This window comes from Mesoplodon densirostris, chromosome 8 (assembly GCF_025265405.1).
Source record: "Mesoplodon densirostris isolate mMesDen1 chromosome 8, mMesDen1 primary haplotype, whole genome shotgun sequence".
Taxonomy (NCBI): domain Eukaryota; kingdom Metazoa; phylum Chordata; class Mammalia; order Artiodactyla; family Ziphiidae; genus Mesoplodon; species Mesoplodon densirostris.
The window spans coordinates 93,937,503-94,081,681 of NC_082668.1; the positions used below are offsets into that span (position 1 = coordinate 93,937,503).

A 144,179-nucleotide genomic window follows, 5' to 3' on the forward strand; every position below is an offset into this window, starting at 1 on the left:
TGGGAAGTAAAGAATATCATTTTTAATGCATTAGTATTGCTATCAATTGTATATGCTAACAAAATACATGGAGGGACAATCCATACGAACCCTTCAAATTTCCTTTTAGCCAATAATTGTTCTTTTCTTCCTCACCCAACTTTTTACCATAAGTGATAACATTAATTGCCTTAATTCTTTTCATATTGTCATTCCAGGTGGGGAACAATAGAATTGGCCAGAAGTCTATAAACACAAAGGGCATGAGGAAAAGCAAACGGCTTGGGTAATCCACCATTTGGACAATAAGTTTGGCTTTACTTCATCGGTTGGGGGATGGGGATGGAGATGAGGGGGGAGGCAGTTGGTGGCTGGGGGTTAGGAAAAATAGGGAAAAAATAGAGTTACTTATTTAGCTTATCTAGATCATTGCATTCAGGTAATAGTAAAAAGAATTTTCATAAATCTATTTTCCTCCAAAATCCACTTGACTTTTGCATTATGGCACATCTCACTCTCAGATCCTCATAAACATTATAACTTAATCTGCTTGATTAAATGTTGTACTGACCTAAAAAGGGACTGTTTATAGTAATGTCCAAGGCACTGGGAGAGCAGCTCTCTTAAGTCAAAACAATTTGGTCTCTATTCTTAGGAAAGGAATAATTGAAAGGAGAATCTCCCCTTGGACATAAACCACCTTGTCCATCTCCCCTGCAAAAGTCCCAGAAAAATCTAGTCTATTTACTAACGTTCTGGGGCTCATGGATTATTTCCAGAGAACTCAAATATTTATTGATAACCTACCAACTGCTGTGTACTGGGAGTACAGCAGGGAACAAAATTTTCAGAAATTTCTGGCAACATGGATTACTTTCTACAGGGGGAAAGGGTGCAATAAACAAAGATGCAAAATATACGCACGTTAGATGGTGATAATATTGTTATTGAATATTAGTGATAATAGAGAAGTTTTAGACGTTAAAGTTTCCTTTTTTCCTTTAACAGAGGAAAAAAGCAGGAAAGGGAATGGAGGGATATTTTAAGGAAGGTGTTGTCAGGTTAGGTAAGGCAAGTTGATATTTGAGTAAAGACCTGGGGATGGGGGACCCAGCTAAGCAAAAATGTTTAAGGTAGAGGGACAATTAAGAGAAAAGGCTCTGAGGCAGGAGTACAGCTGGCATGTTAGAGGAAGGCCAAGGAGGCCAGTGAGGGCAAAGAGAGATGGGATAGTAAGAACAGGAACATCAAGCAGGGGGTGAGGGTGGATAGTGTAGGACTTTATAAGCCATTGCAGTGTCTTGGGCTTTTACTCTAAATAATATGGAGAACTGTGAATCTAAACTATGGACTTAAATGTTTGTCAACAGATGAATGGAAAAAGAAGATGTGATACATACATAATGGAATATTATCCAAGCATAAAAAGGAAGAAATCCTGCCCTTTACAACAATATGAATGGACTCTGAGGGCATTGTGCTAAGTGAAATAAGCCAGAGAAAGACAAATACTGTATGATATCACTTGTATGTGGAGGCTTAAAAAGATGAACTCAGAGGAATAGAGAGTAGAGTGGTTGTTACCAGGGATTGGGGGGGGGTGGGAGAAATGGGGAGATATTAGTCAAAGGTTACAAACTTCCAGTTATAAGATGAACAATTTGGGGGATCTAATACACAGCATGGTGGTTGTAGCTAATAATACTGTATCATATACTAGAACATTGCTAAGAGAGTAGATCTTAACTTTCTCACCACAAAGAGAAATGGTAACCATGTGATAGGATGGAGGGGTAGCCAATACTATGGTGGTAACCATTTTACAATTTATAATTATATAAAATCAACACGTTGTACATCTTAAACTTACACAATGTTATGTGTCAATTATATCTCAAAAAAACCCAACAACAACAAGAACAAAAAAAGATGAGAAACCAAGGGAAGGTTTTTGAGTACAGGAGTCATCAGACCCTATGAACAGGCTTACTTTGGCTGCTGCTGGGAATGGATTGTGAAGCAAGTGGATGAGTGCCTGTTACAATAACCCAGAGGAGAGATGAGAGGGCCTGGGGTCTGAAAGAAGAACAGACACAGAGCTCAGGTCTGAACAGCATGGAGTGAGATTAGAGACTGCTCACAGAGACAGCCAACATCTAGGTTACAAATGAATTTATTTTATAAATTCTAATTCATAAAATTTATGCACTGTGAAATCAATCCATCAGTGAGAACACAACTTAGTGGCCTCCAGTGTTAAAATTTGTTATAAAATACATTGTGTGTACATTCTTTAAAGTCACTACACATCTGCATTAGAAGTTGAGTCAAATGTTCGAGGAACGACAGAAGGGCCTGTGGAGTCTAGGGGATCTGTGGAGCACAGCATGAAAACTAGAACTCCCTAGGCTGCTAGGAAACATGCCATATCCTGTGAAAACTGATGGAGGTGGCCTCAGAACACTCTTGGGAGGCATCAGGAGAGGCGGAGGCTGTTGAAGTGACTGGAAGCAATAGGACATCCCAGTTCCTCATCACTTTTCTGGGAGGGCCTGAGTCTCACAGCCCTGAACTACTTCCTTACTTGCCTTCCCAAACATCTGGTGATAATGTTTGACAGCAACATGTGTTAGTAGAAGTTTGTGTAGAATGCATGTTCTTTGTGATAGAACCATCACAATGCATGAATTACACATAAGAATCAAGAGTCATGAAAACTACATGCAAAAGCCATAAAGGACTAGGAGAAATGTTGATACCAACCCCAAATTCAATAGAAGGACATGCAAAGCACTGGGGATGCAGGTGCTGGATGAGCACAGGATGATCACAGAGGAAGGACAGGAGAGGAAGGAAGGGGAGAGGGGCCAGACAAGGCAGCTGACTAGTGTGAGGACCTCTGTGGGGCCAGTGCCTGTAACCAAAGGTTAAGTGGAGAAAGGCAGCTGGTCATCAATGCCTAGACCTCTAGGTAAAGCCCAAGGGCATGGGAGCTGTGGAAAGCAGCAGTCTGTACCCTTCCATCCCTGGCTTCAGATGAAGACCTAGATGCACAAAGAATCCAAAATCAAGGTTTCTTCATTTCATTCAAAAATCTTAAATTTCAGAGAAGATAAGCATCTGTATCAGGGGCACAGTGTCCTGCTAGAAACAATTACAATTCAACAAACACGCATGGAGAACGTACTGTTTGCCAAGAACTGTTCTAAGTGGAGAGTTGAAGGTACATAAGAGACAATTAGTCCCTCAGTGAAAGTGCAATCCAGGAAGAAATCTGCATCCTTTGTATAAACCAAACCAGCATTTGACATGTACTCAGAAAAACATTTCGATAGACAAGAAATATTAGATATTTTTCAGTACTTTCAGTAAAAATCTCATTGGAAAGACAAATTTTTTAAGGGCACAGAATCAAAGAACTTAGATGTTGGTTTTAGAAATTCTCTTAGTACCAAGAATAGAAAGGTAATTTACGTACTGAGCGACGTATACTCACCTTTTCTGCTGCTGTCACAAATCAAGTCAACTCTGTACGTTAGCACAGAAGAGACACAGCGAACAGTGAAAGCGGAAAGAATGCGCACTGCTCCTTATTAAGTGGAGGAGGAGCCAGCAAGCAGTATCGTATTTTTTAGCTTCTAAAATAATAGTAACATCTCCAATACTGTTTCACAAAATCTGGGCAACCCAAGGAGTGAGTGTCTTACCAAAGGGACTCTTCAAGATTTCCTTCAGAATATTACTCTGGAACATTTTTACAGGATACTTTAATCACTTTAAAGTATATAAAGTAAAGAGAGTATTGCTGGTAAAAAGTCAACTTGAACAAATGGATAAGACTGGAGGTGGTGTGATACAGTGAAACATTTATGGATCAACCTAGGTTCAAATACTGCCTTTCCCACTTACCAGCTGTGTGACCTTACATGCGTGACTGAATTTCCTGGAACTTCAGTTTCCTTATCTAAAGAACGGAGATAAATAATTTTCTATTTCAAAGAATTCTTCTAAGGATCAAATGACACTGTGTATATGTCTTACAGCAGGTTGGGTATATATTAAGTATTTAGTCAACTATGGTTTCCCCAGTAGGAAACCAGCACATCAGGAGGGCCTCCAGGCACACTAGCCTACATAAATAGACATTTAAAATAACTACCCATAAAGTAAATATTTCTACAAAATCTTAAATGTATTCTAAATTTACCTATCTAATTTTCTAAATCATGAAATTCATTCTCATCTCTATCACAAACTGCCACAAATTCTCAGTTTGGGAAGCTTGAGTCAGATTTTGCTATGATTGCTATCATATGACAATTCCAGAGCAATCTGCACTAAGATACATTACTGCATACTGTACTGTGATTATTTCTAAATGTTTATCAGAACGCAGATTTAGGAAATTATTTAACCATCCATAGGAAGCAGTCTCGACAACTTGTGAGATTTCCAAAGAAATATATTAAGGGAAGAGCAAAGATTATGGTGCGATATTGCATAAAACGAAGCAACTGCTTATTAGAAGACAAAAACCTTTGACTCATTCCTCTTAATTAAAGGAATTAATGAGCTATGTATGCCTATGTGCAAAGAAAGGAAGGTGGAGAAAGTATGTAAATGCACAGGGGCTTTCATAAAAATCTACAGGCTGAGAGTACTTTATTTAAGCTGCTGGAAGAAAAAAATTATCTGAGTTTCTCAGATTCCTCCCTAATGTTTAAGTCCATATTTTTCAGAAAGCATTCGTTTCTATTCTTTATTCCAAAGTAACAGAGGTCTCTATATTTTTATTTTTTCATTTTTCATGCATTCATTTATGGCTGCATTGGGTCTTCGTTGCTGTGCACAGGCTTTTTCTAGTTGCGGAGAGCAGGGGCTACTCTTCGTTGTGGTGCACGGGCTTCTCATTGCAGTGGCTTCTCTTGCTGTGGAGCACAGGCTCTAGGTGCGCGAGCTTCAGTAGTTGTGGCTCGCAGGCTCTCAAGCGTAGGCTCAGTAGTTGTGGCGCATGGGCTTAGTTGTTCGGCGGCATGTGGGATCTTCCTGGACCAGGGCTTGAACCTGTGTCCCCTGCATTGGCAGGCAGATTCTTAACGACTGCACCACCAGGGGAGTCCCTCTATATTTTTACTGCCCGGATAAACTCATTTTTTCCTCTGCCTTTTGAAGTTGAACTCTTTCCCAAGACTTTGCATATACGAAAGTGTTCTGAATTTGGAAATAACTGAACTATTAATTTGAATTTAGAAATCTTTCTGTAACACAGTGATTTGTTGTAGCTCATCATTCTAGATTTTTAATTTTGTCCTTTAAAAATTAGACTTGCTAAAAAGTAATGCACATTCTTGATGTTCAAAGTACAGGGGGAAAAGTTGAAAAAACAAAGTAACACGTATACTACAACCCAACTATAATTAGTTAAAATTTCTTATATTTTTATAACATTTGTTATATTATTATATTTTTATAAACTCTTCTCTCTCATATATCTATATATTTGTAGATAGATCTATATTTATATATTTATATAGATATAAATATATTTATATAGATATAGATTTATCTCCACATCCTTGTATATGAGACCAGACTATATATACCATGTAACCTCATATCCACTTTTCTCTTAATATTAAATCTTCAGCATTTTCTCACATTATTAAAAATACTTCAAAAATATTTAAATGCATTATTTAAATACTCACCCACTTCTGAGCATTTTGATCATCTATTTTTTTCACTATCATAAATAATTCTGATGAACTTCATTTTACAATGCATCAGGTTTAGACCTATGAGGCAAATGTACAAACTCAAACTTAAGGTATATTCTGAAGGAGAAATGGAAGAGGAGATACTAGGGGAAGGAGGGAGACCAGGCGTTCAAGCGTTCAGCCTGCGTTTGCCTGAGTGTAAGGGGAAAAAACTCATTACCACTTGACAGCTGCTTCACGGTTTATAAAAGTTAAGGGTTCAAACCTTTTCCCAGTGACCAGATGCCCATGGCTTCAGGTGCTATGGAACGGTCAGTAATTGACTCACGATTTTGATGACAGTTCATGTGAGAGAAGCTACAGGAGGCAAGTGGGACCCCACACAGAGCACCTTGCTCAGACACAGTTTGGTTTAAGAATACAACTGTGTACCTATCAATTTATAAAGCATGTAAGCTAAAAGGACTAAAGACTAAAAGGGAACCTAAGGAAGAGAAAGCAGTTAATGCATTACAATGATAGAATGCAGTGAAATAGCTTCTAAAATTTTTATCATTGTGCTTTAGATTTCTTATATTAAAAACCAAGAGAGAAATAGATAAGTATTGGTGAAAAAAACTACTTTTATGACATCATTGCATGAGCAGAAGTTCCTGGGTTATGGGGAGGGAACAAGTAGGGGGTTGGGGGGAGGGTGGTGAGACTTTTAACATTTATAACATCAAAATCCAGTAAGATACTTTGGGATTCCTTACAATACCCCTACCTTATTTTCAAAATGCAATCTCACTAATCTCACTAACACTGTCGAGTTTTAAGCAATTCTCCTGTCTAAAAGTGATCACTGATAAAGCTAACAGCAATCTAAAAACACTCAAGACCAACTAGGCCTGTGAGCCACAACTACTGAGCCTGCATGCCTGGAGCCTGTGCTCCGCAACAAGAGAGGCCGCGACAGTGAGAGGCCCGCGCACTGCGATGAAGAGTGGATCCCGCTCGCCACAGCTAGAGAAAGCCCTCGCACAGAAACGAAGACCCAACACAGCCAAAAATAAATTAATTAATTAATAAACTCCTACCCCCAACATCTTCTTAAAAAAGAAAAAAAAGAAAACACTCAAGACCCACACACTATAGTTCCTCTTTTATACTAATTTTGCCACTGCTGTAGCCATTGCTGCTTTGTACCTGGCATATAGCTTCTGGCCATGGGGATAATTTGATAGGTTCTTTAATGCCCAAAGAAAAGGTACTTGAGATTCAATTGTGGTTTTTTTTAACATCATTAATTTAAATATTACAGTAATGTTAACTGGTATCTTTGATAGTTAGCTATTCTCCTAGAAGAAAGCTACGAGTTCCTGCTCTACTGACTCATGGTCCCCTTTGAAAATTAGATGAGAGCTATGTATTCTCTGCATAGAAAAATGTGCATGCACACATATAAAATTCTGCAGAAAATTTCCAGAGGTCCTTGGACTCCCTGAATCCCTGTTAACCTCTATGCCAGAAAGAGAAGAATTTATAGAGAAATAGTAAACAGGCTGAGAGGTGTAAAGGGAGATAAAGGAAGGATGGGAAGTAGACAAGGAAGTTTCCCATTGTAGGCCAGACTTGGCCTAGACTTTCCCTATTTACTTTTCACAGCAGCTCTCTGTACTACATATCATTTTCTATGGTCAAGGAAACCAAGGTTCAGAGAGTTTACCTAACTTCCCCACAAGGTCATACTGCTGGAAAGTGGCAGAGTCAAAATGCAAGCCTGGTCTCCTGACTTTTTAAGTCCCATGTACATTTCACTTAGGACTTACTAAGTCAAATTACTGCTTTTTCATCTTGGACTTCCTAATATAGAACTGACCTATTAGAATAACCACTTAGTAGACTATAAACTCCCTGAGAGTAGAGTCCATGTCTCACTCATTTTATATCTCCAGTGCCTGACACACAGAAGGCACTCGTCAAAGGAGAAATGAATATATAAATTAACACCCTGGGGCAACAATCCCTTAGACAGTGGGAGAAGCTACATGCAGCTGTGTGTGATCACAAAGATCCTTATCATCACTAAATATTCCTTTAGATGACCACTGGGCACAGACTTCAATACATTTTAAACTCCAAATGGTAAAACTTGTACAGAACCAGCATTTAATCCTTTGGAAAAATAACCTATTTATAAAACACAAAGTAGCTTTACAACAAACCTGTCTAATGTTATCATGTCAACAACATCTTCTGATAGTGAACTATTGCATCTTATGAAAACCAAACTCATGTTGAAAATAAGTGCATAAATTAGGACTGTTTTCAAAAGACACTTAACTTTACAAATGTTATAAGAACTTAAATGTATTTTTGTTGTTTTTGCAATAATTGCTCTGAAGCTGAAAACTAAAGCACCATTTCAATGTAGTAAAGGTAATTGCTGCATTTACTGCTCATGTCATGTTGATGTATGACCATGTATCAAAGGTCATCCTTCTGTACTCATACATTATCAAATCTGAAAGCACAATATCTGATTCTGACCAACCTTTAAACTGCCCACAATGTGTGTGAAAAATAGATGAAGTTCTACCTTGGGTTTAAAAAAAAAAATTGACCCATGTTTCGGAAGCAGAAGGGTCAAGAAGCCAGTGGCGAGGTTAGATATCAGCACCATGAACCTCGCAGTGTCTTAACTTATCAGTGAGGTCTAGTACAACGATCACAAGCTAAAATTGCTGTACTAATGAAGACAAAGGTCTAAAAACTTACCACAGGCCCTCTGACAGAGGGCAGTATCTTGTGGACAATTATGCAGAGATAAGGTCATAAATCACCCTTTGGAGACAATAAAACCTATAATGCACAAATGGAATTGTTTACATGTCTATTGGAGACACTGTTAAAAACAGAAGTGTTGACTGCCATACCTTGTTACTCATCTGCAACACAGTAGCCGTGAATCCCACTTCTTCATTAGAAGGCAAGTCATCTGCTTCCCTTCTCCTCTTCCTGCTCCAAACACACAACACTACTGTCCAATTTAGTGGTCCTGTGCCATCCTGACCTAAAAGGAGTGCTGAACATTCATGCTTGCTTCAAACTACTGCTTACAATTGTGTGCTGGGAGGAGAAACTGGTCTTATCAGAATCTCCTAAAACCTGAACAGCTGCTGCTCTTGCCTTTGCTGGTTGGGGGAGGGGAGGAGGTGTGGCAGGGTGGGGCATCAGGCAGCAGGGAAGGAAGAATCCCCACTCTTCAGTAAGGACTGTGGCTGTCTTTAAATAAATAAAACGCCATTTAATTCCATCAAGCCCAACTACAGGAGACGGCCTTATTGAAGAGAAGAAAGATCATACAAACATACAAAAAGAATCCAGGTCTTCAAAAAACAAAAGAAAAAAAAATCTGAAAAGAATACACAACGTCCACCTAAAACATGTTTCAAGCATATCAATTTTATTTCAGCCAATTCTCAGGTTATTTTATAAAATCCACAACATTCTATACTGAAAACTCATGTATTCTTTGGCTGTATGAACACTCATAATTGAGAATACAAATTCACTCCAAAATTAGACTCCTTCTTGTTCCTAGGAAAAGGTTTTTTTTTTTTTTTTTTTTTTTTTTTTTTGCGGTATGCGGGCCTCTCACTGTTGTGGTCTCCCCCGTCGCGGAGCGCAGGCTCCGGACGCGCAGGCTCCGGACGCGCAGGCTCAGCGGCCATGGCTCACGGGCCCAGCCGCTCCGCGGCATATGGGATCCTCCCAGACCGGGGCACGAACCCGTATCCCCTGCATCGGCAGGCGGACTCTCAACCACTTGCGCCACCAGGGAGGCCCGGAAAAGGTTTTTTTTTAAGCATACCACTATAATTTAATAAAATATGTCAACTCTTGGCAGGCAGGCCAAGCCTTTAGAATTCTTGCTATAGACAATAAGGCACAAGTAGCCTTTCTCATTTTCAGAAAAAAATAACATAGCTGACTATAATTCATAAAATATACCACACTAATGCAAGTTTTAATTATACTTGCCATGTACTGCAAACTTTGCCTTTAATGATTTTTTTGAGGAAAGTACTCAATTTTAGGTCTGAATTCCTATACCTTATATATTGAAAGAGGAAATATTCTTAAATTATATATATATGTATATATAGAGAGTGCGTGTGTGTGTGTGTCCAAGCTCCACCAATGTCCAAAAAGCAGAAACTTAATCCAGAAAATTCCTAACTTAATGTCAGTTGCAACATTAAATGGTCAGAAATGAGATAATGAATAAAAATAAACATGGGCCTCCCTGGTGGCGCAGTGGTTGAGAGTCCGCCTGCCGATGCAGGGGATACGGGTTCGTGCCCCGGTCTGGGAGGATCCCATATGCCGCGGAGCGGCTGGGCCCGTGAGCCATGGCCGCTGAGCCTGCGCGTCCGGAGCCTGCGCGTCCGGAGCCTGTGCTCCGCGACGGGGGAGGCCACAACAGTGAGAGGCCCGCATACCGCAAAAAATAAAAAAAATAAAAAAATAAAATAAACATAAAAACAAGGTATTTTTAAAAACCCCATTCCACAGGTAAGTAAAATATGGGATCAGGGGTGGGGGGAGTATAGGAATCTTCAAGAATGGGAGTTTGCTAAAGAACACAAATTATACATACAATTTAGAAATCATACCCGAATAATGGACTCACATGAGTCAAGGAAGAGCTCCGACACTGTGGTCCCCCCCGCACACCAGTTCTTAGGCCTTCTCCAGGTCTGTTCATTCAGTTATTGAGCATCTATATCAGGCATTAAGAATTCAAAACAAATGAATCCTTCCCACCCTCAGTGTGCTCCCAGTTTCCATTTTCTTATATCTTGAGCCAGTCCTTCTCACTTTCTAGCCCCAATTACTGTATTTGTAGGAGTTTCAGATGGAAGTAGCACACCAACCTCTAGTGCTGATCAACTCGGGTCTATCTCTTATAGAAATCCACTCTCTAAACATGCCAGGTTTTAGTTTTGTTTTAATTTGTGCTGTTTTGTTGGAAGAGAAAAAAAGTGAGAAAATAAAAACTGAGAAACATGGCCTTTCTTCAGTGTTTACAATCAAATGATTGTAAATTACAATCAAATGATTGTAAATTACAATCAAATGAGGGAGGCAAACATCAGGAGACTACAAGTTACACCTGGTATATAAAGTACAATGGGAACAAAAGGCAAGTGACTGCTTAGGAAGGCTGAGGAAATCACTCAGATTACAGACAGACTTAGTTCTTAAAGAAATGAGAGTTGACAAGAGTAGCATCATGCAAGATCAGTGCAGGGCACCTCTCAGGGGTATGAAAGACTCATCTGTGGTCAGAGTGCGAGGGAAAATAGTGGGAGACGAGGCCGGAAAAGTGATTTAGATTCTGAAGGCATGCTTACAAGCCACCTAAGGAGTTGGCCATACACAAAGGAGCCTTACAATAATTTTTAAAGTCTGTGTTTTAGAAAACTCCAACAGCAATGTGGACAATGTACTAAAAAAAAAAAAAAAAAAAAAAAAAAGACAAAAGTGTCCATTGGAATTTTCCTAAATTGTGAGAAACAAGCTTTCTGGCCCTTTCCCTTCTCAATAATTCAAATAATTTGAGATTTGCAAAATTCTTCACACTATAAAATCTGCATTAAGACTGCAGTGGCACTTCCCATTGTGCGTGTGTGTACATGCACGCATACTACCATGCAACAGATAATTTATTATCTCTTCTATACGCCAGGCACTAGGAATATAATAAGCAAAACCAGACGTGTCCTTGCCTTCAAGGAGTTCATAGTCTGGTGCAAAAGATAATATTATGAAAGAATTTCAAGGGGAGAGTGTATGTGAGTGGAAAGTCTGACAAGTGTTAGGCTAAGAGAAGATTGCCCTGAAGAAGTAACAACTGAGTTATCACAAAAATGAGAAACCCAGGAGCCTGGGTCTATTTCTTTCAGCTACCAAAGAAAAAGAAGTAGGAGGGCTCGTAGGTAGTAGTGAAAAGGACAGGACTTCAAGATCCCAGGTTCCAGTTCCATTTAAAATATCCATAAACTAAGTGATCCTGGGAAATTAGTTTAATCCCTGCTTGACAGGATTGCATCCTCTCACATAGCTCATAGTCTCACACGGATGGTAAGGGAACGTATATGAAAGTACCCAGAGCACAGTGCCTGACCAAGAATAGGTATTCAAAAAAATGTTCATTTAATTCCCCACTTTCTTTATCCTTCAAAATCAGACTAAGATAGAAATATTTATTTCCACAAAAATAAATGATTTTTCCCAGTTTTCCTAAATCAAGTGCCAGGGATCTGGTAAAAGTCTTTAGCAGTTGAAGATTTGGCCTATTCTCATACAATCCTGGAATAAGAACTTAAAAAACTAATTTATGAGGGAGATTTTTGAGAACTCTTTTTAATCTTCTCAGAGTGCTTCCAGATTCTATCAGTTGTGCTGCCAAAGAAAAAAGGAAGGCATAACTATCTTTTTAAAAAGAGAAAAATGCATAAAGCAGAAACTCTAGGTTTTAAAAAACATCAAATAATACAGAACTATATAAGTGGATAGTATCTTCTTCTCCTAAAACTACATGAGTAGTATAAATTAAACTACATATAACAGGACCTTTGAAGGAGAAAGAATGGGAAATTAAATGGAATCTAAGTTTCATACAAAGGCAAACTGATAAAGGTAACTGGAGGGATATCTACTATCCAATAAATGCAACAATTTTTTAAAGGAATTTTTAAATAGTATTAAAGTAGAAAATGTAGATTAGTTTCTGAGGAGGAAAGAAATTAGACAAATAGTTTATGGATTTATACAATTTAATAAGGTTTAATTCTGTACTCATTTCAATTTTTATTATGATTATATTCTCATAAATGTACTTTTCTATATTTATATGTTTATCTTTCCAAACTCAGAGCCTGAATCTGTGGACATTAATCAAACACTTTAAAGGAGGTCCCCAGCAAACTTGTTAACCAGTCTCATTGGCTTCCATCTTTTTTTATGCATAATAAAGTCAACTGACCAAGTGACCATGAACAGAGACTGACTGGGGCTCCTGTTTTTTTTGTTTTTTTTTTTTTTGCGGTACGTGGGCCTCTCACTTTTGTGCCCTCTCCCGTTGTGGAGCACAGGCTCCGGACGCGCAGGCTCAGCGGCCATGGCTCACGGGCCCAGCCGCTCTGCGGTATGTGGGATCCTCCCGGACCGGGGCACGAACCCATGTCCCCTGCATCGGCAGGCGGACTCTCAACCACTGAGCCACCAGGGAAGCCCGGGGCTCCCGTTTTTTAGCAGCTGTTCCTCTTCAGCTGACCATGTTGTTGTGTGATTATCTCAACTGGTTTTAATCAAGACAGAAACTGAAGCTCTATCACTGAACTGTTTAAAAATAAGACACTAGGGCTTCCCTGGTGGCGCAGTGTTTGAGAGTCCGCCTGCTGATGCAGGGGACACGGGTTCGTGCCCCGGTCCGGGAAGATCCCACATGCCGCGGAGCGTCTGGGCCCGTGAGCCATGGCCGATGGGCCTGCTCGTCCGCAGCCTGTGCTCTGCAACGAGAGAGGCGGCGGCAGTGAGAGGCCTGCGTACCGCAAAAAAAATAAAAATAAAAAAATAAAAATAAGACACTAGTTTCTTGTATTAAAATTGTTTGCAGTTACAGCAACAACACAAAATCTGTTTGTTTTATGTCCACATTTTACTTATTAACTTGGTAGAGTTAATATATTTAGGTCTTTAATAACTTTGAAACAAGTCAAATTACAAATTTTAAGATTTAGCAGATCATTGATTCACAACTATCTCTATCTTGGTCTATCTTTACATAAGTACTTTTATTATTTTTAATAGCTCTTTGGGAGTTCATAAACTATATCTAAATCCCTTCTATAATTTTTACAATGAACTGAAGTTATACTAGATGACTTACCACATTATTTTTCTTTCAATTTTCTAAAGCAGCTCTGTTCTCCATAATTGTTTCAAAGTAGCTACCATAATTCCATAAATTATCCTCATTCTTCGACCCTTCCGCTAACTGATCTGCACACAAGCCAACAGGTAATACTGTAGAGTAATACTGTAAAGTGGCATAAGAAAAAAAATAAGGAAAAAGTTTTAAGATAGTTAAGTAGTTACTGTCAGCTGGAAATAGAAGTAAACATGTTACATATTTTAAATAATCTTAATCTCTAACACCAATATTGATTGTATATAAATGGTGTGTAAAATGTATAAAAATGGTGGTTTAATATAAAGCATCCTACATTAAGAGCTGAGATCTGAGTTCTGACTTGGCTCAGGTGCTAGCTCTCCCTATGACTTTGTATAAGTCATTTAGTATTTCCAACACTTAGCATACAATATTTAATGAAAAAATCATTATATAATTAGAATCTTCCCCCCACCTCATGAAACGGTAGCTCTTCTGATTCAATTATGTTCACCAAACAATAGTGATTGTGTCTAATGCATACAATGAGAAAGACCAATTATAAGAATAAAGGGCAAAAGCTTAATAACAATAACTAGCAAAATTTCTAAACCTGGGTTCTAACTGGAACTACTTCAGTTGAATTCAACAACTACTTACTGAGTGTCCCTATACCTATGTGAGTGGAAAGATACCCCAGGCAGAGAAAGAGTACCAGGAGACTGGGGGATTAGAGAAAGAAACACTGCATATGCAAACCACAGAAAACGGTATAGCTACATTAAAAGCGTGGGGGAACAAGGGGAGAGGAACAGTGGCAGTAGCTGTGGTGAGAAATGCCAGAGTTAACTAGGAGCAAAGTTACACAGGCTTTGTGGGCCATATGGGTAAGTCTGGACTCCATTCCAAGAACAATTAGAAATAATTATAGGGTTTAAGCAATGGTATGACATGATTTGTTTTCCAATTGTGAAAACTCTTTCAGGCTACAGTGCACAGAATAGATAGCTGTGGGCAAGACTGGAGACGAGAAAACCAGTTAAGTGACAGTTTTGAGATGAAGGAGGCTTGAATTAGAAGGCAGTACAACAGTAATAAGAAGTAAGACTTCTGAAGTCATTTGCCTGCATTCAAACCCCAGATTTTCCACTTACCAAGCTGCTTACTCCCTATACCTGTTTTCTCATCTATAATCCAGAGGAAAAAATCCTCACAGGATTCTTGCCAAAGAACCAATAAAATAATACTCATACAACAGTTGGCAGGTTGACTAGCACATAGTTAGAATGCAAATGTTTACTATCATTAAGTAATGTTAATGGGATGGAGAAATGAGAATATAACTGAAAGATGTTTAGGATACAGGAATTGACAGTTAAGGTACAGGAAAAAGGGTAAAGGAATGAGTGAACAGATTCTAGTTTCTGGCTTGAGTAGTGGCATATTTGATGAGATGAGAAACACAGAAAGTCTGAAGTGTTCATTTTTTAATAAATTGATTGAGAAAGACATTCCAACAGGCACGTGAATATATCGCTCTAAAGTGAAGGAAACAGATCAAGGGTGAAGATCTGAGAATGGGAGAGACAGATGGTAATTAAATCCACTGGGGCTGACCAGAACCTCTAGAGAGAGAATACATAGAGTGAAGAAATGCTGACAAGGTATAAAGTATGAAACACCAACATTTAAAGGATGGGCAGGGGAAGAGAAACCTGCAAAGGACACTGAGAGAAAGGGGCCAGAGGAATAAGAACAATAGTGTGAGAAGTCAAAAGCCAAAAGAAAAAAAGTGTTTCAAACTAAAGGAAGTACTCAACAGCGTCAATACTGCCAAGCAGTGGAATAAGTTAAGGACTGAGAGTTTTCACTGGATTTAGCAACAAAGTTATTTATTCACATAATAAATGTGTCAAACATTGTGCTAGGCCCTGGAGAAACAGAGGTAAATAAGACAAGAGCCCTGCACACACAGACTCTAAGTCTTGAAGAGACACAGTAAACTAGTAAACAGATAAAATACTTACACATTATGATAATAAAGTAACATGACAGAGTAAAAGGCAGAGGCCAGCTTTAGATGCGGAGCTTGGGAGGGCATCTCTCTGAAGAAAGAACATTTAAGCTGAGACCTAAGATGGGAAAGGGTTTAGCTTGGTCAGAGAACTGAAAGAAGCCCTGAGACTGCAGCATAATGGTGGAAGAGCCAAGGAGAGAGAAGCCAGGTCATGACTGTAGATTATGCTGAGGGTATAGTGGGAAAAATTTAGATGATGACCTGTTGAGCATTAGTAAGTAGGGAAGTTAAGATCACTCTAACTAACGGCACTTATTAGTTTGCTTTTCCTCATTTATACTGGTCTTAATAATCAGAAATAGGAAATTTTACCACTATTTCAACCATTAGCTGTTTATTACAATGTCAGGATAAACTTTTCTATTTTAAAGGGTACTATATGATTACAGTATGTTACCCATTGCATTAATTTACCTTTTAACCTTCTTCCATAGATACTTCTCATAATATCTGCTTAATTCTATCATTAAATTATATTTCTCTGAGGTACTCCTCATTCTCCAGTAATGTACATCAGAATTTGAATGTTTTATAACAAGAAGACTCAGCAAGGTGTTACTAAAGTGTTATGGGCCAATAACGCACAAAAAATCAGATGGGCTTCATCAAAAAAAAAAAAAAAAAGAGAGAGTGTCTATATTCTGTAGTATTATATTCCACAGTTTCAGGTCCCTATTTCCTTAACCTATGCATTTATATACATGTATATGATAAAGAAGAGGTGATGCAGAAAACTTTGGCTTGATTTTGAACAGCTGAATTATATGTGCATATTGTTTTTTCATTTCCTTATCTGCAAGAGGAAGAACTTATAGACCTTCCATATTTCACAAGGATATCAATAGTATAAAATGCTACCATTTACTTAATATCTATTAATTATCAGGCAGTGAGCTAGGCACACTACATAAATTATTTTTAATTGTCCGCATACCTGAAAAAGTAGGTATTATTCTTCCAATTTTATAGATGAAAAAACAGTCTCAGAGAAATCAGCTGACTTGCCCAAGACTGAAGAGCTGGAATTTAAGCCCAGTCCTGTAATCTTGAAAACTCTGGTCACTATACCATGATGCCTCAGACTATTAACAGATTTAGGTTCCTTAAAAATACCTATCAGATATAAGATATTAAATCATAAAGATGAATTTTTAAATGATAACAAATGGTATTTTATTAAATTTTTAACAAACTGTGTACAACTTAGAAATACTTGCCATATACACCATTCCTATATATTCCTCCCTTTGGCATAACTTGATTTGAATTTTTTTTAATAATAGAGAAGAGAGATAAAAGGAAGAAACAGGGGCTTCCCTGGTGGCACAGTGGTTGAGAGTCCACCTGCCGATGCAGGGGACACGGGTTCATGCCCCAGTCCGGGAGGATCCCACATGCCGCGGAGCAGCTGGGCCTGTGAGCCATGGCTGCTGGGCCTGCATGGCCGGAGCCTGTGCTCCGCAACGGGAGAGGCCACAGCAGTGAGAGGCCTGCGCACTGCAAAAAAAAAAAAAAAAAAAAAAAAAAAAAAGGAAGAAAGAAAAGATAACAACACTGTACTTAAAGTACAAGTATTACTATTCTGGGTCAAAAAAATTTCCCAGTTAATCCTTAATACACATATTAAATCCAATGAACTACTATAATTAACTGCCTATTCTCACAAAACTATGTCTCTCAAAATTAAAAACTACAAATGGCCTAAGGATTTCATGAATCAGAAAAATCTAACCTCTGATTAGAACCTCTAAATGTCACTATTTCTCTGAATTTGAAAGGCAACAAGTCTGAATAAAAAGATCATAATTTGCTCTTAGCAGAATCTATTGATTTATTGAATCGTGAGCTTTTCCTCCTAAGACTTTTCAGGTAGCCATGTCAGCCACCAAGATACTGTCTGAAGAAGTCTAGGTATTTAACAAAAAGAAATTGCTGCCAGGTCATCTTTATTTTCCTTAAGAAAATACACAATAGAGCACAACATTCACTTATAATATCATCATTATTTTACAAATATAAATAATGCTCAAAATTCAAGTACAGTCAAGTGCAGAGATAGTTCCTATATGTTAATATGTAAACATAAACTAATTATATATATCAGGTACCTCTGGCCCAGGTGCAAAAAAAGAGACGTCAAAAGTAACACTGCACTTGACTGTTCGACTGCATTCTTACTGAGAATTCATACCAATGCCTATATTGTTACTGTAATAACTTTCATACCTCTTAATATAAATGCCTAAATAGACATTTTACCCCCTGGAAAATATCTCAAGAGTTAAAATTCTATCCATTTTAATGATGTAGTATTAAAAATCCTAATCGAGTTTCATTCCTTAAGACAAACGCTATTAGAACTTATTCCTAACCAAAGTTCTTCCTATGTCAAAATGGATAGTATTTACAGGTCACAAATAAAAAACAAAACTGCTATCATTATTTGTTTACATTTAGAATGGAAAAAAATACCTAAAAGCTGTCTAAACAGTGTGGGGTTTATACATTAAAAAGGATTTTACTTTACTGATATCACTTGTTTTTAATTTTAATAGCCAGTAGACCTAACTTTGACATATTGAAATAGCTAGGCAATCTGAAATTCAGATGACATCAAGCATGTCTTTAGAGGGGGAAAAAAAGAAGAAAGCACCACCTAAGAAAGCAATAACTGACATCAACAAGACTACAAATATCCAGTTGAAGGCACGTGGAAGCATTTACTACATTGTCGAAGATTCCCCACTTAGTTCAGGATTAGGAATAGCATCAGCTCTGGGAACTGTTGATTTGGCTTTATTCATTGAGGTTTCCTCATTCTCGGTCTCTTCTTGCTTCTCCTCTGGTTTCTCTGTGCCAGATGCTTGTTCAATCACTGGGTCTGTCTCCTCTGTATCCGGTATTTTGTCATCTGTCTGCTCTGTACTGTTATCTAGAACATCTTGTTCTTCTAAAGATTCTGAAAAGATAAAGAGTCAAGACTTTAGGTATACCCAAATGTTAAAACTACTAAATAAGATAAGCACATGCAAACATGGACTAAGAAACAGTAGAATGGTCTAACATTAACCTTAAAATCTTAAAAAACATGTACTTAACTCCCTACAGCATACCATATATGAATTGGTATGAATGAAGGAAAAAAAAATTGGGGGTAAAAAACCCATAAACATACTTTTACCTAAAGACCCATAGTTCATGAAATATATGAACTTTCATAATATTTAAGAACTTCAAGATGGATTTGAAAGTTGAATGTCCAAATATATCAAAGTCCCAACAGAATTATGTGCTATAAGACAACAGCCCAGCAAAAACAGCAAATATATTAACTACCAGATTATGTTCCCTGAAGGAACTGGTCTCCCTTGCGTCCAGGCAACGCTGTGACCAATGTGTAAATGTGTACCTTTGTGTGTGTGTATGTGGTGTGATTTCCCACACTGATTTACATCTCTATTATCCATGACTGGGGAGGTCTGGATCCGCCTTTTCCAAAGGCATGACAAATCTTTCCTCATCCCTCTGCAAGACAAGTCCTCAGGATTTAAACCTCTGGGTCAGAATATGCTACATACCTTGAATGCTAGGGAGAGAAAGGGAAGGGTCTTTTGCCCCTGTCTCCACAGCAGAGGCCAAGTAATGGTCTTGGTTCCTACCTGAAAACTTACTCCCTTCAAACTCTCTTTTGAGTTTCATTAAATTCAAATCTCTTAATAATAATTTAATAATAACAATAATAACTACTTTAATTCTTTAAAGTTTATAGAAAGGGATAGGAAAGGGAATGACAGGAGCAGAAAGCTTTGAGCCACCCAATTTCCAAATCAAAGATAAAAACCTAACTTTGAGGTGTTTGTTTGTTTTGTTTTTGTAATAAACAGCAACTAATATTATTGTTACAAGAAATATGGTTAAACTACATTGGCTAAGCAAATAAGCCGATTTTCATACCATCACAGAAGATCCCTTGCAATAAACTATAAATGTTAATGATTCAAAAAATCTGGAGGAAAGGTCAGTCTACACTAGTAAAAAGTTCTAGTTTTGTTCCTTATATAGTACAGGCCAGAATTTTGCTAAATAAAATTAATTAATAGTTCTGCAAAGAAATTATGTGCTATATGCACACATATTGACATGGAGGTCTTACAAATTCATGTTTTTATCATATCAGTTTTAATAAATACAAATTATCTATATATCACACACTCTATGCCAAGAGTCGAAAAATATTTTAAAAATTATATTTAAAAAAGATATCTTAGACCCGTTTACAGAATTAATTACGATCTCTTTCTCTTTTTTTATATATAGAACAAAAGGCCAAAATTGCATAGTTAGGGACATCCAAGTTAATGAGGTTTTACTGTATGAAAATTTCACATGCTCACAAAAAGTAGTGAGGAATGTTCACATGTTACAAAAATGCTAGTTTTATCTTAAAAGGAACTTAAAATGGCACTGCTGCACCACTTGGAATCTTACAAAAATCCAAAGCAGAAAAGCAGTAGGTCATTTGAGTTGTGTTACTTGAATGTTCCAGTGCTCAAAGAAAAAGCAGAAAGTGAAATGAAACTCTATGGACATGTACAGATCATTTCTGCTATAAGGGCAAGCAAGCTCTTCAGTGGAAAATTTCAGGAGTCACTAACCATTTGTAATTCTACCTTCACATATTTATCCAGAGTAGAATTTTAAGAGTCATGGCTTTCCACAACTCTCTGGCCATAGGGCAAAACTTACTTGCCAAGAACTTTACAAGTGGTTATAATTTAGTAAGCCCTCCAATAAAGTCACATGAAATGAAAAAAAAAAAGCTCAAAATTCAGGACTCAACTCATCAATAAACATGCTTAGGTGAACACAGGCCCACATAGTTTGTGATATTCTGTTTGACAGATTGCCTCAGTACTAAACTTAAAACAGGAGAGGTATCAAAGTTCATGATTTATTGTATTAAAGCTCTGTGATGTAACTATTTTCAGAAACAGATACATCCCCAGTCAAATCCAATTTAATTTAAAAATTCTGGGATCTTAAAGAAGTAGTTAATACAAAGAGAAGAACTATAATACTTAACTTTTTTTTTTTTGCATTACGCGGGCCTCTCACTGCTGTGACCTCTCCCGTTGCGGAGCACAGGCTCCAGATGCGTAGGCTCTGCGGCCATGGCTCACGGGCCTAGCTGCTCTGCGGTATGTGGGATCCTCCCGGACCGGGGAACGAACTCATGTCCCCTGCATTGGCAGGCTGACTCTCAACCACTGCGTCACCAGGGAAGCCCTAATACTTAACTTTTTAATGTCTATAGAGATGAATTCTAAGAAATACCACGTGCTATCATAATTAGAAAATAGCATTATATACAAAACTTGCTCATCAATACTGCACTGTATTTCAGAAAATATACAGAAGACTAAAAACTGGTGAAATGATGAGTAGGGCTGGAGAACAATCAAAAAGCCTAGTAATGACTACTTTTCTTCCCCCAGGTTAATTTTTAGAAAAGTAATTTTAATAGCAGTTAACACTACAAAAATTTGGTATGTGTCATAGTGTCTATAATGCAGATATCAGCTAGTCTAAACGACATAGATATTCAGTGTCTGGATGCCAATGCCACTTTGTGAGAGGTCATCCCAATAAGCTTGAAGTAAACTAGGTGTGCAAGATTAACAGAGAATTAATTACATATCAGTTTAATAACTAAACCACAGAGCTTTATAACAAGTTTATTAAATATATTTCAAAAGTACTTACTTTATTTCTGTGGGGGGGTATCATTTGCCTATTCTAATAAAAACAGTGAATTTTTTCTGTGAAGTTTAAAATAGCTTGGTAGTATAAAATACATTACAGTATATGTCAATATTTGGGCATAAAATACCAAAAGAGAAACCACCTTTCATGTTCACACTAATAAAACAGGCCTACTCTCCCTGTGCAGCACCAGTTTAAGACTAAGATTGATGCAAGTTACATGAATGACCTAATTCAATCTGTAAGAAAATTTTAAAATTTGATATCTGTAATGCCAAGAAAACAATAGATCACAATGTGATAAAACAAAAATTACCCAAGGGATTTGCTCCTTACCTGACTCCTACCCCTGCCCAATTCCCACCCCAATATCCTTGAGAGAGAAGCTTTTTCCACAAAATTGTAACAACTGGCTTCCACTTGTCTGGGCAAAGCTTCAGTTCAGCGAGACAAGAGCTCAAACTCGTAAAACTGAGTCTAACTGTACAGTGAATACCACTGCCTCACCTGTAAACCACACACATGCAAAAACATCTAAGAAGATCACCTTACCTTTAGGTTTTTATTCTAGCTCTTAAAAGGATAACTTTCTAAGAAGATTAAAGAATAGTCTAGCAAAACAATTTCATATATCTCCAAAAGAAACACATAACTTCCACAGCAAAATACATGATTCTGTTTAGATTATACCTTCCAAAACCCCTCATATTTTAGTGATTTAGATTCTTACTTCTTATTCCTTTTTACAATAACTTAAAAAATTTTTTTTGCCTTGCTAACACATCAGTACCTGCTATATGCATAGACTATAAAACTTACCCAAAGGAAATTTGTTAAATTAAGATGGACAATTTGTCTTTGAACTCACAGATTTTAAACAAACAGTTTTTGCAAGATTTTTCTGCCTTAAGAAAAATGGCCAACTTATATTTAAGGATCAAAGACATGAATTTCATCCCAAAACTCAACTCAATGGTTCAACAAACAAATTCAAATAAATGATAACCACTTATGAGAAAACAGCTTATCTTAAACACACAGAATGTTGTGTAATTATTTACCACTGGTGAACAAATCCATTAGATGAGACTTTAGAATGTCATTATTAAGTAATAATGTAAAACTATTAGGTGAAGGTGTTTTAGAAAAGGGAATCAAAAGGCTAAAAGATCTATATGTCTAAAACAAACATGCAAAACCATACTACAGGCAAGTTTACATCTTGAGTAAGCTATACATAGCTAAATATAAATAAAGGTATAAGTTTTTTTGATCTGATAAATACACAGAATTCAATAAAATTTATATTATCAAATAGTTCAATTCCCTAGAGCATCATAATAAGCAATACTAAAAATAGAATTTTCCCTAGTTCAACATAGGCTAATGGTAACAGTATATTGCTTAAAAGAAAGGAAGAGCAGAAATCAGATCAAGATAAATTTCACCTTATATAAATTTTTTTTTTTCTTTTTTTTTTCTTTTTGCGGTATGTGGGCCTCTCACTGTTGTGGCCTCTCCCGTTGCGGAGCACAGGCTCCGGATGCGCAGGCCCAGCGGCCATGGCTCACGGGCCCAGCCGCTCCGCGGCATATGGGATCCTCCCAGACCGGGGCACGAACCCGTATCCCCTGCATTGGCAGGCGGACTCTTAACCACTTGCGCCACCAGGGAGGCCCCTTATATAAATTTTAATCACTATTTTTGATAGTACTGATTAGATGCCACGAGTTTTATTATTAGCAAGTTATTGCCAGTTGAATAAAAACTATATTCTACTAAAATAATTACATATGATCTAGCCAAATATAACTGAACAATGAAAACGATATTAACATTTTTCAAACATGCTAACTCCAAATCACTTTACTAAAATACTAACAGTGTAGAACCCTTGTACTCTAATTATTACCATACCTAACAAAAAGAATGCTATGTATCAGTTATTTTGGAAAATACATTTTTAAAAAAAGCAAAACTGATAAACCCACTTTAACATAGCTTAACAGAGACTCAAATATTACCGTACTATTCATTTCACAGTAAAAGAAACCGAGGAACCAAAAACCAGTTCATTAGTTTGCCATACCATATCTAGTATGCTTTTAGATAAAATGACAATCCTAATATCTTGCTTTCTCTGATAGTCTATTACCAAAGCATCTGTATACACAGTTCTAGAAAAAATACTAGGAATTCAAATGAGCAATTAATGGGAGGAATTTCTTCTAGGTCTCCTTCTTTGATGAAAACTTTCCAAGGTTTCATATGTTGTTCTAAAGAGTGGTCCAAAAATGTCAAAAGCCTTGTGCCTCATCCTAAATGCAAAATCTTCCAGTAGCAGGATCAAGACAAAACTTAATTTCAAAGTCTTGCATCATAAATTGAAAAAAAAAAAGGTTTCTTCTATTAACTCTAGATTTATATAAATGGTTGTGGAATATTTTTTGAAAAAAAATTCAGATGGAAGAAAGTTACCTTTTGGTTCCATCTGTAAATTCAGTAATGCAATTTCAAGGAGCTATTTCAATACTTTAAAAAAATATAAATATTAAAACAGGAAAGTTTTTCTTTCAGACCTCAAGTTTCTATGTCAAAAGTGTAGAAATCAGCAATCTAAGCCGTTAATCACATTGGCTGTCAGCAGAGAGAGTAGCTGATTGAGATGATATGCTCCTTACTTCATAGTTCAATTTAATCATAAAGGTATGCTACCAGCATTCAAATGAATGCAGCTTCATCCGTTCATCAGAAATACTTCCTGTCGTTTACTAATAGAATCCAGCTTGGAATTGGTAACTGTATATCAACAGTGTTGAGACAGGAGTCTTCAAAAAAATTTTCAGTCTTCTGGAAAGCCAAAGAAGTAAAAAGGTGCTCATAATAGCCATTTTGATGAATCCAAACAGAAGAATGAAGAAGTTACTACTCTACAGACTATCTTAACCAAATGGAATCGCTTCCGTTTCTAGCACTGTGGAACTATCAGACCCTGCCTCAGTGTCTTCACCTATTAACGTTACCTTATTAGGGTTGACTTTGAGCCAGTTAGACTTCATTCCAGAGATTTCTGACAGAAAATGAGACATCTGGGGTATTGCTCCTCCTAGATTAGATGAGAAGGAAAGGTATAGCTGGGTGTTGTTTTGCTAACTGTGCATCTTGACCTTAGCAGAAGATATAAAGTATGGGACTCATTATCAAGATATCTATTTTGTTGGCTGTTTTTTCTTTTCTTTTGTCCCAACTATTGGCTTTCAAATATTCACTTTAGCTTTCATAAGCAAGGTTACTCATGGAAAGTACCCCAATTTTTCCTCTAGGCATCTTCAGTACGGAATTCTTTAATTTTCAGTTCCAAGAGGCTTGCAATGGCAAAGCAGATGATTTGCATGTGACAGCATGCAGCTCAGAGCATGACTTAAGCAAAAGAAAAAATCTGATATTGTGTTTGGAGTCGATGTTGCAGACTTGGAGAAGACGAATGCACTGCTTCAGTGTTGAAAGTACAGAGGCCTCTTGTCATGGCTATCTGTATTCAAATTCATTTTGATATTTGTTAGTAAGCCAAAAGCCAAGCCCAAGTCAACACAAATATTTTAGGTTCATTCTTCGAAGTTAAAAAAAAAAAAAAAGATACTCAAAGTTTCATACTAAACTTGAGATACGTGAAAATTTACTGCCTCATATATTATTCTCAGTTTAAGCACTTTTTCTACTACTCAGTGATTTTATAAAGAAATCAAATATATGTAACTGATAATTTCAAGAAGTTAAAAAGATGCATATTGACTACTACTTAAACTATGTGAACTAAACTTCCCATATGGATTTTTTTTCTGTACCAGGTAAAGCACCAAAATATCAGGGCCTTTGTCATCATTTTAGCAATCTTCATAATTCAGAGCTGCTTAACAAGCAGCTCCTCACCCAATATTAATAACAAGAAATAGCTGGCAATTAATAGTCAGATCTTCCATCTCATCTTTTCCATTTTTTCATGAAACTTCCTCAAGAATTCCTAAAACAGAATTAAAAGTTCTAAAACTCAATGAATCCTGATAACTTCAGTTTCTCTAAAATAAGGTTGTTTTACAACAAAGGCATTCATCAGCAGTGTTAAATCTTGTGGACCTCAATAAATTGTTTGTTTCAAAGGAACACCAGTCCTATCAACATAGTCTTCCAAAAAATGTAAGGCTGACTTTCCAACTCCAAAGTTTCCGGCTTTCAAGTAACTTCTATTCATTAAAATGGTAGGCACAAACCTATTTTTTTTTTTTTTTTTTTGCTGTACGCGGGCCTCTCACTGCTGTGGCCTCTCCCGTTGCGGAGCACAGGCTCCGGACACACAGGCTCCGCGGCCATGGCTCGCGGGCCCAGCCGCTCCACGGCATGTGGGATCTTCCGGGATCGGGGCACGAACCCGTGTCCCCTGCATCGGCAGGCGGACTCTCAACCACTGCACCACCAGGGAAGCCCACAAACCTATTTTTATCAATGTTAATTACAAAGCTTATAAGAAATTTACCCTTATGAGTAGTAGTTTCATAATTCTCATACTGCTTCATTTAAATAAATTGAAAAATAATTTCATGAAAACATTACTAGTTAAATCTCCCAACAGTTATTAAAAGAGGTAACTCCAGGGGCTTCCTTGGTGGCGCAGTGGTTGGGGGTCCGCCTGCCGATGCAGGGGACACGGGTTCGTTCCCCGGTCCGGGAGGATCCCACGTGCTGTGGAGCATCTGCGCCCGTGAGCCATGGCCGCTGGGCCTGCACGTCCGGAGCCTGTGCTCCGCGGCGGGAGAGGCCACGGCGGTGAGAGGCCCGCGTACCGCAAAAAAAAAAAAAAGAGGTAACTCCATAAATAATATTTACCTAACTATTTCTAGATGCTGCTTAACACAGTATAACCTGTATTTTAAACCTGAAACACATCAGGGGCTTCCCTGGTGGTGCACTGGTTGAGAGTCCGCCTGCCGATGCAGGGGACACGGGTTCATGCCCCGGTCCGGGAAGATCCCACATGCCGCGGAGCGGCTAGGCCCGTGAGCCATGGCCGCTAGGCCTGCGCATCTGGAGCCTGTGTTCCACAACGGGAGAGGCCACAACAGTGAGAGGCCCGCATACCGCCAAAAAAAAAAAAAAAACAAAAAAAACTGAAACACATCATACCAGTTGCACAGGAGGCCACAGTATCAGAACAACAGCTGATATACGCATGCTGCAAAATCTGATCCATTCTTGTCTAAAACATTATTAAGAGACAAAACTTTAAAATTAACATATTCATACCTTCACTGATCTGGTTCTCTGATGAAATCACACTTCCTGAGGGCAAGGAACCAACTGTGCTTGAGCCTTCCAAAGTCTGCCCCTTCTCAAAACTAAACTCTGGAAGTCTTGGAGCCTGGGGTCTGGTTTTTCTTGCAGGATTCAAGAAAAAACAGTAGGCACAACGAAAAGCTGCAGAGAATTAAAAAAAACAAAACAAAAATCATAAAACCAAAGAAATTTTAAGGACTAATCAAGTAACTCTCAAGATTACTTTTACAAGCAGTCAAAGAAACCTTCAAAAGTTACTTAGCCCTTGTGAAATTACTCGTGATTTTAATAATATTATGGCAGGTGTTCAAACCAAAGTTTATTTTAAAGCATACTCTCTAATTATTATTAAAATTATAATATCAATTTAAAGCAGAAAAGATAAGCTACATAGCAGGTTAACTAATAGCAAAACAATATTAATAATGATCTAAATGTGTTACAGAAATTACATTTCTAGTCACCGGAATCATTAGGTATCTTAAAATCCAGAATTTTGCTCACTTGACCCAAAAAATGTAGTATGTCATATTTGAGAAGCATAATTAATTTAGCTCAATATTTTTAAGTACTAGTAGCTGCACATAAAAATATTATGAGGAGCTTTAAAAAAATGCTGATTCCTGGACCCCACCCCAGATCAATTAAAGCAGATTATTTGTAGGTGGGACCTGGGCATCACAATTTTTAAAAGCTCTTCATGCGATTCTGATGCACAGTGAAGTTTAAGAACAACTGGCCTAGAAACTTCCCTGGCGGTCCAGTAGTTAAGACTCCATGCTTCCAATGCAGGGGAAGTGGGTTCGATCCCTGGTCGGGGAACTAAGATCTCACATGCCGTACCGCATGGCAAAAAAAAAAAAAAAAAGAACAACTGTATACTGTACGAAGAAATAAACCTGAGTTGTCTTTCCTACTTTGCTCTGTGTTCTACAATATGCCTGAACAACATATAAAGAGTAGTACCTAAAATAAAATGGCATTACATGGGAATTGGCATAGAATGAAATATTTAAAACATTTAAATCTAACTGCCAAATAATTCTTACCAATGTATTCAAATTCTTCTTTCAAAGCCATGCCATTGTGAGAAAAACACTGCTGACATATAAGGGCATACCTACACCAAAAGGAAAAATGAATAGACCAGTTACAAATGCAGATAAAACCCATGGGAGAGGCTACTTCAGCCATCACAGCTAAAGTACACAGTACATAGCATTTAATATAGCTAAACATGTCATAGTAGATTAGATATTACTTATAAAACAATAAACAATACTCTTTAAACATGCTAACAGTCAAAATTTCAACTATTTTAAAATATAATTTGTACATCAAATTAAAAATAAACTAAGAAACACTCAAATGAAAATATTCTTACTAAGTAAGCAGAAACATATCTGATAACAGAACACTTAAATTTTAATGTTTTCTAACATAGATTCCTGGGGATGACAGACCCCAAATCTGTGGTCAGATAACACTGGAAAAGATGAAACCTCTTAGAGATTCACAGTATTATTAAAACCTCTGAGATGTCTTGTAGTAAAGAAATGAATTTAATTTTGTTTAGTCCAGTCCAAAGGTTAATTTCTGTACATCATGATTCCTGTATCTATCCCAGTTACACTTAAACATCTTCTGCAGTTTCTACTTATGTAATCTTTCTGTTCTCTGCATATGTACTTAACAAATACTTGGCCCTATCAAACAACATACTCTGTTTTGAATAACATATAATTTTTTACATTAACATTAAATTCTAGTCCCTTTATTAAAACGATAATATTAACCAATAACCTTGTCAAATATCTACTCTAAGAATATCCTAAGAATTACTCAAAAGTCTATACTATAATAATTGTTCTGCTCACATCATACCTATAATCCTAGAGTTATTATAAGGATCAATTAAGATAATAACTGGAAAAGCATTTTGGAACTGTAAGTGCCAAATACATGAAATTGTCCTCACTGTTATTAAAATTATCACCGTCAAGTCCAGTACTCACATTTATAAAACTCCATTTCTTACAACCTACCAACTTTTCACTATTTACATGCTCTTCAAGTTCAGAAGAATCAATGAAATGATTCAGTTTCTCTAAAAATTACCTTATAGTATGGTTATAACATAGCAGAGTTACAATAGTTTTTCTGTTATATATAATATATTTTTAAATGTTTTATCTAGATACTTTAAGCTACTACTAAAAAATAATTGAATATGTACTCTTTTGCAGGGCTATAAAATACTCCATTACATTCTAAAATCAGGAAACAAGAACCACAAAGTTGTAGAACATCTAGTACATGTGCACACACACATACCCTAACCAATAATCTTTTCTTCATTTTCATTTATCTACCACCCTAGTAAACATTACCTATTCTGTGGACCATCACCAACTAAATATTCAACAATTCTATCCAGAGCACCTCGTTCTCGGGGCAGAATAGGTCTTGATAAAGGTGGACCAGGAGGATGAAGACCTAGTAAATAAATAAATATATATATAACTTATATGTATAAAATACATTTAAACTTTAATTCAGTTGCCAAAAACTATCTATGCTTGTCAGAACTTTTAAATGATTTTAACAAAACAAAAATAATATTGTTATTAACCTCTGTATTCAAATTTTCATTGAAAATACTGTACTACAAAAAATATATTTATACATGTGCTATATTAGAACCAGGAACATAATCTATTAAGGAATAAAGCTATGTTGAGTTCTGTACAAATTAATTTTTAAAATGCTCAGACTCTTAAAAGTTTATGTAATAATAAACTAGGGGACTTCCACTTTGTACCACAATAGAATAACCAGGGTCAGATTTAATCTTCCCACCTAAAACAACTAAAATACTGTGTAAAATATGTGATGCAATGGTTTTAAAGACACTGGATATCAGGCAATGTAGGATAAAGATCCCTGAAAGACAAAAAGCAAATAAGATGAGCCTACTGCCAACTGCCAACAGCCACTGCCCCCAACCTGTTGCCTGGAGAGAGTTTCCAGGTAGCAACTCAGGCAGGGTAAATCCAGGTGAAGTTCATCAGTCTCCTTGAGTTGAGGAGATAAAGCTGGAACTCTGGGGAGGCCAAGACAGGTTGAGTTCACTGGAAAGAGTACCAGAGAGGAGAGAATGCACAGAGCAAGAACACCAAAGATCTGCCCAGGATGCATATAAGGAAGACTACCTGAGGACAGAGAAATAACTGCCCCAAAATACTAAAGCTACCAGTGCTCACATGGGATCAAAAATATCACATGTTCCCACCAGCCAGGGTGGAAAACTTCATAACTCACAGGTCATTGGGTAAGTATTCAGAGGAGCTTTGTATAGGAATATGAAAACATCCTGTACCCAATAAGGTTAAATCTACAATGTCTGACATCAGATAAAAAATTATTAGACATGCAAATTAGCAGGAAAATACAACCCATATGAGAAAAATCAATCAAAAGTGACCCAGAAATGACAAAGATGACAGCATTAATAGACAAATATACTAAAACACTTATTATGACTATATTCCATAAGCTTGAGAATCCAGAGGAAAGATTTAATATGTTAAGTAGACATGAACAAAATTTAAAAGATCCAAATTGAATCTCTACAGATGAAAGCTATAATATCTTGATTAAAAAATCCACAGATGAAATGAATAGCAGTTTGGACATTCCAAAAAAAATATTAGTAAACTTGAAGGCAGAGCAACAGAAACCATACAAAATGAAACACAAAGTCTAAAAAGATTTTTAAATGAACAAATCATCAGTGAGTTGTGGAACAACCTCAAGCACCTAGTATACATATAACTGAAGTTCAGAAGAGGAGAGAGAGGGAAAGAAAAATATATCTGAAGAAATAATGCACAAAAATTTTCCAAATTGGATGAAAACTGTAAACAAACACACAGACCCAAGAATATCAACAAACCCTAAGCACAAGAAATATAAATAATATTGTGCCAAGGCACAGCATACTCAAACTGCTTAAAATCAGTGATAGAGGGAAAATCTTAAAAGCAGTCAGAAAGGGCTTCCCTGGTGGCGCAGTGGTTGAGGGTCCGCCTGCCGATGCAGGGGACACGGGTTCGTGCCCCGGTCCGGGAAGATCCCACATGCCGCGGAGCGGCTGGGCCCGCAAGCCATGGTTGCTGAGCCTGTGCGTCCGGAGCCTGTGCTCCGCAATGGGAGAGGCCACAACAGTGAGAGGCCCGTGTACCGCAAAAAAAAAAAAAAAAAAAAGCAGTCAGAAAAAGATACATTATATACAGAGAAACAGAAATAAGAATGACAGATTTCTCATCAGAATATAAGCAAGCCAGAAGACAGTGAAACAGTATCTTTAAAGTTCTGAAAGAAAAACTAACAAATTAGAACTCTGTATTAATGAAAACATCTTTTAAAAATGAAGGCAAAATGAAGACTTTTTTTGGACATACAAAACTGAAAGAATTCATCACTAGCAGAACTGTACTACAAGAAATCCTTCAGGCAGAAGAAAAATGACATCAGACAGAAAGCTGGATCTACACAAAAGAAAGAGGAGTACCTGAAATGGTTACCATGTGGGTAAATATATAAAATTTATTATTTAAATCACTTTAAAAAATAATCAGTGGCTTAAAGAAAAAGTAATACATGATTTCCCTTCCTGTCCAAAATTTCCCATGAAAGCTTCTGTAAGCCAAAATGGCATAAAGTGAAGAAGCAATTACCTTAGGATACATCTTGCTAATGGATGCACAAAATAAATTGAGATAAAACACAGATGTTCACAGACAAAGTTCAAAGCTATGGCGGCTTGATGCTGAGATGCTGAGTGTAGTTCCCAGGGAAGGAGCTTGGCGGTGCCACTCTTGCTGCTCAGGATGTGCGCTGCCTCTATAACAGCTCACTGCAAAACAAACGCTAAACGCTATTTTTGCTTTCCACCTTTTTTTGTAAAAGTGAAAACCCTCTTCCGATTTCTTTCAGTTAGTGGAAACAGGTACTAATGTAGGTCTTTCATAAAAGCAAAGTGGTGTAAAGTGAACTTTCAAAATGTGGGGATATCTGTAATTTCTCCTGGGGTTTATAATACATATATAAGCAAAATGGACGACAACAATAGCACAAAGGCCAGAAGGAGAGCAACATAAGTACACACTGTAGGTTGATGCGTAAACTATGTGAGAAGTGGTATCATATTACTTGAGATGAACTGTGACAACTTAAAGATACATACTGCAAACTCTAAAATACCTGCTAGAATAACAAAAACAAAAAAGCACTATAGCTGATAAGGCAACAAAAAAAATTAAATGGAATCATAAAGGACACTCAACCCACAAGAAGGCAGAAAACAGGAGAAAGGTAGCAGAACAGATGGGACAAATAGAAAAAAAAATAGCACAATAAAAGATTTAAACTCAAACCTAAACATACTAATCATTACATTAAATGTATGTGGCCTGAACATCCTCACTATAAGGCAAAGATCGTCAGAATGGATAAAAAAGCAAGACCCAATAGATGCTGCTTAGAAAAACCCCATTTTAAATATAAAGACACAAACAGGTTAAAAGTAAATAACAGGAAAAATATATAAATACACTAACACTAATCAAAAGAAACTTGGAGCACTTGTATTAATAGCAATCAGAGTAGGTTCTGGAGCAAAGAATATAATCAGGGATAAAAAGGGTAATTTCATAATGACAAGGAGTCAATTCATCAAGAAGACATAATAATCCTAAACATATATGTGCATCATAACAGAGTTTCAAAAACTAACAGAACTACAAAAAGAAACAAAGACACAATTATAGTCAGAGATTTCAACAGCATTCTCTCAATAATTCACAGAACAAACAGACAGAAAATCATTAATGACATACAATACTATCTACTACCAACTTGACCTAATTGATATTTATAGCCATTCTACCCAACAGGAACAGAATATATATTCCTTTCAAGTGAACATAAAACATACACTAAGACAAATGATAGTATGAGGTATAAATCAAGTCTCAATACATTTAAGAAGATTCAATAATACAAAGTATGTTTTCTGATAACAATAGAATTAAATTAGAAATCAGCAACAAAAGACATTATGAAAATACCCAAATTTTTAGAGAATAAATAATAGACATATAAAAAAATCCAGGCTTTAAAGAAAAATCAAAAAAGAAATTAGAAAGCATTTTTAACTGAATGAAAACAAAACAAAAAAACATGTCAAATTTATGACATGCACCTAAAGCAATACTTAGAGGAAAATTTATAACACGAAACACTATACCACTAAACACCTACAAAACAGGATAGGCCTAAAATCCATGAATTCAGCTTCCACCTTAAGAACCACAAAGGAAACAGCTAATGAAACATGAAGTAAACAGAATAAAGGAAATAATAAAGATCAGAAAGGGAATTAATAAAAGAGAAAATACAAAAATAATAGAGAAAAGCTAGTTCTTTCAGAAGACCAACTGAATTGATAAACCTCTAGCCAGACTAATCAGGGGGAAAAAAAACGGAAGATACAAAATACTAACGTTAAGAATGAGACGGACTTCCCTGGTGGTGCAGTGGTTAAGAATCTGTCTGCAAATGCAGGGGTCACAGGTTCGAGCCCTGAACCAGGAAGATCCCACATGCCAAGAAGCAACTAAGCTCGTGACCCAAAACTACTGAGCCTGCGGTCTAGAGCACATGAGCCACAACTACTGAGCCCGTGTGCCACAACTACCGAAGCCCAGGCACCTAAAAGCCTGTGCTCCACAACAAGAAAGCCACTGCAGTGAGGAGCCTGCACACTGCAACGAAGAGCAGCCCCCACTTGCTGCAACTAGAGAAAGCTCGCATGTAGCAATGAAGACCCAATGCAGCCAAAAATAAATAAATGAATAAATAAATAAATAAATTTACAAAAAACAGAATGAGAGAAATGACATAAATAGAGATAGTAAAGATATTAAAAGAATAAGAAGGGGGGCCTCCCTGGTGGCACAGTGGTTGAGAGTCCGCCTGCCGATGCAGGGGACGCGGGTTCGTGCCCCGGTCTGGGAGGATCCCACATGACGTGGAGCGGCTGGGCCCATGAGCCATGGCCACTGAGCCTGTGCGTCTGGAGCCTGTGCTCCGCAACGGGAGAGGCCACAACAGTGAGAGGCCCGCGTACCGCAAAAAAAAAAAAAAAAAAAAAAAAAAGAATAAGAAGGGTATGTTATGAATAACTTTATGCCAATAAACTCTATAAGTTAGATGAAATAAATTTCTCAAAAGACTACCAAACTACCACAACTCACTCAACAAGAATAACATAACTATTCATTTTGTTAAAATTTTGTTAAGAATTTTTGCATCCATGTTCATGAGGGATATTAGTCTGTAGTTTTCCCTTTAAAAAACTGAATTTTTAGTTGAAAAAAAAAACCTTCCACAAAGAAAACACCAGGCTCAGGTACTTTAACCTGTAAAATTTTAATTTATTATTAAGAAATAATACCAGACCACAGGACAGACAGCAGAAGCAAGAAGAACTACAATCCTGCAGCCTGTGGAACAAAAACCACATTCACAGAAAGACAAAATGAAAAGTCAGAGGACTATGTACCAGAGGAAGGAACAAAATAAAACCCCAGAAAAACAATTAAATGAAGTGGAGATAGGCAACCATCCAGAAAAAGATTTCAGAATAATGATAGCACAGATGATCCAGGACCTCGGAAAAAGAATGGAGGCAAAGACTCAGAAGATGAAAGAAATGTTTAACAAAGACCTAGAAGAACTAAAGAACAAACAAACAGAGAGGAACAATACAATAACTGAAATGAAAAATACAATGGAAGGAATCAATAGCAGAATAACTGAGGCAGAAGAACATAAATGACCTGGAAGACAGAATGGTGGATTTCACTGCCACGGAACAAAATAAAGAAAAAAAAATGAAAAGAAATGAAGACAGCCTAAGGGATCCCTGGGACAACATTAAACACACCAACATTCACATTATAGGGGTCTCAGAAGAAGAAGAGAGAGAGAAAGGACGTGAGAAAATATCTGAAGAGATTACAGCTGGAAACTTCGCTAACATGAGAAAAGAAATAGCCACCCATGTCCAGGAAGTGCAGAGAGTCCCATACAGGAAAAACCCAAGGAGAAACATGCCAATACACATAGTAATCAAACTGACAAAAACTAAAGACAAAGAAAAATTATTAAAAGCAACAAGGCAAAAATGACAAATAACATACAAGGGAATTCCCATAAGGTTAACAGCTGATTTCTCAGTGGAAACCCTACAAGCCAGAAGGCAGCAGCATGATGTATTTAAAGTGATTAAAGGGAAGAACCTACAACAAAGATTATTCTATCTGGCAAGGATCTCATTCAGATTCAACAGAGAAATCAAAAACTTTACAGACAAGCAAAAGCTAAGAGAATTCAGCACCACCAAACCAGAGCTAAAACAAATGCCAGAGGAACTGCCCTAAGTGGGAAACACAAGAGAAGAAAAGGACCTACAAAAACAAACCCAAAACAATTAAGAAAATGGTAAAAGGAACATACATATCAATAATTACCTTAAATGCGAATGGATTAAATGCTCCAACCAAAAGACACAGGCTCGCTGAAGGGACACAAAAACAAGACCCGTATATATGCTGTCTACAAGAGACCCACTTCAGACCTAGGGACACACACAGACTGAAAGTGAGGGGATGGAAAAAGATATTCCATGCAAATGGAAATCAAAAGAAAGCTGGAGTAGCGATACTCATATCAGATAAAATAGACTTTAAATAAAGAATGTTACAAGAGACAAGGAAGGACACTATGAAATGATCAAGGGATCAATCCAAGAAGAAGATATAACAATTATAAGTATGTATGCACCCAACATAGGAGCACCTCAATACATAAGGCAAATGCTAACAGCTCTAAAAGAGGGAATTGACGGTAACACAATAATAGTGGGGGACTTTAACACCTCACTTACACCAAAGGAAAGATCATCCAGACAGAAAATTACTAAGGAAACACAAGCTTTAAATGACACAATAGACCAGATAGATTTAATTGATATTTATAGGACATTCCATCCAAAAACAGCAGATTTCACTTTCTTCTCAAATGCACATGGAACATTCTCCAGGATAGATCACATCTTGGGTCACAAATCAAGCCTTGGTAAATCTAAGAAAACTGAAATCATATTAAGCATCTTTTCTGACCACAACGCTAAGAGATCAGAAATCAATTAAAGGGGAAAAAAACGTAAAAAACACAAACACATGGAGGCTAAACAATACGTTACTAAATAACCAAGAGATCACTGAAGAAATCAAAGAGAAAATCAAAAAATACCTAGAGACAAATGACAATGAAAACACAATGATCCAAAACCTACGGGATGCAGCAAAAGCAGTTCTAAGAGGGAAGGTTATAGCAATACAATCCTACCTTAAGAAACAGGAAACATCTCAAATAAACAATCTAACCTTACACCTAAAGGAACTACAGAAAGAAGAACAAACAAAACCCACAGTTAATACAAGGAAAGAAATCATAAAGATCAGGGCAGAAATAAATGAAATAGAAACAAAGAAAACAACAGCAAAGATCAATAAAACTAAAAGCTCGTTCTTTGAGAAGTTAAACAAAATTGATAAACCTTTAGCCAGACTCATCAAGAAAAAGAGGGAGAGGACTCAAATCAATAAAATTAGAAATGAAAAAGGAGAAGTTACAACAGACACTGCAGAAATACAAAACATCCTAAGAGACTACTACAAGCAACTCTGTAACAATAAAATGGACAACTTGGAAGAAATTGACAAATTGTTAGAAAGGTATGACCTTCCAAGACTGAACCAGGAAGAAATAGAAATATGAACAGACCAATCACAAGTAATGAAATTGAAACTGTGATATAAAATCTTCCAACAAACAAAAGTCCAGGACCAGATGGCTTCACAGGTGAATTCTATCAAACATTTAGAGAAGAGCTAACACCCATCCTCCTCAAACTCTTCCAAAAATTTGCAGAGGAAGGAACACTCCCAAACTCATTCTATGAGGCCACCATCACCCTGATACCACAACCAGACAAAGATGTCACAAGAAAACTACAGGCCAATATCACCGATGAACACAGATGCAAAAATCCTCAACAAAATACTAGCAAACAGAATCCAACAGCACATTAAAAGGATCATACACCATGATCAAGTGGGGTTTACCCAAGGAATGCAAGGATTCTTCAATATACGCAAATCAGTGTGATACACCATATTAACAAATTGAAGAATAAAAACCGTATGATCATCACAATAGATGAAGAAAAAGCTTTTCACAAAATTCAACACCCATTTATCATAAAAGCTCTCCAGAAAGTGGGCACAGAGGGAACTTACCTCAACATAATAAAGGCTGTATATGACAAACCCACAGCAAACATCATTCTCAATGGTGAAAAACTGAAAGCATTTCCTCTAAGATCAGGAACAAGACAAGGATGTCCACTCTCGCCACTATCATTCAACATAGTTTTGGAAGTCCTAGCTATAGAAATCAGAGAAGAAAAAGAAATAAAAGGAATACAAATTGGAAAAGAAGTAAAACTGTCACTGTTGGAAGATGACATGATACTATACCTAGAGAATCTTAAAGATGCCACCAGAAAACTACTAGAGCTAATCAATGAATTTGGTAAAGTAGCAGGATACAAAATTAATGCACAGAAATCTCTTGCATTCCTATATACTAATGATGAAAAATCTGAAAGAGAAATTAATGAAACACTCCCATTTACCACTGCAACAAAAAGAATAAAGTACCTAGGAATAAACCTACCTAGGGAGACAAAAGACCTGTATGCAGAAAACTATAAGACACTGATGAAAGAAATTAAAGATGATACCAACAGATGGAGAGATATACTATGTTCTTGAATTGGAAGAATCAATACTGTGAAAATGACTATACTACCCAAAGCAATCTACAGATTCAATGCAATCCCTATCAAATTACCAATGGCATTTTTTATGGAACTAGAACAAATCATCTTAAATTTGTATGGAGACACAAAAGAGCCCGAATAGCCAAAGCAGTCATGAGGGAAAAAAACGGAGCTGGAGGAATCAGACTCCCTGACTTCAGACTATACTATAAAGCTACAGTAATCAAGACAATATGGTACTTGCACAAAAACAGAAACATAGATCAATGGAACAAGATAGAAAGCCCAGAGATAAACCTCACACACATATGGTCACCTTATTTTTGATAAAGGAGGCAAGAATATACAATGGAGAAAAGACAGTCTCTTCAATAAGTGGTGCTGGGAAAACTGGACAGCTACATGTAAACGAATGAAATTAGAACACTCCTTAACACCATACACAAAAATAAACTCAAAATGGATTAGAGACCTAAATGTAAGACCAGACACTATAAAACTCTTAGAGGAAAACATAGGAAGAACACTCTGACATAAATCACAGCAAGATCTCTTTTGATCCACCTCCTAGAGTAATGGAAATAAAAACAAAAATAAACAAATGGGACTTAATGAAACTTAAAAGTTTTTGCAAAGCAAAGGAAACTACAAACAAGATGAAAAGACAACCTTCAGAATGGGATAAAATATTTGCAAATGAATCAACAGACAAAGGATTAATCTCCAAAATATATAAACAGCTCATGCAGCTCAATATTAAAAAAAACAAACAACCCAATCCAAAAATGGGCAAAAGACCAGATAGACATTTCTCCAAAGAAGACATACAGATGGCCAAGTAGCACATGAAGAAGTGCTCAACATCACTAATTATTAGAGAAATGCAAATCAAGACTACAATGAGGTATCACCTCACACCAGTAAGAATGGGCATCATCAGAAAATCTACAAACAACAAATGCTGGAGAGGGTGTGGAGAAAAGGGAACCCTCTTGCACTGTTGGTGGGAATGTAAATCGATTCCGCCACTATGGAGAACAGTATGGAGGTTCCTTAAAAAACTAAAAATAGAATTACCATATGACCCAGCAATCCCGCTCTTGGGCATATACCCAGAGAAAACCGTAACTCAAAAAGACACATGCACCTCAATGTTCACTGCCACACTATTTACAATAGCCAGGTCATGGAAGTACCTAAATGTCCACTGACAGACAAATGGATAAAGAAGATGTGGTACATATACAGAATGGAATATCAGCCATAAAAAGGAACAAAATTCGGTCATTTGTAGAGATGTGGATGGACCTAGAGACTGTTATACAGAGTGAAGTAAGTCAGAAAGAGAAAAACAAATATCATATATTAACGCATATATGTGGAATCTAGCAAAATGGTACAGATGAACTGGTTTGCATGGCAGAAATAGAGACACAGATGTACAGAACAAATGTATGGACACCAAGGGGGGAAAGCGGGTGGAGGGGGTGTGACAAATTGGGAGATTGGGATTGACATATATCCACTAATATGTATAAAACAGGTAACTAATAGAACCCGCTCTATTAAAAAATAAAATAAAATTCGAACAAAGAAATAATACCATTTCTACACAAACTTGTCCATAAAATTAAAGATGAGAAAATACCTTCTCATAGTGAGGCCAGCATTACTCTGATACCAAAACCAGAAAAAAAAATTACAAGAAAAAACAAAAACAAAACTACAGACCAATATCCCTAAGGAAAATTGATGTAAATATTTCTAACAAAGTTTTAGCAAATTGAATCCAACAATATATATAAAATAATAAAACATCATGACCAAGTGAAATTTACCTCGGGAAAGCTAGGTGGTTTAACATCTAAAAATCAATGTTAAAAAAACCAATCAGGGACTTCCCTGCTTCCCTGGTGGAGCAGTGATTAAGAATCCGCCTGCCAATGGAGGGGACACGGGTTTGAGACCTGGTCCGGGAAGATCCCACATGTCGCAGAGCAACTAAGCCCGTGTGCCACAACTACTGAGCCTGCACTCTAGAGCCCGTGTGCCACAACTACTAAAGCCCCTGTGCCTAGAGCCTGTGCTCCGCAGCAAGAGAAACCACCACAATGAGAAGCCCATACACTGCAACGAAGAGTAGCCCCCGCTTGCCCCAACTAGATAGAGAAAGCCCACGCACAGCAACAAAGACCCAATGCAGCCAAAAATAAATAAATTTATTTTTAAAAAATCAATCAGTGTATTTCACCATATGAAATAGTGATGTTAAAACAAAAAAACAAACTAAAACCCTACATGAGCATCTCAATAGATGCAGAAAAAGTATTTGACAAAATCCATCATCTTTTACTGATAAAAACCTTTGCAACTAGGATTGGAAGGGTACTTCCTCAATCTGACAAAGGCTATCTATTAAAAAAAAAACAAAAACCCGATAGCTTACATCAGGCTGAATGAAGAAAAAGTAAATGCTCTCCTCCTAAGATCAGCAATAAGGCAAGGATGTCTGCTCTCACCACTTCTATTTAATACTGCACTAAAGGTTCTAGCTAGTATAATAAGGCAAGAAAAAGAAATGAAAGGAATCCAGATTTTAAAAGAAGAAGTAAAATTGTCCTTACTTACAGTCTGACAGCCTAAGTAGAAAATACTATGGAATCTATAAGAAAAAAAAGCTATCAGAACTAACAAGTGAGTTTAGCAATATTACAGGATACAAGATCAATATACAAAAATCAACTCTATTTCTATATATGTTAGCAATGAACAATGGAAATAGTTAATAAAATATCATTTAAAATAGGATAAAAACATGAAAAAATTAGATGTACGTTTAACCCCCAAAAGGTGCAAAACCTATATACTGAACACTGCAAAACATTGTTGAGAGAAACTAGAGAAGATCTAAATAAATAGAGAGATACATTGTGTTCATGTAATAAATTAGCCAGTATCAGAGGAGATGAATGGAGAATGGGGAATGGAGGAATAACCCAGAATTTAGTTAATGATTACATCATATAAAAACAGTAGCAACAAAAACAAAGAGTTGCACATTCAAACTTTATGAATTGTTAACTCCACAGTCTCTGAAACTGAAACAGAATTGTGTGCAGGAGATACTCTGAACTGAGAGACTACACAGAAGGCACTGAGAAGAAAGTGAGAGAATAAAATAAATAAGATGTGATGTTTGCCTTTGTAAAACAAGGCCAGATAAGAGTAAGATAGGCAGCAATGGAGGTACGGGGAGACCTCGTAGAAGACTTTGAAACAAAATGCGGTCTTGTTGGAATAAACCCTGCAATACATGGATAAAAGGTTTTCAAAATGACTGTGACAAAAACTTTAAAGCATTAAAAAATGGCTTTAGGGCAGCAATATGATATTAATATGTTAAAAGGTAAGAAAGAGATTTGCTTTGTAAATAATCACAAATCTAAATGTTGTTACCATCTTTAAAAAGGCAAATGATGTAGAATTATAGCTAGTAAATGAAATTTAGGTTCTAGAATAAGTTTTTAGTATTACAAATCAAGTACATTTTTCAGATTTCATCAGTTATTGGTATAGTCGTACTAACAACATTCAATCATTATCATCAAAACATTAACTTGAACGTAGGCATTAAGTGTCATCCCTCATTATCAAATTTTCAACTTGAATAAACATGCCAAATTAGATTTTGAAAGCATTTAAGCCAACTTAACTTTTGCTGGAGTATTTTACTTCTACATGTTTAAAATGAAAATGTCCAGAAAGGAATCTGGATAAATAAAACAACAGATTTCATAAAACTATCTTAACTCCCTTGCATACTAATAACTTTTAAAATAACACATCTTTGTATTCATGCTGTTATGGGTAACAGTAATTAATAAAAACATCAAGAGCAATCATTGTAGGAATACTGGTCATTTTTACACAGCTTGGCAAATTATCAAGTACCTGCTGGTTATTAATTTCCAAACATATGGGAGCCCTGTGGTAATACACATTAAATTGATTCTCTTCCACAAATATGGCATAATGAAAATATGAATTATTAATCTTCTCTGTAAGAAATCACTTAACTCATTCATACTTTTGGCAATATACAACTTAAATACAAAGTCTTTTACACAGAAACTAATTAAAAACTTCAGTAAAATATGTTATATTTACATGATCATGAAATGGTAGGCCATTGCTCCTGCTATAATCCTGTTCTTACATGTGCTAGTATATAATTTTTATTATTTTATATAAATTGCTAAACTTTAATTTCTTTAAAACTAGTTACACAAATGTATATAACTTATGCATTCTCACAAAAAAGTTCTTTCATTAAACAACTAAGAGCTTTACTTTACAAATATGGGTATCTTGGATCAACTAGATAACAACTGAAAGATGAATAATTTTCAATCACTTTAATTTACTCAACTTCACAAAATATATGGCTGCCTTGAGTGACATCATTATATGTCAAGTTTAAAAGTATTTTTTCAATAACCAATAATTAAAAGTTATGTTTTGTATTCATTTCATTTGTAGCTAGCTTTCTTAATGCATTTATAAATTAATAGTTTTCTAGTTTTCTAAAATCTTATACTGCTTTTTTTGAAGAAAAAGCAGGAAAAAAGGTCTACTGCATTAGTAACATTTAGATTGCTTATTGATTTTATTACATAAGTGCCCTGAATACCTGATATCAACTACTAACTAGCCTCAAAATCATTATAAATTATATGTAATTAGTCATGAAATATGAAAGTAATCTAAATTAAAATTAAATATTCTAAAATAAGATAAATAATTTACTATCATATTCAATAATCAGACATGGAAATCTACATAAACTAATGTGATCTGCTGATGTAGTGGACTTCCATGTCCCAATCACACTCCAAAAGAAAGCTGCAGGGTAATATTATCTATTACACTCCAAAAATGGGATCTTCCCCTAGAGATCTACAGCACTGAAAAAAGAGAATCCAAAGAAATGAAATAGTAGTAAAGGCAATATGTTATTAATTCAATAGAACTTTATGTTAAAGTATCTGTCAGAAAATACTAAGGTTCTATGGCTTAAAAAAAGAAAAATCTACCTAGCCCACACTAACATTAGTAGTATTATACACCACAACACATGAATATTCTTCCTGAAATATGTTAAGTAATTGTCATATTTAAAAATATATATGAAGGGGCTAGCAAAAAGCATGAATACATTCCAAAAACGTTCTCTTCTATCCTCATTTTATATAAATCTGGGACCATTCTAAAGCTGAATATAAAAAGATATGCTATACTGTTGACTACAGAATACTACAAAGTTTTATTGCCATTTAAACAAAGAAGCCATAACAGTTAAATGAGCTCAAGAAATAGGTTTCAGTATCACAAGGTGCCAGCTGTAAAGAGTTATGGCTAATTGAATATGGAACTCCTGCTTAATCAGATAACTGCTCTGCTATTTCCAAATGAAATGCCATTTCCATACTGTCTGAAAATGGTCCGTTTTATTGGTAACCAGAGAAAACAATAGAAACTGTAAATAACATTAAGTGCTCTGTTTACCCATTCCAGGCACTGAAGTAGCAGGGGATCCAAAACGTCTTGGTAACACATTTGACGATAGGGCTGGAATAACAGTTCTTTCTGGGGGTCCACCAGGGGCCGAAGTGTCCTTTGGTGGTCCAGGAGATACTGGAACTTTTGGGGGAGAGCCCTGGCTAGAGCCTGCTGGTGCTGGAGAAAGGTTTCTTTGAGCTGCAGGTCGCTGACGAATCTCTGAGAATAAGAATAAAAAGTATATATTAGGTTCAACATCCAACATGCCACCATTAGTCAATATCACAAATGACTTACATTTAATAATGTTTTGTGGCACTAGAAAGCATCTGTAGGGTCAAAACTACTTGTAATAAGAAATCTATAAAATGTGACACTGAAAGCTGACTGTAGAGTACTCCACTTCTGAACCTACAATTCAACTACATGTATATATGTATACAACAAGCCTTGATCTAAGTCTACCTGCTGATATTATTTTTCAAAATAAATTCAAATAAAATAAAATCATCACCCAGTTATGCATATCTTTTTACAATAATCCTTCCCAAGTTATGATAAAGAAAGTTTATCAGAAATAGTGAAAATGCCAGTGAAAACTGTAGAATTGTTTTTTCAAGATAAAAAAATGGTAATGCTAAGAAATGAGTAAATAAGTATATTCTGTAATTATCAAGTATTTATGAAGTAATTAATCAAAGTAGTCATAGAAATGCTGTAAAAGTATTCTTTACTATTAGGTACCATTAGCTTCCCATTCTCCTTTATACTATTGCTATCTTTTTGGGCAAACTTTTTTTGCCAATACAGTTTACAAAGGAAAACTTCCACTCTGCATAAACAATATATTATCATAAACAAATCTTATCTTTTTCTTGCAAAAATTACAAGAAGTGGGCAAATGTGCCAAATCCAGGCTGCTGCCTCTTTTTGAAACACAATAATGCTGCTGTTTACATACTGTCTATGGCTACTTTAGAAGAGTAGTTATGACAGAGACCATATGGCTCTCAAAGCCATTTACTATATTTACTATCCAGTGCTTTACAGAACGTTTCATGATCCCCTGCCTACTCGATAACATAAAATTCAATCCTGTCGTTCCCCATACCCACCAATATCTTACTTGAATGTCGATGGTAAGATCTCAAATAAAGATGCACTTCTAGCTTTTTAATTCTACATATCACCTTAAATTATCACAAATCCTGAAACTGTAGGCTAAAATTAAAGAAGTTAAATTTTAATTGGCATGACTGGTAAAAAACGCATACTTCCAGAAGCAAAACAGTTTAGATTTGGACTCTATTTGACAGTTAAAGATTTTCATGAAAAGTTCATTGCAATCAAAAGTACAGCTTGAGCATCAGATTTCAGTTTACTATAATCTAGTCTACTAGTTAAGAACATGGGCCCTGCGGTCAAAAAGGTTTGGTTAGAATCCTGGCTGCAGCTACAAGACGACAGGTGGGCTAACTTCACTAAGTCTCTGTCTCTTTATCTGTAAAATTAGGATAATAATATCCTAACTCGGAATTGTTATGAGAATTAAATAAGATAATATCTGTAAGTTGATAGCTCACATTTACTAAATACATATTTCAGATGACAGTGTTTTCATACAGCTAAGTATTTCAAATCACCATTTATCTGTAATTAGTGGGACCAACTAATTTTCCATTGGTTCTTAATTTAATCTCTAACCTAGCCACTGCAATAATAAATTACAAGCATGTCATCATTATATAAATGGAACTGCCCTTATATTTGGCTATTTTCCTTACAGTTTATAGAAAACTTCAGATTTTACCTAGACTAAGTGTATCTTAATAACTCCTGCAAATTAGCTGGTCACTTAATTATCTTTTATTCACAAGGTACACCTTAAAAGATGGTTACACATTAGGAAAGCCATTAAATGCTGCAAAAGGTACTGAGATCAATTAAATCATATAAAGATCTGGTCACTGGAATTAATTTTAAAAAACAAGGCATCAAATATTGTAAATCATTTCTTTAGCAGATTTTTAGGTAAAACATAACTCAAAAATTACATTTTTCTTGCAGATAAATAAATGCTTAACATTTATTAGACTACCTTAAAAGTTACTATTATCCTTTCACTTCTTGAACAAAGACTTGAGACTGCATCCTCTGAGCGTGCATTTACCCAGTGAAAATTAACTAAGGCACTCTATTTTTTAACATCACTCATAGGCTACTGAAAGGTAAGGTCTATAACTATTTAACAAAGAACACCATATCTAGCATTCCATAGAAGAGATGTGGCTTAATAATTTCTAAATCTAAAATTAGGCAGACAAAAAGGAAAACTGACACAGAAGAGTCAGGAAAGGGAGGAAAAGTTTCAATGTTTACAAAGGAAAAGCAGGTAACAAAGAGTTACCATGACAATGGTTGAAAACAGCTAGCAATACAATACCAAATCTATATTTGGTAAAGTGTTATGGAATATTCTGGTAGTCTCAATTTAAAATATCTAAGATTTATCTACTTTTAGCTACATGGCACTTACAAATGTTTTGTATTATAATTCTCTTAAAAAGTTTCTACTACTCAACAAAGTCATATCGGTTATATTGAACATTTCCCACATTTAAGGGTAAAATACCATCCCCCAAAAAGATTTACCAAGCATTCTACGTCAGTCGGGTTAAGTATAAGGACTGTCCCATAAAGCCACCTCTTGGCCAGAGGATGTTTTAACATCTTTATCAATGATCAATCAACTATTCAATGAAAATCATACCAAGTATGAGAACATGTCTATAATTTTAAATTCAAAATGAGGCAGACTCAAAATGAGATTAAAAACTACTATTTTATGATAAACAAAAGGAAGAAAACAAAGTTTAAAATAATAAGATAGCTGTTAAAAGCAGAGATTCTGAAATCAAACTATCTTGATTTAAATTTTAGCTCCACCCTGTTTATTAGATGTGCATGCAGCCTTTTCCAAGTTGACATCTCTCAGTTCAGCTTCCTCACATAATGAGAATACTTACCTCCATGGTTGTTACAAAGAACAAGGGCCTCATCTGTCTTCTACTTACTTGACCCTTTGCAGAATATGACAACGGATATCATCCCTACTTACACTTGAGCTTTCTAGATGCCAGTTTAGTTCTGCTCTTAACTTTGATCATTTCTTCTTTTTCCTGGGCTCCTCTTTCTCCATCTACACTTAAATGTTAATGTTCTTATACAGGGGTCCCCAAACACAGGGTCGCAGACCAGTATCGGTCCACGGTCTGTTAGGAACTGGGCCGCGCAGCAGGAGGTGAGTGGCGGGCGAGCGAGTGAAGCTTCATCTGCCGTTCCCCATCGCTTGCATTACCGCCTGAACCATACCCCGACCCCCTATCCCACCCCGGTCTGTGGAAAAATTGTCTTCCACTAAACCTGTCCCTGGTGCCAAAAAGGTTGGGGACAGCTGTTCTTATAGGTCCTCTTACACTATTTTCTCTCCCTGGGCAATTTCACTCGATCCCATGGTTTCAATAAATATCACCTATGCTTCCCAATGACTCCTAATCTGTATCTATAACTTCAACTTTTTTCTAAGCTCCATTTGAAATAATTAACTACCTATAAACCATATCACCTGGATTTAACTCCCACTCAACAGATCCAAAAGCTGTGTTGTATCTTCAACACAAACCTACTACTCTGATTCTTATGTTCCTTATCTTGCTTATAACACTAACATCTAACCAGTTGCTCAAGCTAAAAATCTTTACTCTTCCTTCGACTCCACACTTTCCAAATCTAATAGCCATCAAGTCCTATCAATCTATTCTTAAATCTGAATTATCTCTTAAATGTCTTCTCTTTTCAACTTCTTTGCAATAATCTATCTAGTGTAGGCCCTTATTTCTTACCTATATTAGTTGGTATCCTAATTGATTTCCATGTGTTCAGCCTTGCTCTCTCCAATCCATTCTCCATGTTACAAAAAAGAAAAAACCAAAACCAAACAAACAAAAGCTGTTCTTTCTAAAATGCAAAGCCTCCAGTGGTTCCCATGTTGCATATAAGATAAAGTCCCAAACTCTGTAATGCTGCATAGAAAATCCTTCATAATTATCCCTCCCTCACATAAACCCTACCTCCCTTTTTCAGGCATATGGCACTATTTGCAGTCCCTCAAGGTACCAAGGTCTTTTCTTGGTATCTTAGAGTAGACCTGAAGAGTCCTTTCCCACCATGTTCTCAAAGCAAATTGTTATTAAAACATATGCACTGTGATTCGTGATGACCTTCACCGTGGTCCTTGGTATGTTAAGATTATTTACATGTGCATAACTTTTTTAACCAAGAGCTAATAGGCAGTAACTGCATCTTTATAGCCCCAGGATGTGGCAAGGTACTGGCACAGAGTATGAGCTTAATAAAGTCTATGAAACAAATTTATGTTCCTCCTGCACTTTAATAACGAACTTCTAACTGCCTATTACCCAACTTACGTGGTATAGTAGGCAGAATAAAGGCCTCCCAAACACATCCATGTCCTCATCCCCAGAAAACATAAATATGTTATGTTACATGCAAGAATAAGTAAGGCTGTACATGGAATAAGACTGTTAATCAACTGAAGTTTTATTGCCTGCTACATTGAGAATTTCAGCCTAATTTCAGGAGACCATACAAAAAAGCTATCTTCAAGCAGAAAATTTTCTAATAATATATACCACTTGCCAGCCTTTAGTTGAGTTTACTTTTTTGTTGCTCTGCTTTTTAAAGAACTATTAAGCAAAATGTACTCTTAATTTATTGAAACATTTTTCTTCATCACCTTGATGATTTATTTCTACTCTAGTTTGTCTCCTACCTCTCTCAATTTTAAACAACCTGCACCTTGCAGTTCACCAAGGTCTCATTTGGTTAATCACTTTTTTACAACATTTAAACAAAATCTATGAATCCTTTAAAAAAGTTTCCTTTTATTTCTTTTGACAACACACTTATTAAGCAACCACTATGAGTAAAGCACTACTGAATGGAATTCAGAGTTGCAATTTAAAGGTGGCAAGCAAAGATAACACAAAATTATAACATACACTAATGCAAGGTAAGTGCCACAAAAAAAGGAAACAACAAAGTACCATGAAGGGTTCAGGAAGGGGGATATTAAAATCAGTGACGGGATGAAGAAAGGTTTCATGGTAATGTTGGCATTTAAGATGAACACAGAAAAATGGATGGGGATAGAAATGCCTTTGTTACCTGTATTAAGGTATATGTAGCAGTTTTAAAATAAAGAGTCCAAAATTATTTGAGTCACCTCCATTCAAATGGGAGGAGAATGCCTATGTCCCCTCCCTTGAATCTGTAATACTGCTGTTTGACCAAGAGAATATAGGTGTGCCAGCTTTCAAAACTACTTTCTGTCTTTGGGGTGGCTTGCTCTTAGAACCCAGCACCACATTAGGAGCAAATCCAAGTGGCTCCATTAGAGAGGTCCATGTGGAGAGGAACCAGTGGCCAGCACCAATTTGTCAGTCATGTGAGTAAGCCATCCTGGTAGTAGATCCTCCATCCCCAATCAGGTAGCTCCAACCCACATGGGGTAGAGATGAGATGTTTCTACCAAACTCTGCCGAAATTGTAAATTAATGAGCAAAACAAATGAATGCTGTTTTAAGCCACTAAGTTTTGGAGTGGTTTGTAATGCAATAAATAACTACAATGGTATAGCTATAACACGTAAGAACACCCAAAAAAGTGCATTTGCTATTTTATGTTTTCACAGATTTTCTTTATCAAATGTACATCCCCCAAAACAGCAAAGTATGAAGTATCATTCCATTTACTATCAAGAGCAAAAAAGATTCATGACTTCTACTTTAATCTTCCATATCTGCCATGGAACACAAGTGAGTAAACTCTAAAAACCTACTTAAATAAGAAGTTGTAATCCATTTGCTAGAACCATTAACTTTTTTTCAATACTTTTTATTTCAAAGTTAGCTGTGGCAGGATATAACTTACTTTCCTTTTGTTAATCTCACTAGTACAAGATGCACTTGTACACTAAATCCCATCCCTTCTTGCCTCCTCATGGATGGTTCTCCATCAATTGTCCCCACTCTCTCCATCATCAATTATTCCATGTCTTCTAGGCCGTTCCCAGTAGCACATAAACATGCACATGCTATCATTTCTTTCATAATCATCCTCACTCATACACACAAAATGCTTCCCCCTCCAGCTACCCATTTTTTCAATTCCCTTTACTCAAAAGAACTGCCTCTTCTCATTGTCTACAACTTCCCTACTCCCTTACTTTCTTAAATCTACTCTAAACAGGCTTTTACTCCATTCCTCTACCAAAACTATTCTTCTCAAGGTCACCAAGTTCCTCAACATTGCTAAAACCTATGGTCAATTTTCGACCCTCAACTTACTTGGCAGCAGTATGTGTCACAGATGACCATGACCCAGAAACTTCAATTAGTGTCCAGGACACCACACACTCTTGGGATTTCCTATCTCACTGACCACTTCTTCTCACTTTCTTTTTCTGGTTCTTCTTCATTACTCCAAATATCTTAATGTTAGAGTACCCTTGGGTGGCCTTGGTCCTTTTCTCTTCTTTCTCCACATTTACATCCTTGATAATATCATCTGGTTTCATGGTTTTAATAGATACCATCCAAATATTGATGACACCCAAATTTATATCTCCAATCCACATAATTCCTGTTTGCCAGACTCATATTCAACTACATCCTTAGAATCCCCACTTGGACATCTGTCTAACAGGAATCTCAAACATACATATCCAAAATCAAACCCTGTTCTTCACCACCTCACCTGAAACCCCATCCAAAAAGTGCTCCTCTTGTAATTTCTACCATCTCAATAAATGGAAACTCTATCTTCCCAGTTACTCAGGCCAAAACACTGAAGGTCACCTCTGAGTCCTCTGTCTCCGACCCAATATCCAATCCATCAGGAAATCTTTTAGGTTCCAACTTTAAAATATATGCAGAATCTTAAACCACCTCTTATGTTACTAAACAAAGCTTCAAGCCACCATCAGTGCTTTCCTAGATAACTGCAAGAGCTTCGTAAGTACTTTCCCTGCTTCTACCTTTGCTTCCTTTGCAGCCTCAACAGTCACCTTCCTTTCAAAACATAATTTAAATCATGTCAATCCTCTGCTCAAAACAAAAAACAAAATTTTTTAAAAACTGAAAACTGAAGTTCTTACAGTGGTCTACATTCTACAAGACCCCACATGATATGATCCTTTGCTTCCTCTCTCACTGTCTCTCCTACTATTCTCCCCATTGTTCAATCCAGTCCAGCCATATTGGCCTCCACGCTATTTCTAGAGTAATCTGGGCATGCTCTCTACTCAATCTCTGCACTTACTGATCCTTCTGTCTGGAATGTACTTCCCTTAGATATCTGCATGACTCATTCCCTCACCTCTTTCATGACTTTAATCAAATGTCACCTTATCAATGTGGCCTTCCCTGACAACCCTATTTAACGCTTCAACCCACCCTCACTCAAGACAGTCCCTATACATCATCCTTTCTTCATTTTCCTCTATCTAACACTATACAGATAAACTGATAGATAAAATTGTCTACCCCCACAACATGCACAAAGGGAGATTTATTTTTTTGTCTCTTTTGTTTTACTACTATGACCTCAGGGCGTAAAACAATGCCTGACAGCACACACTCAATAAACATTTACTGGAAAAAACAAACACAAATGAATAAATCAGAAATTAGTACAAACAAGTCAAATTTATTCCCATATACCAATTAAAACCTTAAAAAGGAGGTCCTCCCCAAGGACTGAGGAGTCCAATCCGCACACTGGGCTCCCCAGCCCAGGGGTCCCACACCAAGATGAGCCCCCAAAATGTCTGACTTTGAAAACCAGCAGGGTTCACATTATGGAGAGCCAGAGGGCTGTAGGAAACTGAGACTGCTCTTAAAGGGTGCAGGCAAAAACTCACTCAATCTGAATTCAAGCAGAAAGGCAGCAGTGTGAAAGGTGCCAGGGTCAGACCTACTTGCCGATCTTAGAAAGCCTCCTGCTGGGACTCCCCCTGGGGACTGAGATGTTGGCAGCAGCCACTTATGTGATCTCATATTGCCTAGATGACACCAGAACTGGCAGGCACGCTCTGGAATCCTCCCTTGAGCCTATTAGCACCAGGGGCCTGTCTCGCCTAACAGTGTGCTCACATCAGTTGCCTGTCACTGAGCCTCACAGCCAGATGTGCTGGGGGGCCTGCACCGCCCACCAATGTATCCCCCGTAATAGCACAAAGCAGGTCCTCTCAGCCAGCTGGGCCCAGGGGCCAGCCCCACATACCAGCAAACCCACGGCAGTTAGCCCCGCAACAACAGAAAGGCACACACAGCCCACATAGGATACACCCCTAAAGCATCTGGTTCTGGTGGACAGAAGAGAGCAAGTGCCTGGGCCCCACAGGACACCACCTACATAAGACCACTTCTTCAAGATCAGGAAATGCAACGGGCCTACCTAATACAAAGAAATAAACACAGAGAATGAGGCAAAGTGAGAAGACAGAGAAGTATGTTCCAAATGAAAGAACAAGACCAATCTCAGAAACTAAATGAAATGGAGATAAACAATCTATCTGATAAAGAGTTCAAGGTAATGATCATAAAGATGCTCACGAAACTCAGGAGAAGAATGGATGACCACAGTGAAAACTTCAGCAGAGTAAGAAAATACTTTAAAAAAATCAGAGCTGAAGAATACAATAACTGAGATGAAAAACACACTAGAGGGAATCAATGGAAGATTAGATGATACAGAAGAATAGACTAGTGATCTGAAAGACAGAGTAGTGGAAATCACCCAAACTGAACAGAAAAAAGAAACAGAACTCAGAAAAATGAGAATAATTTAAGGGACCTCTGGGACAACATCAAGCATACTAACATTCGCATTACATGAATTCCAGAAGGAAGAGAGAGAGAGAAAGGGGCAGAGAAGTTATCTGAAGAAAGAATAGCTGAAAATTTCCCCAGTGTGAGGAAGGAAAAAGACATCCAGGTCCTGGAAGCACAGACAGTCCCGAACAAGACGAACCCAAAGAGGTCCACACCAAGACACATTATGCTTAAAATGTCAAAAGAGAAAGATAATGAGAGAATCTTAAAAGCAGCAGAGAAAAACAACTAGTTATACATAAGAGAGCCCCCATAAGACTATCAGCTGACTTTTCAGCAGAAACTTTGCAGGCCAGAAGGGAGTGGCACAATATATTTAAAGTACTGGAGAAAAAAAGAAACAACCAAGAATACTCTACCCAGCAAGGTTATCATTCAGAATTGAAGGAGAGGTAGAGTTTTATACACAGCAAAAGCTAGAGGAGTTCATCACCACTAAACCAACCTTATGAGAAATGTTAAAGGAACTTCTCTAAGTGGAAAACAAAAAGCCACAACTAGAAATAAGAAAATTCTGAAGGAACAATCTCACCACTGAAGACAAACATATAGTGAAAGTAGTGGATCAATCACTTATAAAGCTAGTAGAAATGATGAAAGGCAGAAGTAGTAAAATCATCTATATCTATGTAGTTAAGGGATACACAAAATAAAAGGATGTAAATTCAAAACATAAAACATGATGGGGGGCTAAAAATGTAGGGCTTTTAGAAAGTGTTTGAAGTTAAAACAAGATCATCAACTTAAAACAGACAGCTATATACATAGGTCATTATATATGAACCTCATGGTACCTAAAACAAAAACACACACACAAAACAAAGGAATCCAAACATAACATTAAAGATATTCATCAAATCACAAGGGAAGAAAGCAAGAGAACAAGAAAGAAACAAAGAAGAACTACAAAAACAACCAGAAAACAATAAACAGAATGGCAATAAGTACATACCTATCAATAATTACTTTAAATGTAAATGGACAAAGTGCTCTAATCAAAAGACAATGGATGGCTGAATGGATCAAAAAATCAAGACCAGGACTTCCCTGGTGGTGCAGTGGTTAAGAATCCACCTGCTAATGCAGGGGACACAGGTTCAATCCCTGGTCAGGGAAGGTCGCTCCCACGTGCCGCGGAGCAACTAAGCCCATGCGCCACAACTACTGAGCCTGCGCTCCAGAGCCCGCGAGCCACAACTACTGGCCCATGTGCCACAACTACTGAAGCCCATGCGCCTAGAGCCCGTGCTCTGCAACAAGAGAAGCCAATGTAATGAGAAGCCCATGCACCACAATGAAGAGTAGCCCCCACTCAACACAACTAGAGAAAGCCTGCACACAGCAACAAAGACCAATGCGGTCAAAAAATAATTAATTAAAAAAAGAATACTAGCAACCAAATTGAACAATACATTAGAAAGAGCATAAACCACAATCAAGTGGGGCTTAAACCAAGGATGCAAGGATGGTTCAATATCCACAAATCAATTAATCTGACAAACCATGTTAACAAGACAAAAGATAAAAACCCTGATTATCTCAATACATGTAGAAAAAGCATTTGACAAAATCCAACATCCATTTATGATAAAAACTCTCAACAAAGTGGGTATAGTGGGAACATACCTCAACATAATAAATTCCATATATGACAAATCCAGAGCTCAGACTCAACAGAGAAAGCTGAAAGCTTTGCCTCTAAGATCAGGAATAAGACAAAAATGCCCACTCTGATCACATTTATTCAAAATGTACTGGAAGTCCTAGCCACAGCAAGCAGACAAGAAAAAGAAATAAAAGCATCCAGGCTGCTGCCAGTGTCCTTGTCCTCCTGCCACCTCCTGCCTCTGCAGGAGACACTCCAACACTAGCAGGGTGTTATAGACTGGAAAAGTCCTGGTTTAAAAATAAAGAGATTAGGAGAGGACAGACAGCAGAAGCAAGAAGAACTACAATCCTGCAGTCTGTGGAACAAAAACCACATTCACAGAAAGACAGACAAGATGAAAAGGCAGAGGGCTATGTACCAGATGAAGGAACAAGTTAAAACCCCAGAAAAACAACTAAATGAAGTAGAGATAGGCAACCTTCCAGAAAAAGAATTCAGAATAATGATAGTGAAGATGATCCAGGACCTCAAAAAAGAATGGAGGAAAAGACTCAGAAGATGCAAGAAATGTTTAACAAAGACCTAGAAGACTTAAAGAACAAACAAACAGAGATGAAAAATACAATAACTGAAATGAAAAATACACTAGAAGGAATCAATAGCAGAATAACTGAGGCAGAAGAACAGATAAATGACTTGGAAGACAGAATGGTAGAATTCACTGCTGCAGAACAGAATAAAGAAAAAAGAATAAAAAGAAATGAAGACAGCCCAAGAGACTTCTGAGACAACATTAAATGCAGCAACATTCGCATTATGGGGGTCTCAGAAGGAGAAGAGAGAGAGAAAGGACGTGAGAAAATATTTGAAGAGATTATAGTCGAAAACTTCCCTAACATGGGAAAGGAAATAGCCACCCAAGTCCAGGAAGTGCAGAGAGTGCCATATAGGATAAACCCAAGGAGACACACACCAAGACACATAGTAATCAAATTGGCAAAAATTAAAGACAAAGAAAAATTATTGAAAGCAACAAGGGAATAGCAACAAATAAGATACAAGGGAACTCCCATAAGGTTAACAGTTAATTTCTCAGCAGAAACTCTACAAGCCAGAAAGGAGTGGCATGACATATATAAAGTGATGAAAGGGAAGAACCTACAACCAGATTACTCTACCCTGCAAGGATCTCATTCAGATTCTATGGAGAAATAAAAAGCTTTACAGACTAGCAAAAGCTAAGAGAATTCAGCACCACCAAACCAGCTCTACAATAAATGCTAAAGGAACTTCTCTAAGTGGGAAACACAAGAGAAGAAAAGGACCTACAAAACCAAACCCCAAAAAATTAAGAAAATGGTCATAGGAACATACATATCAATAATTACCTTAAATGTGAATGGATTAAATGCTCCAACCAAAAGGCACAGGCTCACTGAATGGATACAAAAACGAGACCCACATATATGCTGTCTACAAGAGACCCACTTCAGACCTAGAGACACATACAGACTGAAAGTGAGGGGATGGAAAAAGATATTCCATGCAAATGGAAATTGAAAGAAAGCTGGAGTAGCGATACTCATATCAGATAAAATAGACTTTAAATTAAAAATGTTACAAGAGACAAGGAAGGACACTACATAATGATCAAGGGATCAATCCAAGAAGAAGATATAACAATTATAAATATATATGCACCCAACATAGGAGCACCTCAATACATAAGGCAAATGCTAACAGCTATAAAAGAGAAAATCAACAGTAACACAATAATAGTGGGGGACTTTAATACATCATTAACACCAGAGGAAAGATCATCCAGACAGAAAATTACTAAGGAAACACAAGCTTTAAATGACACAATAGACCAGATAGATTTAATTGATATTTATATGACACTCCATCCAAAAACAGCAGATTACACTTCATCTCAAGTACGCATGCAACATTCTCCAGGACAGATCACATCTTGGGTCACAAACTAAGCCTCGGTAAATTTAAGAAAACTGAAATCATATTAAGCATCTTTTATGATCACAATGCTATGAGATTAGAAATCAGTTACAGGGAAAAAAACGTAAAAAACACTAACACATGGAGGCTAAACAATACGTTACTAAATAACCAAGAGATCAGAGAGGAAATCAAAAAATACCTAGAGACAAATGACAATGGAAAAACTATGACCCAAAACCTATGGGATGCAGCAAAAACAGTTCTAAGAGGGAAGTTTATAGCAATACAATCCTACCTCAAGAAACAAAAAATATTTCAAATAAACAATCTAACCTTACACCTAAAGTAACTAGAGAAAGAAGAACAAACAAAACCCAAACTTAGTAGAAGGAAAGAAATAATAACAAAGCAGAAATAAATAAAATAGAAACAAAGAAAACAATAGCAAATATCAATAAAACTAAAAGCTGCTTCTTTGCGAAGATAAACAAAATTGATAAGCCATTAGCCAGACTCATCACGAGAAAGAGAGGACTCAAATCAAAAAAATTAGAAATGAAAATAAAGTTACAACAGACACTGCAGAAATACAAAGCATCCTAAGAGACTACTACAAGCAACTCTATGCCAATAAAATGGACAACCAGGAAGAAATGGACAAATTCTTAGAAAGGTATAACCTTCCAAGACTGAACCAGGAAGAAATAGAAAATATGAACAGACCAATCACAAGTAATGAAATTGAAACTGTGATATAAAATCTTCCAACAAACAAAGTCCAGGACCAGATGGCTTCACAGGTGAATTCTATCAAACATTTAGAGAAGAGCTAACACCCATCCTTCTCAAACTCTCCCAAAAATTTGCAGACAAAGGAACACTCCCAAACTCATTCTATGAGGCCACCATCACCCTGATACCAAAACCAGAGAAAGATACTACAAAAAAAGAAAATTACAGACCAATATCACTGATGAACACCGATGCAAAAATCCTCAACAAAATACTAGCAAACAGAATCCAACAACACATTAAAAGGCTCATACACCATGATCAAGTGGGATTTATCCCAGGGATGCAAGGATTCTTCAATATACGCAAATCAATCAATGTGATACACCATATTAACAAACTGAAGAAGAAAAACCGTATGATCATCTCAATAGATGCAGAAAAAGCTTTTGACAAAATTCAACACCCATTTATGATAAAAACTCTCCAGAAAGTGGGCACAGAGGGAACTTACCTCAACATAATAAAGGCCATATATGACAAACCCACAGCAAACATCATTCTCGATGGTGAAAAACTGAAAGCATTTCCTCTAAGATCAGGAACAAGACAAGAATGTTCACTCTCACTACTGTTGAGTTTTGGAAGTCCTAGCCATGGCAATCAGAGAACAAAAATAAATAAAAGGAATACAAATTGGAAAAGAAGAAGTAACACTATCACTCTTTGCAGATGACATGCACTATACCTAGAGAATCATAAAGATGCCACCAGAAAACTACTAGAGCTAATCAATGAATTTGGTAAAGTTGCAGGATACAAAATTAATGCACAGAAATCTCTTGCATTCCTATACACTAATGATGAAAAATCTGAAAGGGAAATTATGGAAACACTCCCATTTACCATTGCACCAAAAAGAATAAAATATCTAGGAATAAACCTACCTAGGGAGACAAAGACCTGTATGCAGAAAACTATGAGACAATGATGAAAGAAATTAAAGATGAAACAAACAGATGGAGAGATGTACATGTTCTTGGACTGGAAGAATCAATATTGTGAAAATGACTCTACTACCCAAAGCAATCTACAGATTCGATGCAATCCCTATCAAGTTACCAATGGCATTTTTTACGGAACTAGAACAAAAAATCTTAAAATTTGTATGAAGAAACAAAAGACCCCGAATAGCCAAAGCAGTCTTAAGGGAAAAAAACGGAGCTGGAGGAATCAGGCTTCCGGACTTCAGACTATACTACAAAGCTACAGTAATCAAGATAATACGGGGCCTTCCCTGGTGGCACAGTGGTTGAGAGTCCGCCTGCCGATGCAAGGGACACGGGTTCGTGCCCCAGTCCGGGAAGATCCCACATGCCACGGAGCGGCTGGGCTCGTGAGCCATGGCCACTGAGCCTGTGTGTCCGGAGCCTGTGCTCCGCAATGGGAGAGGCCACAACAGTGAGAGGCCCGTGAACAGCAAAAAAAAAAAAAAAAAAAAAAAAAAAAAGATAATACGGTACTGGCACAAAAACAGAAATATAGACCAATGGAACAGGATAGAAAGCCCAGAGATAAACCCACGCACATATGGTCACCTTATTTTTGATAAAGGAGGCAAGAATATACAATGGAGAAAAGACAGTCTCTTCAATAAGTGGTGCTGGGGAAACTGGACAGCTATATGTAAAAGAATGAAATTAGAACACTCCTCAACATCATATACAAAAATAAACTCAAAATGGATTCGAGAGCTTAATGTAAGACTGGACAGTATAAAACTCTTATAGGAAAACATAGGAAGAACACTCTTTGACATAAATCACAGCAAGATCTTTTCTGATCCACCTCCTAGAGTAATGGAAATAAAAACAAAAATAAACAAATGGGCCCTAATGAAACTTAAACGTTTTTACACAGCAAAGGAAGCTACAAACACGATGAAAAGACAACCCTCAGAATCGGAGAAAATATTTACAAATGAAGCAACTGACAAAGGATTAATATCCAAAATATATAAACAGCTCATGCAGCTCAATATTAAAAAGACAAACAACCCAATCAAAAAATGGGCAGAAGACCTAAATAGACATTTCTCCAAAGAAGACATACAGATGGCCAAGAAGCACATGAAAAGCTGCTCAACATCACTAATTATTAGAGAAATGCAAACCAAAAGTACAATGAGGTATCACCTCACACCTGTTAGAATGGGCATCATCAGGAAATCTACAAACAACAAATGCTGAAGAGGGTGTGGAGAAAAGGGAACCCTCTTGCACTGTTGGTGGCAATATAAATTGATACAGTCACTATGGAGAACAGTATGGAGGTTCCTTAAAAAACTAAAAATAGAATTACCATATGACCCAGCAATCCCGCTACTGGGCATATACCCATAGAAAACCATAATTCAAAAAGACACATGCACCCCAATGTTCACTGCAGCACTATTTAAAATAGCCAGGACATGGAAGCAACCTAAATGCCCATCGACAGAATGGATAAAGAAGATGTGGTACATATATACAATGGAATATTACTCAGCCATAAAAAGGAACGAAACTGGGTCATTTGTAGAGACGTGGATGGATCTAGAGACTGTCATACAGAGTGAAGTAAGTCAGAAAGAGAAAAACAAATATTGTATATTAACACATATATGTGGAACCTAGAAAAATGGTACAGGTGAACTGGTTTGCAGGGCAGAAATTGAGAGAGAGATGCAGAGAACAAACGTATGGACACCAAGGGGGGGAACGTGGCCGGAGGGAGGGGGGGTGGAGTGATGAATTGCGAGATTGGGATTGACAGGTATACAGTGATGTGTATAAAATTGATGACTAATAAGAACCTGCTGTATAAAAATATAAATAAAATAAAGTTCAAAAAAATAATAAATAAAAATAAAGAGATTAGGAGCAGTTGCTCTGCTGACTTGCTGTATAAAAAAAAAAAAAAAAAGCATCCAGATTGGAAAGGAAGAAGTCATTGTCACTATTTGCAGATAACATGATATTGTATACACAAAACCCTAAACACATCACCAAAAAACTTTTAGAACTCATTAATGAATTCAGGAAAGTTGAAGGATACAAAATTAATATATAGAAATCTGTTTCATTTCTATTCACTAATAACTAGCAGAAAGGGAAAAAAAAGAGAAAACAATCCCATGTATAATTGCATCAAAAAGAATAAAATAGTTAGGAATAAATTTAACCAAGAAGGTGAAAGACCTATACTCTGAAAACTATAAGACACTGATGAAATAAATTGATAATGACACAAATAAATGGAAAGATATACCATGATCATGGGTTGAAAGAATTAATACTGTTAAAATGTCCATACTATCCGAAGCAATCTACAAATTCAGTGCAATCCCTATCAAAATACCAAGGGCGTTTTTCACAGAACTAGAACAAATAATCCTAAAACTGGTAGGAACCACAAAAGACTCCGGATAGCCAAAGAAGAACAAAGCCAGAGTTACTGTGCTCCCAGAGTTCAAACTATACTACAAAGCTATAGTAATCAGAATAGTATTGTACTAGCACAAAAACAGTCACATTAATCAATGGAACAGAACAGAGCCCAGAAATAAGCCCATGTTTATAGTCAATTAATCTATGACAAAGGAGGCAAAAATATAAAGTGGAGAAAGACAGTCTCTTCGATAAATAGTATTGGGAAAATTGCACAGCTACATGCAAAAGTATCAAATACCATATACAAAAATAAACTCAGGGCTTCCCTGGTGGCGCAGTGGTTGGGAGACTTAAGTGCAAAACCTGAAACTATAAAACCCCTAGAAGAAAACATAGGCAATAAATGCTTGACATCAGTCTTAATGTCTTTTTGGATCTATCTCCTCAGGCAAAAGAAACAAAAGCAAGAATAAACAAATGGGACTAATCAAACTAAAAAGCTTTTGCACAGAGAAGGAAACCAACAACAAAACACAAAGGCAACCTACTGAGTGGGAAAAGATATTTGCAAATGATATATTGAATAAGGGGTTAATATCCAAAATATCCAAAGAACATACACGACTCAATATCAAAAAAACCAAACAATCTGATTAAACAATAGGCAGAGGACTTGAATAGACATTTTTCCAAAGAAGACATACAGATGACCAACAGACACATGAAAAGATGCTCAATATTACTAACTATCAGGGAAATGCAAATCAAAATCACGATGAGATATCACCTCACACCTGAATGGCCATTACCAAAAAGACAACAAATAACAAGTGTTGGCAAGGAGAAAAAAGGAACCCTCATACATTGTTGGTTGGAATGTAAATTGGTGCGGCCACGATGGAAAACAGTATGGAGCTGGCTCAAATAATAAAAATAGAACTACCAGAAGATCCAGCTATTCCACTCCTGGGTTTCTATCTGAAGAAAACAAAAATACTAATTTGAAAAGATATATGCACCCCTGTGTTCATTTCAGCATTATTTACAATAGCAAGTGTCCACCCATAGATAGGTAAAGATGTGGTATGTATTTATGTATACAATGTAATATTGGAATGTATACAATGGAATATTACTCAGCCATAAAAAAGAATGAAATCTTGCCATATGCAACAACATGGATGGACCTAGGGGGTATTTTTTGCTAAGTGAAATAAGTCAGACAAAGAAAGACAAAAACCAAATGATTTCACTTATATGTGGAATCTAAAAACCAAAACAAAGGAACAAACAAAACAAAACAGAAACAGACTCACAGATACAGAGAACAAGCTGGTAGCTGCCAGAGGGGAGGGGAGTTGGGGAATGGATGAAATAGATGAAGGGGATTAAAAGGTACAAACTTCCAGTGACACAATAAATAAGTTACGGGGATATAATATAGTGTACAGCATGGGGAATATAGTCAATAATATTATAATAACTTTTTATGGTGACAAATGGTTACTATACTTATTGTGGAGATCATTTTGTAATGCATGTAAATGTTGAATCACTATGTTGTACACCTGAAACCAATATTGTATGTCAACTATACTTCAATAATTTTTTTTTAAATAAAGAAAAACACAAGAGATAAAAAAATGGCGGGGGGGGGCATGAGAGGCTGGCAGTCAGGTTAGTATTATGTTCAGTAAATATTTTACTCTTTTTAGTGCTAAACCTAAGCAAATCAAAGAATACTATTCTCAAATTTTATAATCATTCTTAGTGTAATATATATCATTTACACATAAATAATAAAAAATAAAAGAAAGGTATCTGCTACACATGAATCCAAGTTCTGGTTCAGAAAACATGCAAGAGAGCTAGTAAAATAAGGACACCACAATGAGATTCAGTTTGGAGAGCCACATACGTATATACATACATCCTTTAGTATTTTTTTCCCTTTTCTAGTATTTAAGTTCAGAAATAGGTGAAAGAAACAAAAAGGAAAGAAAGGGAGAGGGAGAGAAGAAGGTGTTGGGGAGAAAGGGAGGAAGGGAGGAAGGAAGGAAGGAAGGAAGGAAGGGAGGGAGGGAGGGAGGGAGGGACTGACGGACTAACAATGGTCTAAAGCAAAGAAATAAAGACAATTTTAAACTCACAGAAACACAGAACTTAAACATAAATAAAATATATGACGAAGTCACCTATAATAACAAGATCAAATTAAACAAGGAACTAAATTATAATTCTCAAAAAGTAGAATAAAGTTGAGATACAGTTTAGAATTTTTTTAAATAGGGAAAAAAATTCCAAATATCAATTAATATCTACAGACCCAGAAAAGTTAGGAATATTAGAATAGTGTACCTCAGAAGAAATATTTTTAAAAAATAGGTTATAGGGCTTCCCTGGTGTCGCAGTGGTTGAGAGTCCGCCTGCCGATGCAGGGGACACAGGTTCGTGCCCCAGTCCGGGAAGATCCCACATGCCGCAGAGCGGCTGGGCCTGTGGGCCATGGCCGCTGAGCCTGTGTGTCCGGAGCCTGTGCTCCGCAATAGGAGAGGCCACAACAGTGAGTGCGAGGCCCGCGTACCACACACACACACACAAAAATAGGTTATAAGCTTCTTAAGGTCAAAAACCATATTACATTCATCTCTCTATACATACATTCTTTGAAGTGAATGATTCATTTATATTATAGCTAAATGTTAATTCTCCCTAAAAGAATATCCAAAAGCAGTGCTGCAGGAATCCAAAGTAGAGAGACCAGAAATGGTTTTTCTATAGTTACAATATGACAGCAGAAGACAAAAATTGGGGCTTCAAAAGTTTCTAAGGAAAGGTAAGTTTAGATTCTTAAAGGAACTAATGTTGCCTAATATTAATAAATGCTTAAGAATGTCAATAAAGGGCATCATACATCTGTTCTTTTTTAATAAGAGAGAACAGATTTTTGTTAAAGTAACAGCAACAGCTTTCTGCAAAATATCACATTTTAAAAATATATTCACTAAGGTTATTCAAGAAGCACTTTTGAAAAGTTACTACCAGTCATACAAGTAAGAAGTATAGAAACCTGGCCTGCAGGCCAAAAAAAAATTTATAATTACTAGTAAGAAGTATAAATTATAGAAAAATTTAAACTGATTATGAAAGTAGGTGTTACATTGCAAGTATCTATGACTAATTTTCTTTTTTTTTCGGCAGCACAGCGCGGCTTGTGGGATCTTAGTTCTCCGACTAGGGGTTGAACTCGCAACCCCTGCAGTTGGAAAGGCAGAGTCCTAATCACTGGACCTCCAGGGAATTCTCTACGACTAATTTATTTTAATCATATTTAAACTTTTACATAATTTTTGATAGACTTTTACATTTATCAAAAGAGCAGGCTAATATTTCTATAAACCAGATTCCTACTTATAAAAGACAGAAAACAGTGGGATTCTTCCCACATACCTCCGCCAATTAGAATACCTAAAACTATATGGCTTATTTAGTACCCATGGTCTTTGTGGATATTTATAAAAGAACTGACTTCTCGAAGTTCTAAATGTCACCCTAATTTTATAAACCAGGCTCCAATTCCGATGATTTATAAGAGTAGAAGTTGAATTTTTATAATAGTATATTCCATATAGCAACAAAAGCCTTACAAACTACAGGCATACCTCGTTTTATTATGCTTCATTTTACTGTACTTTGGGAATACTGAGTTTTTTCACAAAATGAATTTTACAAATTGAAGGTTTATGGCAACCCTGCATTGTCAGATGATGGTTAGCATTTTTTAGCAATAAAGTATTTTTTAATTAAGGTATGTACATTTTTTTAGACATAATGCTATTACACACTTAACAGACTACAGTATAGTGTAAACATAACTTTAATACACACTGGGAAAGCAAAAAGTGTGTGACTCACTTTATTGAGAAATTCACTTTATTGGGGTGGTCTGGAACAAAACCTGTAATATCTGAGGTATGCCTGTTATTTTATTATACTCTAGAGAAGAGAACAAAAAAGGAAGCCAATACAAACTCAAAAATATCTTTTCACATGCCAGTCTTGGGAATACTTTATGTGACCACTTAAAATAATAACATAATAGTAATGGTTTCACTAGTAATCTGGCAATATAACCTCAAAAAGAAAGAGTTAATGTTATTATATAGCAGTAATTCAATTTTTTTCTCATTTCTAAATTATATATTTTTTTCTTTCTAACAGTGTTATTTTAGAAGGAACTCAAGTTTGACAAAAATCTTCATTAAATTCCTCAAAAAATAAATCATGTAAGAATTTTCATAATAGCAGATATTCCAGGAGACTCTTATTTGAAGGGGGGAAAAAAACCTTACAAAATATTGGTGAAATCACTTAAATTTCAAAAGATTAAAACTAATTATATATTTAATCTCAACAGATAATAACATCTTTACTCATCAACATATTTCTATAAAATCAAAATGAAATAAACTTATTGCCATCTATTTTAAGTCATATCCCAAATTACCAAATATAAATTAACATAAAAGCATCCTACATAAGTTTTTCACACTTCTATCACACTTTTGAACTCACTTGGGTAAATATGGATCTTTCCAACAGCAGCAGGAGTTTCTACAAAGTTATTTACCTTGTCCAGGTCTTGCAGTTACAGTTGCTCCAGCAGATGGCGGCTCCAACTCCTGTCAAATACAATAATGTTATTACAGTGACCTACTACAATGTGCGATTTATAATAAAATAGTAGTGATATTACAGCCTTACCTTTGCTTTCTTTGAGTCTGGATCAAACCTTTCAAGAATTAATTTAGCCGTTTTATAAGTTTCTTTTTCCATGACTTCTTCAAGCTGCAAACAAAAATTTCCACAAGTTGTCACATTTTAAAACACACATACAGTACTTAGTTTTATAAGTCCTATTCAAAAAGTATTCAAGTACAAGGCTTAAAATAAACAGCACATAATATATCCAGATAGCATGAAAGACTTCCACATTCAAATAATTAAAATCCAGATTTTAAAATGGCTTCTATCCTCTAATATGTTACTTGTATTTAACAGCTTTACTGCACGGAAATACCAAATATTGCTAATTGTTTACATATAATGAGGAGAATAATTACATGCACCAACTTCAATAATGGAATGTGCAAAAATCTATCAGCCATCATTATTGGAAGTTATTAGACATGACAAGCAAATGACAGGCAATTCCTCAGATTTATTTCCTCCTAGCACTTAATGCTATTAATTTAAAGAAGGTTGTTAGCCAAGAGCTTTACAAAGTAAAATCTCTGTGCCAATTAACTGCTGTCAGCATCGATTTTAGATTATTTATTAGCAGAAGCAATTAGCTTGCTGCAAAATGCAGTGAAAACTCACTTAACTGGGAGAACAGCCATGCTCTCTCATGGAATTTGCTCAAATGACTTTAAAAGCTGAAGTTCCCCCTTTTTTACTTAGATTCAAACAACTTTAGAGGGAAAAAACTGAACATAATAAGAATTTAAGTAAAGATTTTACTGAGTTCTATGCTCACACTAGGGACTGTAATTAAAGCACTTCATTATTATAGAATTTTATTTACAATGTGCTCAAGTCACTTTATGGCTTAATATGTGGGTTTAATTTAAAAAGTAATCACTAGTAAAGTATCATTTCAGCAGTTACAGCCCAATATCAGAAAAAGTTTAACTTTAGTACAAGACAGTCATAGTTATGACAAATAGCTAATATATACAATAAAAATGCTTTTGCAAAACTTGGAAGAGGACCTTTTTCCTTCTCAGTGACCACTAAGAGCCACTTAGATTCATTAAATGTCATGTTTATTCCAAAGGACATTTATTTTAAAATGCAAAGCAGAGAACATTTACCAAATTAAAATACAATTTAAAATATGCTGCCACAAGTTAATAGATTCCTCATTAAAAACTCAATATAACAATTAAGAAGTGCTTAGATGAATGATTTACTAATCTTGGTTTAGTGAAACTAAAATATTTTTCTAATTATTTCAAAATTATGATAAATTCTCCAACAAGCAAGTTTAAATTTCTGATGTAAAGAAAATGTTTGTAACATTACTACTTTAGGGTTGGGGAAAAACTTGGGATGGGGACAGAGAGAGGGCATGATAGAATCTATCCTCAAATCAACATAATCTACATGAAATAGCAAAGAACTGAATCCCTGATCTCTACAAATTAATTTTTTTTTTTTTTTTTTTTTTTTTTTTTTTTTGCTGTACGCGGGCCTCTCACTGCTGTGGCCTCTCCCGTTGCGGAGCACAGGCTCCGGACACACAGGCTCCGCGGCCATGGCTCGCGGGCCCAGCCGCTCCGCGGCATGTGGGATCTTCCGGGATCGGGGCACGAACCCGTGTCCCCTGCATCGGCAGGCGGACTCTCAACCACTGCGCCACCAGGGAAGCCCTACAAATTAATTTTTGATGGTCCAGACCAGTGCTGTAACAATAGAACTACATGTAATGATGGAAGTGGTTTATATCTGCACAAGAGAGTAGCTACAATGCCATATGTGATAAATGATCACTTAAAATATTGCTTGTGCAACTGAGGAACCCAACTGTAGCTACTTTTATTCCACTTTAAATAATGTAAACTTTAAAAGCTACATGGGTCTAGTGGCTATTTATTTGGACAGCACAATTCTAAAGTAAGACTATTGGTAGGTTTAAAAAGAAGATTAGATACAACTGCGATCTTTAAAACAATACACAAAACTCAAAACTAAAATGCCATTTTATTAAACGATTGCCATTCCTAGTACATCATTCAGCAAGTATTCATGTTTATGTCTATGTACATATAAAGTATCTTAAATAAAAACATTTTAAAAAGCAAAAGATACAAATCCATTCTCTTTTTCTTTTGCATTTACTTTGAAAAATTCTTTTTTCACGTAATAGCTTAATTAATACATATATTCCTACTACATTTTAAGTGAATAATTTGTTTTATAAATAGGGAGACATCTGATCAGTGGGAAGAATACAAACTTGAAACCATGACATCAGAAAAGATCTGGTTTCAAAATACATCTCCATTGTTAATTAGCTGTAGAGAGACTGAGCAAGTCTGTTAGCCTCAGTTTCTCCTTTTGTAGAGCAGAAACATTAACACTTTCTCGTAGCACTGTTATGCAATTTAAATAATGTAGGAGAGTCTATAACAGTACCTAACACAAAAACGCATAATCTTCAATGATACCTCAGTTATTCAGAGTGGATCTGAAACAAGCAGTGTTCTCAAATACCCACCGTATTAATATCAGGATTCAGGAATGAGAAATTGAATTCTCAGAATTCCCTAAATTACAAATTACTCTGTATTCTTCCTAATATTTTACATATTTCAAATAATAATGAATGATGTAACAAAGAGTGAATTGTTTTTCTGTGATATGAGTATACTAAAAGTTTAAAAGTTTTTTATTTAAAAAAGAGAATAATAGGGACTTCCCTAGTGGTGCAGTGGTTAAGAACCCACCTGCCAATGCAGGGGACACAGGTTCGAGCCCTGGTCCGGGAAGATCCCACATGCCGCAAAGCAACTAAGCCCACGCACCATAACTACTGAGCCTGTGCTCTAGAGCCCGCAAGCCACAACTACTGAGCCCGCATGCTGCAACTACTGAAGCCTGCGCGCCTAGAGCCCATGCTCTGCAACAAGAGAAGCCTGCGCACCACAAGAGTAGCCCCTGCTTGCTGCAACTAGAGAAAGCCAGTGTGCAGCAATGAACACCCAACATAGCCAAAAATTTAAAAATAAAATAAATTAATTAAAATTAAAGAAATAAAAATAAAAAAGAGAATAATAAACACATGGTTGCTTATTTATTATGAATCAACATTATTTTGGCAAGATTATATATTTTGAGAACATATAAAAATTATTTCTACCTGATATAGAATTTCATCATAGAGAATACTAAAAGGGAACACTAACACAAAATAAATGTCAATTTTTTTAATTTTGAAAGATAATTATACAATATTTAAATTATAACTCTTGAAATAAAATTTTAAAACACACAAAGCATTAATTGCCCTATCCAATATTCTTGATCCTTGTTTCATAACAAATATTCCAGATGTAGAAAAATGTCTTCTGTTTTGTACTGACTTTGGTCAAATTATTAAAAGAATCTTCAATTCACAGCTTTAGGGTACATGTTGCATTATTTAAACTCTTATTTTTTAAATGATGAAAATACTGTCTGCTTATCCTGATTTTGTTTTGCTGTTGAAATCAATATTGTTTTTACTAATTCAGATTTTAAATCATTTTCTGATTTCATATAGGAGTATTCTACAATAACAGTAACACCTCTCTCAGCATTTCTTCTGTTAAAGTATTTACAAAGACCTGTATGTAGCCTACAGTGAATATTCAAACACTGGAAAACACCAGCAGATATTACTGGGTAATATAAAAATGTAACATATGAAACTTCTAGTGAGGTTAACAGCCCCACACAGAATCACATGCTAAAATTGCCAATTTAAGGACTTATTTTGCTTCCAAAATTTATTTCATGGAATATCACTCACAGGATTTTATATAGAGTATTCTATATATATAAACTTATTAACATTTATTTGTAAGAATAAGTCACCATTAATAAGAGACAGGGCCCATAAACCAGACTTATGGCCACAAAAGCAAGACTGACTAATTAGATTGTGCCACTTCTCCTCTATGTGCTCCTGTCCTGTTGCCTGAAATGTCCACATTAACCTACAGCTCAGCATGTCAGCATTTCTTGCTCTTGCTTTCAACTGACACTAGTGGATTATTTTGAACCAGTAACATCTGTAGTGATTGTTAAGTTTTAATTCTCAGAGAATTATAATACTTCTTTCCCAGGTTCCCAATTTCTCAACCGATTTTCCTCAGGACTTGGAAAAATATAAATTGCCTGAGAAATGCCAGAAAGGAACTACCACATAGAAACACCTGTACTATTCTGAAAAATGCACAGCATTTTCATGAAGCCACTTAAAGAGGTCATTTTGACTCGAGTTTTGATGGATTTTGATTTTGAACTGTTTTGACGGGATGCTCATGGATACAAAGCGATTATCTATTGAATAGTGATATTTTTTAAACTAAAAGTTAAAAAAAAAAATGTGAGTGGCAAAATGTACACAACCAGACTTGGGAGGTTTTTTAGGTAACTAAAGATTAATTCCTAGCTTTATTTTAGTAAGTAAATACTTACATTAAGTTCTTAGATTTAAAACATTGTTTTAAAATATTTAAAACATTGTTGTCACTCATTTTCCTTTCTAAGTAATTTAACTTTTTAATCAATTGATAATTCATGTTTATTGTTACAAATTACACTTTGACAAATTACAAATTACATTACAAATCTATCCAAATTAAAGAGAGGCATCCCTGAGGAAACCACCTTTAATAACACCTCAAGTAGTAAATACAATTTACATTCATTTTTTTAGTGAAAGAGAAGGGTTAGGAGTTGGGTACTTTTAAACTGATGGCTATTTTTCCTGCCGGCATTTTTAAAGCTATAAATGTAGAGTTAAACATCAAGGAACAAGATCAGTTTTGATTACATTTTGCTTTTGCTCAAAAGTAATGTCCCTTCTTTTTCCTCTCATTACCAGTACAATCATTAGCTAGCATTGTACTGCTTACAAATTCACCCTTAACACCTACTGTTCTAAACAAAGTATAACGCTACTACTCAAACAAAGCAGCTCTGTTAAGGGCTTGAGCAATAAACGCAAGGGACTAGTTCCCAACAGCAACAGTACTGAAACCAGAAACAATCAAGTCAAATGCAAATTGTGTTCCCTAATTAACAAAATGAGTTAAAGCAGCCAACTTATTTTTCTTTAATCATACACTGCAAGAGAAATGCCATACTGAAGTATTCTGTAATATTGATGTCTCATGAACCATTTAGATATACAAAACTATTGAACCTTGAACTGAGCTTCCCAACTGTCAGACCTAGATGGAGCAGCGTTTACGCTGTGATTCCATCAAGGGCTATTAAAGAAGTAAATAGCTTGGTTTGCCCTGTCAAAGAATTTTCTAAGTCTGCTCTGTTACTCTACTGAGAGTTCTTCACCAATCATATGTTCTCTAAGATTCTGTTTTCTGTTCATGTGATGCCACTGACATTGAATCAGCTTCTCATCACTTAGAATTTTTTCATTTTCTTCTTTTTTTTTCCTCTCTTTTTTCTTTTGTCTTCCTCCTTGTCTTTTCTACTTTAATCAATATTTCTCCATTTTGTTACAAGGCTTGGCTCTGATCAACACTACCAGCTCTTCTTTTTTTATCACACCAGCAAACCAAACCAATCATATCACAACTTCTATATTATTGAGAACCATCAGTATTTCCTCACTTTGAATTTCTGGCTGTTCCATAATGTGTAGAATGCCAGAAATATAGTAAGATACAATGGAAATATTTCTACGTTTCAATTTAGGACCATCAAAAATATCAATGCAATTTTGATAAATACATCACTGAACACTGAAGAGGCATCAAATAAAAAAGATAAGGAATCCTTTCAGAATTAAGGTTTCTTTATTTTTCAGTTACTTAAATCCCTCAGGACCAGTGTCTTTTCTTACCAATTCACAGAACAATTTTTAACATTAATCTTAACCTTCAGAATTTTTATTAGTTTCATCCATAATTGTTACTCATTATGTTAGACTAAAATACATTAAATTGATTTTGCATCTGATTAAATTTCATTGTTTCCATATAACATGATACTCCTATCAATTATCATCTTTATACTTCAAAAATAATTATATGAAAGAAGTATATGTAAATTCAAGCCAAACACCAAGTTCAACCCACTTATTAAAAACTATTACATATCAACCTCTAAACATCTAGAGTCCTTCCTCTCTCTTGATCCTCCTCTTTCCAACCCATCTGAAGGATGCATTTAACTGGCCCCACAACAGACACCCATGTGATCAGAACTGCTGATAGAAAATGAAAGAAACCAAAGAAAAAATACTTTGTCTTTCTCTCTCCCCAGTTTTCTTCGGCTTTTTTTTTTTTTTTGCATGTTAAATTTGTTTTTTACAACCAATCTTCTTGATTCCCTCTCTCCTCGCCTTATTATGTCAAGAAAATCTGAGAACTGACATATGATGTTTGGTCTTTTTTTGACCCGAATAATAAATCTGGATACCCACCTTTTTACCACTCTGCCTCATTTAATCCTCCAAAATGATTCATTTACTTACTTCTCAGCTTCCAATTGACATAGACACTCAGACTCTCAAAAGTTCACCTAACTATTTTTTCCTGTCGATCATTATTAACTAGCAAAAATATTCATAACTTAGCTTCACCATTAAACTGTTATCTAAAAACATACTTGTTCCTTGGAGAGTCATTACTTACAACATATAAACATTAATTATTCAGTTCTTAATTTATTATTTTTATATAAATTAACTTAAATAAAGTTAACTTACTATTTTCTTCTTCTGGGATTTTAAATCATCCAATGCTTCATCTAGAAAACAAGATTTAAACCAAAACTAAATCAGATATTAAGATATTTAAGATACAAAAAAAAATCATGTCAAATGATATACATTAAGCAACTGCAAGAAAACAGTCTCATTTTAGAATTTCTCACAGATGTGTACAGACAGAAGTCATCTCAATTTTTACCCATATATATTTTATATGTTTGCTTATATTATATATTACAAGCTCAGGAGGGGAAAAAATGGACTTTACATAGAATAAAACACGTTTCCAAATTTTAAAAGATACATATTTTTTAAATGTTTTCAGAAATATTACTATTATTTCTCCTTCCTTTCAACATCCCACCCATGTTAATTTACAAAATTAAAACCAATTCTCTTTTTATACATTGGTAATAAAAATGTTCCCTTTATTTATGAAGAAAGAAGTACATATTTTATTAAGTTATTTGATCTTCAAGATATTGAGCACTAATAGAGAAAACCTTTGAAAATCTATAGTATTATATACCTGAGGAGGGACTTGGAAAGGAAGAGGATACTAATTACTTTTCAAAATTAAACTTTTCCAAGATTTGCCTGTTTAGTTAGGTTGCACTGGTGGAACATAAAGAATCATTTCAAAGAATATAATTTATGAATGTCAATATCTGCTTTACAAATTTATTTTAGATTTCTAGTTTTTCTCTAGAAATACTGAACTAGTATAAATAGGAATACTATTCCAGCTGGAAAGAAGACTTATAACTTGATTTAAACATTTTACCAAATAGAATTTAAATAATTGTTCTTAATGTTTAATTAAATTTACAAATAAAATTATTATCTTTTATTTGAAGTTCTGGAGTAGCAAACGTCTGAATACTCAATTCAAATAATACTATTTACGTAAAAATCCAAAGAAATACAAACTTACGAAAAGATGATTTTACTATATATTTTTTTCAAAGTGTTCTAGCAGACTTATTACTGAAAGGGGAAAAAAACTGCTGACATCTTTAAAGAAAATAGTCATCTTTAGTTAGATAAGACCAAGCCAAATATCTAACCTTTAATGCAGAGACCAGCAATCTTTTTCTATAAAGGGCCAGACAGTAAATATTTTAGGCTTTATGGGCCAAAAGTCAGAATTAGGTGAGCACTTTTAAAGGAGTAAACAAATTTCCACAAAACTTTCATTGACATAATTCAAATATAATAATAATTGAGTTCAATTTTTTGTAACATAGGTCTACCAATGAAAAGAATGGAATCTGGAGGGGTAGGTGGGGGATAACATTTCACTTAATTGAGATTCAAAATTAGTGTCCCCCATCCTCAAAATTGATCACATATGTCAATCTGTTAGTTTATCTGTAATGAAATTTCACACATTTTCTTTTTGAAAAAATTTTTTCACACAGATACGTGCTGCTAAATATTGAAATCAATCCACAATCACATGATTTTAATCGAGCATATTCATTGTGTGAAAGGCATTTATAAAATTCTTTAGATTCTTCTCTTGATATTTGCCTTTTATCATGTCATTGCAAATTAATCACTTCCAGTTAACTGGATTTTTTTTTTTTTTTTTTTTTTTTTTTTGCGGTATGTGGGCCTCTCACCGCTGCGGCCTCTCCCGCCGCGGAGCACAGGCTCTGGACGCACAGGCCCAGCGGCCATGGCCCACGGGCCCAGCCGCTCCGCGGCATGCGGGATCCTCCCAGACTGGGGCACAAACCCGCCTCCCCTGCATCGGCAGGCGGACCCCCAACCACTGCGCCACCAGGGAAGCCCAGTTAAATGGATTTTGAAATACGGAAATTTCCTTTGTACTTGCATGAGGTCTGAAAAACACTGCTGGAATCGCAGTTTGAGCTCAGATAATGTATCTGCTGCAAATCGAGGTGGGAATGGAGATCTTGTTTCTTAACTTCTCATAGCACTTTTTAAAAAATTACCTTTCGTCATTAAATTGTTATTTGCTTTTCTAAATCACTTTATAGCAGTATAGGTTTCACATATAAGGACTGTTTTGTCTTGTACTCTTAGGTTGAATTCATTAAGAACCATTATCAAGTCTGCAGCAAAATCTAATTTCCAAAGCCAGTTCATTCATAATGGTTGAAGGTGGTTCTTCTCATTCAGAAACATTTTAGTCTTGGCTCTGAGCTCAAAACATCACAATAAAACTTTACTACTACTACTAATCCATCCAACTGCTTGAATTTCTGATAAAAGTTCACATAACTGATGATGATTAAGTCCATGAGAGCAAATGAAGTTCCCCATTGACAATACTCGTTCAGTAACACATGATAGGTTCAAATATGCTCTGCAAGTACCTGCTGTTGAGTAACACAGTGGATAACCACAGAATTTAAACACCTTACAGTTTCATGAGCTTTGTAAATTAATCCACTAAGCCTCTTTCTGCTTCACATATATTTTTACCACCAATAGTTGTAAATACATCTCAGTAGATTCCACTTCAGCTTGTACTAAATTAGTGTTTTTTCAACTTCTTTAAAAATATTCTCTCCCAGAGTGTTCTACACAGACTGTTCACAGAGGCTAATTCTTTAGTCACTTCAAGTTCAGTATTGACTCCTGAAATAAATTACAATTGAGCTGTATCAGTAACATCTGTCAACTCATCAAGAGTCAATGACAGGTAGGGGTAAAACGGGAATAAAGACACAGACCTACTTGAGAATGGACTTGAGGATATGGGGAGGGGGAAGGGTAAGCTGTGACAAAGCGAAAGAGCGGCATGGACATATATACACTACCAAACGTAAGGTAGATAGATAGTGGGAAGCAGCCGCAGAGCACAGGGAGATCAGCTCTGTGCTTTGTGACCGCCTGGAGGGGTGGGATGGGGAGGGTGGGAGGGAGGGAGATGCATGAGGGAAGGGATGTGGGAACAGATGTATATGTATGACTGATTCACTTTGTTATAAAGCAGAAACTAAAAAAAAAAAAAAGAAAGAAAGAAAAAATAAATAAATAAAAGAGACCTTGTATTTAAAGATTAAAAAAAAAAAAAAAAAGAGTCAATGACAGGGAATTCCCTGGCACTCCAGTGGTTAGCACTCGGCACTTTCACTGTGGTGGCCCGTGTTCAATCCCTGGTCAGGGAACTAAGATCCTGCAAGCCTCGCAGCATGGCCAAAAAACAGAAAAAAAGAGCCAACAACAATCACTTGAAATAATTTTTTTTAATGAACTTGTTTTTAAGTTAACTATGTTGCTTCCAGTGTTCTTAATTCTTCAAGCAATTGTTCTTGCTAAAAAGGCTACTAGCCAAGCAAGTATTTTCTCTAAACACATTTTTTCAGCTGCTGCAATTACACAATTTAATTAACTCAGCATTGGTAAATAGCTTTCTTTGCTTCACTAATAAGCCACTCAGAAACTTACTTTGAAGTTCCATTTTCACTTTTTATTTTTATGAAGAAATTCTGCTATGATGAGATATTCCATTTTAAATGTTCTAATTTTTCTAACATTGCTTTTCTGTGCATTGGGAGTATCATGATGAGTACTTAGCATGATAGTCAATGTTTATGTGTATTTTTTTAGTACAATGGCATTCCATAATAAGCATAATGCTTTGTGTTTTGATAATAAAATAGTCCACAATCCATTGTGCCTTAAAAGTGCAACATTCAAAGTCCAATTTTCTCTTGTTTTTACATAATGAGTGTATAATAAATAAAATTAGTGTACATAATGAGTGTATAATAAATAAAATAGTTGCAGTACAGCAATATAAATGGCACGTGAAATGCTGTCAAGTTATAACAGTGTCACTGTGATTTGTTGTGCATCCTACAATAGGCTGAAATGTTGACAGCACCATACAGTCTGTCACAACTACTCAATTCTGCCATCATTGAATGAAAGCAGCTACAGATAACATATAAATGAATGGACATGGCTGTGTTCCAATAAAACAGAAATTTGAACTTCATTCAAATTTAACATGTCACAAAATATTACTCTTTGAATTTTTTCAATAATTTAAAAATGTAAAAACCATTGTTAGCTCATGAGATGTACAAGGTGGTGGGCAGGACTTGGCTCACCAAGTCCAAGTCCTTGGCTGTAGTTTGCCAATCCTTACTTGAAACTATACTCGGTCCAACTTGTAAAATAAAGGAAATACAACTAACAGAGAACAAAAAGCAAGACATGATCAGTAGCTTCAGACTTAAAAAAAAAATATATATATATATATATATATATATATATACACACACACACACACACACACACATATATATATACATATGGTACCTAACTTTATGCTAAAAAGAAGTGTAAAACTGCAAGACAATCTCTTATGAAGTCTATTTTATCTACATGCAATACCTACGCAAATGAATTCATACAATTTTTTTAAATGAAAGGATCCGTAAAATAAAATTTTAAAGCAAAAAAACTCCTTTATATAATAAGCATGTCCTAATGTGCCTACTTGCAAGTCAAAATATTCACACATTTTCCTTAGAGAAGTGTTTCCAAGGGCTCTTTTAAAATAAATTTTCTTATATTTTTCACTATTTTGTTAGTTCCATGAGGTCAAAGATCATATTTCTTTTAAACTTCTTCCTGTCTTCCCAGTATCTACTATATTACTAAATATCACCAGAAACAATGCCATAAGCTTAATTTCTCTAATCTGATTAAAAGTATCAATATTTTTTAAAACCACAGCAAACATCATACTTAATGGTAAAAATTAAAAGCTTTTCCACCAAAATCAGGTGCTAGACAAAGATACCTGCTATTCCCACTTCAACTCAATATTATACTGGGTCCTAACCCATTAAACAAGGCAAGAAAAATTTTAAAGGCAAGACAAATAAAAAATAATAGGAATTGGAAAAGAAAAATCAGTACCATCAGCCCAGATGCATGTAACACTTTAGTTTTTATATGCTTTCACACATAATATTATCAGTTAAAACTCGTAACAGTCTTGCCAAAACAAATATTTGTTTCTAGTTTATAAACTAGCAAACTGAGGTTCAGAGGACTTAAACTTATTTGTAGGACAAAAAGATGGCTAATGTGGCTGGAGCAAAGGTGAAAAAAGGAGAGTGGAAAGAGATGAAGTTAGAGAAATAGACATAAGCCAGAAAGTTGGGGTTAAGGTCAGATTTTACTCTGGTTGCAATGAGAAGCCACTAGAAGAATTTAAGTAGGAGAGATACAAGATCTGATTTATACCTTAAAAATAGACTAGTTGGGAAACCACTGCAGTAGTGCCAGCAACAGATGATGACGACCTGAATTAGAATTGTAGTAGTAGTAAAGAAAGTTAGAAGTGGTCATATTCAAGATAATTTTGGAGGTAAAAATGAGAGAACTTTGAAGGGGAGGGAGAAATGCATTGTAAGTTAAAGGGAATATGGAGTCAGGATGGGATTTTTCCCCCAGATGATTGTATTGAGACAGGATTATATGCCAAATAGGGACAAGCTAATACAAATAGATAAGGCAAAAGAGATGCAGGTAGGGATAACTGTAAGAGCAAAGTTCATGAGATGGTCAGAGTATCTAGAATCCAGAGCATAAATGAAAGGCTTAGCCAGAGATGGGATCAAGGTCGGTCTTCCAAATTACCATGATGGATGACAGCATACTGAGTAACAGATGGGGCTCACTTTATGTTTTTGGTGGTGGAGATAGCGCTCACCTGTTTACATCTATTTTCTTCATGAAGTGAGACTATCAGGTCAGAGTAGCCAGGTAGATTTTGTGAAGTTTTGTTTATTTGTGGCTTCTGAATTTTTATTTGGTTGGTTGGTTTTATTTTGGTTTGGTTTGGTTTTGGTTTGGGGGTTTTGGTATGGTGGTGGGTATTAGTGATTTGAGGAGAAATACAGGGTCAAATAATACTCTCAAAGAGAAAAAAGTAAATTTATTAGGGAACTATAATAGGGTTGTATAGCAGTGTTGAGTGTACATTTGATATTTGCAATCATAGATTTAAAGTGAGTCTAGTCAGCATGTTGTATGATTTTCCTCTAATAAATTTAGCTTTCCTGATGCAGATACAGACTAAGCATATAAATGTTTTTAACCAGGTTATGGTTTTGCCAGTCACAGATTAAGCATATAACTGTATTTAAACAAGGTATGGTTTGCCAGACAAGTAGAATGGGAAAGAGAGGCAAAGGAGTCAAGGGTGTCTAAAAGGGATGGTCATTGGTCTAGATCACAGAACCTTAACTGGGTCAAAGATAGGTCATACATGAGGAGGGCAGTTTGAAAGTCATGTATCTGTGTGAACCCTGCTTGGATCCTGAGTCAAACAAACAAAATATTTTTTAAAGCAAATGACATTTGTAAGATAACAGGAAATTTATTATTTTTATATTTAATATTTTATAATTTTAAGAATTCTTTTTTAAGTATAATAATGTACATTGTTTACACACTTCTTAAATACATTATGGATAGATATATCTGGGATATACTTCAAAATAACAGAGATGGAGAAGTGGGTAGGGGTAAAAATGAAATAAGATTGACCAGGAGTTGATGATTGTTTAGGTTGTGTGATAGGTAATATGAGTGTTCATTATACTATTCAGTCTATTTTTGTATGTGCTTGAAACATTCTATAATGAAAAGTTAAAACAAGAAAAAAAATCACACGTAAAGTTCATTTAAAATGAAATTTGCATATCTTGGGTTAATTATAACTCATAGTTTTAAGACCTGAATATCTTTAAAATCTGCACATATACAGAATACAGGAAAATTGTCATAATTTACATACTTCAATAAAAACAAAAGCCTAGGGGCTGTGAGCCTGAAGAGAATGATGCAATTAATAGAATAAATCAAAAGATGTTTAACTATATTTTACTCCATAATAACGTTTTCTACAAAGATAATTTAATAAATATAATTTCTCTTCATTTAAAGAAATGAATTGTTTTGTGTATTGTGTAAAAAAAAAATTCTAAATGGACAAGACAGAAATAACACAACTGAAAAACAGAACCAGTTTGATCATTCATAACCTTTCTTACACTTTACAGTAAACAGCTCTTCAATATTTACCACATGTCATTTCAATATACCATTTCACAACCTGTTATTCAATTACAAATTAATGCACCATAAGATGGGTTTTTTAATGTATTTATAAAAACTTCAAAATTAAACTTACTATTTCTTTCTGTTCTCTTGGAAAAGAAGAAAATAAGCACCGTTCTTATGCTCCAAATGCTGTAGAACAAGCAAAATTCAGAAACAAAAACCATCATTAGGATACATGAATTAGAAGCCACATAAAATGAAAACAAACACACATTTCCAATTACAGTTAGGGACATTGTATCCCTTTGTATTTTGAAAATCAAAAAGCACTCCTTTCTTTCAGAAGCCACCAGAAGTCTACCTGTGCTTTCAAAGGAGTTCTCAATCTAAAATCCATGGATCTCCTGAGGGTCCCTCCATATTGTGAAACTGCCTTTCTGTGCATAAGTGCATTTCTCTGGAGAGACCATTACCCTCATCATTCTCAAAGAAGTCTATGAATCCTCCAAAAGATTAAGAACAAATTATAAAATTCCTTCTTACTAGGTAAGCATCAACTCTAAAACTTTATCTATTCCCATACGTTAGGGAAAAACACGTTTTACAAATCCAAACCATTATACAAATGTAAGTTGCTACTCCTTCCCTGTTCTTTTTATTTATTTATTTATTTATTTTGCGGTACGCGGGCCTCTCACTGTTGTGGCCTCTCCCGTTGCGGAGCACAGGCTCCAGACACGCAGGCTCAGCGGCCATGGCTCACGGGCCCAGCCGCTCCACGGCATGTGGGATCTTCCCAGACCGGGGCAGGAACCCGTGTCCCCTGCATTGGCAGGCGGACTCTCAAACACTGTGCCACCAGGGAAGCCCCTTCCTTGTTATTTAATATTAGAGGGATTTTCTCTACTAAATAGGATAAGCTATCTGGAGAAAAAATAAAATCTTACCATCAAGTAAATAACTGATAAGTAAATTTAGCGAAACATCGCCTTTCAAAGATTTTATGAAGGTAATTCTTTAGGCCTTGCATTAGTAAGTTGTCAAATGATACTAAAAGAATTAAAAGAAAATCAAAGAATGATCCTAATCACAAACTTGTCCAGGTCATCTCTTAAATTCAATGTAAATAAAACAAAAATCCCTTCTCCATAGAACATGGCCCAATAAGTATACAAACATTATCCATCATTTTATAAAAGAAATACATTGTAGGGCCTCCCTGGTGGCGCAAGTGGTTGAGAGTCCGCCTGCCGATGCAGGGGATACGGGTTCGTGCCCCGGTCTGGGGGGATCCCATATGCCGCGGAGCGGCTGGGCCCGTGAGCCATGGCCGCTGAGCCTGCGCGTCCGGAGCCTGTGCTCCGCAACGGGGGAGGCCACAACAGTGAGAGGCCCGCATACCGCAAAAAAAAAAAAAAAAAAAAAAAGAAATACATTGTATCTAAATGCAAATTCAGATAATAGGTATGAAAATTAGTTCTTCACTCTGAAATATATCATTGCTATTCTTAGGAATTAGCCTGCAAGGTCATCACCAGTGAACCCTGTCTCCTGGTATTCACAGCTTTGTGTAGTTCTCTCTCACCAGTGTTGGTCTGTGTGACCAATAGCATGTCACTTCAAGATTAGGTTATAAAAATATGCAGTTTCCATCTCAGGCCTCTTCTTCTGCTTGCTTTCTTTCTCTCTCTTGGATTACTCCCTCTGAGAGAAGTCAGCTGCTATGACATGAGGACATTCAGGGAACTCTATAGAAAAGCCCATGAGGTGAGGAACAGAGGTCTTTGGCAAACAGCCAGTGAGGAGCTGATGCCTGCCAACAACTGCATGTGTGAGCTTAGAAGTAAATTCTCCAGCCTTAGGTAAGCCTTGAGATGACTATAGGCCCAGCCAATAGCTTAACTGCAATTTATATATGAAAAAAGACCCTGGGCCAGAACCATCAGCTAAGCTGCTCCCATTTTCTGTCCCTGAAGAACTGTGAGAGAGAATAAACATTTGTTGTTTTAAGCTACTAAGCTCTGGGGCAACTTGCTACATAGCAATAGATAACTTGTACATGTTCTGGGGGTTGTTTGTTTGTTTGTTTGTTTGTTTTTGGCTGCGTTGGGTCTTCGTTGCTGCACACGGGCTTTCTCTAGTTGCAGTGAGCAGAGGCTACTCTTTGTTGTGGTGCGCGGGCTTCTCATTGCAGTGGCTTCTCTTGCTGTGGAGCACAGGCTCTAGGCACACGGGCTTCAGTAGTTGTGGTGCGTGGGCTCAGTAGTTGTGGCTCGTGGGTTCTAGAGTGCAGGCTCAGTAGTTGTGGTGCACGGACTTAGTTGCTCCTTGGCATGTGGGATCTTCCTGGACCAGGGCTCCAACCCGTGTCCCCTGCATTGGCAGGCGGGTTCTTAACCATTGCGCCACCAGGGAAGCCCCTACATGTTTTTTACATGGTGATGATTTATTTTTATGATATGAAAATACCAAAATAACCAGTACCAGATTCCTACATGGTACTTGGACAACTATCTAAGCACTAAAAAAAGACACTGGGCATTGTCCTTATCAAGGGAAGAGAGATGAGAAAAGAGGTTAAACATACAGCTCACAACCCTAAATGATCCTACAACAGTAGAAAAGTCCCATAATATTTCCCCATTGCAAACCCCCTGAAACAGTGGCAAGCTGAGAGAGATGATTTAGGAAAAAAAGTATAGGGAAAGAAAACTGAGAACACAAGAGAAGGAGTTGCAGAGATAATGACTAAAATTCTGAAGAAAATCAGTAAATTTTCTTAAATAGTAGATTGTTTTAAAGCATATATAATTTTCAAAGTATAAAAAGTACAAGAATGGAAATATACTCCCTTACTTCACAATAAAACTAACTTCCCTTTGTGGACAACAAATTCTTCTTTTGGTTTTTATCAGAACTGCTGGTGGAGAAAATAGGCTATCAAATAATACACATTTCTAAGTGTCAAGCCTTCAAAACTTGAAAAGGTAGAATATAATAGAGTTAGTTATTCCTTAAGGCTAAATTAAATGAAATTCTTTTACATAATTCTTTAAAATAAAATTTAGGAAAAGAATTAAAGTACTTCAGGAATATGTGTTCTACTTATCCCAACAGAGATGTTGCTCTCCCAATAATTAAATATAATTTATGAAAATACAGCAACATGTTTTGTGAAGATATTAAAGATATTACTATTGACTCCTACTTTGAGAATACTGGCATAATCTCCATTTCCCCCTTCTCTTCTTAGAAATCATCCAAACAGGAAGGAGACAAAAACAAAAACACAAATTCCTTTTCTGATAAAATTAAGATAAGCTAAAACTCAATCCTCAAAATATGTGGAAGTGTTCCCCAAAACAATGGAGATCACGCAGGGGCTCAAAAGAGTAAAAGCAGAGAAGGAAAACTGCTTATCTCACTAAAAGGTAGGAAGATAAACTTCTCAAAGTGTAAAGCCTAAAACTCATGTTTATTACAGTGAGAATAAGATACACATGCTACAGGCAGAAACTCCTAAGTTTGGTTCCAACAATGAAACAGAAAAGGCAGGGCTTAAAGAGAAATCATTCAGAAATGCCCTATTTACAAAGAATATTCTGTTTCTATGGCTGCAGGGGAGAAAAGTTTTGTACTATGAAAAATTTTATACACAGTTGCCTAACCCTGTTGTCTGGAGAAGGATAAAAGCTGAACAAACTAACACACTAAATCCTGGATCGTAAGGAAAATTCTAGATAGCCTAAATGTAGGAAGACTTGCCTCTATACTCTCACATAAACCTCTTACAAATAACTGGGCCAAAGCAAAGGAAACATACCACATAGCTAGAGATTTTCTATTTAAGGTATAAAAACCAAAAGCAAAATAGAAAATTAGTTTCAAAACTTAGACCAACATCTTTCATCTCAATGAATGTAAATGAGCTAAATTCACTAGAGCAAAAGAAAAAGACTTTCAGACTGGATCATAAAATAAAAACCAACCCTTTAATGTAAACTGACACCTGAAACTGTTTTTGAAGGTTGAAAATAAAACAATGAGCAAAAAATATAGTAGGCAAATACACACAAAATAAAGGTTGTGATCTTAATATGCCACAAGACTGAATTCAAGACTACACCCCCACCAAAAAAAGCTTTAAACTAGAAAAAGAAGGTCATTTTATAGTATTAAAAAGGATGCAGTTTCTTTCCAACAAATAGAGCTGGAGCAACTGCACATCCACGGCAGAAGAAAGAAAGAAAGAGAGACAGAGAGGGAGGGAGGGAGGAAGGAAGGAAGGAAGGATGGATCTCAATGTGAACCTCACATCTTCTATAAAAAATTGGCTCAAAATGGCTTATGAACTTAAATGTAAAATGTTAGAAGGAAAAAAGCATAGCAAAAAAAATAAAGAAGAAAATCTTCAGGACCTATAGATACAGAGGGGTTCTTAACAACAAAAGCACAATCCATAAAATGAAAATTTTAAATAATAAATTTGGCTCTGTGAAAAACCCTTTATAAGGATGAAAACCCAAATTACAGACTGAAAAAATATATCTGCAAACCATATATCCAGCAAAGAACTTTTATCTACAATATATAAAGAACTCTCAAAACTCAACAGTAGGGCTTCCCTGGTGGCGCAGTGGTTGAGAGTTCGCCTGCCGATGCAGGGGACATGGGTTCATGCCCCGGTCCGGGAAGATCCCACATGCCGCAGAGCGGCTGGGCCTGTGAGCCATGGCCGCTGGGCCTGCGGGTCCGGAGGCTGTGCTCCGCAACGGGAGAGGCCACAACAGTGAGAGGCCCGCGTACCACAAAAAAAAAAAACTCAACAGTAAAAAGACTAATTATCCAATTAGAAAATTAGACAGCAGACCTGAACAGACACTTCAATGAAGAAAAGATACAGATGGAAAATAAGCACATGAAAAGATGTTCAGCATCACAGCCATCAGGGAAATGTAAATTAAAATCACAATGAGCTATCAATACACACCTATCAGAATGATCAAATCTGAAAATAGTGATAATACCAAATGTTGCCAAGGATGCAGAGAAACAAGATCACTCAAACATCGCTAGTGGAAATATAAAATGGTACCTCTACTCTGAAAAAAAGTTTAGCAGTTTCTTATAAAAGTAAACATGTACTTACAAGCATCTCAGAAATTACACTCTTGGGCATATACCCCAGAGAAATAAAAACTTACATTCAGACAAAAACCTGTACACAAATACTCATGGCAGTCTCATTTGTTAGAGCCAGAAACTGGAAACCATCCTAATGTCCTTTAACAGGTGTTTGGCTAAACAAACTGTGCTACATTAATGCCATGAAATATTACTCAGCAATAAAAAGTGATTACTGTTACACTTAACATCTTGGATGTATCTCAAGAATATGCTAAGTTTAAAAAGCCAATTTCAAAAGGTTACACACTATGTGATCCCATTTTATAACATTCTTGAAATAAAATTATAGAGATGGAAAACAGATGGGGTGGAAGGGGTTAGGAATGGGGCATGTGGAAGAGGGTTGGTATGACTGCAAAGGGGTAGCAAAAAGGAACTCTGTGAACAATTCTGGATCTAAATTGTGGGGTACTTACATGAAGCTACACATATGATAAAACTGCATAGAAATATAAAACACATACACACAAATGAGTGTATGTAAAACTAGTGAAATCTGAATATGCTCTATGAATTGAACCAGTGTCGATTTCCTGTTGTGATATTTAACTGTAGTCATGCAAGATGTTACCACTGGGGAAGGCTAGGTGAAGGGTACACAGGATCTGCTTGTACATCTGTTTTTTTCCAATTTCCTGTGAATCTATAATTATTTCAAAATAAAAAGTATTTTTTAAAGGATGTGCCTACAATGAAGATATAACAAGAATATTTACTCATCAAATAGAAAAGCATAACATTCATAAAGCAAAACTAAAGGAAATATAGGGAGAAGTAGAAATATACTGTTATTAGGATACAGAAGACCTATATAACACAGTAAGGTAGTTTTCAATGATAATATTAAACTCTGAAAAAATATATATATATATCTTCAAGTGTTCATGAAACACAGCAACTGATCAAATAGCATGCCACCAAAACAGGTCTCAATAAAACCAAAGAAGTAGAAATATTATTAAACAACATTCTCTGAAAGCAATATAATAAAACTAGAAATAGTAACTAAGCCAAAAAACAAACATACAAATACACATTGCCACCTGGAAATAACTCTTAGATTATCAAAACTTAAAAAAAAAACTTAAAAAAAACTTTTAAAAAATGTAATGAAGTTTTAAAAATAACCAAAGTAAATACATATCACTACCTATCAAGACCTGTGGGATAAAACTAAAGCAGTCAGAAAAATACCATGGCCTCAAATACATGTGTGGTGTATTGTGTTAAGAAATAAGAATGAAAATAAATACATTAAAGCATCCATTTTGAGTTACAAGAATAAAGTAAGCCTATGGAAAAAAAAAAGAATTAATAAAAAGAAGTAGTTTTTTAAGCTGGTTATTTGGAAGAAACAGCTAATAAAAACAATCAAAAAAGAATTACAAATATACAAAATAAGAAATAATAAGGGGGCCTCCCTGGTGGCGCAGTGGTTGAGAGTCCGCCTGCCGATGCAGGGGATACGGGTTCGTGCCCCGATCTGGGAGGATCCCATATGCCGCGGAGCGGCTGGGCCCGTGAGCCATGGCCGCTGGGCCTGCGCATCTGGAGCCTGTGCTCCGCAACGGGAGAGGCCACAACAGTGAGAGGCCCGCATACCGCAAAAAGAAAAAAAAAAAAAAAAAAAGAAATAATAAGGAAGCAATAATCATAGCTACAAAGAAAATTTTAAAAATCAATGAGACAATGATTACTGCTATTACAACACTATGCAAATATACTTTAAAACTGTAGAATGGTTAACAAAACTAACCTTGGAAGAGAGAGAAAGCCTAAAAAATTAACTACTGTTGAATTTTAGAAGTTGTTAAGAGCTACCCTCTATAAAAAACACCAAGCCCAAAAGACTTCAAATGGAATACTACTAAACCTGTAAAGGACAGATAATGCTAGTACTATTTTAAACTGTTCCAGAGCATTAAAAAAGAAAGGAAAGCTTCCTGATGTTCTTATGAAATGACTACAACTAAGAAAGTAGAAATTTTCCTAGAATTCAAGATTTCAATATTTGATTTCAATATTTAATATAATCTATCATTATCAAGAGATGTAAGATGAAAAATCACATGGCTATTTCCATAGATGATGAAACAGCATTTAACAAAATTCAACAATCTTTCTTGATTTAAAAAAAAACTAAATAAAATATAAATAGCTAGAAGATTCCTTAACATAAAATATATCTGTCTCAATCCAAAAGTCAGGATAATGCCCAATGGGGAAACATCAGAAGCATTCCCAAGGAACAAGTTAAGGATGTTGACTATTTTCTCTGTAACTTAACATTGTCCTGAAAGTATTAGCCCATACAATTACCAAAGAGGAAAAAAAAATCTGAAAGGAGTTAAAAAGTCTGAAAGGAGGTGGTAAAATTATTGCTATTTACAAATAATATGACTGCATACTTAGAAACTCTCAAAGAATCAACTAAAAAACTTATTAGAAACAATAAGACAATTATAGTTGAATACAAAATTAGTATAGAAAATCAGTAAGTTCATATATACTATCAGTTCTAAGACATACTAAATACCCTAACTCACATTCATGAAATCATTCCTGTTGTTCTTTTCTGAATGAAACTGATGCTATTTGAAATGTAAGTACAGCATGAATTTCTGTAAATATTATCCAGTAACTTGCACTATAAAATTATAAAGGTGTTCTAACAGGAATAACTGGAGCCTCAATAAAACAGAATCATACTTTAGATTCAGTAAACATTTTAAATCCTTAATACTAAGTGTTTTTACTGTACTAAAGTTAAAAATGCTAAAAGTTAAAATGTAGCAGAATACCTAAAACTCAATCAATATAATAAAACCTTCCTCACTTTTACTAAAGGATTAACATTCTATAAACCTCTGATGATTTTTTGCCAACCTTCATATAAAAAGGAATTTTTACTTATTTCGTCCTTTCTGCCAAATTTAAGTGCTTTCTTTCCAACAACTACACAAGCCCAATCCAATTTATTGAAATGTTTTTAAGATGAGACTTAACAATATATAAAGCTAAAAATGAAAAAGATACAGGTCTCAATATTTATAACTATGTTGACAATTTTGTCAGTTTATTTAACCATCAAAGGCTTTAGGGAGAATTACCTTCACATTTAGAAAAGTAACAATGATTTAATTTGGTATAAGGAACAAGCTTTATTTATTTATTTATTTTTATTATTTGGTGGGGGTAGAGATATAATTCAACACTGTTTTCCCCCAATGATTTGAAATGCTATCTTTATCATATATAAAAACTATATATAATAAATATTCCTTCTGGGATTTATTTCTGGATTCTTGTATCTCTTCCTTTGGTCTGTGTCTCTATTTAGACCCTATCAAACTTTTAGTTAATGAAGTTTTAAAATGCATTTGATGCCTAGTAGACCTCTGCTTCTCATTCTGCTCCTTTTTTAGACTTTTCAAGACTATTCTTGAGCTTATTTTTACATTAAAAATTATGGAATAAGTGTGCCAAGATTTTTAAAGTATTGTTAGTATTTTTATTGTGTTCACACATTTTTAGATTAATTTAGGGAGAACCAATCTCAGAATAGGATTTGTCTTCCCATCCAAGAGTAGGATTTGTCTCTTAATTATGTCTCAGTACATAATTTTTTAAGTACAGAATTATATCAAGTGAATATCTATATTTTAATATCAATATTATAAAAGGGATGCTTGCAAAATGATTTTCTTACCTACAAAAACTAAGAGTAAATATTCCCCTTGAGTAAATATCAAGAGATGTTCAGATACCTTCTCCTTTAAGAGCCAACTATAGTCGATGGGAGATACTTTGTATTATTATTAGAGTTCCATGAAACAAACTTTTAACTTTCCTGAAAAGGCTACAAATTATGTCTGTTAGCTGCCTAGCTGGTTGAGGAAATATATACCACAAACTGGTTGGGAGGAGGGGAAGTGGGAAGGAGGCATTCCCTGACAGTCCAGTGGTTAAGACTCCGCCTTCCAATGCAGGGGGCCCGGGTTCAATCCCTGGTCAGGAACTAAGACCCCACATGCTGCGTAGTGCAGAAAAAAAAAAAAAAAAATTGTATAAAATCAAAGCTCTAACCTCAAACGGCTTTCAATTCAAGTAGAAAAGCAAGAAAACAAAAAACAGGAGGAAGGAAACAGGAGACAAAACCACCTTCCTCAGTTCCTTTGCTTAAATTTTTCCCCCTCAAATCTCATTTTAAGAGGAAAACACACATACACACGGAAAGAAAATATGGCCAAATCCTCTGGGAAGGTTAACATTTTATGCTAATTGGTCTCTGAAATGACCTTATAGAGAATGGAATTTCTAGAAAGTTATTATTTGTAAGAATAAGGTATCCAGGAATAAAAGTTTGTAAGATTGCTTGCAGAGTCAGTTAAGGGTAGAGGCAAAGTTTATGGTTGTTCATTCTTAGAAAATGAGCCAACTCCCAAGATAGTGCCTATCTGCCAGCATAATGCAGAAATACAAAAATTTAACTGTAAACCAAACCTTCCCTCACTATGGAGCACAATCTTAATAATTCCTATGAAATCAGTTCACCATAATTTCAGTTTCAGTAACAGTTGAAAAGATCAGAGATATAAATATACTATTGAATCTGAAAAGCAGAAAACCAATAGACTGGAATCTCACCAAGTTCCTCCCTATTACGTCCTAAAAAGAAGACAAAATAAAATCTCAAATCTTCTTAGGTATTGATATTCTACCAAAAAAGATAATTAGGGAATAGTTATGATTAGGCAATATATGCTCAGTCCCGAATCCATGACCTCTCTGCCAGTAAAAGCATTTGGGAAACTTGGAATGCAGAGACAACAGTCGCTTTTTACCGTTATCAGGTAGATTTCTAAGCTTTATAATTAATGTAGACAGTGATGAATAAAGCAATACCTTTTATTGCTCCTTCTGCCTCCATTTCTTTAAGCAAACCCTGGTCTAGACATCAAAACTTTGTTTCCAAAGAAAAAAAGTCCAGGGGTAAGCTTGGGCGAGAGCTCACATTACACACAAAAGGCAATGTCCTGTGGTAAGTCTTCTTTCTGTTCACCACAACATCCACTCTCATGTTGTTGTATTCTATTTCATGCTTTTTTGATTGTCATCAATCAGAAGGACAATTCTATTCTTTGTTGGATAACTGGTCTATGCTTCCAAAAGTGAACAACAGCTCACTGAAATAGAAGCTGCAGCAGTTGAGAACCAGGTCACAGATGTGAATGAGACAAAGTGAGAAATGGCTCTGAAGCTTAACAAGCCAAGAAATACTAGATGCAGGTGATGCAGAACAGGCAGAAGGACACAGTAAGGATAACAAAGCTTCATACTCAGAAGAGTGGAAAGATCAAACTGAAGAAATAAAAAACATTTTAAAAGAAACTAAGGTTTTTTACTTTTTTTTAACTTTTTTTTTTTTTTTTTTGCGGTATGCGGGCCTCTCACTGTCGTGGCCTTTCCCGTTGCGGAGCACAGGCTCAGGACGCGCAGGCTCAGCGGCCATGGCTCACGGGCCCAGCCGCTCCGCAGCATGTGGGATCTTCCTGGACCGGGGCACGAACCCATGTCCCCTGCATCGGCAGGCAGACTCTCAACCACTGCGTCACCAGAGAAGCCCCAGTTTTTTTACTTTTAAAAACAATTAGTATACGATTCATGTGCAAAACAACAAAAACAAAAAATCTTCTGAGTCACAATAGCCAGTCACAACCTGTGCATAGGCATTAGAATTAGCACAGAGAGTTCCCTGTCAGGTATTCTTTTACCACTAGATAAAAATGTTCTATAATCAGAAAATCAATTTTTATATGGAAATGGATGTCAAATGGAGTTTTTTTAAGTACTTAAAGACATTTAAATCAACTAAACATCTCACACTTATTCCCTTTCTAAATTTTTCTCCCTTCTTTTCATAAAAAAAAATAGAAGGTTAACAAGGGAAAGGGGCTCAGCATTATGAAATCTGAGACTACACCTGGGATAAGAAGCATTCCAAAAGATTTCAAAAGAGAAGAAACATTTTTTAAATGGCAGAGACAATTATTTTGTAATATGCATGTACTCAATTTTTGGCTCTTTACCTACATACAAAGTTAAAATTGTATCAGCACCAGGAGTTCCTAAAGAATAAACCAAAAATGTTTACTATAGTAGTCCCAAAGAAAAAGATCCTACCCCACCCACCAATGTCAAACCAAAAAACCTAAGTATCACCCTGATTCCTCCTTTTCCCTTACCTTCCATTTCCTCCCATCAAGTTGTCTCAGTTTTACTTCCAAAATATTTCCAAATCATCTGTTCATCTCTACTGCCACTGGGCAGTCCAATCCATCTTCATTTTTTATTAAACTTCTATAAAAGCCTCCTAGCTGATCTCCCGGTTTCTATTCTTGTCCTCCTCTTACTCCATCTCCATAAAACATCACACACGATCTTCTTAGACCTCATCATGCCATTCTTCTACTAAAACCTTTACTCTTTCCATTTCACCCAAAATAAAATTCAGACTCCTCTCTGTGACCCTCCATGACCTAGATTGTGAAAGCTCACCTTGCATCATTCTTCCTCTCCATCACACACTACAGATATACCTATGTTTTTGACCCTTGCGTAAGTCACGCTCTCTCCTACTTCACAGACTTTGCATCTTCCATTCTTTCTTCTTGGAAATTTTTTTTTCTTTAATTTGAAGAACACACTGATGTAAAAAATTCTAACAATACAAAAAAAAAGCATGTGGAAAGAAACGACTACTTAAAATTCCAACACCTGAGAAAATTACCATTATTAATTTGAGGATAATCCTTTCCTATCCTATATCTCTCTATGGATATATGTGCTATTACACACTGTATATATAAATACTCTTCCATATATTCCAACTCTTTCCATACTGGTTCTTTCTCATACTTTAGTTCTCAATTCAAATACCTCCTCAAAAGAGGCCTTCCAGGACCATCTTAAAAGCATCCTATTCTTCTCTATCACATCACCTGTTTATTTTCTTCATTGCACTTATCTCTCTCTAAATTAACTATGTTTGTTTACTTGTCTCATTTTTTGTCTGTCCAATCCCAACTGAATGTAAGCTCCCTACTTTCTCAATCACAACAGGCTAGCCCAAAACCTAACACATTGCAGGTGCCAAATATTTACTGAATGAACAGATGATGGCTTTGACTAATATTTATAAGCTGCCAAATCCTAAATTTATATCTCCTATTCAAATTTCTCTCCTGAGCTTCATAGTCATACTTAACCGTCCCACTTGGCAGCTCTATCTGGATAGACCATAGGTATTTTGGTCTCAGTGGGTCAACTACCTGCTCCTCCTCATGTTGTTCCCTATTTAGATGAATGATGCTACCATCAACCAAATTTCCCAAGCCATGAACTTGAATTTTATCCTTGATGCAATTCTTCCTCTTCACCCCACATCTAACCAATCACCAAGAGCCTCTCCATATTACCTCAATTCTACCTCCTAAATCTTTTCAACCCATCCACTCCATTCAGCCCATCTGTTTCTCTTCAACGCTGCTACCACCACTCAAGTGCAAATCACCATCAGTCGATTCTCCCCTAAACAACTACAATTACCTTCTAACTTGATGCTCTGGATCCATTCTTACTCCCCTCTAATTTACTCTCCATGCTGTAGCCTCAGTGGTATCTTCAAGATGATGATATGATCATGTCATACTCCTTAAAAATCTTCAGTGGCTTCCCACTATTCTTAGATTAAAACCTAAAATCCTTATCATGGACTATAAGGCCCATAAGAAATACCCTTCATCTAACTATCCAGACTTTTCTCCATAATCCAGTCTTTGGCCTTCTTTCAATTCTTTAAACCTACCATGCTCTATCCTCCTTCAGGGTCTTCAAATATGCTCTTCCTTCTGCCTAAAACACTACTTACCATGTCACACCACCCTTGCTACACATACTCATCCTTCAGGTCTCAAACTCAAACATCACTTCCTCAGGAAGGCTGTGGTAGGCAGAATTCTAAAGATATCCCCCTCTCTCTCTCCCCAAGATTTCCATTCTCTGGTTATACAATCAAACAGTAATCTAGGTACTACCATGAAGGGACTTTGCAGATATAATTATTACTCAGTTGATTTTAAGATAGGGAGATGAACCTAGATTATCCTGGTGGGTCTAATACCATCAGTTAAGCCCTTAAAAACAGAGGTTTCTCTCAGCCAAGGGCAAAATAGGAAATCAGAGAGATACAGGAGAAGTCAGCCAACACCCTGTTTGAGCCTGGAAGCAGATTCTCCGCCCCCAGAGACTCCAGGCCAGCTGATAACTATGATTTAAGCCTGCAAGACCCTAAGCAAAAAACCCAGTCAAACTATCTGGACTTCTGACCTACACACCTCTGATATAATAAATGGGTGTTAAGTCACTAAATTTGGGCGCTTCCCTGGTGGCGCAGTGGTTGAGAGTCCGCCTGCCGATGCAGGGGACACGGGTTAATGCCCCGGTCCGGGAAGATCCCACATGCCGCGGAGCGGCTGGGCCCGTGAGCCATGGCCGCTGAGCCTGTGCGTCCGGAGCCTGTGCTCCACAACGGGAGAGGCCACAACAGTGAGAAGCCCGAGTACCACACACACAAAAAAAAGTCACTAAATTTGTGGCAACAGTAGTAAAGAATACAAAGGCCCTTCCCTGACCCCCATGTCCATTCCAGACTGTGTTAGGGACCCATTATAATATTCATTATACTTATTACTTAATTTAATGTATGCAGTCTAAGATCTACAGTCAAAGGTTCTGTATTTTTGTGTACCATACACCATTATAATCCAACATGCACACAATTGGTACCTATAAATGTTTGTTGATTGAATGAACAAATTTTTCATTCAACTTTCTCTCAAAATTCTCAATCATTCTCAATCATTCTCATCTCAATTCACACCTCCTGTAAAGTGCTGTATTACAAAATATTTCTGTAATAAAGGTCAATTGCTTTATAGCAGTTACTAAAAAGAGGGGAAGGGTGGGATGAATGGAATACATTCACCGTGGGGCAGTTGTTCTTTTTGTTTTACAAGTCCTTCCTCACTTGCCACTATCCACAATCTGAAATGCCTACTCCATGCCCAATACTCCTAGGGAGCATGAACATGTGTTAGAGAATCACAAAAGATTACCATACAGAGCCATTATTACTAATGTCACAGGGTCATATTCTTCAAGTATGTTGGATTATAAATAAAGGTTTAAAATAATTGTTCTACTTTTTAAAGAAACAGTTTTCAAACTGCAAAAAAATGCAAATTTATTCAATCTCAACATTATTATTTCATAATAAAAAGAAACTGACTAGATTAAAACTATCTAGTCAGGAAGAGGAAAAGTCAACAAAAAGAACATTTTACTTACATTAATGGGAAAGCAAAAAATGGGAGTGTCATGGCAAGTCTTGCTGTAAATTCATCGGGAAGGTACCATAAGTATACAATTAAACATGTAAACAGATAGAGAATTGAAGAGTAGAGAATTAATCTTCCAACCCATAATTTTTGTAATCTCTGATTTTTTTCCCTAAATTCTTCCAATGCTTGAATTTCCTGTGAAGAGAAAGTTATTATGTATTATTAAATCTCAAATTCATAAAGAAATTAAAATGGTAAAAAAATTTTTAACATGATAGAGAGGTTATAAAGAATTCTTAAAAATTCAATGAATAACACCTTAATATTTTAAACAGAACATAATATGAAAAAGAAAATTAAAAATGAAGTTAAAACATATGAAAAATGTCTATTATGATTTGACAAATCTTTTTTAAATTAAAAATTAAGATATTTAAAAATAATATTTGATAACCTATCAAATTAGCAAAGATCAGAGGTATAAAATTGGCATCAATAAATAGTCTTTGTTAAATCAAACAAGTAATAATTCTCCCTGTATAAGGCCTAAAAAAAAAAACCTCTGACTATAAAAAGAATTAATAAAAATTGAAACAGTGACCCATACTAGATTCTTCAATCCATTCATCATTCTCAATATTCTCAAAGAATAACCATTTTTTATGATAGAAAGTATAAAAAGCTGTGAAGTTTGCAAATGAATAGTTGCAGACTATTTTATAATCTACTTTGTCCTATCTGTAACATTGATTTACACCATGCTGTAGATCAAATTTCATTCTAACATTCACTATTACCTGACACAGACTTCTTAGGTCACTGATAGACTTTGGATTTTAACATTGAAGTTCTCAGGCTTACTCTATATCACCCCTAAATTCCCATACCAGATCTAGTCTCCAAAGTAATATGCACTAAAATAATATTTACGTGACACATAAAATGAATTAAAACACCCCAGAGCCAAAGAACATACCTTATCTATATTTTCCAGAACCTCTACAGTTGAAGGTTTTGTCTGTTATAGAAACAGAAATAAGAGACAGCATTAAAACTTGTTATCGCTAACTTAGAAACACTTTGACTTTATATAATCATAAAAGAACATTTTAATCCAAAATTAGTTTTTTCAATGTTATCAAGCAATATGTATTCCTGTTTTTTTACAAATAAGATTTAGACTTAAATAAAAATTATAACTATAAACAAAATTACACAAGACTAAAGAAATAAGAAATCAGATGTACCTACTTAACTTATTTTTAGTCCTAGAAGTACTTTCAACTCTGACAGCTCAATTTTTACCATCCTTAACCAACCCCAATAAAACATACTTTTATTGAGAGAAAATTTGTTTAAATTTTCCTCCAAGAAAAATTTTCTTAGATATGATTATTCAAAAGAATTCTATTAAGTTATTATAAATTATTGATTCTATTAAATTATTATAATTATAAATTCTATTTAAAAATTCAAGACTAAAGATGGTCCGATTTACTATTGCTAAAAGTTCACTTAGGACTCTGGAGGTCGGAAATCAATAGGCTACCTTCATTCTGAATTCCTAAAGTACTTTTCTGAAGATCAGATTTTTAAAGGGTGTCTAAGAATACTTCACTATTGCAGAGCTTGTTTGTCAAAGGTATTTTTTATATCACCTAGAATAAAAAACAGCCAAAATGGCTCATAAAACATTTGAGAAAAGTAATTACCAATTATATACTCAACCATCTAAGAGGGTAATGATTATCAATTCATTGTAGCACCCACAGGAGTTGTTAATATTAGGTTGAACCATATGAAATTGCTGTTTATGTAGTCAAAACTGGCAGTTTCATATGGTTCAACCTAACAAGAAAGACAAAGGAAGAATAGATAAATTTGATTCTCAGGCAGAACTGTAATAAGGTTTTAAAGGGGGGTGTAGGGTGTCAATGTAATGCCAATCCAAAACAAAGCACCTCCAGCAATAGTCCAAAAACTAAATTGTGTACCAAATATTGCTAGACTCCATTGTTATGGTAAAAAGGAGTCAAAAAATAAGCAAAGTAGTTGTCCTAGACTACATTACCTCCTCTTATATTAGAGAAGAGCCACTGACCAGAATATTTTATATTTTATAGCTCTAAATTTGAGATACTTCCTCTAAAGACTTAGCCAATAAAATCAAACTATATTTTTAATTTTCTTTAACCTGTTAATTCCTAAAAGTATACGTAGTGTGACTTTAGTAAATATTTGTGACAAGCTTTAAGCAAAAAGATATAGCCTATAAAAACATAAATATTGTATAGAATACTTAATTTCAACTATCTTTCAAGTAAGATTGAAATTTAGGCAGTATGAAAACAAGAAAGGATAACCATTTGTACACAAATGTATAAACAGAGAAATAAAAATAATTCATAGGTCAACATGAAATAATTCTGTTAAACAGAGACATCAGACACCTATATAGCAAGTAGAACCATTGAAGTCCAAATAAAAAACTAATTCATAAGAGAAGAAAGAAAAAAAATTAAATAGTTAGGGATAATATTAAACTACTACTCAAGTCTACACCACAAAGGAGACCCTTACAAATAGCTGTATGTGACACTTTTATATTAGACTAAGAACTGGCTGTAAAGAAAAGCAACTTACCCTCCATCGAGAAAATAATCCACCCATTTTTTTATTTGTAGAAACTGGGCACAATGATAAATATCATCAGTTGTCCAAAGGAATTCACAGCTAGAAATAAAGCAATTGTTTTTAAAATTTAAGTTAAACATACGGCATATTCACTATAAAATTTAGATGTTGCAATACTACCCAAAAATACTATAAAATATTAATTTATTTGGACTCCACTTATGTGGAATTTTAATTCAGACAGTCTTGCAGACAGCCCACCTTTTAAAGATTCCTTTCTTCCAAGCCAAAACATATTTAAAAGTGAAAATAAAGCTGGAAAGACTTTTTAAGTAGCAAGGCATTTTAAAAGTGTATATTCATACCACTTTGCAATTTTCTGTTCCTTAAAGTAGGTCCCCTATATTGTTCTTCTAAGAAAAATTCTGCTGTACTTTCATTCTACATTCTTAGATACAGTCATTTCTACCATTCAGCTGTCTCCCAGCTAAACTAGTTATTTGGAATTAGAGGTGCTCTACAATGTTTAGAGTAACATCACCTTACAATAATAGAAAGCCAACAGGATTTTGAGTAAGCAAATAAGGTTTATAAGGCCACCTGTGACAGTGAGCATATCATTTAATGTTTCTGAGCCATAATTTTCTTTTCTGTATATTAAAGTTAATAATACTACCACTTTTCACAGGATAGCCTTTATTATTACCATTTTACAGAGAAGAAAATTAAGTGGGAAGAAGTTTAGTGATTCACCCAATAGCTCAGAAGAAACATTACCCAAAGCCACTCTATCTTCAGACTTCTGGTCTGTTCACTACCGTTCAACACCCAAATAAACATTTCTTTCTGAAATTGTGTCTAAGTCCCTCAAGTTAAACTGTCACGTCCGCTAGTTGTATCTCATATCCCCTTTTTTTAGCTGTTTTTCTATGACTCTCAAATGTATTAAATATTACCATAGGTATAAAAATGTATCAGCAATATTATATCCTAAATCAATTTACTAGTCAATAGTTATATAATTTTTAATTCTTTTAAACTGAAATAGTGAAAGTATATTTTCAAACTTACATAGTTTTACCAGGTTACAATTGTTATATACTACCAATGTATAAAACTCCTTCATTTCCACCTAAAAAAAGTTAGGCCATAATTCTTTTTTAAACCCATAAATGTAATCACAAAATAATGCCAGTACAAAGTAAGTACATTCACTCTGCAATACTATTTTTAGGTTGGAATTAGCGTCAGGCATGCCTATCTTGAACTATCTTGGTTAGAGAAGTAACAAAAAGTCTAATTATGAAACACACAAAGTGATTTTTACCAACAGAAATACCTATAATCTATACTGAAAACTTCTGAAGTTTATAAATGTAATCAATGTTATAAGCCACATTTAAGTTGCAATCTAAATATTATTAATCCTTCAATAGTAAATCAGTATTCAAATTTCTAAAGTGTGGTTGTAGGAAATCCAGGAACTTTAATGAATAAAAGTATAAATTTCTGAGTTAAGACATTAAATAGACATTAAATTAAACCTTAAGATGCTAAAAATCACCAAGAAAGGTGGCTGGAAAGGGAAGATTCAGATGAACCACTTAACTTGTATATTTTCAAAGTATACATTATCCCATGTATATGTTGAATGTATGTGCTATACACCACTATGTATGGTGTATAGCACAGTGTTTTGTACACAACTGACCTACACATTTTGGTTTGAAATAGTTTAGAGCTATCAAAAATCAGAATTTTTAATATTTGAAAGTAATGACAACAATAATATCATTTAAACACTTGGTAAGGACTTAATCTTCTAGCAGGCCCTAAAACAAATGCTTTTCATGAATTTTATCATTTAGATACTACCATCACTCTATCTTACAAATGACAAAACTGAGTCTACAGAGTGAAGTAATTTGCTAAGTTCCCAAAGACAGTAAGTAGCAGAGCCAGACCCAGTATTTTAGTTTTGATTTTTTAAAAAGCAACAAGTTAGGGGTAGTGGCTTAAGAGATACAAACTACTATGTATAAAACAAATAAGTTACAAGGATATATTGTGCAGCACAGGGAATATAGGCAACATTTATAACTATAAATGGAGTATAATCTTTAAAAATTGTAAATCACTATGTTATACACCTGAAACTTATATGATATTGTAAATCAATTATAGCTCAATAAAAACGGCCAAAAAAAAGCAACAAGTTACTTCTAATAACTCAAAATCAGAAATTAAGTCTTTCTGTAGGTTAGATTGGAATATTTATATACAAAACGTATAAAAGCACCTCAGACATTCTCAAACAGCTGGTAAACAGAGCTACTGAAGTGGAAATTTATAAACATAAGACACAGGGTTAGTACAGTGTATCATGTAGCCCAATTCCTTCATTTGATTAAATCTGAATGCTTAAATCTGCATGGAAGAGAAGCTAAATGACATGCCAAAATCATGCAGGTCCAGCTAGGGGCAGAACTGGTGCTACAAGTCTGCAAGAACTGCCTCTACTTGTTTACTCACGTCACTTTTAAAATACGTGTAATATGAAATGTATGCATAATATTACAATTAATACCAACTTTGACATCAATTATTTGCTTGGAGAATTGTTTTGATGTTAATGAAACAAATTACATATGATCCCTTTAAGATCCCTGAAGCAGAGAACTGTGCTTCTAAATTCGTCCTCTAGAACAACATACTATGGTAACAGTCATTAAATGCCATATTCATTCTTTCAGGTTCATAATCAAAAAGCCAATCAACCCTCATTGTCCCAACGTTTTTTCTATCAAATTCTGGTATTTGTTAGGGAAGACTGATTTACTATAATACACATGTATAAGTAGTACTTTCCAACAGATACGAAAGCATAACAAAATTAAATAAATCAACTATTTCTCTACAACTTTAATTTCATACCTCTTCTATTTCCAAACACTTTTTCCCTCCTTGCCACCTGAACATCTTAACTCCAATTCCTGTGGCCCATTACTATGAAACCTTGGGCAAATAAATAACTTAACCTCTCAGTTACTCATTATCTTCATCTGCAAAAGAGCGATAGTTAAGAACCCTCTCAAATGTTGAAAAGCTTAAACAACATAATGTATTCTAAAGTACTTACAACAGTGCCTGACACATACTAATTTCTCGATACAAATGGTTGTTTTTACTGCTGTGGTTGCTGCCCTTTTCTAGTCCATCTCTGCTTCCTTTCAACACATGGAAAATACATGGGAATCAAATAACTAGCATTTCTTTCTGAAGCATAAATCAATTTGCTTGCCCTTGAGTGGACAGATGGTTCAATCTCAAGTGGCCTGTTCCAAGAAATCTTCCGTGAACGTGTATAAAGAGTCTCTTTCCACTCTGATATCACAATGGGATCTGACATGACCTTAAGAGCCGGGTGCATCTAATGTGTTTTTCAATAAATAATAACACCCACCATATTATTTGAATCTTTTCTATTAACTGCTATTCACACTCAGGTTTAGGTGTCAGAATTTGAAATCCTGGGATGTGTTATTCTCAAATTTTGAGCTTACTTCAAGTCATACTGAAATAATGGAATAAAAAAGGTCTTGATTCAAAATATGACTCAACCACATACTAGCTATGTGATCTTGTATAAACTAAACACTCTAAGCCTCAGTTCAGCATTTGTAAAGCGGTGAAAATATCTACATATATGCTTCACAGAATTGTTGCACGAGTTAAATGAAATTACATATCACTTGGTAATGGAATAAGTGTATAATAAATTATAGACATTATTACTACTATTACCAGGAAGCACATGTAGTACAGAAATACTTCTCACATGGAACACATTTCTTTCTAACTTCTTATAAAGAAACTTTTATAATTTTAAAATTGGAAAATAAAGTTAGTTTGTATTTTAACTGAAATTGTATTGCTCTCATTTTCTCCAGTATAAAAAATAAAACAAAATACTCTGAAGACTCTTACATTAAAATAAATTTTAACAGCAAAGGAAGTTTAGTTTTATGTTTATCAAGTTCCAAACTTAAGTAGGAACTATTGTCACCATCAACAGTACCTCTATAACACACTGGACTATTCAATTTGAGATTAAAAGTGTTTGTTCTAGAACTCTAACTTTCAAATATCCTAACGGAAAAGACAATTCTGAAATATCCCAAACTACCACATTTATTGCTCAAAAATAAAATTACTGAAAAGAAGTACATCTCTAAAAGCACTTTTATTACACAATGATTAAGTTCTGGTCTTCATGGTAAGTCAATGCTCATTCTGAACTAAATACTACCAAAAAATGACTATTTGATTGTAAAGATTTCTCCTATAAATCATACTTGTTGTAAGCCATATCATTTCTTCCTTTTTTTATTCTTTCAAGTTAATAATATGTAAACACTAAGGTTTTTAACAGCAATGGGTTGATGCCAGTAGATGACGGAGAAGCTTGAAATTCTAATTTTAAATGTTTAAAAAAATGTGTTGAAAATCAACTTAGTCCTCCTAAAATGAAACTACGGGGGCTGTTGAAGACAAGAGATTAGCATTCCCTGCCAGTTTGAACATATGCCTAAAACCAAGTTTACTCACATCCACACAAACTGCTGTTGAATTTTGTGTGGTGACAATTTTGTCAATGGTGACACCCAGGCCACTGAGAAAGGATAAGAAAGTTGACACTAGGCACCACAAACCAGAAGCCTACTGGGAAAAGCGGAACATGGAAAATTCAGTGAGTCACGAATTTTACTTAGTAGAGTGAGGGCACCATCAGCAAAACTGAGTGCGCCAATCCCAACTCTCTCTCAATCCCCTTACACTGTATTCAAGAATTAAAACTATGATGGAGTTTAGATTTGCTCTTCTCCTTCTGCCATGCCTATGACACCCACGCAATCTCGCCCTTCCCTCCACCCCACCATTGCTCAAAAAAGGACTACAGTCGAAGACAGGCTTCTCTGAGCAGCATACAATCCACGCCCACACGCCTGGGCCGAGCAGCGTGACACTGACAGTTTTCGGTCCCTCCCGCTCTCACCAACTCGTGGCGCCTCCGCACAACTCAGCAAAAGACGACAAGGGTAGAACCCACTCAAAGCGATGGCTTAGTGCAGGACTTTCTGACCCATCGACCGAACAGGGAGGTGGGCCAAAGAGACGATGCTCAGCTCAACCCAGTCACTGCCCCCCTTCCCCGCCCCGAATCTCCGAGAAAACGCTGGGGAACCAACTCCCCTCGGGGAACAGAAAGAGGTCTCCAGCACTCCAGAGCCACCCCTGCCACTGTGCTGGGAAACCAAGGGGATCAGAGGGCGAGACAGGATCAGCACGCAGCCGGGCAGGAGCTCGACTAGCCGCCGCCGCAGAGCTCGTAGGCCACTCGGCATGGGGCGTAGGCGACCGGGAGAGGCAAGCGGGGGAACCCGAAGCGTATTTCCCAGGAAAGCTCAGCGCATCTCCCCTCTGCCGAACCCTTCCAACGGCCCTCATTTTGACCCCTCTACCTTCAAGTAGAAGCGGGCAAAGCCCGGCGCCGGGGCCCAGCTCTGCCAGCTTCGGCCGCCACAGCGCAGCCCGCCTCCAGAGCAGGCAGCAGCCGCCACGGACAGAGCGATGGGCTCCGCCAACTTCCCATCAAACCCCGCGCTCCCGCCGCCGGCCAATCGGCGCCGCAGCCGGCGCGCGGCGCTCCCCCGTCACGTAACCGTGACCGGGGCGGGCAGTGGGGGGGCGAGGCCGGGTGTTGGCCCGCGGACTGCTTTCCCTGTGGTTTCCGCGGCAAAATAGGGTGCTCGTCGTCGCGTCTCACAGGTGGACTGTCATGTATTATGACTCTTACCAGTACAGTTACTTCTTACTCCTCCTCTGCCTCCTTTTCTTTTAGAGCTCGTTCTGCCAAGTCTTACAGGCGAAAGAAAACCCCGAAATTGGTCCTGATGGTCCTAGACCGCCGCGGGAGAGAAGAGTGCGCTTGGGTGGAGATGGATGCACCTGGAAAGGAGTCCGCCCTGAAGAGTGCCCGACCAGCTGTCATCCAGCCGGCAGCAGAGCAAGTTAATGCTACACCGCTTAGGAGAGACGGGTTCCCAAACAAGCCAGTGGAGAAATTCAGCCTAGACTCCAGGAGTGCTTGAGGCTTTTATGACTCTTGGACGCCAAAGAGGGTCATTTGATATCTGGGCGCTTACCATTGTGTGGTAAACGTGGAATGACCAAGGATGTTGATTTCAAACTTGTGGATAACAACATAAGCTGAGTTTTCTATCTCTTACCTTAAGAACACTCCCTTCACAGGTCCTGGTACTAGGCCCACGAATAAACCACCTAGGTTTTATTTGCCTCAGATTTGAAACATTGGCTAAAGAGTGTTAAATCTCCTAGTCAACTGGGAATGACAAGTCTAAATAACAAATGGTACTTGAACCACAAAAGGTAATGTTGGAGAAGGGTAGAGAAACCTCAGCAAAAGCTTTTGTCACATTTTACCCCTGTGTGGAAACATTTTTCATGGGATTTTTCTATTTTATTTAGTTACATACACATTTTAAAATAATGAAAAGTGTCCATAGTTTTTAAAGAGTATAATCGTTTTAATATGCTACGTTTAAACTTTGACAACCAAACAGGTAAAGTAAGAAAAGAAAGTGAGCATAGTATCTAGTTGGTAAGAATAATTTATTATACTGGAAGCTACCAGATAATTCACTGTAGAGTTGCTTAACTGCTAAAATCTTTAGTTATAGCTTTGTAAACTTGAAAAGAAGGGAAGGGAACCAAAGTTTTTTCTCGTACTCTGGGTCAGACACTTTACAAATCTAAAAGAAAATGAAAAGAAACATTTCACCTATTCTGGTATGGAAATTTAATCATTTTGTTTTTTCAGCCTTTGCTTTTTCAACGTTTTTTTTTTTTTTAAAGGCCTGTGCAAGACTTAGAGGCTGAACTAATGGTTAACAGGGGGAAGGGTGGGGGGGAGGAGGGATAGCTAGAGAGTTTGGGATTGACATGTACACACTGCTATATTTAAAATGGATAACCAACAAGGACCAACTGTATAGCACAGGGAACTCTGCTCAATATTATATAACAACCTAAATGGGAAAAGAATTTGAAAAAGAATAGATACATGTATATGTTAAAAACAAAAAAGGCCTGTGCAGTTTTGCAAATGAATCTCCTCACCTCAGGACAATCTCTCTTCCTAAGAGAACAAGGAAGAAATGTTTTCTTCTTGCTAATGATTTGTTCTCTAATTTTTAGGTTTTTTTAAATATTTATTTATTTGGTTGTACCAGATCTTAGTTGCGGCTCACAGCCTCCTCAGTTGCAGCATGCAGGCTCCTTAGTTGCGGCGTGCATGAGAGATCTAGTTCCCTGACCAGGGATCGAACCCAGGCCCCCTGCATTGGGAGTGCAGAGTCTTATCCACTGCGCCACCAGGGAAGTCCCTGTTCTCTAGTTTTAATTGAGCCATCAAGATCTACTGTAAAGGGGACAAAAACAGGAGAGGGAAGCAGAAAAGAGCTAACTGGGTGCAAGAGTTTCCAAAAACCTAATCCTGAGACAAAATTCCCTAGGTAATTGATCTACAAGAGAAGAGATTTGGCCTGGCAAGGGGAGAGAGAAGAGTATTAAATAATTAACTTTTTTAATCCTCCCAGCAACGTTTTAAGGTATCAGTATTCAAATGAAGAAATTGAAAAGTAGAAAAATTATACATATATCGTTGAAGGTAATGCTAACACTGCCTCTACCAAGTGGTAAGAGTTTGTAGGCACAGTGAGGGAAGACGATAGAAGCAGAGAAATCAGCATATGCACTATATGGCTGTACTACAAGCTACAATGGTCATTCCAAATATTTACTGAGGACAAGACCCTGTGTTAAGTGCTAGGGATACAGAGATAAGTAAAACAGCTGTCCTAAAGCAACTGATCCTAGTGAGAGAAACCTTCAAGAAAACAACAAAAAAATACAATATAAGGTAAATAAGTGTTGTGGTAGAGGCAAATTTCAAAAGATTGGGAAATGACTAGGAAACAAGAGCCAGAGGGGATGTGGGAAAGCCAATGAAGGTGGTTCTTCAGTTGAGTCTGAATATTCATCCTAAAAATTGTTCTGGAATAGGTTCTAAGGAAGTGAAATCAAACAAGAGAGAAGATAAGCAAGGAAACAAACTATTCTAGGCAAAGGAATTCGAAAATGTCTAATTCAACAAATAAGTGAGCCACATTTATTTAGATAAATAAATGAAAGTTGCAAGAGATAGGTGCTCTGAGAGCTTACATTAGGGTCATTCACTGATCTGGTCAGAAAAGTTAGGTAAGGCATGCTCGAGGAGGTCTCCTGGAAGAGAGATCTGAAGGCTGAGAGACTGAAGAAAGGAGAAAAGGAAACGGAACATCGTGTATTTTGTCAGGAGTGAACAGTGCAAACCTGAGGGACTGAAAGGAGGCCATTGTGGCTAGAGCATAGTTTGCAGGGAGACCAAATTAGGCAGAACTTGGTTGGCCATACTGAGAACCTTCATCTTTTTCTTCAGAGCAAAGTGGGGAAGGGATATGACCTAATCAGATCTGTGTTTTGAAAAGATCATTCCAGATGCAGTGTGGGAACATGGACAGGATCAGCCTTGGACCAGTTAGGATCTATGGGTCATGGTTAGCATTGGTAGTAAGTAGTTCAAGTGGACTGGGATGGACACAAGGAGATGGAGATGAGTGCGAAAAATGGAACGATTTAGGAAGTGAAATAGGAGGTCTTGGGAATGGATTTAGATAAGGCAGAGTGGAATGAATGGGGATTGAGGGAGAGGAAGGAGTCAGAAATGACGGGATTTCTGGCAGGCCCAGTGGGTGGATAACAATGCTCACTGAGGTGTGGGGAACACTGAAGGAGAGTCGGATTTGGGGGAAGATGACGATTTCAATTCGAACATGTTGAGTCTCAGATGTTTTCGGGACTTCAAGGAGAGATGTCATGTAAACAGATCTATGGGTCTGCAGCACTGAGGAGAAGTCTGGGCCAAAGAAAAAGTATTTTACAGTTTGTAATATGTTCTTTTCCACAAGGTACTTATTTTTTCAAAATGCAAATATTATAAATATTGTGGAAAAACAAAATAAAAAGTAGAAGTCTCTAGAGCTGTTTCCCAAACTTCCTTTCAAATTACCTGGGGACTTCATTATGAAGAAAACAAGTTCTCAGGCTTCTACCCTATAGATTCTGATTATACATGTCTAGTATGAAGCCTCAAAATTCGGATTTTTGACAAGTGCCACCGGTGATTCTTCCTCTCAGTGATTTTCTCTGGGCAATGGTACTCCAGTGCCAGAGGCCCCCTGCATGAGAGTTATCCTAAGTGCTTATTAAAATATAGACTCTTGGGCCCTGCAGACTAAAATCTCTAGGGATGGGAGGACTGGAGAAAGGAAGATGGTACAGTACCAGGTTGTCCAAGATTTCACCATCTATAGCAGAGGTGTCCTAGGCCCTCCACCAGGCATTTCAGAGGAGAGCTGGTGTCCTTTGTTGTATGATGCAAATGTAGGCAGCAGGCAGCCCTGGCAGGCTGGTATGATGACAGCTTTCCTGGCTCCTAGCCCAGGCCTCCCGCCCTGTCCATTGAAATGGTGCTCAGCCTATTCCGATGCTCTCTTTTTCTGCCACTCCTATCAAACCTCATCCTTCCCTCCCAGGGGACGGTGTTATGCTCGATATACCCCTCCCAGTTCAGAGGTTTCTTTTAGCTAATCTGGCCAGGGTTGGGAGAGAAATACGTTCAAATGCTATGTTTCACTCTCAGCAAAGTTTTTTTTATTCTCAAGAACCTACTTTGTAAGCGTTTTGTTTTTAAAGACTGAATTTTTAGTGTCACTGTAACATCTCTATTTCTCTATGAGGTACTGTAGATGTAGAGGAAGAATCAGAAAGTATGGGGGGAAAAGAGAAGATTCGATTTTTTTTTTTTTTTTTGGCTGTGCCGCGCGGCATGCGGGATATTAGTTCCCTTACCAGGGATCGAACCCACACTCCACACTCTCTGCAGTGGAAGTGTGGAGCCTCAACCACTGGACCGCCAGGGAAGACTCTAGAATTATTTTTTGTGATGGGAAATACAGCAAACACACAGAATAGTTCATTAAACAGATGTGTACTGCTTAAAGACTATAACCCAAACACTCATGTAACCCCCACTGGGTCAGAAAGTAGAACATTATCAACATCCCAAAAGGCCCCAAAGTGCCCTTCCCTTATAACCCCCAAGTACCTAGGGTTAATAACCACTGTTATGATTATTAACATATTCACTTTCTTGTTCTTCTTTATAGCTTTATTGACTAATTACTCAAACAATATAGCTTATGCCTGTCTTTCAACTCTATGTAAATAGAATCATAGAGTAAGTTTTTTTTCACGTCTTGAATGTTTTTTTTTTTTTTTTGCGGTATGCGGGCCTCTCACTGTCGTGGCCTCCCCCGTTGCGGTGCACCAGGCGTCCGGAGCCGCGCAGGCTCAGCGGCCATGGCTCACGGGCCCAGCCGCTCCACGGCACATGGGATCCTCCCAGACCGGGGCACGAACCCGTATCCCCTGCATCGGCAGGCGGACTCTCAACCACTTGCGCCACCAGGGAGGCCCTTGAATGTTTTTAATCAAAGTTATATCTTTAAGATTCATCCATGTGGATGTGGCTATAGATTTTTATTAAAATTTCTTTAACTGTATGTATTAATTTCAGGGAGAATAATATCCTTCCACATGAGCCTTCCCTTTCTGGAATGTGGTATAACTCTACATTTGTTCAAGTGTCCTCATGTGTTTTCCAAAGAAATTTTTCATTTTCATCATGTGAGTCTCATACGTTATAATAGGTAGAATTCTAAAGATGGCCCTCCAAGATTCCCATCCCCTGGTTAGCCAGTAAAACAATAGTCCTGCTGTGAAGGCCTTTTACGGATGTAAAAGAGGCAACCCCGAGCTCCAGGGACTGGGCCTTGAAGGGCATGTTCAGGTTGGAGGACGCACATGTGGACCAGGAGGGGACCACGCTCCGCTCCAGAACCAGCCTCTAGAGTGACCTTTCTAGCCCCAGTCTGTGCTTGTGCATCCTTGGGGGACGCAGGAGGCAGATACTGCCATGCCTGGGCCCCGCACCAGGCTAACCACATGCTGTTACTCAAGATGAGCCACAACATGCCTGGATTTCTGATCTACAGAACTGCGAGATAATAAATGAGTGTTGTTTTAAGATGCGAGTGTTTCAGTAATGTGTTATGGCAGCAAAAGAAAATTAATACACACCTTTCTTATTAAGCAAAAATCTTTTTGGCTCATCAAGTAAGCTTTTACTCGAAGTAGGATGATACCAGGGAGGTCACACTACTTAAGTCCTATAGCTGAGATCACTTCACCTTTTAGAATCCAGACTAGAAATGCACGTATATCTACTGAAGGTGGCACTTGAAGCTACTCTCAGCTGCCTCTGAAGCTGGGTTTGGTAGATTGATAGTACTTGGGAGGAGAGGGACGACATGGCGGGGAAAGCACAGCAACAAGAGCCAAGAGCTTGCAGTGCAGCAGAAGGAATACTGTGGCTCCTCAACCTGTTTGCTCACTTCACATTTAGATTCGTCCAGCCCACGCTCTGGAAGCAAATGCATGCTAAATGTAGTTCCCATGTTCCAATAAAAAAGTGAAGAAAGAAAGAAAGGCTAGATTGCTGTGAAATAACTGAAAATAAAGATTGACATTTATCAAGTCTAACATTAAAGATTCATCTATTATCATAAATAATGCGTAATTCCAGAGACCATTTGTGTCTGAAAGGCATAATTTAAAATTAGAACACAAAGTATCCTGGCATGTAGGTAGTTCCATGTGAGCTCAATCTAGTTACTGAAAAAGAAAGGAACATTTCCTTCTTAAAATGAAAAAAAAAAAAAACTTTGCTTTTTCTGGAAAAATATATATATAAACTAAGCTAAAATAAATTATTGGCTTGCTGCCCAGTAATTCTAAAAGATGGCATTCTAATGCTACCTGAAAAATAATGATACACATGACAAATCAGGGAGCTAGTGAAACTTGAGTCTTCACTTGTATGCATGTAAAGCTTACACATAAAACAAGGAAGATGTAGCTTTAGCTAATTCATACTGAGATTTATTGTTAATAGGAGTCATAAGAGTACATGGGATTTTACAAAGCATAAAATATGGAAGACAAATTTTCTGGCCTGAGGAGCTTAGTAAAACATGTGTAGACAGTAGCTAACAGGAAAAATATTAAGTCATGATGATTTACAAGTGATCACCAATGGGAGACTGGGTATAAAAAAAAAGATGTCATAAAAACAGAGAATTGGGAAATGCCAGGGATTTGAAAAAAGATTGAAAAAGCTTGAAGGAAGAATGAAAAAGAGATGTGAGAAATGAAAGACAAAGGTCTAAGAAATGAGGAAGGAGAAAAAACTGAAGATAAAGATGGAAGAAAAGACTTGCCACTGTGAGGCATGAACCAATACATGAGAAAAAACGTAGGATTGATTTGCTTGACCTCTGAAATTAGACAACTGGAAATCCTAACTGTACAATTCATTTCTTATAAAGTTTAAGAGCTAATTTTCCCAAACAGTAGACACTAAACCAAACTTCTTGTTCAAGCCAAATTATTCCATCTATAACATATGTATATATAAATAAGATTCCGTACAACTCTGTATGCAGCTGAATTGTGAACAACTTAAAAGCTTAAGAATATTTTTTAGCTACAATGTAAAAGGAACTTCACTTTAGACTATATATTCAAAAGCAGTAGTTTTCTTTATATATACATATGTTCTAGGAAAGTCCCAATGCTATGGCAATACTGAAATCAGACCCAATATTTCTCTCCAAGATAAAGGCCAACTTCCTGTGCAGTGTATTCAGGGCCCACACCATCTCCATGTGCTACCTTTGTGGACACAGCAGGTGTACAGTTTTCTCTTCATTCACCAAATAGGTCATACTCAGGAAATTATCTGTTCAAAAAATTTGCACATCTTTAAATGACGTCTTTTTATTAATGAGTTTTGAGCATTCTTTATAAATTCTGGGTATTAATTTTCAGATATGTGACTTTCAAATATTTCTCCCAGTCTGTGGCCTGTCTATTCATTCTCTTAAGTGTCTTGCAAAAGGCATGAGTTCTTAATTTTAATGAAGGGAATTTATCATTTTTTTTCTTTTATGGGTTGTGCCTTTAGTATCATATCTAAGAAATCTTTATCTAACCCAAGATCACAAAAATTTTCTCTTAAGTTTTCATCAACAAGTTTTATGCTTTAAGGTTTTGCTTTTAGGTCTATGATCCATTGTGAGTTAATTTTTTATATAAGGTGTGAGATATGAGTTGAAGTTCATTTTTAAAATTTTCTTTGCATATAGATGTCAAACAGTTTCAGCACCAACTGTTAAAAAGATTATCTTTTTTCCATTGAATTGCCTTTGCACTTCTGTCAAGAATCAGTTCACTATATATTTGTGTGTCTATTTCTGGGCTCCCTCTTCTTTCTATATTTTTGCTGTTTACCACACCATCTTGACTACTCTACCTTTACAGTAAGTAAATGAGGTGGTGTGAGTCCTCCAACTTTGCTCTTTTTAAAAATTGTTTTGGCTATCCTAGTTCTATATGAAGTTTTAAGTAAATGTATCAATTTCTAGAAAAAATTTTGCTGTAATTTTTATTGGGATTGCATTGAATATATATATTATTTTGAGGAAAATTGGCATATTAACAATATTGAGTCTTCCAATCCAAGGACAGAGTATTTCTCCATCTATTTAGATCTTCTTTGATTTCTTTCATCATTATTTTATAGTTTTCAGCATATAGGTCCTGCATATTTTTGTTAGATTTATATCTAAGTATTTCATGGTTTTGGTACTATGTTTTAAAATTTATTTATTTATTTATTTATTTATTTTTGGCTGTGTTGGGTCTTCGTTGCTGCACACAGGCTTTCTCTAGTTGCGGCGAGCAGGGGCTACTCCTCATTGCAGTATGCGTGCTTCTTATTGCAGTGGCTTCTCTTGTTGCAGAGCACGGGCTCTAGGCACGTGGGCTTCAGTAGTTGTGACATGAGGGCTCAGTAGTTGTGGCTCATGGGCTTAGTTGCTCTGCGGCATGTGGGATCATCCCGGACCAGGGCTTGAACCCAGGGCCCCTCATTGGCAGGCGGATTCTTAACCGCTGCACCACCAGGGAAGCCCAATATGTGAATTTTAAGAATGGCTGTCAAGTGTGGGAAAAGTGCTATCAGGTTGTTAGTTTTTTCATATAGGCGTTGTAAGATGTCAGGGTTTTCATGTTTCTTTGTGCAGTAATTAATTGAAAATATTCTTTGAATCAATAGCAGTTATTACTCATTCTTGATGTCCTTGTTGTAATAGCACATTATGAGTTTTATATTATTTTTTTCAAAGTAATCATTTTGTGTCTAATCAAAAAGTTTTAAATCATTTTCTAGTGTGTTCATATGATTCCTTCCTCTCATTAATTGCATTATCAAACAATCCAAGAGCCTATTCATCACTTCTATTTGAAATGTATCTCCTCCTTTAGTGAATTCCTGCTTTTGGTGATGATTTGATACCTTTTTTGTTGCAAATACTTTTTGATGTCAGAACAATTTCTATTAATTTAATTGCTTATCTTTTCCACTTTTGTTTCATATTCCATTAATTTTTTTATCTGAATTTTTTCTCAGTTCTTTATAGATTTAAAGATGAAGAAAGATGGTCCGCTTTATGTAATTCAAATAAGGTGATTGCAATTTCTTAAATATAGAAGCATTTCAAAGTGTCTTTCTGTATTACAGTTATAATGATGTATGTGCTGGTTGTCAATTTTTTGAATAAGCTTTTTGGGTTTTCTTGTGTGTTGGGGTTTTTCTTCCAAATCTTTGAAAATATATTTCAGCATCTGTAAAATATCCTTGACCCATGTTGTAAAGCTTGAACAGCTTTGTAATGGATAACCCATTATATCACTCTTAGACTTTTTTTTTAATCCATGTTGATATGTTTATGTAAAATACTCCATTTGTGAAAGGAACCTGCAATGAAAATAACTGTTGTAAAATGCTGAGGTGGTTAACAACTGTGAAGCAGCTTTTTCTCTTACCAGATTAAAGGAATGAGCTGCATGTGGTGTATATCCTGCACACTTATTAACATTCTTTAAAGGTTGCTGGGAGCCCTTTTCCTCACCTTTGTTGGACAACACTCCATGAATGTTTTCTACCACAGGTTACTATTTCCAAAAGTTATTTTACACTGCTGGATAAAGCCACAAGCTGGTTTTCAGTCGGTGAAAAAATTTAAAACTATACATAGAGTTTTCGATAACAGCAGTAGAGCACAATAATGGCCAACTAATGGAGTAGTATTTGGTTTCTGGTTTATTTATCTGTTAACCCTTCCATTATATAAATATTTTCCCATTACTTCTATTCATTCTTCATAAACTGTTACTTTTTTTCCCTATTTTGGGCATTTTTCCAAGTTCTCATGCAAAAATTAATTAAATTTAACAATTATTTCTAGGATTCCCATTAAATTTCTGTTAATTGAATCATGATTATTGTTTCATCATGACCTCTGAAAGTTCCCTTAAAAATGCAATAACCTCAACTACTCTTTTCAGCTCTTCAAAATAATATGGAATGTTCTTACTCAGCTGTTTTTTGATTTATGGGTAATCTAAGAAAAGATAGTTGTCTTGTGCTCCATAGAATAGTCACAGCTTTCGAGGGCTTTCGATATATTCGTTTAGTCTGAAAACCCATCCCGTGTAAGTAATGTCTGTCTTGTTGAACATAATTTACAAACAAAACAATGTTTATGATCTTTTTTTGCCTTGGCATAAACCAGCTAGAATCTCATACGAGTATGACTATTTAAAACGTTTTTTTTCAAGATATCTTTTTGAGAAACATCTCTCTTGCCCATTTTATGTTCTGTTTGATTCTATATAAATACTATTGGAATCACAATTTTGAAGGAAAAAATTTTCTTTAATTAAAGTACTGAATGACATTATTACTTTTTGCAATAGAGCCATAATAAAAGACCACAGTCCTTATTAAGGTCAATGAAGTCATCAACATGAAGCTGCTGCCAACCTTTGTTGACTATACAGATTGTATTTTGCTTGACTATTTTCTATTTCTCCTGCTTTTTCATTTGCTCTTTGGGAGTGCCCTGATTCTCATAATCTTTATCTCTTCTGTTGTCATTTTAATCATCTAAATTTTCTTGGCTCTAATGAATGCTTTCTTTTCTTCATGATTTTGGCAGCTTTAGTATACATTCCAAGCTAATAAAGTTTTTGATATTTTGAAGCTTTTGTGAATCTTCAGTTTAAATTTTTTGCTTCCAAAAGGATACTCTCTTCATGAGAACTCAGTTTTCCACTTATAATTTTACTCATCTGATGATTGAATTTTCCACAGACTATCTTCTAGCTCCATATGTTGCAAACCTTGTTTCTCCTCCACTAACAACCTATTCCCACCATCCAGGTACCACTCATCTTGTGGTAGCCTCTGGCCTTGCACCTTCATACCACCATGCCAAGTGAGCAGGCAGAACAGGCAATTGAAGTATGCTGAGAGGTTATTCTTACCCTGAGTGCTTAGCAATAACCATAGGAGTGGCTGTGAACCACGTAAATATATCCCACTAACCCTAAAATAGCATATCTCCAAATCAGCTACCTCTAAGCTGGATCCCAAAACTGCCTAAGCAATTGCAAAGCCACCTAACACAAGGGGAAGCGTGAAGGGAAAGCCAGAAAGGAAAGACACAGAAGTCTTCACTGGTTGGAGTTAAAATATCTTACTTGGGCAAATTTTGCAAAAATAAATAATTTGGGGAGCACGTTATTAGAGTCCCTATCAAGAAGCTTTATTAACATTTTCTTCCAAGGAGTCATGACACATCAACCTCCTTAGCTTCTTGGTAAATCTGCCTCTGGACATTACTTCCAGGCTTTATCCACAATTTCCCCAACTGCCCGAAATGTCTTATCTCTTCTTCTACTCCTAGCAAATCCCTACTCTTCTTTCATGGCTTAATTCAAATGTCAGTAATTCCCTGAGAAAGAACCCAGTGTATTGGAAAGAATTTGGGCTCTGATAAAAGACAGATAGAGGGTTTCAATCTTGGCTGGGCTTCATGTTCTTTGTGTGTCATAACCAAAGTACTAACTTCTTTGAGCCTCAATTTCTTCATATATGAAATACAGATAAAATATATATACATTGCTGACTTGTAAGAATTTTTTTAAATTTAGCAATTTCATCAATTCTATCTTTTCTCATTTTAATATCTCTCCATAGAATATTGGAAACATTGAGAAAATGGTGCTTAAGAGAGGCTTTAAATTATTAAAAGCCTCTTAAGAGAGGCTTTAAATTATTTAATTTAAATTTAAATTACATTTGTTTCTCTTCTTTTAGCATTATTTTATTATTTGGGTGTTCAAAAGAACTGGAACTAGGATGAAGTGAGTGAGACATTTGCCTTAGGTCCAAACTACAGGGAGATGTCAAAAAACTCAGTAATCAATATAAATTCAATATTTTGAAAAAATCAGTGCAAAAAAATCCATAATGAACAAAATATCAAAAAAATTTTTAACGATGGGATCACTACTACTGATTTTTCCTTTGCCTTAGGCTCCAATATGACTCACGTTGGAACTGGTGATCAAAACTTGATGGAAGAATTTGGAAGATTATTTTTTATAACTATGCATAGCATTTAAATTATTCTCTTTATAGTCAGTTGTTTTTACAGATGCCATATTTCAATACCTCCAGTATTAATTTTTCTAGCATCAAACCTTAACCCTCCACAATAGATGATTATGAGCAAATTATCTTTGTTTTACCTTAGAAATATTGTTTGCTCTACTGAAAAGTAGGTTACTGTTTTGGAAGTCAATTTCTATTACAGATAACCTCACTCTAGAATGATCTACTCCATTTTTTCCTACACTGAAGCTATTTAAATTTCACTCTCAACCTTTTGCAAAATGACTCATTTCAGAGTCCTTCAGAGATCTTATGCTTCCTTTAGGAATTCTACCTATATACAGTAAGTTGTTCTTATTTTCCATCTAAATTATTTAGCCAAATTTATTTATGACTATTTCTCTGAGGTGATGGAGTAAAACACTTCAGATAGTCTACTTGAGATACGCTCTGTAATGTGTACTCTCATACACTGTTGGTGAAAGTATAAATTGGTACTTGCTTAAGGTCAATTCTAACATAACCACCAAATTTGAAATATGCATGGCACATATTACTTTTATAATTAAAATAATAATTTTTAAGTGTATTTTTTTCCCGTTCTATCTTTCTAGGTGAAAGAGTACAGAATCCCTGGCTTCAAGGACCTCATTTTTTTTTTTTTTTTTTTTTTTTTTTTGCGATATGCGGGCCTCTCACTGTTGTGGCCTCTCCCGTTGCGGAGCACAGGCTCCATATGCGCAGGCTCAACGGCCATGCCTCACAGGCCCAGCTGCTTCGTGGCATGTGGGATCCTCCCGGACCGGGGCACGAACCCATGTCCCCTGCATCAGCAGACGGACTCTCAACCACTGCGCCACCAGGGAAGCCCCAAGGACCTCACACTTTAAAGGTGAAGGAGAAAAGAATAATTTGGGGTCTTTACATAGGGTGATATTTTAAAATTGTTTTGAGGTGTGTTTCAATATTATAAATATTAATTATAACCCATAATTATAGCCCACATAGAAAGTATAAGGAGAGTCTAAGGGCTTCCCTGGTGGCGCAGTGGTTGAGAGTCCGCCTGCCAATGCAGGGGACACGTGTTCGAGCCCTGGTCTGGGAGGATCCCACATGCCGCGGAGCACCTAGGCCCGTGAGCCACAACTACTGAGCCTGTGCGTCTGGAGCCTGTGCTCCGCAACTAGAGAGGCCGCAACAGTGAGAGTCCCGTGCACCGCGATGAAGAGTGGCCCCCGCTTGCCACAACTAGAGAAAGCCCTCGCACAGAAACGAAGACCCAACACAGCAAACATAAATAAGTAAATTAAAAAAAAAAAAAAAAGGTTGAAGCCAGATTGGAAAGCCATTTAAAAAAAAAAAAAAGGAGAGTCTAAAAATTTTTGAAATTGCCTTAATTCTATACTCCAAAATTAAAGATAATTTTGTGTTAAATGTAAATAAATCCTCAAACTCAGAACAAATGAATAATTATACTAGTCACATATTTCTCTTTTTTAATTATTTTGTTTATTTTTTGAATAGGTAACATGCATATGATACAAAATTCAAAAGTTGCAAAAGGGCATACAGTGAAAATTGTCTCTCTCCCACCCTGTTCTCAGGACTCATAGTTCCTCTCCTTAGAGGCAACCACTGTTGCCAGTTCTTGGTTAGCTTCTCAGATGTCTTTTGTGAATATAAGGATATATTCTGCTTGCTCTCTCTCTCTTTTTTTTTTCTTTTTTTGCACAAAGATTATTTCATTCTATACGCTATTATGCATGTATCTTAAGAATGACAGTCTTTTTAATGGCTGTGTTATATTCAACTGAAAGGATGTAGCATTCTTCATCATCATTATTTAGGTTGCTTCTGATCTTTTAACAATTACCAGCAATGCAAAAAAGCCCGTAACCTTTTACACGTGCCGTTTCTTTCTATATCAATATACATCTGTAAGAAAGAATTTCTAGAAGCAGCAGCTTTGAAGCCTGAGCAACCGAACTTGGCAGCCACAACCCAACTCAGGTGAACTCAGCTTCACCGAACCCTATCCGAGACGTTCTGCGCCCTGGGCTTGCAACAGCTCCCTGATCCTTCCTGGCATCCTCTTCAATTCCAGCTAGAATGCTGTGGCAGGTGCTTTGCAGATTTGGTCAAAAGCTGGCACGCAGACATATACTGGAGACAGGCAGGGCTGAGACTCGCCTTGCCAGATGCCTGACTGCTCTGGATTTAGTGGCCCTAGATGTGGACAGCACATTGGGTGCAGGGCAGCACATTGGGTGCAGGCATGTATGTCCTGGCTGACGAGGTGGCCAAAGATAAAGCAGGACCATCCATTGTGATCTGCTTTCTAGTGGCTGCCCTATGTTCTATGTTGGCTGGGCTGTGCTATGCGGAGTTTGATGCTCGGGTTCCCCATTCTGGTTCTACATATCTCTACAGCCATGTCACTGTGGGTGAACTCTGGACTGGAACCTCATCCTCTCCTATGTCATCGGTACAGCCAGTGTGGCCTGGGCCTGGAGCTCAGCTTTTGACAACCTGATTGGGAACCACATCTCTCAGACCCTTCAGGGGAGCATCTCACTGCACATTCCCCATGTCCTCGCAGAATATCCAGACTTTTTTGCGATGGGCCTTGTGTTTTTGCTCACTGGATTGCTGGCTCTGGGTGCTAGTGAGTCGGCCCGGGTTACCGAAGTGTTGACAGTGGGGAATCTTTTGGTTCTCGGTTTTGTCATCATCTCTGGCTTCATTACAGGAGATCTGCACAACTGGAAGCTCACAGAAGAGGACTACAAACTGGCCATGGCTGGACTCAATGACACCTGTAGCTTGGGCCCTCTGGGCTCTGGAGGGTTTGTGCCTTTCGGCTTCGAGGGGATTCTCCTTGGAGCAGCGACCTGTTTCTATGCATTTGTTGGTCTTGACTGTTTTGCTACCACTGGGGAAGAGGCCCAGGATCCCCAGCGTTCCATCCCCACAGGCATTGTGATTTCACTCTTCATCTGCTTTTTGGCCTATTTTGGTGTCTCTTCAGCACTCACGCTCATAATGCCTTACTATCAGCTTCAACCTGAGAGCCCCTTGCCTGAGGCCTTTCTCTATACTGGATGGGCCCCTGCCCGCTATGTTGTAGCCATCGGATCCCTCTGTGCTCTTTCTACCAGCCTCTGGGCTCTATGTCCTCCATGCCTCGGGTGATCTACGCAATGGCAGAGGATGGCCTCCTATTTCGTGTCCTTGCCGGGAACCACACCGGCACACACACCCTCATTGTGGCCACTGTGGTCTCTGGCACTATCGCAGGCTTCATGGCATTCCTCTTTGAACTTACTGATCTGGTGGACCTCATGTCACTTGGGACCCTGCTTGCTTACTCCCTGGTGGCCATATGTGTTCTCATCCTCAGGTATCAGCCTGACCAGGAGATGAGGAACGAGGAAGGTGAAGTGGAGTTGCAGGAGGAGAAGATCCATGAAGCAGAGAAGCTGACCCTACAGGGACTATTTTGTCCACTCAGCTCCATCCCCACTCCACTCTCTGGCCAAGTTGTCTATGTTTGCTCCTCACTGCTTGCTCTACTGCTGAGTGTCCTTTGCCTGATGCTGGCCCAGTGGTCCACCCCACTGCTTCCTGGAGACCCAGTGTGGATTGCAGTGCTTGTGCTGCTCCTGATGCTCACTACTGGGGTCACTGGAGTCATCTGGAGACAGCCGCCGAGCTCCACTCCACTTCACTTGAAGGTACCTGCTTTGCCTCTCCTCCCACTAATGAGCATCTTTGTGAATATTTACCTTATGATGCAGATGACAGCTGGCACCTGGGCCTGATTTGGGGTCTGGATGCTGATTGGGTTTGCTATCTACTTTGGCTATGGGATGCAGCACAACCTGGAAGAGGTTAAGAGTGACCAACCCCCATTCAAGTCTAGGGCCAAAACTGTAGACCTGGATTTCAGCAGTGCCTGTACACATTTGATCTGACATAATCACACCTGAGTGCTCTCTGGTCTCCCCACACAATAATGGAGAGTACTCCTGACCACACGGAGAGCTAGGCTTCCCATGGAATGTTGGTGGGGGAACACAGATAGAGCTCTGTAGTTATCGTGGAGCGAAGAATGTGTCTTTGCTGCTTCTTATCTTTTTTTTTTTCACTTGTCTACTTTTTAATTGTATCTGTAGCTGCTTACTGGCCTTTAAAAAATTATTATTAAGAGAAGCTAGAAATAAAAAAAAAGAATTTCTAGAAGTAGAATTGCTGGGCTAAAGGATCTATACAACTATAGTTTCAATAGATATTGCCAAATTATCCTCCACAGAAGTTGTACTAAGTTACATTCCCACCAGAAATGCCTTTTTCCCCACCCTGGACAGCACAGTGTATGATCACATTTAAAAATTTTTTTGACAGTGGGGTTTCCCTGGTGGCGCAGTGGTTGAGAGTCTGCCTGCCAATGCAGGGGACACGGGTTTGTGCCCCGGTCCGGGAAGATCCCACATGCCGTGGAGCGGCTGGGCCCATGAGCCATGGCCACTGAGCCTGCGCGTCCGGAGCCTGTGCTCCACAGCGGAAGAGGCCACAGCAGTGAGAGGCCTGCGTACCGGAAAAAAAAAAAAAATTTTTTTGACAGTATGATAGTTTTAAAAAATGGTATCTCACAACATTGTAAATAAATTATACTTCAATTTTTTAAAATGGTACCTCATCATAGTTTTGTATTTTTTCTAATTATGAGGAAGGTGGATCATCACTTCATGTGTTTAAGAGCAACATTTACTTTCAAGGCTCATTATGTAAAGAGTAGTCAATATTTCCTTCCAAATTTGACTAGATTATTTTCCTTTCAATGAAAAAAAAAACCCTCCTACTGAGTTGTAGCTTTATAACAGCTACCATTAAAATAAATAGATAGATAGATAGATAGATAAATAAATAAAAACATTACAACACTTTAGAATATAAAAGCAGAGTTTTTCCACCTTTTCTGGAAGAATTCAAAAGTTTATCTTTGGATTGTAACAAAGATGTGAAATTTCACTGAGATTATCTATTAGTAAAGTTAGAAATCCCCACAGTATATAAATGCTCAATTTGAATTGCTTTTCACAATTCCATGCCAAAATGCAAAAAAAACCCCACCAAAAACCAATAAAAAATGTTTTCCTTCAAAACAATAGCTGTGATATTATTCAGTAATAAAAAGTAAACTTCTAAGACTTAGAAAATCCCTCTTCTAATGAAAGCTTGTCTTTAGGGACCTTCTAACATGATTATTGATGAGTAACATAAGTATAGTATAAATTTTAATGCAGTATCCATAAATAACATTCTTACATTGTAGCTAGAGTTGTAACACCAATGTAAATAAACATTATAAATGAATGTCAATAGTAATGTTTCCCTCTGTTCTATGTCATTTCACTGTTGGCATTAAACCATTCTCTTTCTTTTTTTAATTTTTTAAAATTTTTATCGGAGTATAGTTGATTTACAATGTTGTGTTAGTTTCTGCTGTATAGCAAAGTGAATCAGTTATATGCATATACATATATCCACTCTTTTTTTAGATTCTTTTTCCATATAGGTCATTACAGAGTATTGAGTAGAGTTCCCTGTGCTATACAGTAGGTCTTTATTAGTTATCTATTTTATATATAGTAGTATATCATTATCTTTTTTTGTGTGTGTGTGTGGTATTCGGGCTTCTCACTGCCGTGGCCTCTCCCGTTGTGGAGCACAGGCTCTGGACACGCAGGCTCAGCGGCCATGGCTCATGGGCCCAGCCGCTCCGTGGCATGTGGGATCTTTCCGGACCGGGGCACGAACCCGTGTCCCCTGCACCGACAGGCGGACTCTCAACCACTGTGCCACCAGGGAAGTCCTACCATTATCTTTTAATCATTGTTATAGAAGTTAGTCTTACTAAATAAAATCTAGCACTTGAAATGTATCAAAAATCTCAGAACTTTTCTAGTTAGTTTGTATTGATAGTATGGAAATACTTAGTATTTTTAATATCTTTTTTGAGGGGGGTGAAATCAGTCTTCTTACTCCCTACTTTCCACCCACCCAATCATCCTCATCCAGAGAAATAGCTCTCTCAAGTTACAGATAAGAGATGCCAATTAATCAATCCGGCTGGTCACTGGAGTGAAAGATGTCACTGCCAGATCCCCTGATAACCTGTATAGTGGCACAGACTCCTGGAATTGAAAAGGAGCCAGCTTGCGGAGTCATTTAATCCAGACCTCTCTCTTCCTGCAAGGCTCTGCCTGAAATGTCTAAGACAGATGGTTTGTCCTTAAAATTCACCAGGGACAGAGATTCTACAGTATTACTCTGGAGCCTTTTCTAATGTTTAATCACTATTACTGTCAGGTTAGCTTAAGCTCTTTCCTGCTAGTTTTTCCTCTGCAGACATGGAAAACAGTTGGTCAGCAACCTCTTTATAATCACCTTTCCAATAGGCAAAGACAGTTACCAAGGTGCCCTTCAGCCTTGTTTTTTCAAGTTTACACAATTTATCTTCTATCCATTTTTTTTTTTTTTTTTTTTTTTTTGCGGTATGCGGGCCTCTCACTGTTGTGGCCTCCCCCGCCGCGGAGCACAGGCTCCGGACGCGCAGGCTCCGGACGCGCAGGCTCAGCGGCCACGGCTCACGGGCCCAGCCGCTCCGCGGCATATGGGATCCTCCCAGACCGGGGCACGAACCCGTATCCCCCGCATCGGCAGGCGGACTCTCAACCACTTGCGCCACCAGGGAGGCCCTATCCATTTTTAATATATCAATATTTTATCTCTATATCACTATTTTATCTCATTAAACATTTGGATTACTTTTCATTAAACTTTTTTTTTATTTTAATTTTTTTTATTTTTGGCTGCATTGGGTCTTCGTTGCTGCACGTGGTCTTTCTGTAGTTGCGGTGAGCAGGGGCTACTCTTCATTGTGGTGCGCGGGCTTGTCATTGCGGTGGCTTCTCTTGTTGCAGAGCACAGGCTCTAGGCACGTGGGCTTCAGTAGTTGTGGCACGTGGGCTCACATTGTGACTGGCGGGCTCTAGAACGCAGGCTCAGTAGTTGTGGTGCACGGGGCTTAGTTGCTCCATGGCATGTGGGATCTTCCTGGACCAGGGCTCAAACCCATGTCCCCTGCATCAGCAGGTGGATTCTTAACCACTGTGCCACCAGGGAAGCCCATCATTAAACTCTTTCCATTCGTTCTATATCACCCCTAATTTAACATTATAGTAAGTTCTTTAATTGTAATGTAGTTTTAAAAATTTTAATTATTGTAGGATAAGGTAACAACACTTTTGTTTATTCACTAAATAAGTACTTATTGAGTATTTTGTGCCAGCAAGAAAGAGATAGGCAGATCTCCTGCTCTCATATAATATATATTCTAATAGAAGAAATCAAGAATAAGCAATTAAAAATGGATCTATAATGTAATATAATATAATGCTATGATAAGAATAAAGCACCCTGTATGAATTAGAAAAAAGCTAGGCTGCTGTGATAGAAACCCAACAATAATTCAGTGGTTTGAAGAAGAGGTTTGTTTCTTACCTAACAGTCCACCCTGACTGCTCTGTCATCAAGAAGTTCTGCTCCATAAAGCCATTCAGGGATGCCAGTCCTTCCATCATGTTGCATCATCAAACCTTAGGTCATTGTCGCTATCTTTATAGTATAAGCTGGGTGACCCAGAGCTCCAGCCAGCAGAGAGGAGAAAGACAGTATGGATGAAGCCATCCCAGGCCCAGAAATGGCACACATCACTTGCACTCCTTTCCAATGAAGAGAACACGGTTACAGGGCCACACTTGGCAAGAGAGACCGGCTAGCCATGTGCCCATGAAGAAGAGGAGAATAGATTTCAGGGGACCCAGATAGGGAGTTGCAAACACTATCAACTTTGGGACTTCCCTTGTGGTCCAGTGGTTAAGAATCTGCCTTCCAATGCAGGAGATGCAAGTTCGATCCCTGGTCGGGGAACTGAGACTCCACATGCCATGGGGCAACTAAGCTCGCGTTCTGCAACTACCGAGGGCTGCAACTACCGAGCCCACCTGCTCTGGAGCCCTCGTACCACAACTAAAGAGAAGCCCATGCGCCACAATGAAGAGCCTGCTCAATGCAACAAAAGATACCACATGACGCAGTGAAGACCTGATGCAGCCAAATAAATAAATGCATATTTTTAAAATGTAGATTTGGTTTTTTTTAGAATATAAAGAATTTTTTGTTTTCCAGGACAAAGAGAAAAAGAAAATATTTTCAAATTTTCATTGAGTTGTAACAAATTCAAAAAATAAAGAATCGATTAAAATGGAAAATTGCCTATCAATGCAATGCATATACACGATTATATTTAATAAAAAATATTTCAAGGCAAATATATATATATATTTTATATTGGAGTATAGCCGATTAACAATGTTGTGATGGTTTCAGGTGCACAGCAAAGCAAATCAGCCATACATGTACATGTATCCATACTGCCCCAGACTCCCCTCCCATCCAGGCTGCCACATAACATTGAGCAGAGTTCCCTGTGCTATACAGTAGGTCCTTGTTGGTTATCCTTTTTAAATATAGCAGTGTGTATACGTCAATCCCAAACTCCGTAACTACCCCTTCCTTCCACGATGTTTCTCCCCAATAGCCTCAGATCACATTTTACCTCTTTATGTGTTTCTGCTTCCAATGTCAAACACTGGACTGTTTCTCAGAAGATGCTCTAGGAGCACTGGAAAGTCCTAGGAATTTACCTCCCCCGACTCTACCTCACCCAGGGGGAACTGATGAGTGCAGGAGTATGAAAGACCAGCCCCCTTACCCTCTGCTGTCAGGATGATTCTGAGGCATAACTTATATTTCAGAGTTCCCATGTAAGCACAGGCTGAAGCTGCTCTCTATGGGAGTTGGCCTGAAATTCATCCTTGCTTGGATGTCTTCTCTTTCCTGTCCTGCTTTCCACATCCCCTTCTTGGTTTCCCCCAAGAGTACTTTCTTAATAAATCACTTGCACATGAATCCTCATCTGATGGTCTGCTTCTAGGAAACCTAATCTAAGACACAAGGTAAAGCGTTAAAGGTGCTGGATCATTTTCAGTGGCTTCACACATATGATCAAAAAGAGTATTTGGATAAGTATGAATGACTTAGCTAGCAGCTATCACCACTACTGTGGGAAAATAACAAACAAACAAATGAAAATGTGTATTTCTGTTGCTAGGGGTACATCCATATACATAAATTTAGCTTTTGTGATGTGGATATCTACAATTTGTTCAAAAAGTGCATGCATTTGCATCTTGTATATTATCAAATTAAGCTTCATAAAAGCAGTCTTCTAATTGGATCTTTGAAGATAAAGGGAATACAGTTAAGTTAATAGAGAGAATGGGCAACGAAAGTGCTCAGCGACACCTCAGCACTGGGTAACCCACAGGTACTTAGAGCCTTTCCAAATACAAGATATCATGGATTCTAAAGCACCGAAGAGTGACATCTTTTGGGGGCCCAAAAACATTGCATGTAATTGTTCTGAACAAGGGTACTGGTTGCTGAACCACAGGGAAAACCATGCGGGCCTTTGGGTATGGGGAGGCAGAAGGACTGCAGAAGAAGCAACTGGCAAAAGATGCGCTGATTGGGCTTCCCTGGTGGCGCAGTGGTTGAGAGTCCGCCTGACGATGCAGGGGACACGGGTTCGTGCCCCGGTCCGGGAAGATCCCACATGCCGCGGAGCAGCTGGGCCCGTGAGCCATGGCCGCTGGGCCTGCGCGTCCAGAGCCTGTGCTCGGCAACGGGAGAGGCCACAGCAGTGAGAGACCCGCGTACCGGAAAAAAAAAAAAAAAAAAAAAAAGATTAGCTGATTTAGTTTTGACTTTACTAATTGTAACCATCTGTGATTCTCTTCTATAATCCCAATTAATAAATTAACACAGAAGTTTATGTTGCACAGTATTTTTTTACAATAATATTAAAGTATGTAAATATGAGACTTATTTGTGTGTTGCAGAATTACTAGGTTTTGTATGAGTAATTAACACAGCAAGATAGAATTTTTTAAAAATAGGTTTCTAAGTTAAAATATCGCCTTTGATAAATACAAAAATCAGGAACTAGAGATGCTAAAGTAAAATTCTACAAATTTTACCCTCTCAGAGCCCTGCAGACTCCTCTGAGACCCTGTGGCTTTACTCACAATTACAATTGTACATTTATTTTTGTGCTTATTTGATTAATGGATGTCTCCTACACTAAACTATAGATCTGTGAGGGTTACTTTTGATCACTGTTGTTATCTCCAGCATCAAATGCAATACCTAACACATAATAGGTACTCAAAAAAATTTTGTTGACCAAAAAAAATTCATGAATATATAAATACAGAATAATTTATATTAAATTTCAAATAATAAAATCTTTACCATCTAAAGTACATGGTGCAAATATTCTTATACACTACTCTGTAAATTACAGAAAATGGATAATACAAATGACTCTTGTCCTTAGAAATGCAAATAAATTATATCCAGTAGAATGCAGTTGATTATTGCTCTATGCATAGATCAGTTTTGCATCATTTGTAAATGTATTTTAGCTTTCCATACTGCCCACATGTATGTGGTTCTTTGAATTCTCCTTTGAAATGCATATAACAGGGCCTCCCTGGTGGTGCAAGTGGTTGAGAGTCCGCCTGCCGATGCAGGGGATACGGGTTCGTGCCCCGGTCTGGGAGGATCCCATATGCCGCGGAGCGGCTGGGCCCGTGAGCCATGGCCGCTGAGCCTGCGCGTCTGGAGCCTGTGCTCCGCAACGGGGGAGGCCACAACAGTGAGAGGCCCGCATACCGCAAAAAAAAAAAAAAAAAAAAAAAAGAAATGCATATAACATTCTACTGGTTCCCTCATTAATCAATGTATTAAATTAGATATTTGATATGTGTTTATATTTGTATGAGTCATGACTTTACCTTCTTTTAGAAAATATGCTTTAATACCTTAAAAACATCTTAAATAATACTAATAGCTTATTTATGTAGACAAAGATGTATTGAGAATGAACTACATGAACACTGTGCTGCCTGAGCAGGCACTGAATACACATCTTTAAAGAATTTTACTAGTCAAGCTGCAAAGAGATTACTAAAAAAACTATTCTTACATATTTTGCTTTTTATCACTATTGTTAATTCATGTAACAAAGTACTAGCACTTCACTGTATCATTCAGACCCGTCCCCAGCTTCTTAGGATTTGCATACTAAGAAAATATTTTACAGAGGCCATCCATATAAGTATTTCAAAATGTCCTGGTTTGCAGTTAAAGTCATTCTTTTATTTTCTGTTTTCTTTTGTTGTTATTTTGTTCCATTTTATGTCCTTTATAACCGAAGAATTACTCAAAGTTGGAAAAAGAGACAGCTCAAGGACTGGAATTTCAACTCCATACATGTTTTGAAGAGTGCAAGAGGTTGTATTACGGCGGGGGGCGGGGGGGTACTAAATTACATACGATTTTTTTCAAACAAATGCCAAGAACTGTATCTGCTAATAAGTTTTACCCAGCTTGGAAACCAAACTCAGCCACATAGTATGAGAATACCAGATATACGACAATAAATATTTTTGGCGTAGTTTCAAAGCTACATAATGCCAGATACAGACATGTAAAAGTAATGGCAAAAACTACAAAGATTATAAAAGAAATAAAGTCACAGTTCGTAATTCATATGATTATGTTCAATAGCAGGTTTAGACAGCTTTTCACATAATAAGATCCACATGTAAAAGCATCAGCTTATTTTACTCAGAAAAAGATAACAAATATTTAAATGGCTTTTAAAAGTAAAATTTTATTGAGAGGTTGTAAATGTATTTTTGTAAGCTGAAGGAGAGTAACTTAAATTGTCTTTTTGTTTCTATTTAGATACCCAACTTCTGCTTCCCTTTTTGTCACATAGAAAAGTTAAATAAGAAAAGAAAATGTGGTTTCAAAGATTGGGCCATCTCTGAATTACTGTCACTGTAGTCTGTATATTAAAACTGGAAAACACCATTCCCCTAAAATTAAATAAATTGTGCATTGTGTTTAGAGAAAGGATGAAGGAAATATAGTTGTCAGATGTTCAAACCCTGATTTGACTACTGGGTACAGATTGTGGGGCTCAAAGCCAAAGTTAATAAAATAGTCCGAAGCAATTCCATTATATCCTCCATTGCAAGGTGAGTATCTCAGGCTGGTTTTTTTTTTTTTTTTTTTTTTTGGCTGCGTTGGGTCTTCGTTGCTGTGCGCGGGCTTTCTTTAGTTGCAGAGAGCGGGGGCCACTCTTCCTTGCTGTGAGCGGGCTTCTCATCGCAGTGGCTTCTCTTGTTGCGGAGCACAGGCTCTAGGCGCGTGGGCTTCAGTGGCACATGGGCTCAGTAGTTGTGGTCCGCGGGCTCCAGAGTGCAGGCTCAGTAGTTGTGGCACACGGGCTTAGTTGCTCTGCAGCACGTGGGATCTTCCCGGACGGGGGCTCGAATCTGTGTCCCCTGCATTGTCAAGCGGATTCTTAACCACTGGGCCACCAGGGAAGTCCCTCAGGCTAGTTTTTAAGTGCAGATATTCTAACAACATTTTGTGCTACTTGGAATATTTTATTTGGGACCTAAAGACCTCAAACTAAATTGCGTTTGTGATGGGTCTGATTTCCAGAGATAAAAGAAGCATACTTTTGTGTTTTCCTTCTGCTTAATTTATAGATTAGAAATGATCAGCCATCAGGGTGGGCTAATGAAAAGCAAGACTAAGGGGAAATGCTAGTGAAAGAAGGATGGAAGAAACTGTAGAATCTGAGATAAACTGTCAGTCCCTTAGGCAAGATAAGCCAGAACACCACAGTGCCAAGAACAACTAGCTCAGATTTCAGTTCTCAGTCACAAGCAACACTGCTAATTGAGGTTTAGTTTTTAAAAAATGAACTTTACCAGGATGGAAAATAATACTTTAGTAGGTGAACTGAAAATAGTCACATTTTAAGATTTCACAGCAATAAAATATTTGTTAGTACTATATGTCTATATTGTATTGATTTTTTATTTTGTTGGATAAAATATAAAAAATGCTTTTGTTTCTGATCAACCCAGTGAAAACTTATAATGTAGGATAAGTTATGTGTCATCTCTATCAACTATTATAAAGGGAAAAATAATGTTTTGCAAACACATATTTTCCTTAGTTCCAAGTTTTGCAAGAAATTTTTAAATACCCCTCTAGTGATGCACTATTTGTATTGAATACATGTGTAATTCATTGGTGGGAATATGCACTCTTACTTAGATGTGGGTGAAAACGTTTGTTACAAAAAGACACTTTCAGATTTTCTATCCCCATTTACACATGGATCCCTTTAATGGATGTTGAGAGTCTCGGTTTAGAACTTTTAATTGGCTCGTTTACATTTTGCAAATCTCTACCTTTGAAATAAAAATGTAGTGATCCACCCATCTGCAGACAATTAGGACCAGCAGCCAAGTATAAAAGGGTGGAGAACTTTTAATAGGTGTTTATAGATTGGAAGCACCGACCCCCTTTTAAATGAAAGAGGCCTAAGAAGAAATAGTAAGTGTTAAGGATAACCATGAAATCCATGTAACCCCCCAAGCAGAAGATCTGTTATCAAAGAACTGACAGAAGTCTACACCTTCTAACTTAAGGTTCTTAGCTTGAGTACTTAGCAAATGTACTTAGAAAGAAATGTCTTATTTAGAAGTGTTTCGATTATAAATTCTTAGCCGCTTTAAGGTCAAGACACAAGCCCACAGGAAGACCAACAGTAAGGTATGTGATATAAAAACAAATATTTCCATAAAACCTTTGCCCTAGCAAAAAGGGAAATTCTTAGTAGGTTCAAGGTGGGAATTTAGGGAATAGTATTTTTTTACAGAAAATACTGATTAGGCATTTTATATAGGGGGTTCTGCATTTGTGAAGGGATAATTTGCTCTAAAATATGTGGCCAACCAGCCTAAATTCTCTAATTGAGTAGTTTGCTCATAACCCCAGGCCATTAGGTGAACGTAAACTGTTACAGACTTAGTAAGAAAATAGTCCCATTAGGATTTTTGTATTTGTATGAGGTTGTGGGTTAGAGTAACTGTTTCCAAAATCATGGATTAATGAAAAGCTCTTTTTTCTGAGTTTGTAAATACCAGCTTTGAAATGCTCAAACTCAAATTAAGCCAAGGATTCTTTTGTTGTTGTCGTGGTGGTTTTACAGTTAAAATTTTTTTTTACAAGATCAAGTCTCAGCTATAAGCTCCATTGTAAGTTATCTAAGGAAAGTTAGAGATATTTAATTGACTGGTCGTTAATAAAGGAAAGCAGCCAAATTTTCTTTGATACTGTCATTCAAATACTTTGCTCACATCCTAAAATTCCCCTCATCGGCCACTGCCAAGGAACTTGATGCACAGAAAATGAGTATGACTTTTAAAAACTAAAGACTAGTACACAAATTCAAGAAATGTTGTGTGCATGTGTTTCATTTAGTACATGTGCGGCGGGTAAGCTCGTATTTCTGTGAAGGAGAAGACAACTTTATGTGCTGCTTCTTGCATCCAGTCTTGGGCTCCTCTCATAATGGATCCCTTCAGTTAAACAGTCTACTTCCTTTCCTGTTGCATGATTCCCGTTAACTCATCACATTGTTTCTTACCAAGCATAGTATACTTGTACAGCAGGGCAAGGCAAGAACCCAAAATAGACTATGTAATACTCCTTTCAATCAGTAACTGTAAAATGCAGAAGAAATTCAGTCAAAGGAGGAAAATATCTGACCAAATATATCAGATAAATTATATAGACATTCAAATTGAGATAATCCATGTCTTTTTCGTGTCTCCATTTTCCCACTGTAATTGGCTCTAGTACTAAGAAGGTTGTGGATACTAGTATTACATCAAACCTTCTTTTAAAAACTGAATTACACAAGTCCTTTTCTTCCCAATTAAATAAATAACAAAATCACAGTTAGAGTCCAATACCAATCTCTTAGGGCACCTGGGGCAGTGCTAGGTGTTTTCATAGGCTGTTTAACTTTTCACTCTGTCAAGTTTCCTTTTTTCCACTTAAAAATTTCCTATTTGAAATCATTATAACAGTACAGCAATACCATAAATATATATTTGCCTAAACCATTTAGTTGAGAAAGTCAGAATGATGTGATATGGGAGGAAATATAAATATAAAAAGAAATTCTAAAAAGAAGATACTAAAGCAGAATTGTTCTGAAATGACTTGTTGTAAGAAGTGAAAAATTAAACTCATATACACAGGAGGATGTGAAGAAAGAAGGGATTTTTAAGAGGGCCCTGCTCTACCGTGAAAGTATGTGGAAACTCCATACCTTGAAAGAATGTACTAAAGATTTCTAGAATAGTTGGATAGTTTTGAATAGCTTTCTTAAAAACTTTCTAAGAGATATAACAAAGAGATTGTATTTATTATCTTCTTTGGATTGAGACTGAAGCTTGAATACTTGCATAATAAATTTTGGACAAGCTGAGAGATGAGATTTGCTGAAAGAACCGACGATAAAGGAAATACAAATTGACTCTAGTAACAATGAAATGGAGAGAAAGGACTTATCTTCAAAATTCTTCCCTTAATTTATCATTTTCAAAAGTAATAAAATAATACTATAGAGAGGAAAGGCAGTGATTCATCAGATTTTTTCACATGCCGGTTTACCAATATTTTTAATACTAGCATAGCTGTGAATTGTGTTAAGAGCAAAGTGAAAATATGTATGTAGATATTTTCATGGAGAACAATCCCACTTGGAGTGCCCAAAAGACAGTAGAATGTTAATGAGGGCTGAGACCTAACAGAGAAAAAAAAATCCATAAATATAAATATAAAATTAGAAACTATCTGCATATAAAGATGTTTCAAGAGGATCCTAGATGATTTTTTAGAAGAGATATAGGTGGAATTTTTAAAGGAATAAATGCCCCATCCTTCTTAGTTTCATCTTGCACATAGAATACTTTTAACAAGTATTTTTTTAGATGAATTAGAAAGAAAGAAGAAAAGCAAGCCTATTACGATACAATATCTATTTTGTAAGAAAGAAAATACTGTAAGTCTAAATATTTGCTCTTTCAAGTTTACTAAAATATGGTTTAAAATAGGTTCCTGGTAGCTAACTGTTGAAGCCAGGTGAGGGGGTTTCATTTTCTCTCTTATATAGGTTTGAAATGTTCCATAATAAATATTTAAAAAATGAAAAAGTGTATTCCTTAGGGTCTGTAGAGTAGATAAAGTGGCATTTGCAAAATTCATAGTTAGTAATCAAAACTTGGAGATTATTGTGGAATTTCGCTTCTAGGAAAGACTTGTTGGGGGAAGGGATAACAACATGGGGTCTGCTCTGTCCAGGGACGGTGAAACAAGTAGGTGGAATGAGGCAGAAAGGGAAGTCAGAGGGAGGGGCAAGGCAGCTGTTTTAAGCCTGGTGGCTATTTCAATGTTACAGGAGTTTGTTCTTCTGAGGCTTCACCACCTCATTAACCTATGCGTCATTCTGAAGTCTTTTGCCATGCTCTCATGATGAGAGACTCGCTCGCTAACAACACAACATTTTAAATACAAGCTCTTCCCTGGCGTCGCGGTGAATTAATTTTCAATTAGCTTTCATTAATGAACTTCATTTTTATGGGTCTAATTGCTGTCCCAGCTTCAGGAAATTCAGCAAGTACTTTGGTGGTGTGCAAGGGGGCAGCTGTAGGAGTCAGGAATATCCTGGGCCCTTTGCAGAAGACCTTACTTCAGTCATCAACCAAAACAAAATTTATGTCTAAATTATAAATCAAACGTGTACCATAGAATCCATGAATATTTTCTGGGGTCTGTAGAGGCAAGTTTTATTGCTAGCTTCACCTGGTGTTTATTTTGTATCCCAAAACCAGACTCAAGAAGGGAAAAAATTGAATTTAAATAGAAAAATGCTCTGGGCTCTGGCACTCATCTTTCTATACCTTCACTTCCTCTCATGGAAAAAGGTTTAGTCCAGATTGTCTAGATCCAAATAATATGCGCCTATAATAGGTGGCAAATGATCGCAAATAAATCTAACACAGAAAGACAAACTACATAGTAAAACCAACGTTCTTGGGTTGCTAATGAAGGACTAGTAGCCTGGATAACACCAAACTCTAGCAGTTTCTCGGGAAGAGTGTGATACTCTTGTGCCCAAAGACGGTAAGGTTGCTATGCTCTTTCCACTTCCATTAAAAATACCAGCAAGGGAGAGCCGTGATCTACTCCCACCCTGTAGCCTACGACTTTGCCTTAATAAAATTTAATAAACATTTTTCTTTCTCATGATTTTCCCATGAAAATGCTAAGTCTGTTGATAAATTAATCCTTTGGTGTTTGCTCTTAAGGAGGCACACGTTTTTTAAAGTACACTGGGATTTTAGAATTATAAAAATGTATTAATTCCATCTTGTTTCTTTGACTCAGAAATAAATAAATCCTATTTCTTAGTTAATGGAGTTAATTCTTCCCTTCACACATAAATGATTAAGCATTCTTTTAGTAGGCATTTATTGAGTGCTAATTTATTCATAATAACAAGATCTTCAGGATCATAATCTAAAAAACAAAAACAAAAACCTAGAAGATGTTCCAGTGAAAATATAAAGTAGTTGAGATGACAAAAGAGGAGTGTATGAAACTGTAGAACAGTGACAGTGACTAATGAATCAGTGCAAAATAATGCAGTAGAAATTTTAAGGGGAAGTACCCAGGGATGATGCTGTAAAACTGAATTGCTGTTTTATTATTTTTATTTATTTTCTTCATCACAAGCAGTTTCTCTGCACTACTGATCATTTTATTGTGAAAACAAACTCAGATTTTAATTCTTTTTATTTTTTTTTCTTTTTGCGGTATGTGGGCCTCTCACTGTTGTGGCCTCTCCCGTTGCGGAGCACAGGCTCCGGATGCGCTGGCCCAGCGGCCATGGCTCACAGGCCCAGCCGCTCCGCGGCATATGGGATCCTCCCAGACCGGGGCACGAACCCGTATCCCCTGCATCGGCAGGCGGACTCTTAACCACTGCGCCACCAGGGAGGCCCTAATTCTTTTTAAATGAGTAGTATCTTATAGACCGAAGCATTTCCTAACATTTAGTTCCTTACCACAGAAGGGTGTAAAGATAAAAATGAGGATCTTGTGTAATGATGTAAAGAAAATGACTCCCCCCAAAATCAGCAAGAAACTAGAAATGTGAAATACTTTATAATGTAAGTCACTTTTAAAGATCTGGAACGTCACAGTACAGATTAGAATCTAATCCTGGAAAATATAAAAGGAACAATAGATCATAAAACTGAATTAGTGACGTACAGGAACAAAACTAACCCTCAGAAAAAATAGGTGGCCCATCTGTTAATGCAATGAATAAAAGACAATTTGTCAAAGCCCTGAGACATGTTTAATCTTTAATAAATTTATGCATTTTTAACAAAACATTGTCTAACTATGTAATTGGTTCTGAACTTAAGATCTGGAGTCTGATGATAGCATAATAGAAAGAGCTCAGATTTTAGACTCAGACAGACCTGAATTAATACCATTTCTGACATATATGAACAGGTTCTTGGGCAAGTTTCTTAGCTTCTCTGAGTCTCAGTTTCATTATTGGTAAAGTACAAATAATAATATTGCTGACATTATAAGGATTTTTGTGAGGATTAGATGGGATAACTCACGTAAAATGTTTTGCACATGGTAAGCACTCAATAAAAATGAACTATTGCTATGATATATACTCAGCTAAACATTTGGAACCAAGCAAGATTCTCTGGGCAGATAAGGAGTTATCTTACAAAATCATCTCATTAGTGGAGTCTATAGAATATTTTTATTAAAAACCACTAATAAATTTGGAGGCATAACCAAATGAGAATTATGTGACTGCCATTACTTAGGCTGCCTGGTGGTCAATTAAAAAAATTGATGAGATGTCATCAGTTTCCAAATCTCAACTTCTGGCACAAAAAATCAAGTATTTAATATTATTTTGCCTTCACAATTCCACAGAAACACCAGATTATTGGGTTCTACCTTTTGTCCTAAACTCCAGGTTAAATCAACAATAATGTACATGTCCTGTGTCTTCCCATGAATAAAACATAAGTGGATATATATGTGGTGTTATTAGGTCAGCTGGGAAAATAAACTCCCCTGCAGCCACCTACCTGTTTTCTACATATTCCAATACAGAAAATGTCAAATTTCTTTGAAAGAACCACTGTGAAACTGGCCTCTGAGTACATTTTTCTAAACTCAACATAATAATGCTTTTTACATAATACATTTTTTTAAACATTAAAGGACTTTTTCAGGATTCTCTAATCTGAGTCACAATGTTCTCATAAGATGAATGATTTTTACTACTTTTTAAAGAAATAGCCATACTTAGTAGCTGAAAGTCAAACAGTAATACCAGAAAATAGCAATGAGAGAGAACGCAGAAAAATTATAATTCTGACTCTGCAAGGTACTTCATTTTAGGTGTAAATAAACTTATTTACAAAACAGAAATAGAGTGACAGGTGTAAAAAACAAACTTATGGTTACCAGGGGGCAAAGGCGGAGGGAGGGATAAATTGGGAGATTGGGATTGACGTATACACACTACTATATATAAAATAGATAATTAATAAGGACCTACTGTATAGCACAGGGAACTCTACTCAGTACTCTGTAATGACCTATATGGGAAAAGAATCTAAAAACTAGTGGATATATGTATATGTATAACTGATTCACTTTGCTGTACACCTGAAACTAACACAACATTGTAAATCAACTATGCTCCAATAAAAGTTATTTTTAAAAGGCCAAAAAAAAAGCCATTTTACCTGCACTACAATAATAGAATATTATTGCCCCCATTCTAGCCTAATAAAATATTAACTGTTTTGTTTTCTTTTTTTGAAACAGTAATACATGTACATAGTTTCAAAAATTGAAAAGTTCAAAAGGATATGCTCCCTCACTGATCTCCCAATTAAACTTATTTCTTAAATTGGGGCATTATGCTGTCATGCACATTATAAATGTAATTGTCCATTGATTTTTCTGATAGATAAAAACTTTTACTTCTGACTTAATATATGTAGTATATATATTATATTATATTTTATATTTTAATATTAGTTGATAATGTAGTATATTAAATCAGAAGTAAATTAACAAATAGGACTTAAGTTACTGCAAGTCTTTCATGACTTTTAGTTTTGAAGAAAACATGCAACATAAGAAGTAGTCTATTGTACTGTAAAAAGACCATTAAGAAAAGTTTTAAAAACCATTTTACTTAAGGTTTTATTTATATGAAGTCAAAAGGAGAATTGAAGCAAATACCATAAGCTCCTATCTAGCCAGACAGAAATAACCAGAGTTCTTTGTAGTCATAGGCAATAATTCAGGTTCCTATAGATGGCCCTACAACTCCACAAGATGAAAGTGCCTTCTGAAGCACAATGCGGTACAGTAATGTTTGACTTAGCATCAGTATTAAAGTCATCTTATTATTTCCTTGAAATGTATGATCCAGGATTAAAAGTTTCATATGTGCGGCAATTACTCAATTACTTCATTACTCAGAACATTAAATTAATCATAATATTTCATTATCCTCAAGTTCTTTTAAAAAGGAATTTCCTTTAAGTTTAACGTGGAAATAAGAGGACCTGTGGAGAGAAGGGTAGACAATCTTCGCCTACACCACGTTATAAGACCGCTGTTTGTCCTTATTCTTGAGTTCAGTAGTATTAATATTGCCTTAGGGCTTCCCTGGTGGCGCAGTGGTTGAGAGTCCGCCTGCCGATGCAGGGGACACGGGTTCGTGCCCCGGTCTGGGAGGATCCCGCATGCCGCGGAGTGGCTGGGCCCGTGAGCCACGGCCGCTGAGCCTGTGCGTCCGGAGCCTGTGCTCCGCAAGGGGAGAGGCCACAACAGTGAGAGGCCCGCGTAACAAAAAAAAAAAAAAAAAAAAAAAATATATTGCCTTAAAGTGTGCTAAGCAATTTCATCTTTTTTTTCAGTTTTTCCTAATAGATAAATTACATATATAATCAAACATTCAGATGTTTTCTTAATAGATTTTGATTCCACAAACACAACATTTTAAATGCATATAAATGTATTTTAAATGATTAAAGTGCAGCTCTTCAGATATTTTCTACAAGGAAAAGTACTTTCCGTAAATACAGGTTATTGTGCTAAGATATCTTAAATGTACATTTAACATTTATGGTACTCAGTTTTACAAGTTAACGATTTAATGCCATTTACTGGGTTTTTTACATAATTTAACTCATTTCTTCAGAGCTAGTTACTTCTATTTTTTACATTCATTTTAATAATTATGCATTATACATGGTTTGAATAACCACCTTAAAACCTCTCTCCCTGAATCTAATTTAGAAGATAAATTATTAACACAGAAACTGTTTTTAAAGTTTCCTACAGAAAAATTTTAAAATATTTTATGTATGCTTTGCTTCGAGTTTTAAAAATGTTTGGAGCAGACTAAATTGTTCCATTATTAACCATTAAATTTATATATATATATATGCATAACATTAGAATACTTCTATTTCGACAGATAGAAACGAAAGGAAGCAAGGAAATGCACAACTACACCAGAAAGATACTGTGTCATCAACACTCAGAACAGGGTACGCTAAGAGAGCCATTAAAACAGCATTCTGCTGTGTTCCAATGCCATAAGGTAGGCTTCCAAAATTAACAGAGTATTTTGCTGCCTACTGGCTTATATCACAGTCTTAATAGTTTGGCGGGGGGCAGTGTATTTTGTTTTTGCAGAGTTGGGCATTTAAAATGTCTTCTGTGTTTTGATAAGTACTTTCGAGAGTTTATGAAGCATTAGTCTCTTTAGGTATGTGATTCTGGTTAAGAAAACAAAAATCACACTTCTGTTTTCTTTACAGTTTTTTCCTCCACTCCATGCCTCTCTCTCCTCCTTGTACATTGGGGTAGTCTCTCTGTTCTCTTCCTCTCAGCCAAACTGCATTTTTTAAAAGAAATTTTTTAAATAGATTAGGAAAGATACAGATTTGCTCGGTTGTGCTATCTGTTTCTCATGCCTGACCTAATAGGTTGTGAGTTCCCCTTGACCTTTCACATGTGCAGCAGCATCTCCAATTTTGTTCAAGACATACAGGGTTACCTCTGCCTCAGCATCCCCTTGACACCCATGACTGGAGTCACTCTTACTGAACTTCAGCTTGGTAAAATATTCAGTTTATGCCCCAGAATGTGTTCACTATATAAATCAGATTTCAATAGGATTCCAAAACAAAAATGTACTTCTAAGCCATAAGGAAAAGTGTAGAATCTCATCTCAAACTACACATAGTCAGGTCACTCCGTGGCACTGACTGTTTTCCAAATGAAATGAAGGTTTGCAGAGTCATATAAACTCAACCTCCATGTCCAAGTATACACTTTCTAAATATTAATTAGAAGACCCTGTGTCTTCGATAAACTGTAGTGGGGTCTCCTTCTCCAAATTTCCAACCACCGCCATCTGAAGCATCCATTGGCCATTTGTTCTGCCAGGTGTCGAATTTCTTTTTGAGAGTGTTAATATTGAGATTACTGAAAGAGATGGCAGTATTACTTAGCTCTCTGTTCCTCACTTACCCCCAGAGGGATCAAAGGGCAGTACATATTTTGAGGTCAAGTACTCTGTCTCTTTGGTTTAAAAGGATCTTAGTTATGCAATCTTCAAGACACAAAAGGTAAAGGAGTTTCTCTGCACCTAAAATTACTGACACCACATGGTGAGAGATTCCAGCCCTGCCAAATTCTTCTTCTGTGGTGTAACACAACACAGCACAGACATGGGTTCGCAAGGCAGAGGATAGCTGGGGTGCTGTTAGTTGCCTTTAGCTGATGTTCTGCTCCTGGAATCGGGGGAAGACTCAGACGTAGCATGTTTAAAACACAGGCACTGGGTTTAGATGGCCTGGATTCAAATTTCACACATTGCTAGCTGTGTGACTTTGGACCAGTTAACTAAGCTCCCTTCTCCTCTATAAAATAGAGTTAATAACAGCATCTACTTCATAGGACTTCGGTGTGATAATGTGTGTAAAGTGCCTATAGCCCCCGTGGTGAGCATTCAGTAAGTGTTGGTTATTAGTATTTCATTCATTCATTCAACAAACACTGAGCACCTCTACAAAGCATTTTACAGGTGAAGAAACGGAGACACGGAAACCTTGGGCAGTCATCCCAAGCTCCTGTTGAAATAGGACGGGGACACAGCTGGCCTACTGTCTATTTTCATCTCACCAGGGCGAGCTGGTTTTCTTAGTGGGATATTAAAAACCCAACTTAGATTTGGGAAACAGCCAGGAGCTTCTCAAAAAATGAAATATTTCATAGAAAAGCCTATTTCCTGTTTCAGTTTTGTGAAGGGTGTAATGATTTCAAACATGTCTAAAATGTTTTTAAGAGCAGAACAAAATAAGACTGTGATGTAAATGTGACCCACAAAAGAAAATGCCAATAGACCCTGAAGCCACATAAAACTCCATCTTACCTGTGTCTTGCATGATCTAACAAATATTCCTTGTTGTCAAGTGAGGGCCTTTTAGTTCTTTAACTGTACATATTTTCTTTATTTCTTCATATAATGAGATTCTTATAAATTTTAATCAATATCATATATAAGAAATAATCAATAGTCAATAAGGGCAAATAATGGGTGAAGGGGAGGAGGAGATGATTTGAATTGACAATTTATTTTCTCAAATGAGTTCTACTCCCAGAGATTGTCTAACAAAGTAAAGTTTTTATACTAAATAGATTAGCCCACATCCTACCAAATGCTGATTTTAGATTTCCTATGGAACAAATACTACTTAAATCTTTAATTTCCATATTACTACTACTGAGTTGAAAATTTCCGGCCCTATAAACCCATTATAAGTTAAGAATGGATAAAAGACTATGATGAAATCAAATTAAATATAAATTTCTTCACATATTCTAATAGGAGTCTAAACATACAATACTTTAGTTGTTTCTGCATAACAATGCAAAAATATGTTTATGTTAAAAAGTGATAAAATCAATAACTAGTTAGTGTGGTCATGAAAACACTTCAGTGTTTATTCAGGACCAAAACAAGTATGAGACTTCCCACCGAAAGCAGAGAAAATAGTAATGTTAAGGCTGTCCAATTAATTTGACCAAATTTAAGAAATGCTCTATAGGTGGATTTTCCAAATATCTTTAACCAGATGCTGAGGTTTGATAGATAGAGTAGACCTACACTTCATGAAATGAATATTTCAAAGTGTTGAAACTTGATTTTTCCTAAATCCCTCTAATTGAAAACTATACCAAAATTAATATGAAAATAAATTTTGAAACAGTCAGGAGTCAAAATGTATATTTTGAATGGTTTAAAAGTTTAAAAGCAGGGGCTTCCCTGGTGGCTCAGTGGTTGAGAGTCTGCCTGCCGATGCAGGGGACGCAGGTTCGTGCCCCGGTCCGGGGGGATCCCACGTGCCGCGGAGCTGCTGGGCCCGTGAGCCATGGCTGCTGAGCCTGCACGTCTGGAGCCTGTGCTCCGCAACGGGAGAGGCCACAACAGTGAGGGGCCCGCGTAAAAAAAAAAAAAAAAAAAAAAAAAAAAAGTTTAAAAGCAGTTCTACTGGCTTATAATAATTTCTTTAGCACATATTAAAGCCTCTTTATAGCCCCAGTTCCACGATTGTGCATTTCTTTTTTAATTTTATTTTTGGCTGCACTGGGTCTCCATTGCCGCGTGCAGGCTTTCTCTAGCTGCGGGAAGTGGGGGTTACTCTTCATTGCAGTGTGCGGGCTTCTCATTGCAGTGGCTTCTCTTGTTGCGGAGCACAGGCTCTAGGTGCATGGGCTTCAGTAGTTGTGGCACACGGGCTCAGTAGTTGTGGCTTGCGGGATCTAGAACACAGGCTCAGTAGTTGTGGCACACGGGCTTAGCTGCTCTGCAGCATGTGGGATCTTCCTGGACCAGGGCTCGAACCCGTGCCCCCTGCATTGGCAGGCGGATTCTTAACCACTGCGCCACCAGGGAAGCCCTGATTGTGCATTTCTGATGCAGATAATTTATTATAAGAAAAGCAAGATAGGGCTTCTCTGGTGGCGCAGTGGTTGAGGGTCCGCCTGCCGATGCAAGGGACACGGGTTCGTGCCCTGGTCCGGGAGGATCCCGCGTGCCGCGGAGTGGCTGGGCCCGTGAGCCATGGCCGCTGAGCCTGCGCATCCAGAGTCTGTGCTCCACAGCAGGAGAGGCCACAACAGTGAGAGGCCCGCGTACCACAAAAAAAAAAAAAAAAAAAGGAAAAGCAAGATAGTTCTGGTCTGTGTAAGTGCATTTAAAATTTGCTCTGCTGTGAGATATAACCTTGATTATAAAAGAAAGTAGGAATGAATATTATTACAAATGACAAGATTTTTAATGCAAAACTGGCATTTGACAGTGTCACTTACAATAACAGTGAGTCTTTTAAACCATGTAATTCTTGGAATACCTTATCTGTTGCAGGTGATACTTATCAGTTTTCCATCACATTGTAACAAAGCTCTGAGCTTAATTTCACTTTTATGTTCCCCCTGTCTGTACAGTAGCAATTTTGAAGCTGATCAAAGTAAGATTTCTCCTTATTGAATAGGAGTTGAGATGAATTCATTCATTCACTTCACACTTTTTCATAGAGTGCCTATTATGTGCCAGCTAGGGACCTGTGCTAAGAAAAATTCAAGGTCCCTGCTCTCATATAGCTTAGAGTCTAGTGGAGGAACCAGACTTTTAACAAATAAATGCACAAATAGGTATCACTTAAAGGTGATAAGTTTTATGAAAATTAGAGGGGTCCATGCGTTAGACGAGGAAGATTCTAATTTAGTTTGAGAAATCAGGGAAAGCCTCTCTGCAAACCCGACATTTAAGGTAAGAACTAAAGAAAGAATATGAGTCAGCTAGGTAATCTAGTGGAGCAATGTAGTAGACTTTGTGATTGCTTCTCTCCATACCCCTCATCCCGCATACCCCTACACACATAGTACACTAGCCACAGGTTTGGGTTGGTATAGAGCCCTCCCCCATCTAAAGGACTGGGCCCAGATTGGTCCAGTCAAACCTTCTTGCCATAGAGATTGGTTCGGAGTTGGACTGGCTTAAGTCAAGCAATTCATGCCAGACTTCATTCAGGTTGAAGTAATTGGTTCATCATGGGCATGTGACCCAAGTTGGATTAATCGGAATGAAAGTCAGGGCTTCTGTTTGAAGGTGAAAGGGAAAGAGCTCTTTTCTCTTCTTGGATGTAAACAAGAACATGTAGCCTGGGAGCTAGTGGCAGCCGTCTCTCTACCATGAGAAAAGCCAGCTTGAAAATAAAGCCAACACACAGGAGAGGAAAGAACCAGGATTATCACAGTGAAACAGAGCCCTGATAGTATTATGAACTGAAGACCAAACCAGCTTCTGGTCCATTCGTCTTGGGTTTTTTTATTAATGGCGACCAAAAGCACTCTGTTATAGGTAAAGAGGATTCCTGACAGAGAAAATAGCCCATGTGAAAACCCTGAAGCAGGAAAGAAGGTGATACAATGTTAGACACTTCTGGTTTCCAACATATATCCATTCATTTTCCCCCTAAGAACACTAGGCTCCTGGTCAACTCAAAGCTACACTTGTATTGTTTTCTCTGGTGTTTTTTCCCCCTGCAGTCTGCCTAGGAAGTACTTCCCCCTTCTCCACAAATTCTTCTCTAACCATTGTTACCCACAATGATGCTATTTATCCTAACTGATCCTAGCCAACTTCTTTCAAATTTCAATTTCAGCATCTGCTGTATCACTCAACCTCCCCTTCCAACCTGTTCTCCAATGCACTTCTGCACCTTCATGCCTTTGCCCAACATATATTTCCTCAACCTGGACTGATCTTTCTCTTACACTATCTGTTGAAATCCTATACATTCTTCAAACATCTATAATTCCACCTCTCTTGGAAAGCCTTCTCTAATCCCCTAGTAAGACATGAGCATGTCTATTTCTCTCACTAGATTGTCCTTCCTTAAAGACAGGGACCATCTTTTATTCAACTTTGAGTTCCCACTGCATTATTACAACAGAATAGACACTAGAGACACATGTTCATTGAATGAATAGTGGATGACTAGATGGATAGATTCCTCTAAATATACATAAGTATATGTATAAAAGTTCTTAGAAAAAGGAACCATAGCTAATGTTTACTCTTCTCAGTACATAGCAGAATACACTTGCATACTATAGGATCTAAATATAAATATTTTTGAATGAAAAACTTACATATGAGGTGCTAGAATTTAAAATATCAGAAGTATAAGAATTTAAGCAAATCTGTGTTTGATGTTTTTCTCTTTTTTTAAACTGGAAGCTACAGAATGTCATTTAGCCACTTTTCCTTTAATGCCAAGAGTTACGCACATTCTTTACTTATGAGCTACATCATCACAGCCTTTACTAAAATCACTGATATAAAAGGATAGGGAGCTAATAGAAAACAGAAGTGTTGTTCATGTGGTAAGCACTAAATTTTGGTGAATTGCATTTAAATAGCAAATAGCTTCAGCTGTAAATACTAGACTAAAATAATAAAAACCAATATTTACTTCTTTCTTTTTAAATGACAAATAGGCTTTTATGGTGAGAATGTCTTTCAACAGATCAAACTGGAAACGTAATTGCTTTATCATTTTCTCTAGAGTAAGTAGCTTCAGGTTTTTAAGTTACGTAAAGATTTTTGGTGCCACTCATACAATGTTTGGTGGGAATATAATTGGTACAGATTTTTTGAATGATAATTTGACATTATCTATCAAAATGTAAAATATGCATAACCTTTGACCCATTGAATTCACTTTTAGGAATCCATCCCAAATAATAAACTGGAACACAAAGAAATATGTACGAAAAAATGTTTGATGCAATATTATTATTAGTTAGAGATATCTAGCCATCAGTATGGAAATGGTTATATAAACTAAAGTATTTTGATACTATACAATACTATTCTGCTACTAAAAATAATGAAGTAGATGTGTAAGAATTGATATGGAAGAATGTCAGTGATAAATTCTTGCAGAAGCTGGGTGGTGAGTACTTACTCTTCTCTCTACCTCTCTAAATGTTTGAAAATTTCCATAATACAGAGGATTTTTAAAATACCATCTAGAGTTCCACTTCTGCTTAAGATCTATAAAGCTTCAAGAGAACATCACTCTTATCCTAAGAACAAGAAAAAGCCAGATAATCTACAAAATCATAATATTTTGAATCCATTAGAGACCTGAGTACACAAGGCAACTAAATTAACTAAATTCCAACGAGTTAAAAAGCCCTCCAAGGAAAAAGGAGAACATATAAAATTTACTTTTGGCACAGCATGGAAGGAAGGATTGGCCACCATTAAGGTAGGTAAGAAGAAAACAGCTAAACTTTTAACAAATTCTTAAAGGCCAAATGTGGGCTGGTGTATCAGTTTAGAATAAATGGGAACCCCAGACTTCTTCAAGGAACACTGCACTTATTCCCAAGCTCTTATCCACCAGGTGATCACAAGAAAGATTGGGGGAAGAGCAGGAGGAAGGAGAGAGTCCCCTTTGGGGGCTCAGGTATTGCAGGTAATGATCGTCTCTCACTGATCACAGCCCACTTCCCCACAACCTTCTCTCATATAAAGCAAAGGCTTTGAGAAGCAGAAAGCCTTTGCTTTATATGAGGGGCAGAAAGAGAGTAGCAAAGCCTCCCATGCAGTGACCCAGGCAAAGATCCACCGCTTCTGGGAAAAGGGTAGAAATAAAAGCCCCTTGCCCTAGGGGAGAGCTATGAAAACCTATGGGCCTGAGATCCTGCACAAATACAAAGAAGGGGTTCTCTCCGCATAGGGGAAGAACAGGAAACTCATCTGCTCAAGACTCAGTACAAATGTCCTTGAGATCCACCCATAAATTTCATAATTTTTAAATAACTAACTTACTTAAATTACTAAAATTATCTCTTCTATTAAGGATCATTTTTCTCTACATGAAGTAATCAGATGATAGTGGAGAATTTTGCAAGTAATCAGAAACAGCTAGCGAGTGATCCTCCAAATCAAGCTTGAGAGGATATATTCTCTTCACTTTCAAAGAGGAGCTATAAAACTGATGGTGATTACATTCTAAGGTTGGGAAGACTGCGTCTACTAATAAGAATTTTTTCCAAACAGTGTTTTCCTGTAAATATGGTGTCTTGGTTTATTGCAGGCAGCCTGATGCAGGAAAAACATGACCTTTGGCATCTCCAAGGCCTTTAGCTGTGGGACCATGTGCAGAATGCTGAGCATCAGTTTCCTCATTTGTAAAACAGGAAGTAGGGGAAAGTAATGCTTACTCTTGCAGTTGCCTGTGAAAATCAAATGAGTACAGTATACAGCCATTAAAAAGAATGAAATAATGCCATTTGCAGCAACATGATGGATCTAGAGATTATCATACTAAGCGAAATAAGTCAGAAAGAGAAAGACAACCCAAATTATATCACTTATATGTGGAATCTAAAATGTGACACAAATGAACCTATCTATAAAACAGTAACAGACTCACAGACATAGAGAACAGACTGTGGTTGCGAAAGAGGGGGGAATGTGGAAGGGAAGGATTGGGAATTTGGGATTAGCAGATGTAAACTATTATATACAGAATGGATAAACAACAAGATCCTACTGTATAGCATAGAGAACTATATTCAGTATACTGTGATAAACCATAATGGAAAAGAATATGAAAAAATATATATATGTATGTGTGTGTATATATATATATATATATATATATATATATAACTGAGTCACTTTGCTGTACAGTAGAAACTAAACACCACACTGTAAATCAACTATACTTCAATAAAAAAAAATTTTTTAATGAGTTCAATATAAAACAACCAGCCCTGCACTTGGCATATAAAAGACACACACTACAAATGCTCGGTGCCTTTTCTTCTGACCCCAACACTACCCTATTGCTGCATATTTTGTCTTATGGATTTCGCCATTGTTTGCAGGTCTTCTTGCTATATACCACTCTTACACAAAGACTTTGATCTAGTAAGCCATAGTCCTTGTTCCTTTGCACCTGGCTGACCTGTGAACTATGTTTTATCTTCTTGCCCTTCTGCCTCAAGGCTCTAAGACATTTCTTCAGCCCCCTTCAGCTTCTATCATAACTGTGTATGTAAGTTTGCTGATACTATTTTTAAATCTTATTATAATCATTGTCATTAAGCTGAAGTTACTTCTCTGTCATAGTGAATAAATGACACATGGGAATATTTCTAGGCAACAAATTGCCCTGTACTTAGACATTTTCTACATCCTAATTCTTGATCAATTCA

The 144,179-nt window shown here is 36.7% G+C and overlaps 1 protein-coding gene and 1 pseudogene across 2 annotated transcripts; one reads left to right on the forward strand and one right to left on the reverse strand.

Moving 5' to 3' along the window:
- Positions 1–16,890: 16,890 nt before the first annotated feature.
- Positions 16,891–101,488, reverse strand: LNPK (lunapark, ER junction formation factor). Of its 2 annotated transcripts, XM_060107046.1 has the most exons (14): positions 101,365–101,488; positions 95,852–95,941; positions 94,185–94,226; positions 93,216–93,403; positions 78,751–78,809; positions 71,556–71,596; positions 64,814–64,897; positions 64,680–64,731; positions 43,350–43,562; positions 29,200–29,305; positions 27,859–27,929; positions 26,780–26,950; positions 24,505–24,587; positions 18,584–18,677 (listed from the first exon to the last, which is right to left on the reverse strand). In XM_060107046.1, the coding sequence occupies exons 2-14, from the start codon at positions 95,876–95,878 to the stop codon at positions 18,669–18,671; spliced, it is 1,146 nt and encodes a 381-aa protein (XP_059963029.1). In that variant the 5' UTR covers positions 95,879–95,941; positions 101,365–101,488; the 3' UTR covers positions 18,584–18,668. The 2 variants fall into 2 exon arrangements, with proteins under 2 accessions (XP_059963028.1, XP_059963029.1); XM_060107045.1 differs by lacking the exon at positions 24,505–24,587 and having other exon boundaries at positions 16,891–18,677.
- Positions 101,489–115,775: 14,287 nt separating this feature from the next.
- LOC132495161 (cationic amino acid transporter 3-like) lies at positions 115,776–117,640 on the forward strand (annotated as a pseudogene).
- Positions 117,641–144,179: the final 26,539 nt, after the last annotated feature.

Bases quoted from the DNA above. Each gene is read 5' to 3' on its own strand.
- LNPK (XM_060107045.1), bottom strand. From the start codon at position 95,878: ATGGGTGGATTATTTTCTCGATGGAGG. The intron at 93,404-94,184 runs GTATGTTCTTTG...TTCTCTTCACAG, and splicing joins TTCTGGAAAATATAGATAAG to GAAATTCAAGCATTGGAAGA. The intron at 64,898-71,555 runs GTAAGTTAACTT...TTTTGTTTGCAG, and splicing joins AATCCCAGAAGAAGAAAATA to CTTGAAGAAGTCATGGAAAA.